General features: G+C 49.4%; 5 protein-coding genes, 1 non-coding gene and 1 pseudogene across 11 annotated transcripts; 5 read left to right on the top strand and 2 right to left on the bottom strand.

The window, feature by feature from the left end:
- The first annotated feature begins 24,443 nt into the window (after positions 1-24,443).
- On the top strand, positions 24,444-25,421 carry LOC101539154 (olfactory receptor 49). The gene has a single exon (XM_004609690.2). It carries the CDS (start codon positions 24,444-24,446, stop codon positions 25,419-25,421), a length of 978 nt encoding a protein of 325 aa, XP_004609747.2.
- Positions 25,422-36,534: 11,113 nt separating this feature from the next.
- On the top strand, positions 36,535-36,666 carry LOC129403975 (small nucleolar RNA SNORA68). The gene has a single exon (XR_008629594.1). It is a non-coding gene; the product is annotated as a small nucleolar RNA SNORA68 (small nucleolar RNA).
- Positions 36,667-41,804: 5,138 nt separating this feature from the next.
- LOC101538896 (N-acetylglucosaminyl-phosphatidylinositol de-N-acetylase-like) lies at positions 41,805-42,757 on the bottom strand (annotated as a pseudogene).
- Positions 42,758-57,795: 15,038 nt separating this feature from the next.
- On the top strand, positions 57,796-67,490 carry OXA1L (OXA1L mitochondrial inner membrane protein). The gene is made up of 10 exons (XM_004609485.2): positions 57,796-57,899; positions 58,235-58,396; positions 60,230-60,443; positions 63,591-63,734; positions 63,941-64,026; positions 64,201-64,365; positions 66,353-66,457; positions 66,664-66,826; positions 66,911-66,991; positions 67,089-67,490. The coding sequence occupies exons 1-10, from the start codon at positions 57,837-57,839 to the stop codon at positions 67,214-67,216; spliced, it is 1,311 nt and encodes a 436-aa protein (XP_004609542.2). The 5' UTR covers positions 57,796-57,836; the 3' UTR covers positions 67,217-67,490.
- Positions 67,491-68,060: 570 nt separating this feature from the next.
- On the bottom strand, positions 68,061-104,323 carry SLC7A7 (solute carrier family 7 member 7). The gene is made up of 10 exons (XM_004609484.2): positions 104,038-104,323; positions 97,503-98,052; positions 76,600-76,725; positions 75,094-75,238; positions 71,852-71,975; positions 71,058-71,161; positions 70,673-70,769; positions 69,167-69,316; positions 68,793-68,976; positions 68,061-68,591 (listed from the first exon to the last, which is right to left on the bottom strand). Exons 2-10 carry the CDS (start codon positions 98,005-98,007, stop codon positions 68,488-68,490), a joined length of 1,539 nt encoding a protein of 512 aa, XP_004609541.2. The 5' UTR covers positions 98,008-98,052; positions 104,038-104,323; the 3' UTR covers positions 68,061-68,487.
- An 11,934-nt stretch (positions 104,324-116,257) lies between these two features.
- MRPL52 (mitochondrial ribosomal protein L52) lies at positions 116,258-121,986 on the top strand. Of its 6 annotated transcripts, none has more exons than XM_055131726.1 (5): positions 116,258-116,321; positions 116,430-116,490; positions 116,565-116,632; positions 121,079-121,143; positions 121,458-121,756. In XM_055131726.1, the coding sequence occupies exons 1-5, from the start codon at positions 116,294-116,296 to the stop codon at positions 121,608-121,610; spliced, it is 375 nt and encodes a 124-aa protein (XP_054987701.1). In that variant the 5' UTR covers positions 116,258-116,293; the 3' UTR covers positions 121,611-121,756. The 6 variants fall into 6 exon arrangements, with proteins under 6 accessions (XP_054987701.1, XP_054987699.1, XP_004609746.1 ...); XM_004609689.2 differs by having other exon boundaries at positions 116,259-116,321; positions 116,433-116,490; XM_055131727.1 differs by having other exon boundaries at positions 116,285-116,321; positions 116,430-116,474.
- A 1,721-nt stretch (positions 121,987-123,707) lies between these two features.
- Positions 123,708-136,022, top strand: MMP14 (matrix metallopeptidase 14). The gene is made up of 10 exons (XM_055131638.1): positions 123,708-124,053; positions 128,916-129,064; positions 129,249-129,371; positions 129,721-130,028; positions 131,447-131,608; positions 132,022-132,182; positions 132,301-132,439; positions 132,560-132,710; positions 133,135-133,253; positions 134,326-136,022. The coding sequence occupies exons 1-10, from the start codon at positions 123,949-123,951 to the stop codon at positions 134,655-134,657; spliced, it is 1,749 nt and encodes a 582-aa protein (XP_054987613.1). The 5' UTR covers positions 123,708-123,948; the 3' UTR covers positions 134,658-136,022.
- Positions 136,023-141,157: the final 5,135 nt, after the last annotated feature.

Genomic DNA, 141,157 nt, shown 5'->3' with positions numbered 1-141,157 from the left:
TAGGGCACTTGCCTTCCACACAGTTGGTCTGGGTTCGATCTCCAGCATCCCCATATGGCTCCTCAAGCTCATCAGAATTAATTTCTGAGTGTAGAGCCAGAAGAAACCCCTGATCACCACTGGATGTGACCAACCCCCTCTGAAAAAAAAAAAAAAAAAAAGAAACCTCCACATTATCTCCCACACACAGAGGAATCGCCTCACGGTGTGGTGCCACAGATGGAGGGGTGGGGCAGTCAGAGGGTGATAGGGGGCTGCAGAGCGACCATGTGGTATGATTGTCACTATGACACACTCTCCATGACAGGGAGAAGAAGAAATAGCTCTGGGTGCTACACCCAGCATACACCTCCCCTGCCTCCAGCTCCAGACACTAAGTTGGTCAATGCTTTTGGAGAAGTGGCTGAGAGAGAGAATGTTCAAGATAAAGTGGGTGCCCAGGAAAGATGACAGAGGAAGTGGGGGTGGGAGTAGAAACTTACATTCGAGCTGATGGGCAGGTTGCCAGGATGCACGGCAGGAATGTGGGTGGTGGCAGCAATAGCACCAGAAAGAGCAACTCCACCTGCTGCTGAGGAGACATCTGGGAAAATATGGGGGGCAGGAGCCCTAGCACAGGGGGAGCACACTTGCCTTCCACATGGTCCCTGGTTTGATCCCTGGCACCCCATGTGGTCCCTGTATGTGGTCCAAGAACACAAAACCAAATAAACAAAACAAAACAACTGTCACTGTCTTCCCATTGCTCATCGATTTGCAGTAACGTCTCCATTGTGAGACTTGTTGTCACTGTTTTGGCATATGGAATATGCCACGGGTAGCTTGTCAGGCTCTGCTGTGCGGGCTCAATACTCTCGGTAGCTTGCCGGGCTCTCTGAGAGGGGCAGAGGAATCAAATCCGGGTCAGCCGCATGCAAGGCAAACACCCTACCTGCTGTGCTATAAAAATTATTACTGTGGCAGCCCAACAACCCAGAAGGGCCAGGCTCCATTTCTAGCAGAACGGGAAAGAGAAGACAGGAGAGGGGCCTGAGAGATAATACAGCAAGTGATGCTTACCCAGGCTCAGCCCCCAGCACCACGAAGAGATCCCTGATCTCCACCAGGAGAGATGCCCGAGCACAGAGTCAGGCATCAGCCCTGGCACTGCTGAGTTCATTGCTCAGACACACAACCTACACACCCCCGGGCACACCCGAGCTTTCCTTAAATGGCTAAATTTAAGGAAATTTAAATTTAATTAAATTTAAATGGCTACCATTCTTCTAGGTGCCTTATTAGCCTCGTGACTCCTGTAATATATAAAATGTATTTAAAGAAAAACATATATACTGGAGTGTTCTAATGACCTTGAATACCAACATTTTTTTTTAAATGAAAATTTGAAAAAGAGCGAGAGGACAGAGAGAGAACTCAAAGGCCAGAGCAGATGCATGCAGGAGGTCCAGGTTTGATATCTGGCTCTCGATGGTCTTTAAGTACCACGAAGAGTAATTCCTAATCACTGAATTGGGAGAAGCACCCAAGTCATCACCGGTGAGCCCCCTTCACCTCCCCCAAAAAAAGTGAAATCTAGGCGTCCGAGTGCTATTTTTAAGTTACTTGGCAATTTTCTGATTCAATTATGGGAACAGACTGTGTTTGCTAGTTAGTTTGTTTTGGAAAAACACTTCAATGGCTTTATGGGCAGTAAAGCAAAACTCAAATCCTCAGTGGCTTTTGCACATGATGAGCTCCATTGCTCTCCTTTATGATGTAGGGGTACGTATACGGTGAGAGAAGATTCATTTCTGCTCAACAGACTGTGTCCATGGGACCGAGGTGAGAGTTTGTTTCCTTCTCACTGGCCCCAGAGATCAAGGTCCTGCACCCAGGACAAAACTAACTGAAAGATACTAGGAGGGCATTGCATGGAAAAGGTAGCTTCTTGACAATGTTATTGGAAATATTGCAACAGAGTAAGGGATAAAGAAAGTGCATATCATTGGTTTTGCTTGTTTTGTTTTAATCTGACAGTGCTCAGGAGATACTCCTATCTCTGTGCTCAGACATCATTTCAGGTGGTGCTCAGGGATCAAACAGGATTGGGTTATGCAAGGAAAATGTCTTAACCCCTGTGCTGTCTCTCTGGCCCCAAAAAAACTGAAAAAAGTACGAGAACAAAAAATTGTATGTATCTGGCTTGTGGATTGTCAGCAATTTCCTGTATCTCATCATATGGGACCCCCTCCACTTTTCCTTTCTTTTGTTTGCCTGCTTTGCTTTAATTTAAAGGTCACATTTGATGGTGCTTGGAGGTTGCTTTGGCAATGTTCAGGGACCAGGCCGTGCCAGGAATAAGTCTTTCCGTCCTGCGAACTTCTTCTTACTGCTCATTCATTAAGGGCATTTGGCTGTACAGAGTGCTGGGACTACTAAAGTAACCAACTCTTAAAGTAACTGGTTACTCTGAAGTCATTAGCTTCTCTGCTCCTCGAAGGCCACTCTCCTGGTGCTTAAAACCCATAAAAGTTCAACCCTGAATCCTGAACCACAACAGAGAGTTTGAGTCCAGGCAGAAGTTTACTGGACCTCCCCATAGAAGTCCCAGAGAAATGCCTTGTTTTCTACTGCTCCCTACTACGCATGTAGCTCTGTTGGTCATTCGGCCATCTTCGCCAGCTGCTCTGACCACCACGGCTATCTTCGAGCCCAAGTCTTAACTCAAGAGCAGACAGACGCCCCTTTGTTATCATCTCCAAAAACATTAGAGGCCAGCTGGAGCACCTGCCAAAACTTTATCCAAGATTTGTGGGGAAAGGAGGGGATGCAGGCTGGAGAGATAGTACAGAGGGCAAGGTGCTTGCCTAGCACACAGCTGAGCTGAGTTCAATCCCCAGCACTCCATAGGGTTCTCCAAGTCCACCTGGAGTGATCCCTGAGTGCAGAGCCAGGAGTAAGCCCTGAGCACTCCCGGCTATGGCCCGAAAACCAGAGAGAGAGAGAGAGAATAGAGGGCATTCAAAGATTCTGCTATTCCCTCCCTTCTACCTAAGAAAAGCAAAGGGAGGGGCTGGATCGATAGCACAGCAGGTAGGGTGTTTGCCTTGTATGCAGCCGACCAGGGTTCTAATCCCAGCATCCCATGTGGTCCCCTGAGCACCGCCAGTAGTAATTCCTGAGTGAAGAGCCAGGAGTAACCCCTGTGCATCGCCGGGTGTGACCCAAAAAGCAAAAAAAAATTAAAAAAAAAAAAGAAGAGAGGGCAGCTCAGATAGAGAAAGGAACACCAAGTAAAATGTGGTTGGAGGCCACGCGGGGAAAGGGTGATGCGTGCTGAATGTAGACTAGAGACTGAACACAATGGCCACTCAACACCTCTATTGCAAACCACAACACCTAATTAGAGAGAGAGAACAAAAGGGAATACCCTGCCACAGTGGCAGGGTGGGGTGGGGGGAGATGGGATTGGGGGGGTGGGAGGGATGCTGGGTTTATTGGTGGTGGAGAATGGGCACTGGTAAAGGGATGGGTTCTCGAACTTTGTGTGAGGAAAACACAAGCACGAAAATGTATAAATCTGTAACTGTACCCTCACGGTGATTCACTAATTAAAAAATAAATAAATTTATTTAAAAAAAGAAAAGAAAAGGGAAGGCAGCTTGGAAAAATCCAAAGGGTTGGAGCCACACTGCTTTCTGTGATGCTTACACACAACTGTCTGCTGGGCAGCCAAAAATTACTTGCAACACCAGGGATCACAGATGGCAGAGCTGCCAGGCTCATCAGCAGCACTGCCAGGAGCACCCGGACATGTGCAGGACAGTGGGGGCGTGGTCTCTAGACCACATGCTTAGGAGGCGGGATCATAAGACCGGCACTATTCCTTCAGGCTGGAATAGGTCTTGAAGAGAGAACAGCAATTGAGAAGGGAGAGGAAAAGGGAGAGAACTACTGTTAGGGGACATTGCAAAAGCAAAGGACAACAAAGTACAACATGTGCTTTAAGTTAGGAATGATCCTGTTTGGCGGAAGCAATTAAGTATACTTGAGTGCCTTCATATTTCATGTCATCTTAGATCCCTATCACTTCACATTCTTGAAGTCCAGAAAAGAGAATATATTAAATTGGTCAGTGGAGATCAAAAGTGCAGAAAACAGGGAGCCAGAGTGATAGTTCAGCAGGCAGGGCCCAAACAAGGTTGTCTTGCATGGCCCCAAACAAGGTTCAATCCCCAGCATCCCATATGATCCCCTGAGCTCTCCAGGAGTGATCCCTGAGCACAGAGCCAGGAGTAAAGCCTGAGCACTTCTGGGTATGGCCCCAAAACCAAAAACAACATTAAAATGTGCTGAAAAAACACTGAGTTAATTTGTACTACTTCTCAAGCAATAACACCCCCAGGATGCTACAGAAAACATTATCTTTCCCTTTATGGCCCACCGTTACTCTGCTCCATGCAGACTCCTTCTCTGGGCAAGAAGTTGTTGCTTTCTCGCTTTTATTAAAACTTTAGTAGTCAGCGCCCACCATACTTCAGGCTTTGTTCTAGGAACAGAGGACACAGCAATGAAGAGGTCAGTCTCTGCTCTCATAGTTTTCCTTCTAGTACAGAGGACAGACAGATAGAAAATGTAAATAAAATGTCAGGCAGTACTACAGATAAGTAGAGGATGGGGACAGATGACATGAAGAGGTCTTTTCTTTTCCTTTTTTTTTTTTTTGCGTGGGAGTCACACCCGGCAATACTCAGGGGTTACTCCTGGCTCTGCACTCAGGAATTACTCCTGGTGGTGCTCGGGGGACCATATAGGATGCTGGGAATCAAACCTGGGTCGGCCATGTGCAAGTTAAACGTGTTGCCCACTGTGCTATCGCTCCAGCCTCATGAAGAGGTCTTTTCATAAGAAGGGCAAGAAAAGCCCATCAAAGGAGGTGAAAGTGAGAAACTGAGGTTGTAAGGGATAAAGCATTGAGGTGCTCATGAGTTGACATGATTAAGGAACAAGAGGCTATGATGTCTGTCACAAGCTCACTTTGCTCTGCAAGGAGCATAAATAGGTAGGGTGAAAGCAGAGACTACTAGGAAAGGGACAGAGGAGGAATTTAGCTGAGTCCTGGAGCCTGGGCCTCGTCAACCCAGCATAGCCTCACCAGGCCTACAGCTGTGATTCAATGATCAAACTCTGGGAAGGACCTGCCATGTTTTCCTCACTCCTTCAACCAGGCTCATTAAACTTTTTCAATGCTAGCAGGCTCTGCAACTGGGGAATGGAGCAAACTTCAGTTTGAAAGTTGGAGCAATCAACAGCCAAGGGGTTTGATGTGTGGGGGGCCTTGTTAACACAGAGTTGAAATGAGTCTCTGGAGAGACTGCTCACACCTTTGCTCCAGAGAGGCGAGAGTTTCCTCAGAGGAGGCACGTTCTTTGCAAGGGTGAAGTCCCCAGGTTCAATACCTAGCATGGCATGTTCCCCTGAGCTCTAACAGAAGTGGCAAAAAAAAAAAAACATGCTAACAAAAAATATATGTGTGTATACGTACATATGTATGTGTGTGTATATATATATATGCATGTATATATATATGTTTCAATTGCTAAGTCATATGATCCATTCTTTTTTTAATGTAGGAGTACTGCCATTTATTCAGCCATTGAGTAAGCTGATTGAATTGGGCATGAACTTCACATTCACTATCACTGTCATCCTGTCCGTTGCTCATCAATTTTGCTTGAGCGGGCACCAGTAACGTCTCCATTCTGAGACTTGTTGTTACTGTTTTTGGCATATGGAATATGCCACAGGGAGCTTGCCAGGCTCTGCCGTGAGTGCAGGATACACTCAGTAGCTTGCCAGGCTCTCCGAGAGGGGTGGAGGAATCGAACCCAGGTTGGCCACGTGCAAGGCGAACGCCCTATCCACTGCGCTATCGCTCCAGTCCACATTACTTTTTTAAAAAAAGTTTTTAATTGGATATCCGTGAGATAGACCGAGATAGACCATTACACAGCTGTTCATAATTGCGTTTCAGCCATACAATGATCCAGCACCCATCCCTCCACCAGTATACATTTCCCACCACCAATGTCCCCCGTTTCCCCACCACCATACCCCAGCCCCCACCCCCTACCCCCAGTCTCCCTCTATGGGAGGCACTTTCCTTCTTGCTCTCACTCTCCTTTTCCTTTCATGCATTATGGTTTGCAATACAGGTGCCAAGAGGTCATGGTGTTTGTTCAAGGCATTCAGTATTTTCATCGGGACAATAAGGCTGGAGTGGAATTGGGTGGCAGCTTTGGGGTGTAAATGTGACTGCTGAGGCTTCCGGAAGTATAAGGAGGTGATGGGGAGATAGCCCATTTTGACCCCCAAGAAAGCCTGGAGATTTCAGTCACAAAACCCAAATACCAAAATTTCATCAGCTTATTATCTTAGTGAGGTCCATCCTGACACAGTGGAGTCAAGCCAGGGGTATGGCAGCAATTTTGGATTGTGGAAGCAAGTGGCTGCCAGGGGCTCTGATTGGGCAGGCACAGGCCAACCTGCCCCCCTCCAATTTATCCAGTCTGTTAAGCCATGCGCAGGTCCGAGCTTAACTACAGCTTTTGATCTCTTTTGATATTTATTTATGGGTCTCTGAAGCGAGGCTGGCAGTAGAGTTTATAGGGTGGCACTGGAGTTGGTTCATGGGGGTGACTGCCAGTGCTTCCATGCGTATTGGGAAATGGGGAGAGGTAGCCCATCCCAACTCCGAGAAAGCCTCAAGATTTCCATCACAAAACCTACATACCAGAATTTTCAACAGATTGCATCTTGGTGGGGTCCATTCTGAAATGGTAGAGTCAGGCCAGGGGAATGGCAGTAATTTTGGATTGTGGAAACAAGTGGCTGCCGGGGGCTCTGCTTGGGCAGGCCACCAGGTCAACCCACCCTGCTCTGATTTACCCTAAGTCTGTTTAGCCATGCACGGGTCAGAGATTGACTGTGGTTTTTTATACCTTTTGAGATTTATCTATGGGTCTTTAGATAGATAGATTTCAAGATTAGATTTCAAGGCCAATAAATGAACTTGTATAGCTGAGCTGGAGGTGGTTTGTGGGTGTGGCTCCCACATACCTAACTTCTGGCAATTTAGTTTCTTGGTAAACTTGGTCCCAAGTTGTTGGGGTCCAGCCAAAGACACATTGGAAGTTTGGGGGTGTCAGGAAGCCAGAAGCTACCATCAAGCTGCTGATGCACTTCGCCCCACAGGTACAGGTTGACCTGTTGTCAGCACCATATCCCATGATCCATTCCTTTTACAAGGATGTACCCAGAGCTATGGATGCAGCCACAGAGGCCCAGACCCTGTGTTGTTGGGAAGCCCCCAGAACCATTTCTATATGCAATAGTATCCGTGTGGTTTCAGGGATCAAACTCAGGTTTCACACATGTTAGGCATATGCTCTATTACTGGAACTTTCTTCTCAGTCCCTTCATAATTCACTAGGTAGATGGACTGAAGTTTTGACCACATGCAGTAGTGCTCAGGTTTAACTCCTGGTTCTGTGACTAGGGATAACTTCTGGCAGTGTTCGAATTACGTGGTGCCAGCAATCAAACCCAGGTCATCCATATGCAAAGCAAGCACCTTATCAACTATACGATCTCTCCAGCTTCTCGTAACTCATTTTTTAAAAATCAGTTGTAGAGGATCAGGGAGCTAGCTCAGAGGGCTAAGTATGCATGTTTTGCATGTGGGGGACATGGGTTTAATCTCCAACATTCCATGGTCCCCTGAGCATTGTCAGGGTGAAACACCAAATGTGATGCCAGGGATGTGGCCCCACCACTACCACCAAAAAAAAGTGTCTATTATGGTACATAAAATATTTACTTCAAAGTAAGTAATTATTAGGCTGGGGAGATATTTCAAAAAGCTGGGAAAAAAATCTTCTGGGCTGGAGTGATAGTACAGAGGGTAGGGTGTTTGCCTTGCATGCGGCTGACCCGGGTTCGATTCCCAGCATCCCATATGGTCCCCTGAGCATCGCCAGGAGTTAATTCCTAAGTGCATGAGCCAGGAGTAACCCCTGTGCATCGCCGGGTGTGACTCCCCCCTCAAAAAAAAGCTGGAGTGCATGCCTTGCATGTATGAATCTCTGGGCTTGATTTCCAACACCCTCAGGAATCCCCCAAGCACTGGAAGGCTCTCTTGTGGACCCTGAGCTCTGCTGTACCCAAACAGTGCCACATCCCCAGGCTCAGGAGCACCTAACAGTCAGGCTAGGGCAAGTCTCACCAGAAGCCTGGCAGAAGTTTAGACCCCAGGCTTCTGAACACAGCTGGGGAAGCTCAAAATACATAAAAATAGTTATTGTTGTATTATTGTTGTTGGCATTGGATCCAAGTGATAAGAATATAATTAGATTTTCTTTTTGCTTGTATTTTCTAAATCTCCTATGAAAAATATTATTTGCACTTAAAATGTTATTGTCCTTAAATTTACACTTAAGATAATATGTCCTTTTTATAATTCAGTCCACACTTTTCTTAATGAGACAGGTCACAAGGTCCTATTTTTAATTCTCGACACAAATGAAGATTTATTTGAATCAAAATCTGTTAGACATCATCCTCAAAGCAAAGTGTTCAGATACAAAGATGTCTTTCAACTCACAGAGGTAAGAAAACACACTTTCCTAGCTAAAAGCAGATAAAAAGAATATAATCTGCCCAGGTCCTGGTGAAACAGTGACTTCAATTTCTGAAACAATGAGAGAATGCTAAATCACAACTGACAACAAGTATGAACTGAATTTGTCAGAGGGAGGTTCACTGTCTGGGCCACTCAGCTCTAATTACTTTGGGAAAGAAAAAGTACAGCTGCTGAATTCACAAGATCTGAAAACCTGTGACTCTTCCAATCATAAAAGACAGTCTTTCAAATCTGAATAAAAACGTTTACCATGACTTTCTCATTATCATGAATTTTTCAGTGGAAAGAAAGACAAAGTAATAGGTGCTATCATCCTCTGGCAAGTTCCTATTCAAGCCAACCCACGGCATTTTCGTTGTCTCCAAGCAAGTAAAAGGGCCACAAAGCATTTTCCCCTGATTTGGATATTTTACTTCCAAAAAGGCTGTCCTGTTCTTCAGAACTGGGGGCGTGGAGGGATGGGAGGAAGAAGGGGGAATGGGATGGGAATCAAACCTGGCCATGCTCAGCTCAGCGCTTACTCTGAACTCTGTGCTCAGGGATCTCTCTTAGCAGGGCAAGCGCACTACCTACGGTACAATCTCTCCGGCCCTGTGTAATTCAAAACTCTTTAAATTATAAGAAGATACTTCAACGATAACCACATTACATTTCCATCCAATTTCATTTGTACTGTTTGGACTTGGTCAGTCTAATTGTCCCAAGATAATTGTGGAGGGTAAATAAATAGCATAATTTAAGAATGAATCGTCTTTAATTTATGATGTGGTTATATCCCCATAAACACAGAGTATTAATATGCTATTAGTCAAAGTGCATCATACTGGGGCTAGAGAGATAATACATTGCTTAACACATCCAGGTTCAATCCCCAACATCCCTTATGGTCCGTTGAGCACTGCTAGGAGTGATTCCTGAGTGTAGAACTAGGAGTGATTATCCTCTCACCAGGTTATGTTGGGACACACCAGGTTATCACTAAGTGTGTCCCAAAAAACAAACAAAAAAGTACCATACACATAAACTGATTTCAGCCCTTACACTGATTTCTCCTTATTGGATTTAGCTTTCAAAGGCATCTTAAGTCAAACAAAACACTCAGGTCCACCAAAAATAAATAAATAAATAAACCACCAAATTGGTGGTTCGTTGTTCAGGTTAATCATTTAGGTCTAGTCAAAACTTCAGTAATTTTGGGGGCCGAAGCGATAGCACAGTGGGTAGGGCATTTGCCTTGCACGCGGCCGACCCGGGTTCGATCCCCAGCATCCCATATGGTCCCCCAAGCACCGCCAGGAGTAATTCCTGAGTGCAAAGCCAGGAGTAACCCCTGAGCATCGCTGGATGTGACCCAAAAAGCAAAAACAAACAAACAAACAAAAAAACTTCAGGGGCTGGAGCGATAGCACAGCGGATAGGGCGTTTGCCTTGCACGCGGCCGACCCGGGTTCTAATCTCAGCATCCCATATGGTCCCCTGAGCACCGCCAGGGGTAATTCCTGAGTGAAGAGCCAGGAGTAACTCCTGTGCATTGCCGGGTGTGACCCAAAAACCAAAAAAAAAAAAAAAAAACTTCGGTAATTTTGTATTTCTTTTCCAATTTCAGTCCCTCACAACCATGTCTGCAAATAATTTTATAGTTGTCACAACAACACAAACTACAAAGAAAATGTTAACAAGAAAAAAATGTAGGGACCCTCTGCTCCTAAAGACTATGATCCAAGAGGTCTTCTAACCCATTTTGGCACCCAGAGCGGCTTCTTACAGAAATGCATCTAGACTGTGAGCTGTGCTACAACCCCGTGCCACCTAGGGATGGATTTTCCCTCTCCACCCTGTTTTTCTGCATGAAAAATGGTGGTGGCGGCAACATCCACGTGTCAAGAGCCACCTCCTAAGACTCCCAACCCAGAGGTATGAGTTTTGCAGTGACATTGCTCGTAAGTGATCATGGGAGGGGGGGGGGGCTTTACCAGCACGCTCTCCGCCCAGATAAGATCCAGAGCTGCCACGTGCAAAACAAACCCTCTGTTCCTAAAGACTATGATCCGAGAGGTCTTCTAACCCATTTTGGCACCCAGAGCGACTTCTTACAGAAATGCATCTAGAGAGTGAACTGAGCTAAAATATCAGAAATCCAAAAGACCTCATAGAGTCTTCATTCTCAGCAATGAAAAGAAATTATTAAATGATGCCTTTTCAGCAGGCCTGATTGTTGGGGGAAATTCCAGACAATAATAGTGAGTTCTCTATTGAAATATTGAATGTATTCAAAGTATAGAGAGAATAAAGTGAAGATCATTAGCTACTTAGGGGGGGGGTCGAAGGGGTGTATATTGGGGTTCTTGATGGTGGAACATGTGCACTGGTGAAGGGATGGAGGTTTAATCATTATATGACTGAGACTTAAACCTGAAAGCTTTGTATTTTTTTCACGGTGATTCAATAAAATAAAAATTTTTCAAAAAATATTATTATGATAGATTTGGTAGGTATTGCTTAAAACAAAATGATACATGAAAGAAGAGAGCTGATAACAATAATAACTAGAGAGAGGATAGATTTACACGGATATTCTTGATTTGTTTTTGCTCTGTTTCGGGAGCTGGGAGTGGGGATTTGGGTTCACACTTGGCTGTGCTCAGGACTTATTCCCAGTTCTGTGTTTGGGGATCACTCCTGGTGGTGAGAGGATTATACTCATGTTGGCTCCCTGCAAGGCAAATGCCTTAACACCTGTACCCATGTTTTTGTATTGTTTAAAAGTAAATAAGGACACTGATTAAATTAGGACTTTGTTAAATCAATAATGCCAGTTAAAATTTTTTAAGATAACTGTAGAATAGCATTGGTTTGCCCTTCCTCCTTGGCCGAAGAGAACTTGGGTTTGTTGATTACTCCCATACGGTTTTTCTCTTCTCCTTAAGGCCCTTTGCATGGTTAGTCACTTCAGAGCAATTACTTTTTTTGTAAGGACACAGGAAGACAGTTAAAAAGACATGCTTTTGGGGCTGGCGCGATAGCACAGCGGGTAGGGGTAGGGCTTTTGCCTTGCACTCAGCCAACCTGGGTTCGATTCCCAGCATCCCATGTGGTCCCCTGAGCACTGCCAGGGGTAATTCCTGAGTGCAGATCTAGGAATAACCCCTGCGCATTGCTGGGTGTGACCCAAAAAGCAAAAAAAAAAAAAAAAAAAAAAAAAAAGACGTGCTTTTGTAGCTTGGGAGTTAATTGACTCCAGATAATATTGCTTCCTGGACATCTGCTCTCTCCACTTAAGCCTCAGTTGCCCTTACTTCCTAGATCCCCAAAAGTAGAGTCCCGATGAGGGACTGGATGGACCCAGGGCAAGCTGTGAGCTACCCTGGTATCGAAATGGGCCAGGCCAAAGTGCCATAATGCTTAACTATAAGCTAAGAGCATGGTCATGGACAAATTCTGTCATGATCCAAAAAGTAACAACCAGATTCAGACCCTGCTAGGCCTAGTTAGGAATGATTAATCTGGCCTGAGCACTGTAGTCTGAGTCTGTGGCGAGATGTGTCCCCAGGAGAGTCACCCTACAAGCCTAAATGTGTCTATGACTATGTCCATACAGAATGGCTAGTATTAGGAAGTAGAATTAAGATGTTAATTAACTTACTGGTCTAAGGAGAGGAGAAACACACTGTAAGTGCTGTCTTGCCCTGGTGGGCTTCAGGTGGTCAGGAAGGCTTGATAAATATGTTGATTGCCTTTCCGGGGGAGGGGGGGAAGGCGTGGTTTGGGAGGCAGTCATGGTTAGCGAGTGAGAGTTGGAGAGAGCATTGTGGAGTGGAGAGAATTTAGAGAGAGAGTTAGAGAGATCTGGGAGAGAGTTGGAGAGAGTTGGGGAGATAGTTGTGAGAGTTGTGGAGAAAGTTTGGGAGAGATGAGAGAGGAAATAAACTGCAACTAATCACTAACCAGCTTGGCCCTCTTTCCTCCTTGGCCGGCCCATGGCAACAGCTGTCCCAGTTGGGGAAGCAGTTGGAGAGCACCAAACGTGGGCGGTGAGAGAGAGAAAGCCGCCCCGAGAGCCTGCAAACATCCGTTAATGTGTGATCACTCCTAGCATCACCCGAGGAAAGGAGTTTATTTGGATAACTACTAAAAATGTAGCACTATAGCACTGTCTTCCCGTTGTTCATCAATTTGCTCAGGCAGGCACAAGTAACGTCTCCATTGTGAGACTTGTTACTATTTTTGGCATATGGAATATGTCACGGGTAGCTTGCCAGGCTCTGCCATGGGGGCTGGATACTCTTGGTAGTTTGCTGGGCTCTCCAACAGGGATGGAGGAATCAAACCCAGGTCAGCCACGTGCAAGGCAAACACCCTACCCGCTGTGCTATCGCTTCAGTCCAACTACTAAACTACTAAAAATAGAGGGAAAATGTGACTTTCAAAATAACAATGGAAAATAAGGACAAAAGTGAACAAAGGATAAAACCAGATCAACTCAACAGATAACGTGGAGGGACAGGGGCCAGAAAGATAGCACAGAGGATAGAGCACATGTTTTGTATGCAGCCAAGCCAGGTTCAAACCCCAGTATCCTACATGAACCCTGGGGCCCCTTCAAGAGTAATTCCTGGGTGTGGAGCCAGAAATAACTCCCGAGTGTCACAGGGTATGGCCCCCCAAAACAAAAACAAAAGGAAAATGTGGAGGGAGAAAGAAATGGGGGAGAAGAAAGGGAAAACATGATACATATAATATATAATTTGATAGCACAGCGGTAGGGTGTTTCCCTTGCACGCAGCCAACTGGGTTTAATTCCTCTGTCCCTCTCAGAGAGCCCGGCAAGCTACTGAGAGTACCCTCCTGCAGGGCAGAGCCTGGAAAGCTACCATGGTGTATTCGATATGGCAAAAACAGTAACAGCAAGTCTCACAATGGAGACGTTACTGGTGCCCGCTCCAGCAAATTGATAAACAACAGGATGACAGTGATGACAGTAACAGTGACAATAGAAATTGATTCAGGGGACTGGAGCGCACAGGATAGCACAGCAGGTAGGGTGTTTGCCTTGCATGCAGCCGACCTGGATTCAATTCTCAGCATCCCATATGGTCTCCCGAGCACTCCCAGGAGTAATTCCTTAGCTCAGAGCCAAAAGTAACCCCTGTGCATCAGTGGGTGTGACCCCCTCAAAAAAAGCAAAAAAAAAAGAAAGAAAGAAATAGATTCAGTTACATAAATAATATCAATAAATATAACAGATTAAGCCTCCTAATACAGATCCTCAAGATGGCCACACATAAAAGAGAACTCAAGCTCTAAATGAATTGATCAAGCATGACAAACACTCAGTACACAAAGAATTCAATGAAATAAAGGGTAGGAAAAGATATAACGTAAGGAAACTATTATTGCAAAATTATTTTCACATTCCAAAGACTTTGAAGCAAATGCCAAAACAATATTATGACTAAAAAAGAGGGTGAGGTGATAAAAAGGAAAATAAATCTTGTGTTTCTACACACTAATTCACAGAACATTAAAAGACATGAATTTTAAAAAATAACAGAAGAGACCACTCACCAGGTTGTTTCATTTGGAGCATCCCAGCGGGGGGCGGGTGAGTTCCCCACCCCATCCCAAGGAGCCAGCCCCAGCAGCCGAGAACCTTCAGAACTCAACCACGGCCATGCTCACAGCTGCTCTCCACATACTCAGGCCAAGCCTCACCCATGAGTGAATCTATTTCTGGACCACGCGGCCACATTTGCAGCCACAACATCTCACACCTCACACAACTAATATTGCAAGAGTAGCGCACCACATTTGATGGGGTTTAAAGTAGAAGGCAACCAATCGTAGAGGAAAATATATTTTTACAGAATAATAGCACAGCAGGTAGGGCATTTACCTTGCATGCAGCCAGCCCCGGGTTTGATTCTTCCGTCCCTCTCGGAGAGCCTGGCAAGCTACTGAGAGTATCCCGCCTGCACGGCAAAGCCTGGCAAGCTACCCATATTTGATATGCCAAAAACAGTAACAACAAGTCTCACAATGGAGACTGGTGCCCGCTCAAGCAAATCAATGAACAACAGGACAACAGTGCTACAACAGTGCTACAGATATATATGGGGTTGGGGTTCGGGATGGAAATATCTGAAATACGGTGGTGGGAAGGTGTAATGGTGGGAGGAGTGGTATTCAAATATTAAATGTAATCAAATGTTGTGAATTACTTTATAAAAATAAAATAAAATAGGGACTGGAGCAATAGCACAGTGGGTAGGGCGTTTGCCTTGCACATGGCCAACCCGGGTTCGAGTCCCAGCATCCCATATGTTTCCCTGAGCACTGACAGGAGTAATTCCTGAGTGCAGAGCCAGGTGTGACCCAAAAAGCAAAAAATATAAAAAATAAAATTAAATAAATAAATTTAAATGACAGAAGTAGGGGCTGGAGCAATAGCACAGCGGGTAGGGCGTTTGCCTTGCACGCGGCCGACCCGGATTCAATTCCCAGCATCCCATATGGTCCCCTGAGCACCGCCAGGGGTGATTCCTGAGTGCAGAGCCAGGAGTAACCCCTGTGCATCGCCGGGTGTGACCCAAAAAGCAAAAATAAATGACAGAAGTAGAAGAACTAATTGATAATCCAGTCATAACAAAACAACTTCTTGCAGGAATTAATATATTGATCAAATATTTGATAGTTTATAACGAGAGAGAATACAATTAACAAGCTTGGTCTCATGAACAAATACAGAATTTCATATTTGATAACGGTCCCTCCATCTGGACCTGCAGAACCATGTCTAACTGACCACCAAGAATTAGATAGCATAAACTCCTTTCAATGCACATGGATTGTTTAAAATACTGATCATAGGCAAATTCCTAAAGCAAGTCAGAACAAATACTATTGAAATTCAATCTTTCTTTTTCATGCCTGACAGGTAATATGCCAACATAACAAAACTTGGGGGAGCCACATGTCACACAGATGCTGAAGGATCTAAAATTCAGTCTATTTTAATGGCCAATTGGGAACAACCTAACTGTAAAAAGGGAATGGTTATATAAAGTTTTAAATGCAGCATTTTAAATTAATTTTAAATCTAGCACCTAACTTTTTATTTATGCTAAGGTCTGAATAACCTGAAAACACTTTATTGCCTTAAATAAAACATCAAAGGGACCAGAAAGATAGTACAGAGGATCTTGCCTTGCACATGGCCACCCCTGTTTCTTTTTTTTTAAGTTTTTATTTTATTGAATTACCATGAAAAAAATTACAAAGCTTTCAGGTTTAAGTCTCGGTAATATATTGATTAAACCCCATCCCTTCACCAGTGCACATGTTCCACCACCAAGAACCCCAATATACCCACCTCCCACCCACCCCCCACCTAAGTAGCTAATGATCTTCACTTTATTCTCTCTATACTTTGAATACATCCAATATTTCAATAGAGAACTCACTATTATTGTCTGGAATTTCCCCTCAACAATCAGGCCTGCTAAAAAGGCATCATTTAATAATTTCTTTTCATTGCTGAGAATGAAGACTCTATGAGCTCTATGAGGTTTTGGGTTTCTGATATTTTAGCTCAGTTCACAGTCTAGATGCATTTCTGCAAGAAGCCACTCTGGGTGCCAAAATGGGTTAGAAGACCTCTTGATCAAAGTCTTTAGGAGCAGAGTGTCCATTTCTAGAGCCGAAGCTCCAGATCTTGTCTGTGCGGAAGGCGTGCCGGTAACGCCCCCCCTCCCAGGACCACCTACAGGCTACATCACTAAAAAAGTCTTACCTCTGGGTTGGAGGTCTTAGAGGGTGGCTCTCACCACGTGGATGCTGCCACCGCCACCATTTTCCGCTCAGAAAAACAGGGCAAAGAGGGAAAATCCCTCCCCGGGAGGCACAACGTTGTAGGTCAGTTCACAGTCTAGATGCATTTCTGCAAGAAGCCACTCTGGGTGCCAAAATGGGTTAGAAGACCTCTCTATCATAGTCTTTAGGAGCAGAGGGTCCGTTTCTCGAGCCGCAGCTCTGGATTTTCGGCCACCCCTGTTTCTATCCTCAGCATTCCATATGATCCCCAAGCACCTCCAGGAGTGATTCCTGAGTGCAGGAACAGGAGCACCCCTGAGTGCCCCAAAATAATAACAAATAAAAATTTTAAAATAAATGAAATAGGGGCTGGAGCGATAGCAGAGCGGGTAGGGCGTTTGCCTTGCACGTGGCCAACCCGGGTTTGATTCCCAGCATCCCATATGGTCCCCTGAGCACCACCAGGAGTGATTCCTGAGTGCATGAGCCAGGAGTAACCCCTGTGCATCGCCAGGTGTGACCCAAAAAGCAAAAAAAAAAAAAATGCATAGAATATGGGGCTGGAGCAATAGCACAGCGGGTGGGGTGTTTGCCTTGCATGCGGCCGACCCGGGTTTGATTCCCAGCATCCCATATGGTCCCCTGAGCACCACCAGGAGTAATTCCTGAGTGCATGAGCGAGGAGTAACCCCTGTGCATCGCCAGGTGTGACCCAAAAAGCAAAAAAAAAAAAAATGCATAGATAAAAGAAATGGACAATGGTGAATGAAAACAAATCCTTGACTCTGACCACAGAACCAAGGTTACCAAGATAAGGAAGAGGGACTTCACCGGAAGGGATGGGGTAGAAAACCTTAGAACTATTGTAAAAGAAAATTTTAAAGTGAAATAAAAGAGAAAAAGAAACACGCAGATACTCACTAAAGTATTAATGAGGCTGAGATTGAGGCATGAGTGAGGAATTTTTCAAAAGTATGTTAGTGGTTGTCAAATCAGTATTATAGGAGTATACACATCTATAATAAAAAGTGCAATGGAAAGGAGACTGCTTTCCTTGCACAGCAAGGGGCATGTAGTTAACACTTTAAACAACACTTTAAAATTTTAAAGTTTATGTGATGTACTTTGCCACAAAAAGAAATTGTACTCTGCCTTAACCTTCATATAAATTGAACTGAAAAAATTTGTAAGCAGGAACTTGTCGACAAGATCATTTTTTGTAGTTACTTTAACCATCAGCCTTCTGAATGCTGTATGCTTCATTTCCCCTTTTCATGCCCATGCCTTAAACATGGACATGAAACTAGGTGGTCATTTTTAATGTTTTCTAGCAAAGGAAAATTCTTTTAGGAGTCATGTCAACAAAATGGTAGATGTGTGTGTCTCCTAGCATCATCTCCCTAAAAGCCTTGCTCTAGACATTCATTCACAGATGAGAATGCCTTTCTGGGAGTCCATTGTCCTCTGGACAAGTTCTAGTTCAGCACTGGAGCCAAAAAAAAAAAAAAACTGGGCACGGAGGCATTGAAGAGAGTAAGCAGATTAATCACACCTCCCCGGGACAGCACTGGTCAGCGCCTGGATTGACTCCCAGGATTTCTCCTAGGAGAAAAGAGGGAACCAATGAATGAGCACCCTGCTTCCTCAGCTGCTGGATGCAAGCCAGACACACACTTCTTTCCAATGCACTCAAACTATCTGCATGGCTGAGGAGTTAGGAGAGGCTGGGAACACAGCAACCAGGGTTACAAACTCATCCAAGATACACTGCTAACCTCTTCACTCTTCATCCTACCACTTTATGGACTCCATCGGGAAACCTGTCCACATGCTGCTAAAGATGCCTCACCTGCAGACCCCCCAAGCCGGCCCAGGAACATCCCAGTTGAATGTTGAACACCCCAGTCTTCAACACCAGACCCCCTGAACTAACTTCTTGATATTCACTCCCAGAGATCTAAGAGGGAACATTTGCTGAAGGGGGTCGATGGCTGGGGGTTTGGAGAAGGACTAAAAAACTAGCATTTCAGGGCAGCATCCCAGGAGACAAAGGAAACACTCCCAGCACCTATTTGCCACTCAGGATAAAGTTATCAATTTCTCCTTAAGATACAAATAACGGAGTGATAGTACAGAGGGTAGGGTGTTTGCCTTGTATGCGACTCACCGGGTTTGATCCCCAGCATCCCATATGGTCCCCTGAGCACCACCTGGAGTGATTATTGAGTGAAGAACCAGGACTAAACCAGGGGGCATTGTCAGATGTGGCCCCCAAAACAAACAAACATATATATATACATATATATATATAATAACTTTAGGAGCTCTAAGGCATGGCATGGTGCCCACAGTAGATAACACTGTATTGAACTTAATTGTTCAAAGAGGGGTCAGAGAGGCAGTAGAGGGGTCAGAGCATATGTCTTGTCCGGGATCCTGAGTATTGCCAGGTGTGGGCCCCAAGCACTGTCAGGAATTATCATATCCTTGTGTCCTTGAAGTGCACCACTGGTCCACTTGGTAATGAATTGCCAGGATTTGTCTGGATCTCGTCAAACACCCATTAGGAGGTTCTTCAAAACACTTTTCTTTGAAGAGTAAAACTTAAAACCACATGCAAAAACAAAAAAACTCTGTGAGATGGTGGATATCTTAATCTAATTATAGCATTCATTGTGGCAAGTATATGTTATACAATTAATACTTTAATGCATAATTTTATTTGTGACATATCTCTCAAAAAATTGGGAAAAAATCATCCAATTTTTTTATTTCCTTCCCTCTTATCTTTTCCTCACAGGATCTGATGTTCTATCAGTTCCTAGCTCAGTGAAGGGGTGACCAGGAGAGGATGAGCCCAGGTTCCATTTTCCCTGGGATGGGTCCTTACATCCCTGTGATATGAGGACTGTCTCTTAGGACTGCTTCTTATTAGATAAAATCCCCCATTTCAGGAGCATAATTGGTCTCCTATTTAAACCAAAAGTAACTGATATTCTTCATCTTAACAAACAAGATAAACTTATTTGCAAAGTTGAAGTAAGGGCAGCCAAGAGAATTGGGAAGAGGCTGAATAAGGTTCATTATACTAATTCTCCAGGGTTCCCATCAAACTTGGAAGAATAAAATCTCTTGAGAAAACAAAGCTACCTACAACCCAAAACCTTCAACCCTAACATCACCTTCACAAAGATATGTGTTCATCCCAGGAATAGCTCACCCACTGTAGCCTATAACCCTGTTGTCCACAAAAGAAATCTCCACTGGCTGAGCCAATGTGAAGGGGAGATGAAAGTCTTCATCAATCAAATCACTCCCTTGGCCCAGGAGGAGGGTGAGGGGGATTATGTCAAACAATAACTGTTCTTCCGTGGGTTTCCTCTTTTCATCACATCCTGAGAAGGAGAGATTTCTACACCTTCTGGAGATTCATCAGACCATCTGAACTGAATGATGACAAAGTCCAAGGAAATGCAGTCAGTTGTTCAGAAAGCTTCTAAAAGCATCTGTGTTTCCAGAAAATGCCTCAAGTCACAATGTGTGGAGATCTCACACAGCAATATAAGACCTGCACTTAACACCTACAGGCAGTACGGCAATCTCCAAAACTACTCATGAGGACCAGGTACTCTCTGAAATCTTGTGAGTAATGTATCTGGAATGGTCCACTTGGGACTTCTCTAGGGGACATCTAAAGCCGGAATCTAGCTCCATAGAGTAACCTTCCCTACTTTGGCAGAGCAGAGGATGCCAGAGCAGCGATAGTTTCTTCAAATCTCCTCTTCCTGGCCCCTCTTTCTGTTTCTCTGTAAGGCATGGTGCAGCAACCACAGGGCCCACTTCCATTCTGTTTTGGTGGGGGTACTTTTTTGGTCACATCTGGCGATGCTTAGGGGTTCCTCCTGGCTATGTTCTCAGGAATTACTCCGTGCTTGGGGGACCATATGGGATGCTGGGGATCGAACCCAGGGTGGGTCACGTGCTAGGCAAACACCTTACCCACTCACTATACTATTGCTCCGGTCCCAGGCCCCATTTTCAAGGTAACTTCAACTTGAAAGTTTCAACTTGTAACTTATAACTTCCAGGTCAATATCGGGCAAGTCATCATCTACTGTCAGAGCTATTTAGTCACTCATTCATCTGATGAGGTTGGCCTGTCACTCCTTGTAACTTGTGTGATTCTCCTTGGGAACTCAAAGCTCTGGGTAAATCTCTTCCTGCTTATTCTTAGAAGGAAAAGCCATCTCTCCTTCTAATTGTACTAGAACTATTCTGAAGATCATGGCAGAACTAACTTTCAGGGCATCTGTTGAGACTTTCCCATTGGTCACTATATTAGTGACCCTTAAAATAATGAAAGGAAGCAGATTATTCCAGAAGGGTGGAAGGATAGAATGGTGAGGGGTGTCTCTGGGACATGTTGGAAGGAAGCTGACATTTAGGTGGAGGGTGTAGTGTTGGAATGTTTTTGACATGAAGCCCTGTTTAGTATCATTATTAACCTCTGCTTGGGGCAGGGAGGGAAATTCAACCCACCCCTCCAAGGGACCCCAGTGAAGACAGCCAAGCGCAAGGCAAGAAACTCTGACGAGTTCAGACGAGCCTCATGCATGAAGGAACCAGCAGAAGAATCCAGGTGTGCGGGACCCGGAGCTGAGATCTCCAAGCCTGCTCATATCAGGACTGGGCCTCTTCCACCCAGATCCCCCATTTTCCAGTAGCTAGGCAGTCACACCCATAAACTGCCCCCGGGGCCATGTAACCCCACCAACGGCCAACATCCAGAGACTATAAAACCAAGCTCCCGGAAGCTTGGATATCTTATAGCCTTGCTCTCCCTCTTGGAGAACCTGGCAAGCTACCAAGAGTTTCCTGCCCGTATGGGATAGCCTGGCAAGCTCCCCATGGCATATTCATATGCTAAAACCAGTAATAATAATGGGTCTCATTCCCCTGACCCTGAAAGACCCTCCAATGCGAAGGACAAGTAAAGAGAGGCTTCTAAAATCTCAGGGCTAGGATGAATGGAGATGTTACTGAGACTGCTCGAGAAAATCGACAGGATTTTCATCAATGGGATGATGATGATGATGATGATGATGATGACGATGATGATGATGATGATTGTAAATCAGGGTACCTAAATAAAATTGATGTTTTAAAAATGGAAGGTTTGGATGGGTGATAGGTTATATAGGTTCAGCAGTGACAAGCCTCCTTTTAACTCAGGAATCATGTAGGACAAGAAGGACAAGCCAGGCTTCCTAAGGTGTGCCCTGCCTCTTTGCATCCAGAAGTCTGCATCCATGACACCCACCCAGCTATTGATCTCTGGTTTGAAATAGGCAAAAACAAACAAACATTTACCTGTGACCTGGTCATATCCTCTCTCCTTAGACTGGTCTCAGTATCTTTTCACAGCTTCTCTGTGCTAAGCTCATGATTCAGTGAGAACTCAGAACTGTCTCCTCCACCTACATCCAATTCCTCTTCTTGGTCTCTCTCCCTTCCTTCTTTCTTCCTTCCTTTCTTCTTCCTTCCTTTCTCTCTTCTCTCAGACTTGGTCTAAATATTATTCATTCTATTAACTACTGATGACATTTATGGTATCACATTAAAATCAGATCCTGCTTCTGTTCTAGAAAGACCAGGATGCATTTCTTAGTCATCTGCACTCAGCTGTGAAGCAGTACCTAGACTAGAGAGCAATATGCAGAAGGGTCTTTTTCAAATTTTTGGTGCATCTAGACAATGTTGGACCTAAAAATACCTGCTAGAGGACAATCCTAGTTATCTCCTCAGAAACTTCCAGCTATTTTTATTCTTTAATAGTTGCCAGCCATGTTAGACATAATGGTAGTTTGTGGGATGACTGGGGGCAGGGGAGACAAAACAAGAAAAGAGGAAATTTTATATTGTGATTACATATATATTCTTATAATTATTATATTCTACAACACTGCCTTTATTCCAGACACCGGAGGCAGGGATTGGAAGGTAGGTACCAATCTTATTCTCCAGGGACTGACAAATAATTCTTACTACAGCTTCGCCTAATAATTAAGCTAATAGTTGATGCTTACGTAAAGAAACTTTTACCTAAAGAAACTTGACTTGGGGGCTGGAGTGATAGCACAGCAGGTAGGGCATTTGCCTTGCAAGCGGCCGACCCGGGTTCAATTCCCAGCATACCATATGGTCCCCTGAGCACCACCAGGAATAATTCCTGAGTGCAAAGCCAGGAGTAACCCCTGAGCATCGCCAGGTGTGACCCAAAAAGAAAAAAAAATAGAAACTTGACTTATTTTTCAGGGTAGACACATCCATCACAGTGCTGGGGGGGTAGGTGGCACGCCCAGCACTGCTGAGGGAACAGATATGAGGTCTCAAGTGTTAATGCCAGGACATGACAGTCTCTACCTCTTGAGCCACATCTTAGACTACAGGCGAAGCTGACTTCTAAAGAGAAATTTTATTAAGTGTTTTGGTGTTTCTTGCTGCTGGGAACACTGAAAAACCCAGCATGAGCTTTGTTTACCAGCTCAAAGTTCAGACAGTTCCAAAATTTTAGAGCATGTTTTTAGGCAGACTCCTGTGCCATCTAATGAGGAAATGCAGCCCCTCTTCAGATGGACCAATTTAAGATGTTTTCACTCTGACTTTGCATATTTGCTGGCCCCTAGAAAAGACCATATAAGTGAGATGTTCCCGACTTCTGAGTGTCAAACACCACCAGATCCATCATTCAGATGTCGAAGTATTTTTAATCAAAAATTTGAGAAAATGTTATTTAAAGTGATTTTTTAGGAAACTTGTTTTAAGGAATGTAAAAAATAGAGACAGACCATAAAGAAAAAGAAAAATAGAGATTTGCCACAACTAGCAAAGGTCAAACCTTATCTCTGACTTTGTGCTCAGAGATCATTCAGGTGCCAAGGATCTAAAACTAAAAATCACTAAAATGATAAATAAATTAATAGACTTTGGTGGGGCTTTTGTGTGTGTGTGCCTCACCAGATTGTACTCAGGACTTACTTCCAGCTCTGTGCTCAGGGATCATTCCCAGCAGTGCTCAGGGGGACCATATGGGGTGCCAGGGATCAAACCCAGGTAGCTACATGCAAGAAAACACTTTACCCACTGTATTATTTTGTTGTTGTTGTTTTTCTTTTGGGGTCACACCTGGTGATGCACAAGGGGTTACTCCTGGCTCATGCACTCAGGAATCACTTCTGGTGGTGCTCAGTGAACCATATGGGATGCTGGGAATAGAACCCGGGTCGGCCGCATGCAAGGCAAACGCCCTACCCGCTGTGTTATTGCTCCAGCCCCTACCCACTGTATTATTTCTCTGGCCCCAATAATAAAATTTTAATAATAAATTTTTTAAATATTTTTTGTGATTAAAACTCAAATGCTCACATGATTTTGTCTTCCTTATAGGTGCATCTTTGTCATTAAAATATGCCTCTTGGGGCTGGATCAATAGCACAGCTGGTAGGATATTTGCCTTGCACACGGCCAACCCAGGTTCGATTCCCAGCATCCCATATGGTCCCCTGAGCACTGCCAGGAGTGGTTCCTGAGTGCAGAGCCAGGAGTAACCCCTGTGCATCGCCAGGTGTGACCCAAAAATCAAAAAATAAAAATTAAATAAAATAAAATATGCCTCTTATCACCTTGTTAAATACTCTTAGGCCTGAATACAATTTTGCCTAGTATTCAGACTGTGATAAGAAAAAAAAAGAAGAAGAAAATAAGGTTTATGCTTTTGCCTCCCAGAAAATCACATTTTCTTGTTCTAACATGCAGACACACCAGGAACTGCAAGTCAGCCTGAGTGGTCAGTGGTGGCAAAGTGTCCTTCCCAGAAAGGACACTTTTCCTTCAACTCATCCCTGTTTTCTTTCTCTTTCAGGTGTCCTCAAATCCCAGAGCATCCAATCTTCTGATGCCGCACCCCTCCGCCTGCCCATCTCCAGCAGAGGACCAAGGGCTCAGAAGGAACCAGACCTCAGTCACTGAGTTCATCCTGCTGGGGCTCTCTGACGTCTGTGAGCTACAGACATTCATCTTCCTGGGGTTTCTCCTGACCTACTCTATCACTCTGCTGGGGAATCTCCTCATCGTGATCATCACCCTCCTAGACAGGCGCCTCTACACCCCCATGTACTACTTTCTCCGCAACTTTGCTGTCCTGGAGATCTGGTTTACCTCGATCATCTTCCCCAAGATGCTAGTCAACATCCTGACAGGATGCAAGACCATCTCTCTAATGGGTTGTTTCCTACAGACTTTCTTCTATTTCTTTCTGGGCACCACAGAGTTCATCCTGCTGGCAGTGATGTCCTTTGACAGGTATGTGGCCATCTGTAATCCCTTACGTTATGCCACCATCATGAACAAAAGGGTCTGTGTCCAGCTAGTGCTTTGTTCATGGACGACAGGACTCCTTCTTGTGATTGTTCCCAGTTTCCTTACATTCCAGCTCCCCTTCTGTGGCCCCAATGTCATTAATCATTTCTTCTGCGACAGCTTCCCCCTTCTGGAACTCATATGTGCAGACACGAGTCTGATTGAGTTTCTGAGTTTTATAAGCGCCATCATCAGCTTACTGGGCACACTGTGTGTGACGGCCACCTGCTACGGCCACATCCTGCGCACCATCCTGCGCATCCCCTCAGCCAAGGAGAGACAGAAGGCCTTCTCAAACTGCTCCTCCCACATCATTGTCGTGTCTCTCTTCTATGGAAGCTGCATCTTCATGTATGTCCGGTCAGGCAAGGATGACCAGGGGGAGGACAGGAGCAAGGTGGTGGCCTTGCTCAACACCGTGGTAACCCCCATGCTCAATCCTTTCATTTACACCCTGAGAAACAAGCAGGTAAAGCAGGTGTTTAAGGAGCAGATAAACAAACTCTTCTCATAAAGCTGTGGGACTCATGACTGAAGACTGTATTCCTATACTAACTAAGGGAAAAGGAGGTCTTGGCAAGAAATTGAGCTTTTCTCAGTCAAAAAAGACTCTGATGACATGTCTGTGGGCTGTCAGTCACTATGTAATTTGGCATAAACTTGGAAGCATTAAGGAACTGCATAGTATTTTTTTTTAACATTTTACTCACAGTGGTATACAATGATAGGGTTTCGTGCATATACGATGTTCCAAAACCATAACCTCCATCAGAATGTCTGCGTCCCTCCACTATTTTCTCAGGGTCTACCTCTCAGCCACTTGTCCAAACCGGTCTCATCGCTGTCTAAGCTCTGTTCCAGAGACCAGTTCTAAGATTCTATTGCTTTGAGCCATTTTTCATCACTTGACTGATATTTCTGTTGGTTATGAGATTTGAATATCTCTGTTTATTCTGTGTTTTCTGCCTGGTTTCCCTACAAGACTCAGGTGCTTTGAGGGCAAGATATAGCTCTGTAATTTACTATAAAAAATTAAGCTGGGGGGACAGGGAGGAGGGAGATAGGGGGAAAAGAAATTAAGCTGGGGCGTCAGAGCCAATGTATAGTGGGTAAGGCATTTTGCCTTGCACACGGTCAACCTAGGTTCAATCCCTGGCGCCCCATGTAGTCTTCAAGCCCACCAAGAGTAATTACTGAGCACAGGGCCAGGAGTAATCCCTGAGCAACACCATGTATGACCCTGAAACGAAACAAAACAAAACAAATAACAAAAAAAAAAAAAGACAAGTGAAGCCAACAACACAATTTTCTTTCTGCAGATTTCCTGCCTAGATCAGTCCTAGGTGGTATAAGAAACATATTTAACTGTAAAAATATTTATAATTTGGGGCTGGAAAGATAGCTCAATGGGTTGAAGCCTGGCTTCCAGAGAGAATGGTTCCCTAAGCCCACCAGGAGTAATTCCTGAGTGCAGAGATAGGAGTAAGCCCTGAGCATGCAAGGTGACATACAAAAGAAAAAATCTCTATGAGTGACTAGAAAAATATTCTCTTTAGGTATCAGATTCCATTTGAGGATAAAGGAAGAAATATAGTGTCCTGTCCCGAGGAACCGGATAATGGGGTTCACGGGGAGAGGGTGTGAAAGTGATAGGGAGAGGGTAGACAAACACACACATACACACACACATATACAGAAAGAGGTGAGCAAAAGCAAAAGCTACTTTATTGTAACTCCAGTGCTTATGTACGCTTAGGTTTCAATCTACTTGTGTCATGGCCTTAAGGTAAAACTAGTAGTAACTAGTGTCACCCGGGGCAACTAGGGGAGATAACAGTAGATATCCAGAAGGCTGATCTATCTGTTCTTGTTGGCTAAACCATTCTGCTCTTGTAAAAATGTACCAGTCGTCCGGTTCTTATGAAATGGCTTTCTCAACCTGTTTATGCAAATGTTTGACCGAAAGCTCTATGCTGAACTCACTACACTCACTACAATGTAGGAACAGTTTTAAATGAACATAGAAAAAGGAATAAAGAACGCACATGCTATGTGTGGTATATAAGGAAACATAGCAAAGAAACAACAAATACCCAAAGCAATAGAAACTTAGAACCGGTCTTTAGTAGAAAGTATATCAAGTTGTGTTGGGGCGGGATATATGATGGGATGGGGGGATGACACTGGCACAGTGGTGGATGAGAGTGGACACTCTGGTGGAGAGATGGTGTTAGACTGTTTTATGCATGAAACCGTGCTATTATCATTATTGTAAGTCAGAGTATCTAAAATGTAGAAATTTAGCACTGTAGCACTGTCGTCCCATTGTTCATCAAATTGCTCGAGCGAGCACCAGTAATGTGTCCATTATGAGAATTATTGTTACTGTTTTTGGCGTGTCGAATACGCCACAGGTAACTTGCTAGGCTCTGCTGTGTGGGCGGGATACTCTCGGTAGCTTGCTGGGCTCTCTGAGAGGGATGGAGGAATCGAACCTGGGTCGGCCGAGTGCAAGGCAAATGCCCTATCTGCTGTGCTATCGCTCCAGTCCAAACTGGTAAAAAGTTAATATTTTTAAAAAATTAAACAAAATAAAATATTATTTTCCATAATAGATCAAAGAAAACAACTCAACAGATCAATGAGTTAAGGATGTAGAGTATATATAGACACTTCATGGAAAAATAAACCCAAAGGATCCATATATACATAAGTGGTAAGACTTCATTTTTTTTTTTTTACTTTTTTGTGTCACACCTGCTTTGGGCTGCATTCCCAAGCAACCCAACCTCCACTACCCAGCCACTGCCATGCTCCAGGCTGCTTTCCAGACACTCAGGCCAAACCTCACACATGAGTGAAGCCCCACAGAACCAGGTAAAGCAGAACTTTGCGACCTTGGACTCCAGGCTCAACAAGACAACACAGCCATGCAACACACCAATAGACACTTACTACTCATTTTCCATAATTTTCACACCATATTTGTTGGGGTTCAAATATGGTGTGAACCATGGGAACACCTGTAAGGGCGATTAGAGGCCGCCCTAAAAGCGTCCATCCCTCTTGGAGAGTCCGGCAAGCTACCAAGAGTACCTCGCCCGCACAGCAGAGCCTGGCAAACTACCCATGGCATATCCGATATGCCAAAAACAGTAACAACAATGGGCCTCATCCACCTGACACCAAAAGAGCCCCCAATATGGCCCCATTATGAAGGATGAGCAAGGAGAGGCTGATAAAATCTCAGGGATGAACTAGACTGCCAAAATTTTGGAAGAAAGACTAAAATGACTGTCTGTACTTTCAATGCACGTACACTGGCATTGGAAGCATTCATCAAGGACCAGATGGTGCAAGCGCAGAAGATCAAGTACGGCATGATCTCTTGGTCTACCAAGACAAGAAAGCATCAATCACATCACTCCATTTTCAAAACTGGAGAACTCTTCCTCAGAACATTCGACAACAGAGGTGTCGGTGGCATTGTCCTTGTCAACATGAACTTAGCCATGAGCATTGATTCATTTGAAAGCCTAACAACCCAAATCAGATGATTATGCTTGAATAGATGTGGCTCACTGCCAGCAGTTTCTATCTTCGTCATCTACGCATTAACATCCAGCTATGATGAAGAAAAAATTGAGAAGTTGTACATGGAGCTGGAGAAGTTCTATAAAGAAGACCACACCTTCTACAAGATCATTGTCCATGATTTTAATGCCATGATAGGACCGAGAAGGCCGCCCAAAAAACTCCACATTGGGACTCATGACCTAGAGTGGAACGAATAGGGTGAGAGATTGTCTGAGTTCATCATGTCAACCAAGACCATGCATGATAACTCACAGTTCCAGAAGGCCAAATCTAAACGTTGGACATGGGGGTCTCCTGGTGGACAGTTCCACAACAAAATTGACATCATATTCAATCGAAGGTTTTGCCTGACTGATGTCACTGTTGTCCCAAAATTCCAAACGGGATTGGACCACCGTCTCCTTCATGCAAAATTTTACTTCACAGAGTGGAGAAAAAGGTCTGCAAAGTTTAAGTTGAAGAAGAGAACTCTCAGAATGACCACCAACTGGGAGTTCTTTGGCACTATTGCGGCAACATGGGAAGATGCTGTTGTTGACAACATCCACGAGGAATATGATCGACTGGTTCAGCACCTCCATGAACTCAGAAGAATGCCGAGAGTGGGAAAGCCACCAACAGACGCCTGTCTTCAGAAACTCTTGAGCTCATTCTCCAACATGGTTTGGCACGAGCCTCAGGCAACCACAAGCTAGCATCCAAGCTCACAAAGCTGTGCAGAGAAGCGATAAAGGAAGACCTCAAGAAGCGAAGAGCATGGGGCTGGAGAGATAGCACAGCGGGTAGGGCGTTTGCCTTGCACGCGGCCGACCCGGGTTCAAATCCCAGCATCCCATATGGTCCCCTGAGCACGGCCAGGGGTAATTCCTGAGTGCAGAGCCAGGAGTAACCCCTGTGCATCGCCAGGTGTGACCCAAAAAGCAAAAAAAAAAAAAAAAAAAAAGAAGCGAAGAGCAGCAGTGTTGGCCAATGAGGCAGAAGCCGGGAAAACTTTCACAACGCTCACCTGTCCTTCACCAACCACAAGACCAAGATGACTGCCCTCCAACATCCTGATGGATCTATAACATCTTCCAGAAAGGCAATGGAGAGGATTATTCACAACTTCTACTCGGATCTCTTTAACAGCTATGTCCACCTGCCCACATACCAAATTCCACAGGATGGATATGTCGTTCCCAACGTCCTCCCTTCCGAAATCTGACACACCATTTAGTTGGTAAATACTCATACAGCACTTGGTCCAGACAAGGTCAGACCTGAACACCTGAAGAATCTGCTGCCAGTACTCGTCAATACACTGGCTCGGCTCTTCATACACTACCTGTTTGTATGCAAGGTTCCGTCCCAATGGAAAACCAGCAGGACCATTCTATTGTACAAGAAGGGAGACATCCACAATATCAGCAACTAGCACCCAATCTGTCTGTTGTCCGTCATCTACAAGTTGTTCACTCATGTCATCATGAATAGAATAGGCATAACACTAGACAAAGGACAACCATGCAAGCCAGCCGGGTTCCAAAAAGGATTCAGCACGATTGACATGTCCACACAGTGACCAAGCTCATTGAAGTTTCTCCAGAGTTCAAGATGCCGCTCTGTCTAACCTTTATCAATTTAAAGAAGGCCTTTGATTCTGTTGTGACTGAAGCAGTCATCAAAGCCCTAGCCAAACCGGGCATCAAACTCAGTACATCAAGATCCTCCTCGAGCTGTGTTACGGATTCACCACCAGGATCTCACCATTGTACAAGGAAGTGATCATTGATGTAAAGAGAAGGGTTCATCAGGGTGATACCATTTCACCGAAACTCTTCAGTGCCACCCTCGAGAACGTCATGTGACAACTAGAATGGGAAGGAATGAGAGCGAAGATAGACGGTCGGCAACTATACCACCTCTGCTTTGCTAATGACATTGTTCTAATAACAACAAACATTAGCCAAGCTGCACAAATGCTGGTCAACTTCTACCGTAAGTGTGCAAAGGTCAGACTGCAGCTGAATCTCAGGAAAACAATGCTCATGAAAAACAAGCTAGTCCCTGACATTCCATTTGCTCTCAATGAAATGAACATCTCCAAATGCAGCAGCTATATGTACCTGGGTCAAGAACTCAACATGAGGAATTACTTGGCGCCAGAACCCACAGGAGGAAGAGAGCAGCGTGGAACGCCTTCAAGAGCATCAAAGAAGTGGTTAAGAGGACGAAGAATCTCCAGCTCCAGGCACATATTTTTGACTCCACCATTCTTCCTGTACTAACGCCTCAGAGACCTGGGCCCTACGAAAACAGGATGAGAACGCTATTCGGGTCGAAAGCTTGGAGTATAACGTCTTACTCAAGTGAGAGAAGGAATCCAGAGTTCTGACTTCCATCAACAATCAAGAATCAGGGATGCTGTCTCGTTTGCCAACTCGTATGCCAAATCAGATGGGCCGGACACGTAATGCGATTCAGAGATGACCGCTGGACTAGAGCTGTTACGGACTGGATTCCACGGGATGTGACGTCAAAAGATCGAGTGGTCGCCCACCTACCAGATGGTCAGACTTCTTCGTCAAAATCCTGAATGAACGGTTTGAGGTTCTTCCTTTTCCTGGAGCGAGCAGATACCATTGGGCTACACTAGAGGGACAAATAGAGACGTTACTGGCACCTGCTCAAGCAAATCGAAGATCAATGGGATGACAAGTGATGACAAGTATCACACCAGGCGATACACAGGAGTTACTCCTGGCTCATGCACTCAGGAATTACTCCTGGCGGTGCTTGGGGGACCATATGGGATGCTGGGAATTGAACACGGGTCGGCCACATGCAAGGCAAACACCCTACCTGCTGTACTATGGCTCCAGCCCCAAGACTTCAATTTTTGATTGTCAGTTTCATCAAATTAAAATAACCATCCTTATGATGATCATGTACGTTTATTTATTATTTGGTTTGCTTGTGGGGGTGTTTTCTTGGGGGGGCCACACCTGGTGTGCCCAGCACTACCCCTGGCAACTCTCCTTTAGAAAGAATGTATTCAAAGGAGCTGAGGGAAATATCCTTTAGAGAAGCCAGCCGTCCATCTTATCCCAGGGTGCTCCAGGTCCTCTTTTGAGAAAGACATGACACAGGGGCTTGAATTACTGCTTCACTGACTCAGAAACTACTGGATTCAAACTAATGACTTCAAAAAACTTTTGTCACTTTTTTAAAAAGAACATAATAATTTTTAGCCCTATCAATTTTATCTTGAAAGTAAATCTTAATATTAACCTCTTCTTTCATCTCTACTACTTCCTAGTTCAACTCCTTCCAGTCAACATCCTCAAGTCAATGTTTTCTCACCCATCCCCCACGCCCCATTTTCAGCCCCTTTCCACACAGTCGCCAGAGTGATTTCAAGGAAATAGAAGCACACCTGAAGATGCTTAGGAAGGTACTACTGGATCTTCACTCAGTGGCAGTGCTCAGGGGACCATATGGGATGCCAGGGATTGAACCTGGGTTGGCTGCATGCAAGTCAATTGCCCTACCCATTGTACTATGGCTCCAGCCCCAGTCAGAGTGATTTTTGTAAACACACTGTAGGGCACAACAGGTATGCCTGAGTATGAAAGTGCCTGTCTTGCAAGCACGAGGCCATCCACACCAACTTGTTGCAATGCAGTGTCTGGAGGCACATACATGGCCATGAAGTACTGAGGCCATACTTGGTTGAGTGCCAAGGATAGCACCAGCAGTACTAGGAATCATCCTCAGTGATGTGGATGAGACTCACGTGAGGAGTCTAATCCTCAGCACTGCCCACATGCACCAAGTATGGCCCCAGTGGCCATGCAGTTTGGGACCCCTCGTGCCATGACTGATTGTGTCCTGACTGGCACACCACAGTCAGGGAGTGTGACTCCTTGCAAGCTCATGTGCAAATCCCACGTTGAAAGTGTGGCAGCCACCAGCCACTCCTTTGTCCAAGTGTGTGAGCACCACAGACAAATGTGTGTGACTCCCAGCCACCACAGCCAAAGCCACCAAGGACAAGGAAAGGGAAATTATTTAATAATGATAATAGAATTAAAATCATTTAAGGAATTTTTCTCATTGCACTGGGTCACTTCCTGTCTAAAATTCATTCACAGCTTCCCTTTGACCTTCCAACAAAGCCCAACACCTTACCTTAACCCTCAGTGGTTACCTGTGGTAGTTTCTTTTCCTAGGAGTGACTCCCCACTTGGCTCCAGCATTTGTCTGGCCCCAGGTCTAACTACTGAGCACAGCTCTTACCCTCAGCACTGCCTCCCAACCAGTGCAGCCCCCTTTCTGGTTCTGGAGCACCCCCATTTTCCCTGTATTTGAAGGTCTTCTTGTATTCTTTTTTCTTGAGAGCTGCTGTCTCCCCGCGGCCCTCACCCCTGCCTGCAATGAATTCAGCTGGTTTTCAGGAGTCCACTTAAATGCACTTCCAAGGGTCCTCTGCCCTGATGATATCCTTCTCATCCACAGTGTCTACCTTTACACCTGCTTCACTGATGACTCTTCAATTACACTTCATTCATTTAATTTTGGATGCTGGAGATCACACCCAAGCCTCACACATGCAAAGCCTATATGCTACTGAGCTGCATCCCTGGTCAGCAGTTGCATCTCTTTCCTTCCTTCCCTCCACTGTTGTCCTTATTGTGTTGGGAAGGTGGGGAGGGCGGTGAAAACAACTTGTTGCAGTGCAGTGCCAGGGGGCACACACTTGGCCATGAAGTACTGAGTCCATACTTGTTTGAGTACCAAGGATGGCACCAGCAGTACTAGGAATCATCCTCAGTGATGTGGATGAGACTGATGAGAGTGCTGTGGAATGCCAGGATCAAACTACTGACTGAAGCATGCAGTCTCCGAACCCCATTCCTGGACCTAGTACTTCAATCTAGAAATAAATATTTCCTCCCCTACTTCACTGTAAGCTTCCTGGATACACAGACTTGTTTAAGGCATAGCTAGAGTTGATGCTCAGTAGGTATTAATGAACCAGACATCATGTGATTGTTAGATCCCTTCATTCGGCTCATGTTATTTCAGTATCAGTCTGCTCCCTACAGACAGAACAAGGTCCTTCTTCATTGCATTTATCTGTCACTACTGACTTAGTCTCTTAAGGGTTTGTTTTCTCAAATCATGAAGCTGGAGCAATTGAATGGAAACATTATTCACTTGTTCCCTGGGGAACAGTCGACTTTTAATTGCACTTCTACCTCAATTACCTAAGTACCATGCAGAGGAAATCTCAGATGAAGGCCTCAGTGAGCTCCACAGTCTAGAAGGCTTTGTGCCAGGAGGACAGACCTCCAGGACTGAAGGCAGGAGCCCGGGGACTACAGAGTGTCAGTCTCTTTTCTGAAACTGCTCCCAGCAATCTGACTTGCAGTGACCGGGAGAATTGTGAAGTGGCCATTGAGAAGGTGAAGTGGCCATTGAGAAGGTGCACTAAATTGCTTATCTGAGGCTTGCTCCTTGCATTCATTCCTCCTGAATCTTGAGTCTGTGAATGACATTTCAGTGAAATCTTCCTTTGAATGAAGTGTTCCTAACTCCAAAGTCCTCGTGAGAACTTCCCTTCTAAATATCCAGCCCGCCCTTAGAAAGAATGTTTCTGGGTTCACCTAAGAAACTATAGTTAGAATCCAGTCCACATTGTTCATGGTATCATTAAGGGAACATTACTCCCAATCTGTAGAGCTGATCATTAATCATAACCAAGGTTTTAAAATATTTCTAAGTATTTGCTTGGTGAGTGCCAAGCCAAAAGACATAACTCAGACGACCTGAGGCAGAAAGAAATTTTATTGCATACAGTGAAAAATGGGAGACAGGAAAGCTAACATTTCAAACTACAGCCTCACCAGACTGCTGATCTGCAAGAATAAACAGACTTTATGGTTTCCTGCAGAGAGTCTCTTGCCCCCGTACCTGGCTGTCTTCCCCCGGGGCCCCTCGAAGGGGCTGTGTTTCAGTTTCCCTCCTGGCCCCTAGCAGAGCTCCCGTGGCCAAAGACCTCCAGAGCCCAGCCACAGCCCCTCTCCACATGTTCGGACGAGCCTCACACATGAAGGAACAGGCAGAGGAACCCAGGTGTGTGGGACCTGGGGCTGAGACCTCCAAGGCTGCTCAGATCAGGACTGGGCCTCTTCTGCCTAGATTCCCCATTTTCCAGTAGCTAGGTGGTCACACCCAGGGACTGCCCCTCGGTGCCATGTAATCCCACCAACGGCCAACATCCAGAGACTATAAACCCAAGCTCCCAGAAGCAACATCTTTTAGCCTACTTCTCCCTCTGGGAGAACCTGGCAAGCTACCCAGAGTTTCCTGCCCACATGGGAGAGCCTGGAAAACTCCCCATGGGGTATTCATATGCCAAAACCAGTAATAATGACAGGTCTCATTCCCCTGACTCTGAAAGAACCTCCTATACAGCACTGTGGGAAGGACAAGTAAAGAGAGGCTTCTAAAATCTCAGGGCTAGGACAAATGGAGACATTACTGAGACCACTCGAGAAATTCGATGATCGATGGGATGATGATGATGGTTTCCTAGTGCCACAGTATCAGGGAGCAAACCACTTATCACATCCCTGGTTCCCTTCACTTTGGTTCCCTGCTTCCTACAGACGTGAGAGCTTGTATCTACAGCAGAAACATCTGGCTCTAAGTCCTCCTGATTTGTTCTGAAAATCGGTTTTCAGGAGACTCTGATATGAGCTCTAATCACAGGAGTAGAGTCTCAATGAAAGGCTAAAGGCTTACTGGTGGGTGGTGCATGTACCTGGCTCATGAGGCCATTTCTTACAATGGGCCCAAAATCAATCCATTGACTGACCAGTATTTATATGGCCAGGGAAGGAGCTCAGTGGTTGAGCATATGCCTTGCTTGTATAGGGCCCTGGGTTCAACACCAGAGATAAATGAATAAACTCGAATAAATGTTTTGAGTATCTGCCATATTCCTAACATTCAATTACTCATTGGTTAAACAAAAATTGATTTTTTGCTAGGTATAGGAAAGTATAAAAATGAGTAAGATGTGATCTCCCATAATTCATTTTTACAAAGACAAAATCACCAGTACAACTGAAGAATAATTTGAGTTAAATGATAAGCACTAGAAAGGAAGTTTTATGGGCTGTCGAGCTCAGAATGGCTAGAAATGGTAACACAACAACTGGCTGGGATGTGGCCAGCAGTAGGAGTATATGCCCTGTATGCAGGAGGCCCTGGGTTTCATTCCCAAGGAGGAGGGGGTGGGGATGGAGAAAGGAAGAGGTGCCTAAAATGAGCTTTGAAAGAAAGTAAATAATAGATAAGCAAAAGAAAGAAAGGAGGGTAGGCACCCCAGGCAGTGAGGCTGTGAGAACAGCTTTGGCAAGGGTTAGAGGCTGAAAAAGCTTGAAGAGCTTTGCTACAGTGAGGAATTGGACAAAATCAAAGAGGCTCTTCATTACAAATAACTGCAATCTCCTGGGGAGGGAACGGTGAAATTTTGATAAGATAATGTGTGGGGGTTATGAGTCTTTTATCTGTGGTAGCTTATAATTAAACCATTGTCTATAGTCATTGTTAGTTAGCTACTGAGAAAAGCCAGTTACCCAGTTACCCCATACTAATGTATAACTTCTTTGTTTTATGCAAAATAGTCAGCTCCAGTCTAAAAAAGGGCTTCGAGCCTCTATTCAAGTGGAAATGAATACCTTCCTCTGGTTGGGTAAGAAAAACCCAGGCTTTAATCACAGGACCTTTCCTAGACACACAGTATCACTCACTTTTTCTCTTTCCCTCAGCATGGAAAAGAGAAGCAAAGCCTCTGTCTGCAGGGAAGCTAAGAGTAAGCCAAGGCCTCTCAGTTCCCATGGACAACAGCATGTAAGCAGACAGTCTGAAATTCCAAAGACAGAAACTGTGGGGGATGTCTGAGATACAGAATACTAAGGAAGGGAAGGAGATGGGCCCCTGAGAGGCATGCTGAGGAAAGGTCAATCATCAGGAAATGCTTTGTCTACAACCTAAGATTTGAGAGAACAGATCAGAATGTAATGGGTCAGTGGTGCCAACAGCAAGTGCATCTCTTTGCCTTTGGGGGGTTGGGCGGTGCCCCTCTGAGTGAATTTGGAGGTTCTACGCGGTTGGCTTTGGGGGGGGGCGCGATCAAAGCGTGGTTTGGAGGGATTCATCAGCCTGAACTGTCTCTGCAAAATCCAAAAAAAAAAAAAAAAAGAATGCAATGGGTAGGAAAAGTTCAGTAAAAAAGAATTAGACCCAAAGAAATAGTGGGTAAGATGCTAGCCTTGCAGTGCCAGAGACCAAACATGCAACATAGGCCTTCTACATGAAGAGCATGTGCTCCAATCCATTGAGTTAACCACCCAGGACCTGATGTTACACTCTGCAAAAGGCAAAAGGAACAGAAATCAAATCAGGAGAGCTGGAGCAATAGTACAGTGGGTAGGAAGACCGAGGTTCAACCACCAACACCCTAGATGGTTCCCTAAGCCCCCGAAGGACCTGAACACAGAGCCAGGAGTAAGTCCTGAGCCCTTCGGGGTATGGCCCCCAAACAAACAAACAAACAAATTAGACCAAGGATTACTGGGGACTGAGGATAGGAAAGAAAAATGAAGAAATGAAAAATAGAACAAAGAGGAAAATTGGGTAGTTATGGAACTCTTCTACAGGTTAATTTTGACTGTTGTAAAGGGCTATCCACATTTATTCAAACACATTCGATTATAGATTTTTAAATAGTATATTTTGCTATATCTAAAGTATAATATGAAATCTAATTTTTCTCCCAAGTTTCAGTTTTTAACAGTTTTCTTCTGTTTGGGGATCCTTACTAAAGAAACAAAGAAACAAAGATCTCTCACCTGAAAGATCACAGTGACTCATAAGTGCTCAATAGAATTTCTCATCAAGACCAAGAAAAGGGGCCCTTGAGGCTGGAGTGATAGCACAGTGGGTAGGGCGTTTGCCTTGAACACTGCCGACCCAGGTTCAATTCCCAGCATCCCATATGGGCCCCCAAGCACTGCCAGGGGTGATTCCTGAGTGCAGAGCCAGGAGCAACCCCTGTGTATTGCTGTGTGTGACCCAAAAAAAAGAAAAAAGAAAAAGGGGTCAGGGATGTAGCTCAGCAGTAGACCCTTGCTTTGCACGTGTGAGATCCTGAGTTTGATTCTGATCACACACACACACATACACACACACACACACACACACACACACACAGAGTAAGAAAGATAAGGTCAGCTAGGAGCTAAAGGTTTGTGACTTCCCCCAAAATTCATATGTTGAAATATTAACCCCCAAAGATGATGGTTTTAGGAGGTAGGGCCTTTGAAAGTGATTAGGTATTATAAGATAAAGCTCTTGTCAACATGAATTAGGTTTTTATTAACTCTTATAAAAAAAAAAAAAGACATCCTACAAGGCCAGGAGAGAGGTCAAATGGTAGAGTATTACCTAGCATGCAGGAAGCCCTAGATTCAATCCTCAGCACTATGTGGCCCCAAGTACTGGCTGGGTGTGGATCTGGCAGCCTCTGAGGATTTCCAAGACTGACCCAGATTCAAAAAAAAAAAAAAAAACATGGTTTTTTAAATTTTAAAGACACCCACAGTGGGGCTGGGGCAATAGCACAGCAGGTAGGGCATTTGCCTTGCACTTGGCCGACCCAGGTTCGATTCCCAGCACCCCATATGGTCCCCTGAGTACCGCCAGGGGTAATTCCTGAGTGCAAAGGCAGGAGGTAACCCCTGTGCATTGCCGGGTGTGACCCAAAAAGCAAAAAAAATAATTAATTAATTAAAGACACTCACAGATCTCCCTCACACCTTCCACCATGTGAGGACTCAACCCTAAAGAGAATTCTCACCTGATCATGCTGGCACATAATGTAGCTCTGCAAGCCTCCAGAACTGTGAGAAACAAATGTCTATCATTTCCAAGCTTTTCAGTCTCTAGTATTTTGCTAAAGTAACCCAAATGCACTGTGACAAAGTCCCCCAACAATTTTCAGGAAATCAGTGGGAAAACTTAATTTGTAGGAAGAAATGCCTTTGTCCCAATCATACAGAAAAACAGAAAGATTAAATTCAAAGATGTTTTCTCAGGGCTGGAGTGATAGTACAGCGGGTAGGGCGTTTGCCTTGCTCGCAGCCAATCCAGGTTCGGTTCCCAGCATCCCATATGGTCCCCCAAGCACCGCCAGAAGTAATTCCTGAGTGCATGAGCCAGGAGTAAACCCTATGCAACACCAGGTATGACCCAAAAAGGAAAAAAAAAAAAAAAAGAAAGAAGAAAAAATGATGTCTTCTCTATCTTTGTCTTTGTTCCTTCTCTCCAAAGGAACAAAGAGACTATGAGTGCAGTATGGATATGGGTACAGAGTGGGCTGTGACCTGCCCGGAACAGTAGAGTTGCCATCCCCACTGTTCCATTGTGAATCTTCCAGTCACCTACTTCCAGCAACTACAAAGTTACAGATCTAAGAACAACTCCACCCTCTCCATCAAGGCTCTAAGAAGCCCCTCCATTTTATAGAGCTAAAATTATGTCCTCCTGGTTTGCTTCTGAGGCACAGGTAGGTATCATGGAATCACATTTGCTCCAGTGCTCTGGCCACAAGTGGTGCCACCTTCCCACTCGGGCCTGGATCCGAGGACTGACTGATAACATTCTGGTTTGTTCCTCCATAAGGTCTGGAAATCATATATTCATTGGAGGACTGAACACCAGGCCCTTGTCTCAGGAGTTCCAGGTGGACAGCCCAAACGTTAATTCTGATCCTGTTTATTCTAGAATGAGGTAGGGGGTGGAAAGTGGAGTTTATGCTGTTGAGGTGGAACAAACATCTGTTTTCAACTAGTTTCTCATGCAAACAAAGAAAAACAAATTTATATTAAAATTTTTACTTGAGACACCAGAGCCACAGATAGTACAGGAGTAAGGTGCTTGCCTCACATCCCACCAATTCAAAACCCAGACTAATCACATATGGTCCTCCACCTCACCCTACCAGCACTGCCACTGCCAGGGCTCACTCCTGAGCACAAATCCATAAATTTCCCCTGAGTGGTTATGTGCTAATCTAACCACTCCCTCAAAAACAAAATTAATGAAAAATGACTTGAGAAATCTTTTTTTAATTTTTTTAAATCTTATTGAATCACCGTGAGATAATTACAAGTTTCCATATTTGGGTTACAATCACACAATGATCAAACACCCATCCCTCCACCAGTGCACATTCCCCACCACCAATATCCCCAGTATACCCCCCTTTCCCACCTTCCCACTGCCTCCATGGCAGACAATATTCCCCATACTCTCTCTCTACTTTTGGGCAATATGGTTTGCAACACAGACACTGAGAGGTCATCATGTTTGGTCCATTATCTACTTTCAGCACACATCTCCCATCCCAACTGATTCCTCCAGCCATCATTTTCTTAGTGATCCCTTCTCTATTCCATCTGCCTTCTCCCCTCCACTCATGAAGCAGTCTTCCAGCTATGGGGCAATCCTTCTGGCCCTTGTATCTACTGTCCTTGGGTATCAGCCTCATGTGATGTTATTCTATACTCCACAAATGAGTGCAGTCCTTCTATGTCTGTCTCTTTCTTTCTGACTCATTTCACTTAGCATGATATTCTCCATGTTTATCCATTTATAAGCAAATTTCATGACTTCACCTCTCCTAACATCTGCATAGTATTCCATTGTGTAGATGTATGTCTACCAAAGTTTCTTTAACCAGTCATCTGTTCTAGGGAACTTGGGTGTTTCCATATTTTTTTAATTTTTATTTTATTGAATCACCATGAAAAAAATACAAAGCTTTCAAGTTTAAGTCTCAGTCATATAATGATTAAACCCCCATCCCTTCACCAGTGCACATGTTCCACCACCAAGAACCCCAATATAACCCCCTCTCACCCCCCACCTAAGTAGTTAATGATCTTCACTTTATTCTCTCTATACTTTGAATACATTCACTATTTCAATAGAGAACTCACTATTATTGTTTGGAATTTTTCCCCAACAATCAGGCCTGCTGAAAAGGCATCATTTAATAATTGTTTTCATTGCTGAGAATGAAGACTTTATGAGCTCACGCAGCCACTGTCAGAAATTTGGATTTCTGATATTTTAGTTCAGTTCACAGTCTAGATGCATTTCTGTAAGAAGCCACTCTGGGTGCCAAAATGGGTTAGAAGACCTCTCGAATCATAGTCTTTAGGAGCAGAGGGTCCGTTTTGCACGTGGCAGCTCCAGATCTTATCTGGGCGGAGAGCGTGCTGGTAACACCCCCCACCCCATGATCGCCTACGAGCCACGTCACCGCAAACTCATACTTCTGGGTTGGGAGTCTTAGGAGGTGGCTCTCACCATGTGGGTGTTGCCACCGCCGCCATCTTCATGCAGAAAAACAGAGTAGAGAGGGAAAATCCCTCCCCAGGCGGCACGGGGTTGTAGCGCAGTTCACAGTCTAGATGCATTTCTGTAATAAGCCACTCTGGGTGCCAAAATGGGTTAGAAGACCTCTCGGATCATAATCTTTAGGAGCAGAGGGTCCTCGGGTGTTAATTTTAAGACGTCTGACTCGAGTGTTTTCAAGATAAAATGATTCCTACTTCCTTCCCTACTTTCAGCTTCGCCCAAAGGAGGGAGAGCTGAGATATTGGACTGTGAGTCCTTTGAGGTAAATCTACACGAAATAGTAACTACCTGCAAGTCCTCATGGGAAACTGTTCACACAATCACACAAGGACGTCAAACACCTAGCACAGAGCCTGCTCCTATCAAAAATGAGTGCAAGAGTGCTCAGAAACCACTTCAGACGCAACAATGAAGTCTCTAAGAAAGTTCTCCGAGCAGGCCAGGGCTGCACTTCAGTGGTAGAGCAGATCTCTCACATATGTGAGATCCTGATTCAGAACCCTGACACCCTCTGCCTCTCCCCAACATTCTCCCCAAAAACAGTGTCTAGCATATGGCCAGCACTTAAGCTCCTCAGCCAGGTGTCCTCCAAATCCAAGTGTGAGACACTACGAAGATAAATAAAGGTGGTTATGGTTGAACTAATGAAACAGCCCGCTCTGGCAATAGCGTAAAAATATTTCATTATTGCATTTGAAGTGGTTTCTGAGCACTCTTACACTGATCTTCAATAAGAGCAGGCTCTGTGCTAGGTGCCTGACATCGCTGCATGATTTTGCAAACAGTCCCCCACAAGAACTTGCGGGTAGTTATTATTCTCAGCTCAGTTTCTTTGGTGGTTACTGTGAAGAAGCTGGAGTCTGGCAGCACGAAGGCCACCCACCGTGAGCAGAGCTTCGAGGTCACCCTGTTGGGGGCTCTTTGGCTCAGGAGATGAGCTGGCTCCAGACCAGACTCTGGACTTCCTGGTCCTGTTCTCCTTGATTCCTGGGCTAGGATAGTCTCCAGGCTTCAGACGAAGTGCAGAGTTGATTCTCATGTACCGGGAGAAGAGAACATAGAGGCGGTGGAACCAGAGGAGCTGACTGCAGTGGCAGGACATGGCTGTCTTGGCACGTGCCACTTCTTCGCTGGTGGGCATGAAGAGGACATCCTGGGTCTGGCGCAGGGAAAAAGGCAGGTCCAGAAAGGAGATGTACTTGCGCAGCACTTTCACCGACTGCAGTGTGAGCTCAGAGCACCCTTTAGGTGACTTCCCTTCAGAATGCAAGGACTCACAGCTGTATACAGAGTGATGTGATAGTTGTGGCCACTCACTCCCCTTGCATCAAAAGTCACCACCAGGCTGATGCCTTTCACTTGGATATGCTGGAGGAGGACACTGGCCACACTCTCTGTATCCCACTGGACTCCTGGGTCATCTGGGAAATCCCTGATGTCAATAATCATCACACCGGAGGGCGGAATCCCCAAAACCTCACAGCTCTGCAAAAGTTCTTTCTTATGAATCTTCCCTTGATTGTAGTAACTTCCTGCGGAGAAGCAGAGCAGGGACAGCTAGTGGCCCCCTCGACCCAAGCCCAACACCTTTGGAGCGAAGAACATGGCTTCGTCGTCAGGGTGTGCAATTACCAGCAGGGCCCGGCGGCCACCTCCCCGCAGGCCCGCCTGCTCCCGACTCCCGGTTCACTCTGAGGAGCCCCACACCCAGAGCAAGCCCCACACCACGGCCACCGCCACCGCTGCCACCCCAGCCAGAAGCTCTAGCACGGCCATGCACGCCCGGATCATCCGTTTCCATATTTTGGCTATTGTGAACAGTGCTGCAATAAATATATAGGTACAGATGTCATTTCTACTGTGGTTTTTTGCATCCTCAGGATATATTCCCAGAAGTGGTATTGCGGGGTCATATGGAAGCTCAATTTCTAATTTTTGAAGGACTGTCCATATTGTGACTTGAAAAATCTCTTATGTACACTGCCTTCCCAACCAACCATACACATACATTCCATCTCTTCTAAACTCAAGTACATAAATTCCTCCTCAATATAATACCAAGCCACTAAAATTCACTATCTGCCAGATCGCATTTTAAACCCTTAACATGAATTAACAACATTAGGACTGAAACTTAAGAAGATAGGGTGCTTGCCTTGTATGCTGCTCACCCCAGTATGACCCCTGGCACCACACATGGCCCCCTCAACCCTGGAGCACAGCAAGGTTCACTCTTGAGTCAGGAACAAGTTTTGAGTACCACTGGGTGTGCCCCCCTCTCAAAAAAGAATACAGTATAGTATAATCTCCATTTTATAAATGAGGACAGTAAAGTTCAGAAAGGTTTAACTTGCCTAAACTTACATAACTAGTGTATGACAAAGGAGAGTTTAAATCCAAAGCCTTTACACTGGTCCAACACGTTGGTTTTTATTTATTTATTTATTTATTTATCTTTTTATTGCTTTGCTTAGGGTCATGCCCTGCAATGTTCAGGGGTTACTCCTGCTCTGCATTCAGTAATTACTCCTGGTGGTGCTTGGGAAACCCTATGGGTTGGCCTTGCACATGGCCAACCGGGTTCAATTCCCAGCATCCCATATGGTCCCCTGAGCACTGCCAGGAGTAATTCCTGAGTGTAGAGCCAGGAATAACCTTTGTGCATTGCCAGCTGTAACAAAGAAACACACACAGAGAACCCAAGGCCACTGTGAACACTCACATCCAGGAAGCCCACAGATCTATCAGCTTGCCAAGACTCCAGAAGACACTAAGAGAAGGCCTCCAGTTTCCCTTTTGCTTCCCCAGTACAGGCGTCACCCACTTTTCAAAAATTCACATTGTACCACTTCACCTCTAGGCAAGATCTACATAAATGCCCATTCTCTTAATGGAAAGATACTGAAGGATTTTTCCCTTTTAGGACTAAAGTCGGAAAGCAAAACTAGCATGAAGCATTTGTTTAGCAGCAGCATGTGCTCAGGGAGTGAGACTGACATCTTGAGCCCCTTCCCCGGGTACTGCTGTATACAGACTGTGTATGTTCCACTTGATTTCTGCTTTTTGTTTTTGTCTCTGGAGGAAGCAACACCCAGCAGTGCTTTGGGGACCATACGATGCCAGGGTCGGAATGAAACCCAGGACCCCTACATGTAGGGGGTATGTGTTCTAACCCTTTGAACCACCACCTTGGCTCATCATTACCACTTTTACTAGGGTTGTTTTAGGTCTTACGTGTTATTTGAATGGTTTGGTAGATAATTTAAAAATCTGGGAAATCTGGAATTTTTTCCAAATAAATGAATGATAATTTTTTGCTTTAAGACATTTCAGCTTTTTGGGGCTGGAGTGATAGCACAGCGGGTAGGGCGTTTGCCTTGCACGCAGCCTACCCGGGTTCGAATCCCAGCATCCCATATGGTCCCCTGAGCACCGCCAGGAGTAATTCCTGAGTGCAGAGCCAGGAGTGACCCCTGTGCATCGCTGGGTGTGACCCAAAGAGCAAAAAAAAAAAAAAAGACATTTCAGCTTTTGCAAGTTTTCATAGGAACTTTCCAATAGCAGAGGAAAATTACGTAGCCCAATGTCCCTATTGAAAGAATATGAACTATAGGAAGGACCCTGAAAGCAATGGAATCTCTGGGATTCCATACTTTGAGATACAAGGAACACACAATGTACGGAAAGGAGTGCTGATGCCCAGGGACCATTTCCTTAGTCTCTCATTACAATTGATTCACTTCAGTGGTGGATCCCACATTTATTTCACTTAATCGTTTATCACAATTGCTTTGCTTCTCCAGAAAGGTTGTTAGTTAATTCACTTGTTAATTCTCTGTTATTGTTTGAATCAATTCTCTTGATTCAAACAATATGCCTAGAAGGCATATTGCTTTCCACTTAAAAGGTACCCAATATACACCTACAATAGATGTGCTTTTGAAACCAGAATTCTGATCTTTTGATTATTGATTCAGAGAGCAGTATTGCTCAGTCTTTCTTTATAAATAGGAGGATTTTGCATAGTGAGCCCACTTAATCTAATCTATTTGAAACTAACAATTCTGTCACTTATATTGCTAAATAAAATAAACTCATAAAACAAACTCATAAAATCTGTAGGAAACCAAGACAAGAAAGTTGGTAGATTTGTTATACAATTTTACTAAGGATGGATTTTCAGCTTAAAATAATCAAAGCAGCCACTAAAAATTGATATCTATTGGATGTTAATTATGTACCAAGTATTGGGGAGTTGGAGGGATACTGGCTTCATTGGTGGCGGAGAATGGACACTGGTGGAGGGATGGGTTCTCGAACATTGTATGAGGGAAACACAAGCACTAAAATGTGTAAATCTGTAACTGTACCCTCACGGTGATTCACTAATTAAAAAATAAATAAATAAATTTTTTTTTAAATTATGTACCAAGTATCACTCAAAATGGGGGTGTTATGGGGGCTGGAGTGATAGCACAGCAGATAGGGCATTTGCCTTGCACGAGGCCGACCCGGGTTCAAATCCCAGCATCCCATATGGTCCCCTGAGCACCGCCAGGGTGATTCCTGAGTGCAGAGCCAGGAGTGACCCCTGTGCATTGCTGGGTATGACCCGAAAAGCAAAAAAAAAAAAAAAAAAAAAAATGGCGGTGTTATTTTTTTCACTTAAACCTTACAGTAGCCCCATGTGATACTTTTACAGATGAGAAAACTGAAGCACAAAAAAGATGTGACATGCTTAAAGACACATGTCTAGTAAACAGTGGTATCAAAATACAAACCTAAGCATTCAAGTACAGTCTTTGCTCTTAGCCATTGTTCTACACAGCCTTATATATGGGGCCTGGATAACTGTTACCCAAGATTAGAAATTCAAACGTCTGTGTCCTACAGAATATGGGCAATGACTATATCTCAAACAAATTATTATTATATTTAACATCACCCTAATTCACGTATTTACTAATTGTTAGTATTTGTTTATAGATATAAATCAAAATTTCATATACTATACATATTTATTGTCTACATAATATAAATAAAATATATTCATATCTTTATAGCATTAACTAAATGAATCATTCGATCAAGCTTTCCTGACTTTGATTTCCAGACTTTGATTTTGAATTTTTCTAGTTTATTAGACAAAATGTAGTAGAGAGTTGATCCTTCAAGGAATCTGCTAGAAATGTATTTATGTAAATATAGAAACAGAAGTAGTTAGATTAGATTAGAATTTAGGATTGCTCTCCAGGGGCCTTGATGACTACACCTTGAGACTGGGGCCAGATTAGTTTGAAGCTTCCTGGGAATACTCTAGCCTGAGCAAAGGGTACCAAGAAAGATATGGATCTTTCATTTCCCTGCCATCTTCTTGCCATGACTTGAATGTGCCAATGTGGGTGACCTACAAAGAGGCAACAAACCAAGGGAGATGCTAACTAATGAAGTGGTCTTATGGCTGAGACTAAGAAGTTGGCAGAACCAATCAGAAGGCCAGCCCAGGAGGCAACTCTTATGGTGGGGAATTGATAGTATATTGGAGGTTTGAGAAATAGATATATTGAGATAATAGTCAGGATTATCAGTACCTGAGGAGGGATTTACACATGAAAGAATATGAGGGAAGATTAGATAAACATGAGGAAAGATTAAACAAAAACTTGTATTGGAATTAGAGTTATTGATAGGAACTCATCCTGATAAATAAAGTGAGAAATTAACATGTACATAAATATCAATGAATATATGTAATATTTGGTTACATCAAAAATACTAAGCACAAAAGTCTGTAAGCCTGTAACTGTATCTCACAGTGATTCACTAATTAAAAATAAATTTTAAAAAAAAATAAATAAATAAATAATAAAAATAAATTTTAAAAAAGAGAAAAAATAAAGCACTTTAAAAAAGGGTAATCCCAGAGCACTGCCAGATGCATCCTCCCCAAATAATAATAATAATAATATAAGTGAGCAATTCAAATACAAACTCTTCTATCATAGGCTCTAGGAGGGAGGCAGGAATCCATGTGGCTTAGTTTCATGACTTTCACTCAAGGTCTTTCATTATGTTGGTGTCACGTTGGTAGCCAGGAGCTGAGCTCATCTCAGACTTTCACTGGGGCTGAAAATCTGCTTCCAAGATCATGCGCAATGTGGTTGCGGACGGGCCTCAGTTTCTCACTACATTGAGCTCTCCAGAGGATTGCCACATGACCTGGTACCAACTCTCCCTCAGGCAAACAATCCAAGAAAGCTCACCCATGATTGATGATGCCACTGTCTTTTTATAACCTAGTGTCAGAAGTAAAATTTCATCATTTTGTCATATTCTATTCATTAGAGGCAAGTCATTAAGTTTAGTTCATACTCAAGGAGAAAGGATTATACAAGGTGACCAATAAGAGGAAGCAAGGATTATTGTGGACTATCTTGGAGACTGCCAGTAACACAAAACATATAGTAGAGGGGCTGGAGCAATAGCATAGTGGGTAGGGCATTTGCCTTGCATGCAGCCGACCCCGGTTCGATTCCCAGCATCCCGTATGGTCCCTCCCCCCCAGCACCACCAGGAGTAATTCCTGAGTGCATGAGCCAGGAGTAACCCCTGTGCATCTCCAGGTGTGACCCAAAATGCAAATATATATATATATATATATATATATTAGAATGAGCAAATAAAATATTGCCTATTATGATCTATTAAAAAAAAAACACTTGCACCAATAAGAAACGAATTTCACAAATGTGTAATGCTAAACAATACTAAACAGTATTAACAAAAGACCAGACAGATAGTACAGGGGCAAGGCACTTGCTTTACACATGGCCACTCTCTAGCACCATATACAGTCCCCAAACACCACCAGGAGTAATCCTTGAGCACACAACCAGGAATAAGTCCTGAGCTCCTGAGCTTCACTGGTTCTCTCTCTCTCTCTGTCTCTCTCTCTGTCTCTTTCTCTATCTCTATCTCTACCTCCCTGCCCCTGTGTGTGCGTGCAGAATCTAATGATATGATTTTTTCTATAATATTCAAAGGTAGGCAAAAACTAAACTGAAATTGGAAATCAGATAACAGTTACCTTAGGAGGAAGAGGTAATGAATGACTAGAGGAGTACTTCCAGAATGTGGGTGATATTTTTTGTTTGTTTTTGGGGGGACCATCCCTTACCCATTATATCATCTCCCCAGTCTCATGGGTAATATTTTAATTGATGATCTCAGTCATGATTGCCCTAGGGGGGTCAGTTCACACAAATATATCAAACTGTATAATGTTTGTTTGTTTGAGGGCCACACCAGGCAGAGTTCAGGACTTACTTTTGGTTTTACACTCAGGAATCACTCTTGGTGGGCTCGTTGGACCATATGGGATGCTGGGGATCAAACCATGGCAGCCACTTGCAAGGCAAATGCCCTACCCACTGTACTATTGCTCCAGCCCCCAAACTGTACACTTTTGCTATACTGTATGCTCTTCTGTATGCATTCTACACTTCAACAAAAAACTTTTTTAATGGGCCTGGGGGATGGATCAAATGGCTAGAGCACATGCTGTGCATGTAAGATTCAATCCTCAGCACTACATGGTCCCCAAGTGTTGCTTGGAATGACCCCAAAGCAAAACAAAACAGCAAAGAGAGGAAAATTGGCTAAGAATTGCTTCAAGGTCAAATAAACATTTGGACATTTTTTTTCAGCCCAAGGAAAAAGATTATGCCTGCAAGCAGAAGAGGAGGAAAAAAATTAAGGTGCTTAAGCTAATTAAGTAAAAAAGCAGGTAATTAAAGGAGAAAGTATCTTATTCTAAATGTTATAGCACCCACAGGGAAGAAAATAATAAGAATTGAAAGCACAGTTAGAGTTTGCATTTTCAAAAGGGGAGAACGCAATTTATTGTCTGAGATGAGGAGAAGCAGGGAAAGATACAGAGTCATTGTGGAATGAATTAAAAGGTTCATCTCACATCTTCTTATTTTTGCAGAAAAGGAGTTAAGAGCCATTGTCAAATAAGTACAGGTATTGGGGACATCCAAACAGTACTTAAGATGAGTCAAGGCTTAGGGTAACAATGGGCAGTCAACTACACATAGAACCAATACCTGGAACAAAGCAGGCACTCAGGACTGGGGAGAAAGCTCAGTGGGCTAGAGCACGTGCTTTGCGGGAGACCCAGGTTCAATTACCAGCATTGTCTTGTCCTCCAGTATTGAGTTATCCTTGCTCCTCCCGCAGGGAGCTTAGATTTATTGAATTACTCCCACAACAGTGCCCCTGAGGCACTCCCAATTTCATCAAGCACTAATAATCCTATATTGCTTTTCTTTTTCCTTTATGTCATTTGTATGGTTTAGCAAAGACACAGGCAGACAGTTGATGCTATGCTTTTGTAACATGGGAGTTTATTGACTCCAAATAATATTTACTCCTGGTCATCCATCATATTTACTTGACCTAAGCCTCAGTTGCCCTTACTTCCTAACACCCCCAAAAGGAGGGTCCCAGCGAGGGACAAAGATGGACCTAGGACAAGCTACCCTGGCATCAAAAGGGGACAAGTTAAGCACCATAAGTATAATAAGTTAAGAGCATGGTCATGGAACAAACTCTGTCGTGACCCAAAAAAAAGTAACTGAGGGGCTGGAACAATAGTACAGCGGATAGGGCATTTGCCTTGCACACAGCCAACCCAAGTTTGATTCCCAGCACCCCACATGGTCCCCCGAGCACTGCCAGGAGTAATTCCTGAGTGCAAAGCCAGGAGTAACCCTGTGCATTTCCAGGTGTAACCCAAAAAGCAAAAAAAAAGTAACTGAATAAGGACCCTCCTGGGGTTAGGAACAGCTAACAGGGCCTGAGGACTGTGGTCTGGAATATATAGTGAGATGTCCCCAGGAAGAGCCAACATTTAAGCTTAATATCTCTCTTATTATATTTATACAAAATGACTAGAAATATTAGTAAGAGATAAATTTACTATGAATGTTTAAATGGATTACTAGCTGAGGAAAGGAGAAAACAATACAACCTAGATGGAACCCTTGAGCAGATCTCCTAGTAATCTAGAGTGCTGAACCCTCAGAGGAAATTTTGTCCTTGAGTTAATCTAGAACTTCCCCTGAGGGAGTGGCTTTACCTCTGTTGTTATTACAATGTTCAACCCCACCTAACTGTTTGTGACCCAAAAAGCGAAAATATGTGTGTGTGTGTGTGTGTGTGTGCGCGCGCGTGCGCGCGCACATGCGCGCGCCGTTCAGAGGACATTTTATTTGTTTTGTTTTGAGGTGTTTTTTTTGGGGGGGTCACACCCGGCAATGCTCAAGGGTTACTCCTGGCTCTGCACTCAGGAATTACCCATGAATTACTTAATCCCACACCATTGGAATAGATAGACTGAGCAAGAAGTTAAGTATATCCAGAAGATGTTTGATAGGAGATTCATTTACCAATATGTTCTCATAAATAATCATTGTCTCTTCAAGTTCATGACTTTTTAAATGTTGCTTTTTCCTTATGAGTGCACATGAGACCACGTCCAACCATTTGCTTTGGGCTCTCCACACCATGTGCCCAAAGAGTCCAAATAGTCATCCAGCTGCCATCATCGTTGCAAATCATTGACACTGATGAATACTTTCAATTTCCAGTTCTCAAAAAAATTCTAGTGCCACGATGTCAAATTCAATGTGACACTGTTGTAGCAAATTTAATTTATCCAAGTCCAAACACAACGCCATTCAAAAGTGCCAGATCCTCTTCTCTGTCAGTCGAGGAGCCACACCAGTTATCTAAACAGAGAAGTGAATATCCAAAAGTATTAAGTGGGGGGAAAATCATTAACTCACTGAAAGAGTAGGAAGAGAACTCTAAATGATCCTAGAAATTGCATCTGCAGAGAGAAGCTACCATCTTCAACTGAGGGAACAAAGGAAAGAGGCTAACATTATCAAATATCAAAACCAGAGGGTCCCATCAGAGGTGAAATTCAGGTATGTGAGGAGGAAGCTCCAGGCAATGATCATGGTGTCTCCAGGCGATATCAGTTCTGCAAGTGCAGAAAAAAAAAATTAGATTCAACTACTGCTAGAACTGGCTGTGTGAAAAGCACAGTGAAACTACAGCTCACAGGAAATGCAATTAGACCGGAAGTCCACCTGGAACTATAAGAGGGTGGAAATTAATCATTTTCCCCCCTTCCAGTTTTCCAATGTTCCTCTTGCGCCTTTTATTGGCAGAGTTGGACAAGAAGCCAGTTGGTAAATTGGAAATACAGTTTGTAGAGTATCCAGTAACATAAACCAGTTGGATTTGGAGTTAAGAGATATTTGCTTCATAATTCTCACCATTTCCAGGTTGTATTTATTTGATCCTGCCAGGAAACAGAAGCCAATCTTGTACTTTAAGAGGAATTTTACTACAAGGAAATGAATGGTACGTGGCTAATAGAAGGGCGAAGGAGCCAAGCAGGGAATGGGGAAGCGATCCAGAAGTTGGCAACAGAAAATAGTTACTATCATGTCCTTGGCCAGAGGAACAACAGGAGTTAGTGATTTAGTAGAGACAGAATCAAAGGGCACTCAAAGCACACTGGAGTTGTAGCAAATTTGGCATGGAGATAGCTAGGACCATGAAGTGAAGGTCTGTCTGACCCAAGAGAAGATGCAGCTGCTAAGAAAAATGCAAGTAGCAGATAAAGAAGAAGAAAAAGATCTTAGATTCCCTCTGTCTTTTTCCCACTCTTTTGCCAGTGACTTTCACTGCCAGACCTCTCCAGAGGGCAAAGAAATGTATGTCCTTGTGATACAAGCCAAAGAGGGAAGAGCAGAGAAGGATCTGACCAAAATCAGGCAAATGACCAGTGCACTGACTTATCCAGGTATATCAATGTCATCACTATTTTCCTGCTCCGAGTCTTGTTCAGTTTTCTCAATTTCAAACCCCTATCAAATGAGTCACCTAATCTGAAGTTTGTTAGTTAGAATTCTCTAACAGCTAATTATTCCATCATATTGATCCAGCTTGGCTCCCTCAGGCCCTGCTCACTCTGAGTTATTTTAATAGTTAATTCCTAACTGGTCTTGAGCTTCAGGAGAGGGAAGACCCATGGAAGGATTAGAGGCCCTGGGTCCCTCCCAGTGATTCCTTTTTTTTTCTTTTTGGGTCACAGCTGGCGATGCACAGGGGTTACTCCTGGGTTTGCACTCAGGAATTACTCCCTGGCGGTGCTCAGGGGGCCATGTGGGATGCTGGGGATCGAACCCGGGTCAGCCGCGTGCAAGGGAAACGCTTAGCACAGCGATACCCGCTGTGCTATCGCTCCCATCAAAGTCAGCAGTTCAATGTAAGAGCACAAGAACTTGGTGCTACTCCAGGCCTGCAGTGCTGGCGATTACCCAGCCCACCCCAGTGGTGCTCTGGAGCCTCCAGGGCTGCATCCAGAGATGCTCAGGGAACCATGTGGTGCCAGAAATCAAAACAGAGTCTGAGGCATGCAAGACCTACATCTTAACCCTTAGGCTATCTCTCTGGCCTGGTTGAACGTCCAGATTTTATATCATCCCCTCCCAAATCCTTCCTACAACCATATATGTGCCTGTGCATGCACACACACGCACACACACACACACACACACACACACACATCTTCCATTGTCACTGTCACTGTCATCCCATTGCTCATAGATTTGCTAGAGCAGGCACCAGTAACGTCTTCATTGTGAGATTGTTGTTACTGGTTTTGGCATATCGAATACGTCATGAGTAGCTTGCCAGGCTCTGCTGTGTGGGCGAGATACTCTCGGTAGCTTGCTGGGCTCTCCAAGAAGGGCGGAGGAATCGAACCCGGGTCGACCTTCCAAACACAGTTAAATCATGTCAACTTCCATTTTTTTTTATCATTGTAAAGTTTTTATTCATGTAGCTATTTCTTTTGGTTCTTGAGACACATCCAGCAACACTGAAGACTGCTTTCCAAGTCTGTTCTCAGGGTTTGATCCCTGCAATGCTTGGCCCTTTGGACTATCTCTCTGAGTCCCCACATGCTATTTTTAAATGACCACAAATCATGCCCGATTATACTCAGGGACTCTTCCTGCCTCTGCACTCAGGAATTACTCCTGGTGAGCCTTGGGAGACTATATGGGGTGCTGGAGATTGAACGTAAGTTGGCCACATGCAGGGAAAGCACCCTACCCATTATACTCCTTTTTTTTTCTTTTTAGGTCACATCCAGAGATGCTCAGGTGTAGGATAACATAGCCTCTGATAGTTTAGGTTTATTGGGTAACTTCCGTCACAGTGCTCCCATTCCTCTGTGTTTATTTGTAACTTCTTTCTTTGTGTTCTGTTGACTTGTAAATATTGTTTTTCTCTTCTCCTTGAGTCCTTTGCATAGTTTATTCAGAGCAATGTCCTTTTTGTATGGACACAGGAAGACTTAGCAAATGCTATGCTTTTGTAACCTGGGAGTCATTTGACTCTACATGATATTTTTCTCCTGGGCATCTGTTCTCACCTAAGCCTCAGCTGCCCTTACTTCCTAGCACCCCCAAAAGAAGGGTCCCGACGAGGGACAGGACGGACCCAGGGCAAGTGATGAGTTGTGTGCTACCCTGGCATCGAGATGGGCCTGGCCAAAATGTCTAATGCTTAACTATAAGTTAAGAGCTTGGTCATGGACAAATGTTGTCATAATCCAAACAGTGATAACTAGATTTGGACCCTGCTAGGGTTAGGAATAATTAATCTGGCCTGAGTGCTGTGGTCTGAGTCTGTGGCAAGGTGTTGCCAGGAGAGCTGCCTTGCAAGCCTCAATGTATCTCTTGCTATGTCCATACAAAAATAACTAGTATTAAGATGTGAATAAGTTCTTGGACTAAGGAAAAGAGAAAAACCTTTAGAGGTATTTTGCCTGCTGGCAGTCAGGAAGGGCTTTGGAATGCCCGGCCCTCAGGATTTTGTTGATTTTGCTACTTGACTGTGTAGCCTAGAGGGCAAGGTGAGGAGAGACAAGTGGGGGAGAGACTAGTGAAGAGAAAGAGAATCCAGAGAGGCAGTAGATCCAGAGAGAGGATGGAGCTAGGAGTGCGGGAGATGAGAAAGATGGAAGATTGAATAAATGGTAACTAATCAGCAACCAACTTGGTCCTCGTTCTTCCTTCACCTGTCCTTGGTCATGGGCCATCCCAATCCAGGCCATACACAGCGGTTCCAGAGCACCGGACTCCGACAGTGAGACAGAGCCACCCGGAGAGCCCTCAAGAACAAACGCCCTTCGATGTGCATAGTTTTTTACACTCAGGGGTTACTCCTGGCTCTGCACTCATGAATTAGTCCTGGTGGTGCTTTGGGAACCATATGGAATGCCGGGGATTTAACTCGGGTCAGCTGCATGCAAGGCAAACACCCTTCCCGCTGTACTATTGCTCTGGCCCCTACTGTACTATCTCTTGGGCCCCAAGTAAAAGCGAGACATCCATTCACTTTCAGAAGTCTTAACTATCTACTGAGACTGAAAAAACATTTGTGAAAGGCTAGAGAAGGCTTCCATTCTGGAAAAGCCTATGTCTTATCTTTAATATATATTTCTCTTTTCTCTTTAATAGAAATTACTCTTTCTTTCCTCTGCTTTTTCCTTTCCTGAAAAATACATGTTCTGGGACTAGAGAGATAGCACAGCAGGTAGGGCATTTGCCTTGCATGTGGCCAACCCAGGTTCGATTCCCAGCATCCCATATGGTCCCCTGAGCACCACCAGGAGTAATTCCTGAGTGCAGTCAGCTGTAACCCCTTGGGATCGCTGGGTGTGACCCAAAAAGCAAACATATATATATATATATTCTCTCTTGAACACATATCTTTCTCTCTCTTCACAGCTTTTAAATTTCTTTTAATAAAACTATTTGTCTCACTTAAAAATTATAAAAAATAGGAGACTTGCTCCTTGCCTCTAGAAACATACTCTAAAGAGAAATATAGAATTAATTCCTATAAAAAACAATAAAATGTCACATAAATAAGCCATAAATACTTGCAAACTTATGACACACCTCACTTAGCTCTAGTGGTATAGAATTGCTTTTTCCCAGGTGCTAAAGCTATTTACACAGCATAAGAATGCATTTAAGTTTTCTATTGCTGCACAACAAAGTACTTCAAAACTTAGAGTCTTAAAATCACAGTCATTTCATTTGCTTGTAATTTTGCAATTTAAGTAGGGATGATTGTTTCTGCTCCACCTAGCCATGTGAACTGATTCCATTGGGATGAGCATTCACTTTCAAAATGGCATTCTTGACATGACTGGAGTTCATGCCGACTAATAGTTGGGAGCTCAGTAGTCTCGACGTTCCTCCTTATGATTAGGTTGGGCCTTTCCCAGCTTTGAAGTCTGAACATTCAAATACCAAACATGGAATGGACGGTCACTGAGATACAGAAGTAGAAGTCAGTAGGTTGTCTTAAGGTACATGCTTAGAAATGGCAGTGTCACTTTCGGCACATTCTATTGTGCTGAAACTCAAGGGGAGGGAACTATCAAGGATACAAACACCCAGAAGCTTGGTTCATTTGGATCCACTAAAGTAATAGTCTACCAAAGGATTTTTTTCCCCAAGTGTCCTTGCTCAGGAACCGCTCCTGCTTACTGTGGAGGTCTGGGGTTCATTCCTATGGTGCTCTTGGGGAACCATGCAGTGCCGCATTGCCAGTGATCAAAGCACTCTCCCCCCACCTCTGTCTCTCTCTCCCTCTCTCTCTGTCTCTCTCTCTTTCTCTCCCTCTCTCTCTCTCCCTCTCCCTCTCTCTCTCTCTCCCTCTCCCTCTCTTTCTCTCCCTCCCTCCCTCCCTCCCTCTCTCTCTCTCTCTCTCTCTCTCTCTCTCTCTCTGTCTCTGTCTCTCTCTGTCTCTCTCTCTCTGTTTCACAGTGTGTTACACTTTTGGGTCACACTCAGTGGTACTCAAGGATGTACTTTGCTAGCACTTGGAGAATCAAATGTGGTTCCAGGAATTCAACCACGGTGAGCTGCATGCAAGGTGTCTTAACCCCTATACTATCTCTCCGGTCCCTAATAACCTTTTTAAAAAATAGTATTCAATATACATGATGATAACTAATTTCCCTCACTATTACTAAATCAATATACATGTTTTGTCCCCTATTTTTTGCCATTTTCCCCTACAATCAGAAACAACCAACCTAGCAGTGATTGAAATAACTTTAGACCATTGTATCTTTCCCAGATTATTGTTATTCAAAAAAATATCCTGCAAGTTTAAAGACTTTGCAAGAGTCATATATAATTAACCCACAACTTTCTAAGTCCTTTGTTTCTTCTTTGAAGCAGGGAAACTGGGGGTGGGGGGGGCAATGGAAGGGAAACTAGGGACACTGGTGTTGGGAAATGTACACTGGTGGAGGGATGGGTGTTGGAACACTGTGGACTGAGACCTAATCATGAACAGCTTTGTAAAGGTCTATCACACAGTGATTTCAATTAAAAAAAAAATTTTTTTTAAGCAGGGGAACTTCATCTTATATTTCTCTATAAATGTTACAACTTCAAGAAACAAAGCAACAGAGGGGGCTGGAGCAATAGCACAAAGGGTAGAGTGTTTGCCTTGCACGTGGCCAACTGGGTTCGATTCCCAGCATCCAATACGCCCCCCCCCCCACCCAGCACTGCCAGGAGTAATTCCTGAGTGCAGAGCCAGGAGTAACCCCTGTGCATTGCTGGGGGTGTCCCAAAAATAAATAAATAAATAGATATAGAAACAAAGCAACAGAGTCCAACTGATCAAGACCTTTAATTATAGGGGCTGGAGGAATAGCACAGCTGGTAGGGCATTTGCCTTGCACGCAGCCGACCCAAGTTCGAATCCCAGCATCCCATATGGTCCCCTGAGCACCACCAGGGGTGATTCCTGAGTGCAGAGCCAGGAATAACCCCTGTGCATCGCCGGGTGTGACCCAAAAATAAAAAAAAAAAAGACCTTTAATTATATACACCAGAACCTAGTGATGGTTCCAATCATGGTGCCTGCAACTCAATAACATCAAGTCTTTAGGGATTTTCTGTCTTTTCATATAGCTACGTCTACTTTTCTTCATCATTAGACTTGTCCCCTCAAAGAAGTTAATGTGGAAAGTTGGAGGCTCCCTTGAAGCTTTGTCTTTTTTTTTTTTTTTTTTTTTTGTCTTTTTTTCTTTTTTGCTTTTTGGGTCACACCCGGCGATGCACAGGGATTGCTCCTGGCTCTGCACTCAGGAATTACCCCTGGCGGTGCTCAGGGGACCATATGGGATGCTGGGAATCGAACCCGGATCGGCCGTGTGCAAGGCAAACGCCCTACCCGCTGTGCTATTGCTCCAGCCCCGAAGCTTTGTCTTTTTATCTGGGAGGAAACTACTTTCTAGAAACTGCCTTTTCTCAATTTCTATCAGCTTCCCCTAAAGCTTCACTGGATTTGCAATGCCAATATAATCTAACCAGCAAACTTCAACATCACTGGGCAGGGAAAACTCACGCCAAACACAACCAAGATTGTCCGGCAGCATTTTTTTTCTCCCACCCCAATAAACCATAAGATAATTCCTATTTAACAAATGAAAGAAAATTCCCCAAGTTCACGATCACTAATCACGACCGTTTATGAGAAATACCAATTTCAATCTATCTCCTAAAACATCCCTTGCGCAATTTCCATGCACCGCCCTTCGGAGCTTCTTGCCCACTTCAAATATGGTGACCAGGCGGCACTCTGGCTTCATGCCCATTTCCAAAAGGGCCTCCCTCACGCCCCGCTGTGGAGCTGAGTGCGCAGGCGCGAGCGGAAACCCTTTTCCGGCAAAATGGCGATGGGATTGATGTGCGGGCGCAGGGAGCTTGTGCGCCTGCTACGTCCCCAGGGTCAGGTAAGGAAGACCCAGAGCCGAACCCGGCTGTTGCCGCCCTAGCCCCTGTGAGCCCAGCCAGGTCCAGCTCGCACCGGAAGCAGGAGCAGACGCTGACCTGCCCGCCGGCCCCGGAGTCATGACCTCGGGTCGTGTGAGGACACGGGAGGGTCATGCCGCGGGCGCAGCGTGCACGGTCATCGGTGCCAGGGGCCAGCGGCCTCCAGGAGTGGCCTTCAGAGAGAGGCAGTGGCCTCACCTGTAGTTGCAGGCCACCTGTCCCCGGGGTGGGGGGCGGTCCCAACGAGCGCCCCCTGCGCCCCTAAAAAGTATCCCTTCTCCTTTTCCGCACTCAGTTCCACCGCGTCGCAGGGCTGTCGCACTGGCCCCAGCAGCCGCCGGGCTTGGGGCTCCTGCTGCCCGCGGGGCAGAGCCGCGGGCGACCCCACCATGGCCTGCTCGCAGCCCTCGGGCCGCGCTGCCTCAGCACCTCGGTGGTGGCGTTTGCAGAAGCTCAGGTAAGAGGCGTGTCCTTCCCGGAGGGCCTCCCCCAAGCTATTTGGTTTCCACGTCGGGAGGGGGAAGGTGGAGCCCAGCTCCTCGCACACACCCCACACAGCACCCCGGATGGTAGCATCTCCGTTCAGGACACGTGAGGATGTCGGGGTTGGAGAGGACGACAGGAAAGGTTTTCTGCTGGAGTGGTGGCAGGTCTCTAATGGTGAGATGAGCTGTAAATACAGGCCGTGTGTGTTTGGAGAAGTCGCGGCCTGCATATAAAATACATATGTTCTGAGAATGAGACCAAATAAATATTTAAATCCTGAGTTGCTGAGCTGGAGAGATAGTACAGCGGGTCAGATGCTTGCCTTGCACATGGCCAACTCAGTTCCATCCCCAGCACCATGTATGGTCCCCTGGGCACCGCCAGGAATGATCCCTGAGCTCAGAGCCAGGAGTATGCCCTGAGCATCGTAGGTGTGGCACAAAACTGAAACAAATTTTTAAAGAATAAAATAAAACTGGGGCTGGAGTGATAGCACAGCGGGTAGGGCGTTTGCCTTGCATGTGGCCGACCCAGGTTCGATTCCCAGCATCCCATGTGGTCCCCTGAGCACCACCAGGAGTAATTCCTGAGTGCAGAGCCAGGAGTACCCCTGTGCATTGCCAGGTGTGACCCAAAATGTAAAAAAATAATAAAATAAAACTGAGTTGTTTTTTAAGAGGAACTGGATATTTAATGAGCCAGCACGATAGTCCCCAGGTAAGATGCTTGCCTTGCAAATGCAGCTGACCAGGATTCAAGCCCAAACACCCCACATGGCCCCCAAGCACAGCCAGGAGTGATTCCTGAGTGCACAGGCAGGAGTAACCCCTGAGTATTGTCAGGTGTGACTCAAAAAAAACCACACACACAAACTGGATGTTTTAAAGAATTTTTTTTTTCTTCTTGGGTCACATCCAGCAAAACACAGGGGTTACTCCTGGCTCTGCACTCAGAAATTACCCCTGGCGGTGCTCAGGGGACCATATGGGATGCTGGGAATTGAACCCGTATGCAAGGCAAGTGCCCTACCCACTGTGCTATTGCTATCGCCCCTAAAGAAAAATTCTTAATAGTTTTAGTAAGTGCAAAATCACTCAGTTGCCTGAAGTCTAGCCACAGAAAGATAGTACAGGCTCATCCCTTGAGTGTGACTGATCCCGGTCATCCCCAGCACCATATAATCCTCCAACTACAGTAGAAGGCAGCTCCAACACCTCCAGGTGTGGCTCTTCAGGCCTCCTGAGCAATGCCTGAGGGGTCCCATATAAATGAATTTGGGGCCTGAAACAAAGTAAATTGCTTGCCCTGCATGTAGCCCACCAGGGTTTCATCCCCAGCACTTCCCAGAGTCATCCCTGAGCACAGCCAGAAAGTCTTTTTTTTTTTTTTCCTTTTTGGGTCTCACCCAGTGATGCTCAGGGGTTACTCCTGGCTTTGCACTCAGGAATTGCTCCTGGCAGTGCTTGGGGGACCATATGGGATGCCGGGGATCGAACCCGGGTCAGCCGCGTGCAAGGCAAACGCCCTACCCGCTGTGTTATTGCTCCAGCCCCAAGCCAGGAGAAAGTCTTGAGCACCTTCAAGTGTGGCAAAAAAAGGAGAAATTTGGAAAATACTGTTAAAAGATTAAAGTCCAAATATACAGGGAAATCATGAAACTTTGGTCGAAGTAACTAAAACAGGTAGCAGGGAAGAGAATGGTTCTTTCAAGCTTTGAATCCTGCAGGTACTGTTAACTAGCCTACAGAACTAAAAAGATGGAGTCAGAGAATATCAACCGATGTCTGTGTTTCCCCCTGCACAGATCCAAGCCCCTCCTGTCATTCCTGCAGCTCCATCGCCCTCAGCAGTACCTGAGGTGGCTTCTGGAGATACGGCAGATGTCATCCAAGCCGCTGCTGAGCAGACCTTCGCTGAACTGGGCCTGGGCTCATACACCCCAGTGGGACTGATCCAGAACTTACTGGAAGCTATGCACGTTAACCTGGGCCTCCCCTGGTGGGGGGCCATTGCTGCATGTAAGATTACATCCTGGCTACAGATACGGAAAGTGGGGGCTCTTAAGTGGGACTTAAAAACTTTAAAGATACTTTTTGAGTGGATTAAAGAAATAGTTGTAGAAGTTTAGGGGTCAGAAAAGCAAATATTTGAATGAGAAATAGAGCACTCTACTTAAATTCCCTAAAGGGCTTTCTTAGATCATTTAGACTACCTTGAATTCTAAGAGTATGGCAGATTTTTTAACATTGCACTGTTCGATGTTGTTTTATTAGGTTGATGAAAAAAATCACAGTCTAGATGTTAAGTGAGAGTTTATTGTCTAGATACTTGAGTGTGAGCCCAGAGTAAGGGACCCTTTTTAAAAGTGGTGGAGCTGCTGTGCTTAAGGAGCAAAGAGAGCCCGGTTGGGCCTTTGTGACCCTAAAATTGGGAAGACAGTCACATGGCCTCTCCTGCAGGCTGAAACTTCCACTTTAAGTTCTTCCTGCACCTTTTTTCATCTGTCATCCTTTCTCCTGCATCTTCTCATCCTTTACCCTGTATCTTCAACTTCACCCTCCATAGGGCCCTACTCTACACATCTCACTGTCACTATCACTGTCATCCCGTTGCTCATCAATTTGCACGAGCGGGCACCAGTAACATCTCCATTTTGAGACTTGTTACTGTTTTTGGCATATTGAATGCACCACAGGTAGCTTGCCAGGCTCTGCCGTGCGGGCGAGATACTTTCGGTAGCTTGCCAGGCTCTCCGAGAGGGGCGGAGGAATCGAACCCAAGTCGGCAGCGTGCAAGGCAAATGCCCTACGGTTGTGCTATCACTCCAGCCCACTCTACACATAAACATGCTCAAACATAATCGTCTCTTAGGGGAGAATTCCTTCCCTTCATTCCCAGTGCACCTTTAACAACTGCTTTATCACTCTCCTTTCATTCATAGCTGTTATGTAAAAGTATTCTGCATCCAATGGGCCTATTTTTTTTTCTTTTTTTGATCCTCAGTCTAATGCTTAATAGCTGAGGTGCTTTAGCTGGAACTTCCCAGAACTTATTTGACCTACCACCCCCTTTCCATTAAAAAATAAAATTTTTTAAAAAACACTGGGCAGGGGCTGGAACAATAGCACAGTGGGTGGGGTGTTTGCCTTGCACGCTGTGGCCAACCCGGGTTCAATTCCCAGCATCCCATATGGTCCCCTGAGCACCACCAGGAGTTATTCCTGAGTGCAGAGCCAGGAGTAACCCCTGAGCAGGGCTGGGTGTGACCCAAAAAGAAAATTTAAAAAAACACTGAACACCTCCCCGTCCCCGCACCCATCCCTCCCCTCCCACCACCATCCCTATAATCTACCTGCTTCAGACCAACCAGTCATCCCCTGATTGCATGTAAGAAACCTACCAGGCCCCTGGATGATTCTAGCAACCCCCAAGCCCCCAGCAGGGGCAGTACTGCCCACTTTGGGTAGCAGTAGAAACTTAGACCCTAAGTTCTGTCCGTTGTAACAGTCTCCCAGTTTCCTTCCTTTCTTTGGGGGAAGGGAGGGCTTGGGGGGACCTCCCCCTAGCAGTGCTCAGGGGGGCCTAGAGAGATATTACTCAAAGGAAAAACATATTCCTTGCATGCTTAAGACCCAGGCGCAGTCCTGGTGTTCTGTAGACTAGACCAGACAGCTCAGCTCTTATGCCCAGTAATGGGGTACTGTTTGGGCCCAGCAGTGGGCAAGGTGAAGGGAGATACATGCAGTGCTGGTGATTGGTCTGGGCGGGGGCGCTTTCTCATGCAAGGGAACCTCTTCAGCCCACTGAACTATCTCCATGACCCCTTCCTGTCTGTCTTTCTGACCACACCTTCCCGTTTTCATCATCCAGTGCAGTAATCTGTCTGCCTCCTCCTCTTACTTTCACCGGTTTCTTCTCAGCCTAGACCCAGTTGCTTATCTGCAGGTACCATAATCTAAATATTTGTTGAATGGTCAGGAAATAGGAAGTGTAAGAAAAGAAATAGGAAAGCACTGAAATAACACCGCTATATCGCCTCCTCCAGGGACTTGTAGGACAGTAGATTTTAAATGTCATTCCTGAGATCTCCAGAGCTCTATAAAGATTCCTCTGAGCAAAGCAAAGGCTAGAGCTTAAATAATCCCATTGTTCACTACCCCACCAACAACTAGCTTTTATCTCTTAGATATATTGGGACTTCACTTAGGGATGGTGGGAGGTGGGGAGGTTCCATTGAGGGAGAAAGTTTGGGAACCGTAGCACTGTCATCCCGCTGTTCATTGATTTGGAGCAGGAACCAGTAACATCTTCATTGTGAGACTTGTTACTGTTTTTGGCATATCCAATACGCCACGGGTAGCTTGCCAGGCTCTGCCATGCGGGCGGGATACTCTTGGTAGCTTGCTTGGGCTCTCCGAGAAGGATAGAGGAATTGAACCATTCCTTGCATTGGCCACGTGCAAGGCAATCGCTGTCGCTATCGCAATGTGCTGTAGCTCCGTAGAGCTAGGAAAGTAGCTTTTGCCACCCTTTTGTGCATAGAAACATGGGATTTCTTGCCATTTGCTTAGATAAGGTAATGCCTTACATGGCAATAGCAAAGCTACAGATTGAGCTTGAAGAAAATTGGGTGGGGACTTGGACATGAGTCATGGTGTGGAAAAGACTGGAATAAGAAGGCCAGGGAGAGGGGGCTGGAGTGATAGCACAGCAGGTAGGGTGTTTGCCTTGCACGAAGCCAACCTGGGCTCAGCATCCCATATGGTCCCCCAAGCACCGCCAGGAGTAATTCCTAAGTGCATGCGCCAGGAGTAACCCCTGTGCAACGCTGGGTGTGACCCAAAAAGCAAAAATTAAAAAAAAGGGCCAGGGAGATAATCCAGGTGTTGAGATCCCCAGGTCCAATCCCTGAGCTCTCCTGGGGTGGCTTTAGTGGCCCCATCACTGCCACATTGCCTGGGCCTTAGCATCGAACTTTCTGGCCTCCATAACCAAGTATCACCAGGAGTGGCCTCCAGACTCCCTGGGCACTACTTGGGAGAGCATCCCCACCCCCAAAAATGTGGACTAAGAGAGACCCTCCTAAGTGATGTTTTAAAAACTTTCCACCTTCTAACTGCAGAATGAGACATCATTTTACTCCAGTCCTAGTTTCTATTTTCCAGGCACGGTCCTTGCCCGCTGCCTGGTGTTTCCTCTCATCGTGAAGGGCCAGCGAGAGGCAGCCAAGATCCACAACCACTTGCCAGAGCTGCAGAAGTTCTCCAATCGGATGCGAGAGGCCCGGTTGACAGGGGACCACGCCGAGTGTGAGTCATTTGTAGGATGAGCCTGGGAGAACTTTTCCTGAGGGAAAGAGACAACATCAAACAAGATTGCTGTCTGCTCATCAACCTACTCGTCAACAGTGCCTGGGCAGGGCGGTTAGAAATCCCCTGGACCAGGCGGTGAGGGTGGTGGTGAGCCCCACCCAGCTTACTCAGCCCAGCCCTTAATTTCTTGCACTCCTTTTCAGTTTACAAGGCCTCCTCAGAGATGATGTTTTACCAGAAAAAGCATGATGTCAAACTCATGAGACCTCTCATTCTACCTCTGACGCAGGTGAGTACGGTCATTTCTCTTACGTCAGAGAATCAGTCACATTCATTACCGTTTCCCACGTTCCAGAGACTCTAGAACACGGGCGGTGATCATTGGATGTGGTTTTCAGTAGCTGTGGAGTGATGACAGTCCCCTCTGCTGAAGGGAGCTGACAGAGCTTCTCTTGTTCCACAGGCCCCAATCTTCATCTCCTTCTTCATTGCCTTGAGAGAAATGGCCAACCTCCCTGTGCCCAGCCTGAAGACCGGGGGCCTTTGGTGGTTCCAGGATCTCACGCTTTCCGACCCCACATACATACTGCCTGTGGTAGTCACGGCTACAATGTGGTGTGTCCTGGAGGTAAGCCTGTGGTGGTCAGTAAGTGCCAGGTCTACAGAGTAGAGGGTTGGAGGTAACATGGTTGTGCGGTTGGTCTTTCCCCACTTGCTGGAAGAGTTAGGAAGAGTTAATGGGTAAGAAATATGAGTCAGCTTCTCTAAAGTTGGCGTGCATTTCTACTCTTCTCTGCCTTTTATGCTTTTAATTAAATATTTTATTGAATAAATGCAGTATCAAAACAAATGTATTCAGATGCTTTCTTAAAAACAGGGTATCTTAAAAGACCTTTCTATGGAGGCTAGTGACACAGTTTTGGGGGGTGGGGGGGTGTGGGAACCAACCCTGGTCACGCTACTTCCACCTCAGTCATTGGGGCTCATTCCCAGTAGTGCTCAGAGGACCATGTGGTGCCAGGAATAGAACCCAGGCTTCTCACATGCAGTACTTATGCTCACCCTGCTGAACTCTCTCTCCAGCCCATAATAGCTGATATAATAAAGTTAAGTATGCTAGTTTAACATAACCATCTGATTTTACACATAAGAACCACCTGTATCTTTGAGTCTATGGCTATGTTAGTAAAAGTTAGAGAACATATAATACAACCTTTTTTTAAAAAAAACTTGGGGCTGGATCCATATTTCCATGAGTAGGGCACTTGCCTTGCATGTGGCCAACCTGGGTTCGATCCCTGGCACCCCATATAGTCCCCCAAGCCCTGCCAGAAGTGAACCCTGAGGGGGCTGGAAAGATAGTACAGCGGGTAGGGCGTTTGCCTTGCACGCGGCCAACCCGGGTTCAAATCCCAGCATCCCATATGGTCCCCTGAGCACAGCCAGGGGTAATTCCTGAGTGCAAAGCCAGGAGTAACCCCTGTGCATCGCCAGGTGTGACCCAAAAAGCAAAAAAAAAAAAAAAAAAGAAGTGAACCCTGAGCATAGAGCTGGGAGCCAGCCCTGAACACAGTTGGGTGTGGCCTAAAAAGCAAACCTCCCCCCCCCCCCCGCCCCATCCCCCCTCCAAAATCCTAGGAACTAAATGCCTTAGCCCCATGCTAGGCAAGTGCCCTAACTTTTATACTGCCTCTGACCCCAGTTTTCCCAACTTATGTGACCTACCACCCCCTTTCCAGAAAAATGAATTGTTCCAGGTCATCTACTTTAAGCAGAAGTAAAGAAAAGGCCCTCCTCCTGTCCCGTTGTACCCAGGCTGCTTCCCCACATCCCACCACCACCCCTAGATCATTCCAGCATACCCCAGGCAGTGTCACCTACGTTGGGAAACACTGAGCAAACTGAAGTGATAAAGTCAACCATTTTCTTCAAAAGTGCTCAGAGCTATGATTGTGTTGATATTTCTGGTGCATCATGAGCACTGAGACAGGATCCAGATGTTCCAAAGAAAGCACAGTGCATTGTGATCACCTGTTCAGTGAGAGCAAGCACTGCATGCCAGACTGCCTCCTGGGAATGAAAACCTTATTGTCGTGGAGAATCCTCGTGTCTTCTCCAGTAACCAAGTTTCCAGCCACACTCTCCTCCCACGTCCACCCCCTCTGCCAGCTGTGAGTGCAGGTTCCATGGCTGATAGGCTCACCACGGAGTATGACCAGGGGCACTCATTGTACAGCATCCCACGGGCCAGCGAGTAGCAGTGGTCAGACCACAGCTCCACCCTGATTTTGATTCCCTGAGAACATCTCTCTCCTGCTCCACGCCACCAGACTGAAAGGTGTCAGCAAGCCCGATTCCAGAATCACAGGTCATTTCAGTGCTTAGATTTTATGAATATGAATGAACCCAAGCAGCCAGGGATAGTTAAAGAACAGCTTTGGAGTCGGATGTGGTTCGGTGGCAAAGTGCTAAGACCTGTATACATGAGACCCGGGTTCAAACTTCGGGACCACCCAGAACCTACTTTTTAATAAATACGTGTATATAATTTTTTTTTCAAGCAGGGGGATTGACTGCATGGCATTTATATACCTTTTTAAAAAATTTTTTCCCAGTTAGGTGCTGAGACAGGCATGCAAAGTTCTGACATTCAGTGGATGAGAAATTTTATCCGAGTGATGCCCCTGGCAGTCTTGCCTGTGACTATCCACTTCCCCACGGTAGGTAATAAATACATCAGGGATCAGAGCTAGTCCATACATCTCTTGAAAAAGCAGCTTCTAATTACTTTCTCTCTCTCTCTCTCTCTCTCTCTCTCTCTCTCTCTCTCTCTCTCTCTCTCTCTCTCTCTCTCTCTCTCCCTCTCCTTCCCTACCCCCCTCCCTCCCCCGCTTCCTCTCCCACCCCCCACTCTCTGCTCATCCAGGCAGTGTTCGTGTATTGGCTCTTCTCCAATATGTTTTCCCTGACCCAAGTGGCTTGCCTCCGCATCCCAGCCGTACGCACTGTCCTGAAAATTCCCCAGCGTGTGGTACATGACCCTAGCAAACTAGCTCCGCGGGAAGGCTTCTTTCAAAGCTTTAAGAGAGGTAAGGACACTCTGTCATGTGCATGGGGGACTGGGAAAAGTGGTCCTCGTGGGTGCCCCACTGTGTGTCTTACTCCTTACACAGGCTGGAAGAATGCTGAACTGACCCATCAGCTACAGGAGCGTGAACGGCGCATGCAGAATCACCTGGAGCTAGCAGCCAGGGGTAACTTGTCCTTTCTGGCTAAATTCAGTCATTTGTTTCTTCCTGGCCTTTGTTCAACAAGATCTGTGTGTTTTCTTCTTTTTCTTCTTTCTTTCAGGTCCCTTACAGCAAACCTATACCCACAACCCGCTGCTCCAGAATGAAAAGAATCACCCGCCCGCTACCCCAAACAGCAGCAGCAGCAAACCAAAGTCCAAGAGGCCCTGGCGAGACACTCTGGGCTGAATTCTGTTCCCTGCTCAGATTGGCAGGAATTCTCTTCAGAGACTCAACTCAAAGCAAGATGGGATGTCGGGTCCTTGTCCCAGATGTAGAAGCTGAGAGAGATGCGCCAATGCTTCTCTTAAAGGTGGATTCCACTACAGACTCTTACACCACGGTGTCGGAGAGCACTTGGGAGCCAAGTGATCTTCTCATCCATGAAATAGTAAAGCTCTGTACCATGTGCTGCTTGCTGAGATTTATTAAACGATGAAATTGATTGTTTCATCTTCCTAAGAATATCCATTCTTAGGATATGGGCTGGTGATTACTCTCACTCGCCTTGCTCTTAGGAAGAGTCTCAGTATTTATTTGAGGCCATATCTGGCAGTGCTCAGGGGTTATTCCTGGCCCTGCACTCAGGAGTTACTCCTATAACCGGGAGTAACTATTTATGTTCAGGGACTAAATGGGATGCCAGGGATCAAACCTGGTTCAGCCCCATGCAAGGCAAGCACCTTACCCACTGTACTATCACTCCTACCCTGGTAAAGTTTTTAACAACCTAAATTTTTGCCATAGCAGTTTAGATATTGTCTTGTGTAGAGATTTGGTTGTATCAGCCTCCAACAACTGCCTTGATGAGAACAAACTCAGATACTTTGAAATAATTATTGAGTCTTCCTGAAAGGCTAATGGGAGCTGTCCCAGGGACATGAAGCAACTCACTGGTCAGGGACGTGGCTCAAGCAGCAGAGTCCCTGCCTTCCCTGAGGTCCTGGACCCCCGGTACCATATGCTGTGCCTGAACAGCACCAGGTGTAGCGCCCACAACTGTAAAAGAATAGAAGGAAGCCACGCAGAAGCATAGGAACATAACCCTTTTATTGTCCAACACCTGTGACAGTTTCATGTCTCTGTAAAGGAGACAGTTTGGAGCATTATTGGCCCTTTTAAAGGAAAAGGAGTGGGTTGGCACACCCATACTTGAGTGAGTGTCTTACACATGGGAATGTACTTTTTTAGAACAATCAAATCCCCACACCTGATATGCTCCCCACAGTCTACTTCATTCTTTTTAAAAATTCTTTTTAAAAATCTGGAACAATATGTAGCAAAACAAATAAATTATTTTCCATCTCAAAAATGCAAGTTCAAAGGTCTCTGGAGCCCAGGCTTCTGAACCAGTGCCTCCAAAGACGGGGGTGTTTCTTTTTCAGCTTCTTTGGCTGCAGTCAGTAGGTGAAAAAAAAAAAGGCCCCTGCTTTCCACACCTCAGGATTCTGGGTGATAATTTAGTTGGATTTGGAATCCGGCTTGGACATCTCCGCTCCATTTTCAAAATCCATCTCTGCAGCAACTGACATACATAGGATCTGGAGGTACCGTGTGGCAGATGCTATAAACAAGAGAAGCTTGAGTCAAAATTGAGAAGTCAGCAGGGTTGGGTATGAAGTGGCACTGAATGGGGTTGGGCCGAGGGGACAATTCAGCAATGCTCAAGGATTAACAACAGGAAGAGATTAGGGCAAAGGTGACTTGGGAGATTAGATTTGGAAGAAAATATTTTAGCTGACTTGCAGACCCAGTGCTGGCTTACCCACAATCCTTCGGAGGTAATGAGGTCGTTTTTTCTCTGGCACTCGGATGATTAGGAAGTAGAAGGGCAGGCCAGAAAGGGCAATGCCTATGCCAATGAGGGAGTTGATGGTATCACTGTAAAGTGGAACCGCCACCAGGAAGATGGTGCAGAGGCAGAAGACAATAGGGAAGAAAAGGCTGAGCTGAAAATACAAGGGGAAATGAGGTTACATGACTCGGGACTGAAATAAGCCCGCCTACAAAGGTAGGGCATTGAACCTTCTCCCCATCCTTGTCATATCTGTGGTGCCACCAACACGTCCCGGAAGGTCTTTGAATACAAGTGTCACATAGGATCTCCTTTGGGCAGAGGTTAAGATGGAGGTGAGTTACCTTGAGTGGACGAGGCCGATCAGGCTCCTTCCAACGCAGGTAAAGCTGACCCACAATCGAGAGCCCCACAAAGAACCAGTAGCTGAAGCTGTAGTAGTTGATGAGCTGGAAGATGTCCTCCACGCACAGGTAAAACAGCGCCATAATACCCTGGTTGGCACAAGCCCTGGTCAGCTCCTCTCGTGGCCTTGGTACCTAAAGTGCTTTTACTCCCCTGGATTTCCCACTTATCCCTCCCCTTGGCAAGTCCCCAATCCCCCCCCCATCCCTTACTGTTCCACCCCCTCAACACCCTAGCTTCACTCCCTCATTCCTTTCCCATGAAGTAATAGCTTCTTCCTTGTGTTTTTCAGTTCATCAAACATTTACCTAGGGACTATGCTAACGAGCACAACTCAAAATATAATTTCTCAAAAGCCCTTTTGCCCAGGAGCCTCTCCTTACTGGCGCCGCCATATATTCCTAACTCTGAGTACCCAGGAGCTGCTCCCAGGATATTCAGCCATCTGGGTCAATGCAGTGTGGTGCTAACTGGGCTCAGCACTGCTCCGGGCGTCATGCAGTGCTGAGGCTCAAAGTCAGGATCTCCAAGTCATTCCCCCGGTCCTTGAAGCTCGTTTTCTTAACCTAAGTTTGTGGTCATACTTAGTTATCTCTTTGTCTCTTTGTGGTTATAACTTTAGAAATACATTTCTTTTTTTGGGTCACACCTGGCGATGCACAGGGGTTACTCCTGGATCTGCATATTCAGGAATTACTCCTGGCAGTGCTCAGGGGACCATATGGGATGCTGGGATTTGAACCCGGGTCGGCCGAGTGCAAGGCAAACACCCTACCTGCTATGCTATCACTCCAGCCCCAGAAATCCATTTCAAACTTACCCCAGACCTTCCTTGACACCAGACCTTCCTTCACCTATCCTTACAGAAGACAGTAACTCTTTATTTCCCGATGACAGGGATTAAACTCTTATGCAAGGCAAGAGCTCTACTCAGAGCCCCATTCCCAACCAACAGTGACCATTTCTTGCCTTCAATATATCAGTCTGGGGGCAGGAGTGATAGCACAACGGGTAGGGTGTTTGCTTTGCACGCGGCCGACCCGGGTTCAATTCCCAGCATCCCATATGGTCCCCCAGCACCGCCAGGAGTAATTCCTGAGTGCAGAGCCAGGAGTAACCCCTGTGCATTCCTGGGTATGACCCAAAAAGCAAAAAAAAAAAAGAAACAAAGAAAGATATCAGTCTGTCGTGGTGGTCATGAAAACATATTCCGCATACTTTAGGTCTTATCCTAAACCGGAGGTTCCCATCCCCCAGCACAGAGAACTGCTCTCTTAGAACAGCTGCACCAGTTAGCACGGTGCCTGGCTAAACATGGCTGCTCCATCCGTCATCTTCCTATTAGAACATCCTTTAGAATTTGGGGGAAGTTAGGACAGTTGAGTCTCCTATGACTAATGTGCCCCCCCACACTGGCTTTCAACCTCATCCTTGAGATCACTCACATTAAAGAGCAGAGCAGGCACCGGTGTGAACCGCTCGACGTGAATCATGCAGATGGCATCAGGGAGATGGCCTTCGCGGGAGCCCACAAAGAAGAGCCTGTTTGGGGCGAGACAGGTACAGCTGAGAAGCTAGCGAGACACAGGCTGTGGCATAGTTCACAGGCCGCCCTGCCATGGCTCTCTCCCCACCCCCTTCTTCAAATGTGAATAAGAAAGGAGGTTCAATGCAAGATGCATGGGAAACGGAAACCGCCAATGGAAACCAGAACGAAGAGGTTGTGAATATCATTTGGGGAGCACAGTAACTAAAGTCTAGATCCTGTGAGTCCAAGCCTAGCGTGATGGTAGCAGTTCTGTACTACTCCAATCATAGTGTCGCCCATACCTAGAAGCAGCCACAATGGAAGCATTAAGGCCACCGAAGCAGGATAGTGCAACTGCCAGTGGAATTGTCCAGTTGAATATTCCAAAAATCTGGTCTGCAAAAGTCTAAGGGAAAGGAATGGGGAGACGTTAGTGAAACATAAAGAGCAGAGACTGGCACACCCCCAGATTCCTCTACAAGAAACTCAGTCCTTCCACAACAGGAGGGAACAGGGTCTCCTGTCAGCCCACTCTAGCACTGCACTGTAGCACTGTCATCCCTTTGATCACAGACTTGCTCGAGCAGGCACCAGTAACGTCTCCATTGTGAGACTTGTTGTTACTGCTTTTGGCATATCCAACACACCATAGTTAGCTTGCCAGGCTCTGCCATGCAGGCAGGATACTCTCAGTAGCTTGCCGGGCTCTCTGAGAGGGACGGAGGAATCGAACCCGAGTCAGCCACATGCAAGGTAAACACCCTACCCGCTGTGCTATCGGTCCAGTCAACCCACTAACCCAGCAAAACACCTTGCAAGGGCTACCTGCTTTCTGGGACCTTCAAGAAGTGTAATATAGGGGCTGGAGTGATAGCACAGCAGGTAGGGCGTTTGCCTTGCACGCGGCTGACCCAGGTTCAAATCCCAGCATCCCATATGGTCCCCTGAGCACCGCCAGGAGTAATTCCTGAGTGCAGAACCAGGAGTAACCCCTGTGCATCGCCAGGTGTGACCCAAAAACAAAAAAAAAAAAAGAAGCGTAATATAGCCAGTAGGCCAAAAACCCGCCCTGAGCCTACTTCTCATGCCAACTTACCACAGCAACGGCTTCACTAGACAGGATGTCCTGCATGTCTAACACGGTGTAATAGGCCACATTGGTCATGATGTAGATGATGGTGACGATGGGCATGGAAATGCCAATGGAAAGGGGAAGATTCCTACAGTGAAATAAAGTCATGGCTTACATTAGTCCCCAGCCGCATCTCCCTGATGCTCCTTGATCCTTACACTGACACACCAATCCCGAGACAGGGCCTTCTTGTAGTATTTCCCCAGTGATTATTTTCTTTTTGAGGGGCGTCACACCTGGCAATGCTCAGGGGTTACTTCTGGTTCATGCACTCAGGAGTTACTCCTGGTGTCACTTCAGGGGACCATATAGGATGCTGGGAATCGAACCCAGGTAGGCCTCGTGCAAGGCAAAGGTCCTACCCACTGTTCTATCACTCCAGCCCCTTCCCCGGTGGTTTTGCCCTTGAAGTTGCCTAGGATGGGGCTTAAGCTCCTAAGAACAAAAGAGCATCAAGGGAAATGAATGTCACATGGGGACCGGGGGAATAAAAGCTTAACAAAGAGCTATGTCCCGACATGACAGCACAGAAAGAATGGAGAATTTTTGGTTCTCTTCACTGTGAGCCATCCATGGCGGTGTTCAGGTTTACTCCTGGCCCTACTGAAGAACCACTAAGTGCCAGGGATCAAACCCGGGTCCCCCACAGGCACAGCAGGCTCAGCGGCTCTGAGCTCTCTTCACCTTTTTACACCCAGAAGTTTTGGGATTCTTTCTCTAAGGCTGTCCTAAGATTGTTTTGAGTTTGGACATAAAAAGAAATTATGAAGGCAAATTACGAAAATCTAACATACAGAGAACATGGGTCCCAGTTGGCAGGGCAATCTGAACAAAACCTGGGAAATATGCCCACCCCAACTCCAACTCAGTCTGAAACCCTTGGGTGCCATCCTAACAGAAAGCCCCCAGGGTCCCTAGAGCTCAATAAAGCCATCGTCTTTATAAATTTCTTTACAGGGAGAGCCAGGAGAGAGGCCGTAGAGAGCACAGGGCCTGAGGTACTAAAACTCTTAAATCATTTAACTTCTGTCCAGTAGGTGGAAGCACCACCCAGGCCACAATCCCACTTCTCTCCGAACCCAGGGTGGCAACATTCCATGTGTACCAAGAATCCTCTTTGTCTCTAAAAGTCAAAAGGAGTTCATTGTTATTCTCTTGACTTAAAAGTTTACATAAAAAAAAATTTTTTTTTAGGGCCTGAGCGATAGCACAGCGGGTAGGGCGTTTGCCTTGCATGCGGCCGACCCGGGTTCGATCCCCGGCATCCCATATGGTCCCCCGAGCACCGCCAGGAGTAATTCCTGAGTGCAAGACCAGGAGTAACCCCTGGGTATAGCTGGGTGTGACCCAAAAAGCAAAAAAAAAAAATAAAATAACCTGGCGATGCACTCAGGAATCACCCCTGGCCGTGCTAAGAGGACCATATGGGATGCTGGGATTCGAACTCGGGTCGGCCGCGTGCAAGGCAAACGCCCTACCCGCTGTGCTATCGCTCCAGCCCCCCAAAAAAAAAAAATTTTAAAGTTTACATAAAATAGAGAAGAGATCAGCATGGCAATAATAGTTGGAAATGATCATGCTAAAAAAAACTGAGTGTTAAAGGTAAAGTAGATAAAGGGATAACACGATAACCTTTCAGTACCTGTATTGCAAAACACAATGCTCAGAGAGAGAGAGAGAGAGACACGGGCCTATCATAAAGGCAGCCTGGTAGGGGGAAGGGAGGTTTATGGGAGGGAACCTGGGTACACTGGTGCTGGGAAATGTACACTGGTGGAGGGATGGGTGTTGGAACACTGTATGACCGAAACCTAATCATGAACAGCTTTGTAAGGGTCTATCTCAAAGTGATTCCATTAGAAATAAATAAATAAATAAATAAATATTTTAAAAGCTTACGCTTCACTCCCGGGAAAATCTAAGTTCCCAGAATTGTTGACTCTAAAGAGCGAGGCAAAGTTCTAAACACTGTTATCACTTCACCTCATCAGTTACAGAAAAGGAAGTAGGCAGAGATGGCGGGGGACTTCCTCAAGATCATCCAGCAAGTCAATGGAAAGGTGTGTCAGTAGACTCTTGGCCCCGTGCTTCTTTCTAAATAACAGTAGTTCAGAGCAGCATTGGTAAAGTGCTATCATTTGGGTAGCTAACGCAATACAACTGCATCCTGCATCCGTGAGCATTGGAGAAACGAAAAAAGGCTCAAAAGGGAAACAGGAAGATTCTGGGACTCTATGACCTAAAGTTATCTTGGTGGGGATAAGGATGATAAAAATTCTACCAAGGGTCAGAGGCAGTCCAGGGGTTAAGGTGCATGCCTGGTGTGCAGTGGGGACTGGATCGATCCCTGGCACTGCATGGGTGCCCAGCACGTTGCCAGGCATGGCCCTGGAGGCTCCTGAGCGCCACCGGTGTGACCCAGGTAATCCTCAGCCATGCAGCACACGAGCAGCACCACAGAGCTGGGTTTTCAAATTGAACCACCAGCCTTCTTAGCTGAGAATCACCACCAGGGGCCACGGGCCCCACCCCACCCCCGCCATACACACACACACACACACAAAAAAAAAACTATAGGGATAGTACAGTGGGCAGGGTGTTTGCCTTGCATGTGGTCTACCAAGGTTCGACCCCCAGAACCCCATATAGTCCCCTGAACCTGTCAGAAGTGATCCCTGGGAAGAATCCTGGGATCATCAGTGGTAGAGAATGGGCACTGGCGGAGGGATGGGTACTCGAGCATTGTATGACTGAAACACAAGCATGAAAATATGTAAATCTGTAACTAGACCCTCACGATGATTCTTTAACAAAAAAAAATAACTTTTTTTTAAAAAGTGATCCCTGAGCACAGAGCCAAGAGTGAGCCCTGAACACTGCTGGGTATGGCCCAAAGAAACAAAAAAAATCAAGGGAAAAATACACAATAATATAGAAAAGAACACGATACATATCAGATACCTACTTTAACATAAAAAGGCCTTTTAAAAAAACAAAATAGTTCCTAAACATACAGAAGTAAGTTCGTATCTCAACTCTGTTACCATGATGATGGAGAATTCGCTTCCCGGGGGTTCCCCACCTGTGAAGCTGGGGCTGACTCAAACGAGAACCTGGATGACAGGGGCCTGGGGCCTGGCACACACTGGGCGCCCCATAAAAGTCTAGTCGCTACTGTCAAGGGGAGCTGAGGACTAGGCTCTTACCTCTCGGGGTTCTTGATCTCTTCGGTGACGTAGTTGAGGGTGTCCCAGCCCGAGTAGGAGAACAGAGCTGAGTACAGGGCCAGGGCGATGTCGCCCATCGAGAATGACGAGCCCTCGAAGGAATTCTCAAAGTGGCTTGAAGCTCCTGGAACCCAGAGAACAGGAAAAGGCAGAGGCTTAGTGGCCAACCCAGTAAAGGATTGTGAGAGAAGGGGCAGGTAAGCAGGAAGCCATGAAGAAAAAGAGAAACAGCAGCTGCAGCAATGACCAGGCATGGTGAACAACCGGAGAAGCATGGCAAAAAGGCCCTGGGTGCTGCAGGCTGAGAAACCGCCGCCGGGCAGGCCTAGAAAACTGCACTGACACTGCCTGGCCTGCCAGCGGCCTGATTCCTACCCCTTTTCGAACACCACACAGAGCAGATATGGAGTGGTAGAAAGGCAGGGGGCTGGGGCAGCCCAGATGAGCAGGGAGTAGGTGTAGGGTCAGCCTGTCATACCTGGGATCTGGAGAGATGGCACAGGAGGCATTCGTTTCTGCCTGTGCCCCTCCCAAGGGGAGAAAACAGTCAAGGCACTGGACTCGACCAAGCCAGCTGCTGGGGACTGGCCTGCACCTGTTCCTCGTCTTCTGGTAAAAACAGGCGTAGGAGTTGAAAGACAGGGTTTGGGGGGAGCAGAGTGACAGTACAGCATGTAAGCCATTTGCCTTGCATGCAACTGACCCAGGTTCGATCCCTAGGAGCTCGTCCAGTTCTCTGAGCACCACAAGGAGTGATCCCTGGCAGAATCAAGAGTAAACCCAGGGGCCGGAGCGATAGTACAGCAGGTAGCGTGTTTGCCTTGCACGTGGCTGACCTGGGTTCAATTCCCAGCATCCCATATGGTCCCAAGCACCGCCAGGAGTAATTCCTGAATGCAAAGCCAGGAGTAACCCCTGTGTGTGACCCAAAAAGCAAAAGGAAAAAAAAAGAAGGGTAAACCAGAGTCAAGAGTAAATCCAGAGCCACGTGTGGCCTCTCTAAAACATAAAAACAAAAACAAGAATACAAGGCTTGTATTTGTTTTGTTTTGTTTTGTTTTGCTTTTTGGGTCACACCTGGCGATGCAAAAGGTTACTCCTGGCTTTGCACTCAGAAATTACTCCTGGCGGTGCTCAGGGGACTATATGGGATGCTGGGGATCGAACCTGGGTCGGCCGCGGGCAAGGCAAATGCCCTACCCGCTTTGCTATCGCTCCAGCCCCCAGGCTTGTATTTTTGGATGCCCAGTCTGACAGGGTAGGAATTTCAGTGCTACTACTACTAAGCTAGGAAACTTGGGCAAGAAACTTAACTCCACGGTCTCAATTTTCTCATCTAAAAAACGGAAATGAGATTAGTCCCTACCACTTGTGATAAAGCACAAAGGGTGCCCACAGAGGACAGCTTAGAAACCACCGCCCCCCCCCCCAAGCATCCGGTGCCTATAATTTCTTTTTTTTTTTCCGGTGCCTATAATTTCTTACCCTGGCAAAGTTTGACGATGCCGGCGATGATGACAGCAATCAGAGCCACGACCTTAGCGTAAGTGAAGCTATCTTGAACCACGGTTCCCCACTTGACGTAGGCACAGTTAACGAAGGTTAAAAGGCCTGAAATATAAAGAACACTGCTCGGTACAGAGGGCCTCGGGCTCCTGAGCAAGTCACAAAATGATATTTTGGGGGGCTGGGAGATGGCTTAAAGGAGTGGTACAGGCCCCACCCCAGCACTGGGTAGTTCCCCAAGCACCACCGGGAGTGACCCCCAGACACAGACAGAGCCAGACCCAAACACCCCAAGATGTGACTCAAAACCAAAGACTTTTCTTTTTTAATTACAAAAGACCTTTTATCCAAGGACTGCTCGGGGTTCGACTCTTCATTAAAAACCTCGGCTCTCTGGGCTGGAGCGATAGCACAGCAGGTCCAAGGCATTTGCCTTGCATGCGGCCGACCCGGGTTCAATCCCCGGCATCCCATATGGTCCCCCAAACACCACCAGGAGTAATTCCTGAGTGCAGAACCAGGAGTAACCCCTGAGCATCGCTGGGTGTGACCCAAAAAGAAAAAAAAAAAATCTCAGCTCAGGGGTCAGAGTGATAGTATAGCAGGTAGGGCACTTGCATGTGGCTGACCCAGGTTCCATCCATGGCACCACAGATGGTCCCCTGAGCCCTGCCAGTCATAATTTCTGAGCGGAGAGTCAGGAGTAATCCTTGAGCACTGCTGGGCATGACCCCCCCTCCAAAAAAATAATTCAGCTCAGAAATTCTTCACCACAATCCTCCAAAAGTACTTGCCTGAAGGGGGTGAGGCAGTAGCTTAAGGGTATCTGATATAAAGGCAGTTGCTAAGCACCTGTGTTCATGGCAGCACACACACACACACACACACACACACACACACACACACACACTTGCACTTATACAGAAGACAGAAAACAATGTGACTACACTTGCTTTGCATACAAAAATGCTTGAGCGAAGGGATGGGAGATGCGTGCTCAAAGTACACTATGGACCAAACATGATCGCCTCTTACTACCTGTATCGCAAACCATTAACACCCAAAAGGAGAGAGAGAGTAAGAGGGAATGTGCCTGCCGCAGGGAGGGGGGACGGCCCCCCCAGGGCATATAGGATGGGGGTGGTTGGAAGGATATTGGGAATATATACTGGTAGAGAATGGACACTGGTAGAGGGATGGATGCTCAATCATTGTATGACTGAAACGTAATCATAAAAGTTTGAGTCTGTAACTATCTCACAGTGATTCAATAAAAAAAAATTTTTTTTTAATGCTTCAGTGAGAAGTAACCAGGGGCAGTGCAGCATCAGAGCTGAGTTTTGGCTGCTGGCTCTGAAAAGCACAAACTCTCCAACCTTCCTGCCCCAGCACCCCCAGACATGGGTCCCGAGAGGCAGGACTCAGACTGTGGGGTTACAATTAACCTTGACAAGTCCTGTTGGGACTTATCCATGTCTGGACCAGCAAGTCAGGACGTGTGGCCAAGGATTAGGCTGGGAGCCAGACTTCCTGCCTCGACCTGCCAGCTCTCGGCTTGCTCGTGTGCTAGGAGGGATTCCTGGAGCTGTGGTTCCTATAGATGGGGACAGGGCATTTCTCCTGACACGACTATGCAACGCTTGAAGTGGACCTCGAGTCCCGCTCTCCGGGGCTCTCCGTCTCCCGGGGCGAGCCAGGGAAAGAAGGTCCTGAGCACCGGTGCCCTTCATCTGGCTTCCATGAGACCTGAGATGCTTGGGAAGTGTTCCGTACAGATGTCCAAAGCACCACCACGGTTCTAAGGAAAGCATTCAGAACTTTCACTGGAATCTCAGAGAAATGTATTGCCGCCCCCACCCCCGCCATCACCGCCGCCGCCACCACCACCACCACCGCAAAAGTTAGGATTCACTACTTCCAAAGAAATTCAAGAAGGGAAGCCCACACCAGCTGCGAGGCTGAGCGCTTGCCCCGGGATGTGACTGGGAAGCAAGTCAAGAGAAAGAATTCTGAAGCTCAGCAGAATGTCCCTCCCCACCGCCTCCAACCTCTTCCACAGCCCCGTGGGCGCATGAGCACCTGCTCTGTGTCCGAGGGAACCGCTTAGGGCTCCCTCCTTCCTGGCTCAGCAACAGTGGCCCTCGGCAAGGGGAAGGAGGGAGCACACTCAACCCCCAGGGTCTCCAAGGACAAGGCCAAGGTCAGCCTGCCTCGGCAGTAGAGAAAGTGAGACGCAGGGCTGGGCTGCCTGAGTCAGGATGCAGGGGCAGGCAGGAGAGAGATGGAGCCGTAGGCACCTGCCCAGCACCCGGGGGCCTGGAGTTTGGTCCCTGGGGTTGCAGGCCGAGATCCCTCTCTGAATGGGTGACCCCAGAGCATAGCTCCCAGGCCCCAGTCCCACCGGATATGAGAAAGAAAAGGAAGGAAGGAAGGAAGGAAGGAAGGAAGGAAGGAAGGAAGGAAGGAAGGAAGGAAGGAAGGAAGGAAGGAAGGAAGGAAGGAAGGAAGGAAGGAAGGAAGGAAGGAAGGAAGGAAGGAAGGAAGGAAGGAAGGAAGGAAGGAAGGAAGGAACTGGCTCTAAGTATCAAGCCCGGTCTGGAGGACAGTACAGCAGATGGGGCATTTGCCTTGCACGAGGCCAACCCGGGTTCGATTCCCAGCATCCCATATGGTTCCCCAAGCACCGCCAGGATGATTCCTGAGTGCAGAGCCAGGAGTCAGCCCTGAGCATCGCTGGGTGTGAGCCCCAAACCAAAAAAAAAAAGTACCAAACCCTCAGAGTCTCCTAATCCTCCTGTTTTGCTACTTTCAGCCCAAATCAGACTCCAGCCCAGAGACTGTATCATCCCAAACTGAAAGATCAGCTTCTTCTCTTCACTACCAAAGTTCTTTTCTGCTCTTCTGGAACAGAATCTTTTCTGTACTAAACAAAATACGCACCTTTCACCTAATAAACAAGACAATAAATAACCACAGAGGGTTATCATAGGGCCAGGCAAAAAATATACCCCAGTGCTAAGTTAATAATTAAAGACACAAGGGTTCCATCTTCACGAGCACCCCACAAAACGTGCCAAGGGACTCTAGCACATCCTCCATGAGCCTTCCAGATCTGTTGACTTTCCTCCCCCAGTCGCCCTGCCGGTCCTCCCTCGAGGGCCGCTGCCCCCTCAGCCATCTGTCGCATATCCCCGGCCATTCACACTCAGACTCTGCTACTGACCAACAACCGTTACCCAAGTCTGGTTTCCAATAGAACCTCAGGGACGATTTACGGCCATCTTCACAAAGAAATGGACAGCCCCAGGTCACAGCACCTTACGGGGACAGTCTTAAGGATCTAATTCCGGTTCAAAATTAGTCTTGAACCATGTGGCTGAGTCCTTGCCAAGTCCAGGGATGCCTTGGCGAGGAAATGCCAACCATCACCCTTTACTAGGGTGACAAATTCTGAGACAAAAATGCGTGCGTACGTTGTTTTTGCACGCATTTGTTTGTTTTCATCCCGGCTGCTTCCCTACTTCCATGTCCATCTGTTTATCCCTTCTTTACCCGCCTCTGTTTGCCCCGCCCCACCCCCGGGCCTTTCTCTTCTCTGACCCACTGTCTCTTCCTGATCTGCTCTCCGTAGCGGGCCCCAGGCCTGGGTGAGAATGAAGACCAGGATCCCATGCTAAGAATCTGGGCAGCAGAGAAAGTGTCTAAGGAGATCTGGGCCTCCCCTTCCCCACAGCGCAGCTTGTGCCAAGGCCTTTGGGCCGTGGGAACAGGGGCAGGAAATGGGTACAGTGTACAGCAGGGCTGAGCAAACACTCTGACACACCCTCAGCGGATACAGCTGACCGGAGACCCCAGAGCCCAGCCAAGTGCACCGCTAGAACCCAAACTCCTGTTTCAGAGGCAAAGAACAGAGGGGACCAGAGGGTTAGAATAACAGAGTCCGAGGCAGATGCCTGACCCCACCCACCTACCTCTAGGTGCAATTCAGTCTCCACGCAACACTGGACTAAGTCCAGGGCAAGGTGTCCAGAAGTCACCTTTCAGCCCAGGTCCAGCTCTGTCCCTAGCCTGGGCCGGTGAAGTCCCCTGGAGCCTTTGGCTCCATTTCAACTCCACTCCCACTCTGAGTCCTGCTTTGGGGGAAGCACACACTGCAAAGAAGTCAGTGAGCACCTAGGGAGCTTCCCCAGTGCCTCTCAGCCAGCCTGCACAACTTCCCGAGGAAGGACGCTGCTCTGGCCCCGAGACCCAGTGCCAGCTCCATGAGAGCAGCTGCTTCGCTGGACCCTGAACTGAACAAAGGCTCAGCCAGAGCAGAGGCTGCCCACGTCTTGTTCAGCTGCCCAGACCCAGCAGTCCCTGGAAATGTGCATTCAGACAACCCTCCCAGCACCTTCGTTCATGAAGACACACAACAGAACACGCAGGCAGGCGGCAGGCTGACTGCTTAACAGGTTGAGTCAACCCAGGCTTAACCTCACCCCACCCCCACCTCCTCACCCTACGGTCCCCCAAAGCACTGCTGGGAGCAACCCCCAAGCATTGTTTAAAACAAACAAAAAAAATATTTTAACCATTTTCTGCTTCTGATGGCCAGAACCCCAATAGCTGATTGGACAACTCATTCCTTTTCTTTCCCCCAGGACCTCACAAATGCAAAGCATTTGCTCTGCCACTGAGGCATCTCAATGGCTTGTTCCATCTGTAAGGAGTTCAGTAGCTTGTTTTGGGTGTGGGGATGGAGTATTCAGGAAGCCCCATGGCCCTTCCAGTGATTCTCACTGCCCGAGAACTGGGTAGTGCCAGAGAGCAAACCAGGATTGGCCACATGCAAGTATGTCCCCGAACCCCGGTTCTGTCTCTCCAGTTCCTAGCCGCTATTCCTTCCACTGAACCCCAAATTTTTTCCTCTCACTCCCTTCCTAGCCAGCAGTCCAACCCTGTCCTTTGACCCACACACAATCATGCTAATAAAAATCTCTCCCACATAATGGTCCTTTAATCGTCAATGTTTACTCCCTGTGCCCCTCAAGTCTCTTTCTTGGAGGTGAAAGACCCAATTTCTTCACCCCTCTTCTTGTGTTCCTTTTTGTTCATTTTGTTTTGGTTGGGGGAGTCACACTTGGCACTGCTCAAGAACTACTCCTAGCTCCGTACTCAGAGCTCCCAGTGGCGCTTACGGAGTCCTGTTGTTCCAAGGACCAGTCTGGGCCTCCTTCATGCAGAGCCTTCACCCTCCATTCAGTGATTGCCCCAGGCCCTCTTGTGTCTTTTCTATGGTAAGGGTCTCCTATGAGAGAAGAGAGTTTTGTCTTTAGCTATAAGAAGAAATCCCAGGGCGGAAGCTCTAGTACAGCAGGTAGGAAGCTTGCCTTGCACGTGGCCGATCCAGGTTCTATTGCCAGCATCCCATATGGTCTTCTGACGATGGTCAGGAGTGATTCCTGAGTGCAGAGCCAGGAAGAGGAGGAGGAGGAGGAGGAAGAGATGGGGGGAGGAGGAGGAAGAAGAGGAGAAAGAGGAGGAGGAGGAAGAAGAAGAGGAGGAGGAGGAAGAGGAGGAAGAAGAGGAGGAAGAAGAGGAGGAAAAGGAGGAGAAGGAGGAGGAGGAGGAGGAGGAAGAGGAGGAAGAGGAAGAGGAGGAGGAGAGGAGGAGGAGAGGAGGAGGAGGAAGAGGAAAAACCCCATCTGGTCCACCTGGTCCCCACCATATAGCTTAGGATGAGATTTGGTAGCCCCAGTACTACCAGAAGTTTTTGTTTTTGTTTGCTTTTTGAGTCACACCCAATGATGCACAGGGGTCACTCCTGGATCTGCACTCAGGAATTACCCCTGGCAGTGCTCAGGGGACCATATGGGATGCTGGGAATCGAACCCGGGTCAGTTGAGTGCAAGGCAAACGCCTTACCTGCTGTGCTATCGCTCCAGCCCCCCAGTACTACCAGAAGTAACTGTAAAAATAATACTCTCAGAATTATTCCCTGAGCACCACAAAGTGTGGTCCCAAAGAAAAAAATTAAAAAAAAAATGCAACCCAAAGTAGTTTGTGAGACTGTTTCTTACTTTTGCTGGGGAAAAAAATGGAGAACTAAAAGCTTTTGGCAGCTGTGTGTCTGAGAGTCCTAAAATCCCTCTCACTGCAACCAAAGTACCAAGCATGACCCTTCCCAGGAGAGCAGGCTTCCTCACACACAAACGCTCAGACAGCTCAGTCCATCTTTTGTCCTGTTTGGAGGCCACACCCGGCAGTGCTCTGGGCTTAGTGCTGGCTCTGTGCTCAGGGTTTTCTCCTGGCAGGGCTTAGGGGACCCTGTGTGGGGCTGGAAATCAATCCAAGGTCGGCTGCATTCAAGGCAAATGCCCTACCCACCATACTATCTCTCCAGCCCCGGGCCAGTTAATCTTAGTTCTTCTAGCAAAATAGACCTGTCATAGTCCAATCAGATATGAAAACTCCCTCCTTGCAGTAATGTTTATTAGCTATAACTTTTTTTCAGTTGAATCACCATGAGATAGATACACAGTTGCAAAATTGTTCATCATTGGGTTTCATACAATGTTCTATCTCCATCTCTTCACCCATGTACGTCATTTCCCACCACCAATGTCACTGTTTTCCCTCCTGTCCCCCTGTCACCCAGCCCACTCTCTCTCTCTCTGTCTCTCTTTCTCTCTGTCTCTCTGTCTCTCTCTGTCTCTCTCTGTCTCTCTGTCTCTCTCTCTGTCTCTCTCTCTCTCTCTCTGTCTCTCTCTCCCTCCCCTTTTGGTCATTATGGTTTGCAATGCAGGTGCTGAAAGGTTTTATATTTGTCCCCTTACCCACTTTAAGCACTCAGTTCAGAGTGATGATTTCCAACTACGATTGTCATAGAGGTCCCTTCACTATCCTAGCTGTCCTCTCTCCACCACCACTTAAGGCAAACCTCCAACCATGGACCGTTCCTCCTGGCCCTTGTTTCTACTGTCCTTGGGTATGAGTCTCATACTATGTTATTTTTATATCCCACAAATGAGTACAATCATTCTATGTCTCTCTCTCCCCTTCTGACTCATTTCACTCAGCATGATGCTCTCCATGTCCATCCATTTATAAGCAAATTTTATGACTTCATTTTTCCTGGTGGCAATATTAGCTATAACATTTGTAGACGAATCCAAAATCATCACTGCCAATCTCTTATCCTATTTTCTCCAAAGGCGCTATTGAGCAATTTTCCACTCTATTCATCTTTCTCTATACTACTCTCAGCCTCCCAAACACCCCAATTTATACTTTTATCTGTGCCCTTTTCTCCTTCTCACTAATATTTCTGCCTTACTGCCTTTCAGCCTAAACCTCTGCAGTTGCTATGAAAGTTGCTCGACCCCTCTCCAGTCCACCCTACATCAGGGACCTGCATCTAGTCACCTTTTGCTTCCACTTACAAAGCCTCCAGCTGACCGAGAGATGACAGCTCCACCTGCCACTCAGATGACAGCTCCACCTGCCATTCAGATGACAGCTCCACCTGCCACTCAGTCCACGATCTTGAACTTGGAAGTGACCAGTGACACTGGTGGGAGTCTCCTGACCTCTGGCCTCCACCTTACAGTCTCACAGGGACAGGGCACTTGGCAGATTGAAGTGGTGTGGCCAAGAGCTGTTCCACACAATCTATTTGGGGAGTAGCTTTACTCCCCCTCCCCTTTTTTTTTTTTTGGCCATGTCCGGCCGATCTCAGGGGTTACTCTGGCTCTATGCTCAGGAATCATTCCTGGCAGTGCTCAGGGGACCAGATGGGATGCCGGGGATGGAAACCAGGTTGGCAGCATACAAGGAAACACCCTCTCTGCTGTCCAATTGCTCGGCTCCCACAGCCGGACACGCTTCATGGCATGCTCAGGGCTGCGAATACCCAGTATCTCCAAAACATTTTACTGTGGATGGTTTTTCTCAAAAGAACTGACTCACATTCTCTGAAAAAGCCTCCTATCTATTGCCTACAGCCACACTTTTCAAGTTTTTCCTCCGTTTCTGGTGGCTTGCATTATCCAATGTGGGTGGGCGGTTCCTTCAAAATCAATTTTCTCCCCAGCTTCCTTGAGCTTTTATTTCCTTCATCCCTCCAAGGGGCTGTTATTTTTTCTCAGGAAGCAGATGGTCCTCAGACTCCTTTACATATTCATCTTGCTTAGGCCTCGTAGGGGAGAACAGCCAGCAATAAACAGGCTGAGCATAAACCCTGGGGTCACTGGATCAAATTCCTCCTGCTCCCTCTCCTGGAACACATTGGCGCATCAACCGCACCAGGCAGAGGCATTCGGAAGCCCTGAGACCAGCCACCATCCTCTGCCTGCTCAGAGCTAGTGCATGCTGGCGACTCGGCTCTGCCGGCTGCATCCAGTTGGCGCCCTCAGACACAAAACCCAGCCGGCATGTGCATCGGCATACACCCAGCTTTGGGGCTCTCTCCCAGGAGTTTTGGGTCAAGATATCTGAGCAACAGCTTCCCAGAAACTAAAGAACCACAGACAGAGTCACCTTGATCAGAACAAGCCTGAAGCCTTCCCTCTCCTCAGAGCCCCAACTCTCACCTGACAAGCTGAACAAAGTGTAGCTCAGCGGTCCCGCAGGTCAAACCAGCAGCTCTGGATCAGGTTCAGGCATGGTCACCTTCCCCAAACGCTTGGGCAATTCTTTCCTCTTTTGTTAGGCAGTGCTCACGGGCAACTCTTGACTCAGCATTTGGGGTGGGCTCCCGTCAGTGTTCAGGGGACCTTGCGCCTTGCAGTGCCTGGAATCGAACCCAGCCTCCCACATGCTTTGTATCTTGTGCTCAGGCCTTAGAACCATCTCCCCAATCTCCGGCAGTTCTAAATGCACTCTTACACTCGGTGAGTTTTTTCTTTGGCTCTTTGTTTCTTTGTTTCCTTCTTTCTTTCTTCCTTTCTTTCTTTCTTTCTGTTTTTCTTTCTTTCTTTCTTTCTTTCTTTCTTTCTTTCTTTCTTTCTTTCTTTCTTTCTTTCTGTCTTTCTTTCCTTTTTCTTTTTGGGTCACACCCGGCGATGCACCAGGGTTATTCCTAGCTTTGCACTCAGGAATAAATCCTGGCAGTGCTCAGGGGACCATATGGGATGCTGGGAGCAGAACCCGTGTCAGCGTGCAAGGCAAACACCCTACCCGCTGTGCTATCGCTCAGCCCCTTTCTTTCTTTCTTTCTTTCTTTCTTTCTTTCTTTCTTTCTTTCTTTCTTTCTTTCTTTCTTTCTTTTTTTCTTTCTTTCTTTCTTTCTTTCTTTCTCTCTCTCTTTCTTTCTTTCTCTCTCTTTTTCTTTTTCTTTCTTTCTTCCTTTCTCCTTTTCTCTTTCTTCCTTCCTGTCTTTCTCTTCCCAAGGCTCCCCATTTTGTCTCAGCAGCTGCTTTCTGCTGCCTCTGTTCTTGTTCTCTGAAATGGTTCCCATCCTTCTAACCAGGATTATTTGGTTGGGAAACAGCAAGGGAGGTCAAAGGCCTGGAAACTTTTCGTTAGCCTCCTCCCTAGGTGGCTCCAAGAGACAGCCAGGGTTGTCCTCACCCTTCTCTAAGTGATTCCTTTCTATTCCCTTTGCCTGAGGCCGAGCAGAGAAAGGAAGAGACCCAAGTGCATCCCCAAAGGGTTTCTGGAGGATCAACCAGCACCAAGTTCCAACCCTCACTGCTGGCAACAGGGTGTCCAGCTGATGCAGTGCCAGGAAGTGCCCAAAGCCCTGGTGTCAGCTAATTTGTTGCTTGAATGTTGCTTGAAGCCCATGAAGCTTCCTGACATCCTTCCCACTTTCTGAAGGACAGAGCAGGGGATACCTCCTTCCAAGGAAAGATCAAGAGGTGGCAGTGGGGGGGCACTTCCAGTGATACTCAGCTACAGAGGATTCACTGCTCAGGCCCAGGGGAGCTGGGGACCACCGAGGCCCTCCCACACCACGCCACTGGTGATCCTCTAGGACCTCCAGGGCTATAGACAGCGGTGCTGTGGGTGCCATTCGGTACTGGGGATCAAGTCAGAGCCTTGTCCACACAAGGCATCAACTCTAGGCCACTGGGCTATCTCCCTAGCCCTCTTTTCCTGATTTAAAGCTATTGAGGAAATCCCTTGGGGAAACGTGCCTTGCCTCCAAGTAGAAAGATCAAAGGGCAAAACCAGCTGGGGGCCGGGATTCTGTCTGTTCCACCTCTTTAGCTGCAAGTACAAGAAGTTAGTGATCCTGGTACCAGCAGAAGCTGCATGAAAGGGCATGTAATTAAGCTCTTGTGAGGCAAGGCACACACGATCAAAGTCCTCTGCAAACCGCAAGCAGCTCTGATACTCGGGACAACATTGTCTGCCTCCCCTCTGCTGTGACCACAGAGGGCTCAGCCCCCACCAAGACCCCTGAGAGTCAAAAGCACACAATGGCCTTTCCACGCAGCTAACCAAGGTTCCACCCTGGCATCCCATATGGTCCCCTGAGCCCTGCCAGGTGTGGTCCCTGAGCATAGAGCTAGAAATACCCCCTGAGCACCACCAAGTGTGGCCAAAAAAACAAAAGAAAAGCACACAGAGATGAGACATAGGGGAAAAAAAGTTAAGGTACTTGCTTTGCATGTGACCACAACCCTGGTTCAAATCCCAGCACCGCAATTGGTCTCCTAAGCGCTGACAGGTATGGCCCCCACAGAGGTAGGAGTTACCCCTGAGCACCGAAGGGTATGGCCCCAAAACAAAAAGTACGTGATGCGCCTCTCAGCTAAACTGAGTCAGGAATCGAACCTACTATGCATTCACGCAGCCAGCATTTATGGAAGAAGCTGCTATGTGAAAGCCCATCACAAAGACTGCCCTAAAGAATAGCCATCTGAGGTGAGGGACAGCTCCACAGGCTGAGTGTGTAATCTGCATGTGAGGTCTGGGTTCAACCCCGGTACTGCAAAGTCCCCAGAGCACTGAGTGACCCTGAGTATAGCAGATGTGTCTCCTTCCCGCAAATAAAAGAAAAAAAAAAAGAGGGAGAATAGTAGTCTGTTCCAAGGGGCTCTGAGTATGTTGCTGGATGACTGACACAGTGGCCATAAAACTCGACCACAAGGGTTGGGATATGATTCAGCAGTAGAGCAACGTGCCTTGCCTGGGTAAGGCCCTGGTGTTCAATATCTGGCATAAGTAGGGGAGGGATAGCCAAAAAAAAAAAAGGAGGGGGTATCAGAGCGAGCAAATATGAACAAAGTTGGTTAGAAGCAGAAACATATGGACCGAGAGAAAGTACAGGGTTTAAAGTGCTTGCCTTAGATGTGGTTGACCAAAGTTCAATCCCCAGCACCACATATGGTTCCCAGAACACTGCCAGGAGTGACCCCTGAGCACAGAGCAAAGAGTAGCACCTGAGCATAGCCAGATGTGGTGGGAGGAAAGAAGAGAGAGAGGGAGGAAGGGAGAGAGGAAGGAAGGAAGGAAGGAGGGAGGGAAGGAAGGAAGGAAGGAAGGAAGGAAGGAAGGAAGGAAGGAAGGAAGGAAGGAAGGAAGGAAGGAAGGAAGGAAGGAAGGAAGGAAGGAAGGAAGGTGGGAAGGAAGGAGGGAAGGAAGGAGAGAAGGAGGGAAGGAGGGAAGGAATTGGAGAATGGGCACTGGTGGAAAGATGGGTATTCTATCATTGTATGACTGAAACGTAAGCACGAAAGTTTGTAAGTCTGTAACTGTACCTCACAGTGATTCATTTAAAAATTTCTAAAAAATTTAAAAATAAAAAGGAGGAAGGAAGGTTATATTTCCAGTGAGGTGATGGAGTCCATGCCAGACAAGAGAAATGAGGCAATGAAGACACATTTCCCAGAAAATTGACTCTGAAGGCAAGGAGGATGTGGTCTGACAGAGCAGCCAACACTGAATATGAGGGAAGTAGATGTAAACCTGCGTTGGGAAAGTTGGATGAAATATGCTTGTCTCATAATAAGATCTTCTCTGTGGTTAGAAAGCTCAAGGGCCCCGAGTCAACCTTTCTCTCCCTTCAGCAGAGCAGAGGGTAACCTCTCTTGGAAGGCATACAATCAGGCAGGCCAATTTTATTTGCCTGAAGATTTCTCATCTATTAAATGGGGTCCCTCCACAGTGGCGTCATGAAGATGGGATCCACATCTCTACTGCTCTTTCATACTTTTCTGTTCAAGCACTGACCATTTCCAGAGAGCAAATACAGTTTCCGCTCGTGCCAGAGAATCACTGTCCCTGGCCTGGTGTTAGCCTGGTTGAACTATCACCCCAGATAGGCTGGCATTGCTAATAGACCTTGAAATCATTCAGCAGTTAATGCTTAGGCAAGCTGCACGGATGGATGACCTCACACATGACTGATTTCCTTCTCGGCATGATCACGTGCTGCCTTCCCGCCCGCCTCCAACCCCAGGACTAACCTCCATGGCACAGTGCAGACACCAGGGTTCCTGGTATCCCTCCCCACCCTAACACCCCAGACCCAGCAAGCTGTCTCTCAGTGAGATAGCGAAAGTGCCAGGAAAATAAAAGCTGGTTCTTGTCACTGTCAACCAGTGATGTCTGGATCAGTCTGCATGGGGCCTGGAACACAGTGAGTGCTCGGTACATGCTGACAGATGAATGAGCGGGGCTTGACCCATCCTTTCGTTCCCTCCCTCCTCCTTCTTGCCTTCCTGTTGTTGATGCTTCAAGGACATTGACCGAGGGTTGCTCACCAGGGCTCATGCATCTTAGAGAGACTTTTTGTTTTGTTTTAGGGCCACACCTGATGGTGCTCAGGGCTGACTCCTGGCCATATGCCCAGGATCACTCCTGACAGTGCTTGAGGGACTGAACCTGAGTCGGCGGCATACAAGGCAAACACCTTACCCACTGCGCTATCTCTCCAGCCCCTCCTCACAGAGTACCGCTGAGTGCAGAAGGAGGCCTAAGACCGCCATCCCTGGCACTTCTGGTTGAGGCAGAGATCCAGCTCCATATTCGGCCCTGTTCTTCAGAGCCAACATGTTTGGGCCCACAGGAGAATCTTTTCCTTTGCTCCCTTCCTTCCTTCTTTCCTTCCAGTGGCACACACTGCCAGCCTTCAGGTGCCCCCATCCTCATGCTAACTTCATTGCTTCAGAATGGCTGCCTTGGGCCAGACAGATAGTACAGCGGGCAGGGGGCTTGCCTTGCATGGGGATGACCAGGTACAATCCCCAGCACCCCATATGGTCCCCTGAGCACCACCAGAAGTGATCCCTGGTGTATATGAAATGGTTGGCTGATCTATCTTTCCCATCAGCTGAAGCTATATGAGGGAAACAGGGGTAACAGGGCTCAAAGGAATGATCAAAGGCTTTGCATGTAGAAAGCCAAGATTTGATCCATTACTTCATGGTTCCCTGAGTACCAGGATTAGCCCCAGAGTACTGCCAGGAGTGAGCTCCAAGCACAGAGTAAAAGGTAGCCCCTGAATATCACCAGGTATGACCCCCCCACACCAAAAAGAAAAGAGTGGATAACAGTTATTTTTATATCCCAGAGCACGGTAGTAAAAGACACTCAAACATCACTAGATAAATAAATAATCCCTTTGAAATCCGACTCCACCCGCATTGCCTGAAATTTCTTTCTAAATTCACTGGTGAACTCAAGGTTGATAACTCCAAGCAGCCCCGCCTCACCGAGCCCTTATCTACCTTTTTTTTTTTTTTTGGTCACACCCGTCATTGCACAGGGGTACTCCTGGCTCATGCACTCAGGAATTACTCCTGGCAGTGCTTGGGGGACATATGGGATGCTGGGAATCGAACCCGGGTCGGCCACATATAAGGCAAATGCCCTACCCGCTGTGCTATTGCTCCAGCCCCACCCTTATCTACCTTGACCTCTTAGAAGATTGGACACTATTGACCACTGATTCCTTCTGATTCGAATTTTCCTACCCACCATCTCCCAGCCTCCCTCCTATCTCTCCAAATGCCTCTTCTTTGCACAATCCCTGTCCCTTCATGAGGGTATTCCTCAGAATGCTGCCCTGAGTCCTTTTCTTCCCACTTTCTACATCCTGTCCTAAGACCATGCCCTCCGCTCCTGTGATATCGATTCTCATCAATACATTGATGACTCAATGTGTGATGAAGAGAATATCACCAGCCCAAACACCATGATTCTAGATACATGGGAATTTCCAGTCACTGAGAGATATCACTGAGCACATTAAATTCAACCTACCCAAAATTGACCCCATCAATTTCTCTCGAACCTTCTGGTACCCAGGATTCCCCTGTGAGAAATTAGCACTTGGGCCCGTGAGATAGAGTAAAGAGACTTGCCTGTGTGAGGCCTACCTCAGTTCATCCCCAGGACCCCATATGGTCCCCTGAGCACCTACAAGTGATTTCTGAGTACAGAGCCAGGAGTAACTCCTGAGCACCACCTGGAATAACCCAAAAATAATAATAATAATTAAAATTAGAAACAAAACACATACACACACACACACACATACACACACACAAACACACATACACATACAAACTAGCACCACCATCCACACAGTTTCCCTACCCAAAAACCTACATATTTCCACATTATCAAACTTTCTACTCATATGGGGCCAGAGTAATAGTCCAGCAGGTAGGGCATTTGCCTTGCACGCAGCCGACCAGGGTTCGATCCCCAACACCCCACTTGGTCCCCCAAGCAGCACCAGGAGTAATCCCTGAGTGCAGAGCCAAGAGTAACCCCTGAGCACTGCCAGGTATGACCCAAAAAGGATTAAAATATATATATATATATATATTTTTTTTTTTTTTTAAACTTTCTACTCATAGCCATTCAGTGCCCAAGTCTTAACTCATCTTCTCGCCCCTCAAACATGACCCTGTCCTCAACCACTGTCACCAGGCCACTGAGCTGATGGCAACAATCATCTTCCCTGACTGGCCTTCCTGCTCTGAGTCCTGAACTTTAAAGTCAGGATAATCTTTCTGAAAGTCACATATTCCAAAATCCAAATCAGCAATTTCATTATTCTCCTGTCGAAAACCTGAGAGGCTTCCATTGCTCAGAGAGTCACCCAACTCCTTCATGCAGGAGATCACATCGACATCTTAACCCCCTCTCACAGGCCATTCTTATGACGTGAATTTGACTCTGTCCATGGGGGGGGGAGGAGGGGTCTCTCTGTCTCTTCTCTCGAAATGACAAGTTCTTCTTTCTACCATGGAGAAGGGCAGAAGTCACAACATATGACTTTAGTGGCTTGATCATCACAGGAAATGCGACTTCTTCTCTGGGTACTGAGACACTCCTTGAAGCCGTCAGCGACCAAGTAAATAATCTGACTGGCCTGGTACCGCGGTTCTACGGGGAAGCCCAATGTGGTCCAAATGAAGCTATTAGTGGGAAGATCCTGACACAAGTGAAGGAGAAACAAATGCCCAGCTGTTCCCCAACTTTCTCAGCATTCTGACTCTCCAGCCACCTTCTCTAACATGAGACCCTGGGCCAGAACTGCATGACTTAGTTCTCCTTTCCTAATTCCTGAACCACAGAATCTATGAATGATTAAAACTTAAATGGCTTCAGGGCTGGAGGGATAGTACGGTGGGTACGGTGCTTGCCATACACCAGCCAACCCGGGTTTGCATCCCATACGGTCCCCTGAGCACCGCTAGGAGTAATTCCTGAGTGCAGAGCCAAAGAGTAAGTCCTGAACACAGCTGGGTGTGGCCCACAAACAAACAAAATTAAATGGCTTGGGCTGGAGGGATAGTACACGAGTCAAGACATAATTGCCTTGGATGTGGCCCGCCCCAGATCAATCTGTGGCACCATATACAGTTCCCCAAGAACTACCACCTTAGCCTCACCTCAGAGAGCTTCGATACCCCATCCACAAGGCCCAGACATATGCCTTGTAGCTCTCTTTCCCCACCTTCCAGCATCTGTTCCCAAGGCCAATATCACACCTCATGAGATCTGGGCTTCAGTTCCTGTCTCCCTGCTCTTCCAGAAACACTCCTCGTGGGGCTGGAGCGGTAGCACAGTGGGTAGGGCGTTTGCCTTGTATGTGGCCGACCCAGGTTCGATTCCCAGCATCCCATATGGTTCCCCCAAGCACCGCCAGGAGTAGTTCCTGAGTGCATGAGCCAGGAGTAACCCCTGAGCATTGTCGGGTGTGACCCAAAAAGCAAAAAAAAAAAAAAAAAAACAGAAACACTCCATGTGAGCACCAGAGTTCTTACAGCAATCAACTTCACACCCCCACTAAAAATTAATAGTGGTCCTGGGACCGGAGAGATAGTACAGCTGATAGGGCATTTGCCTTACATCCAGCCCACCTGGGTTCAATCCCCAGCATTCCATATGGTAATTCTTAAGTGCAGAGCCAGAAGTAACCCCTGAGTATTGCCAGGTGTGTCCCCCCCCAAAAAAATTAAAGTGTTCCCCTAATTTCTAATCCCCTAATAAAGGAGGAGAGATAGTACAGGGGGTAAGACTCTTGCCTTACATCCTGCCCACCTGGTTCAATCCCCCTGCACCACATCTGATCCCCTAGTACCACTAGTAATAGCTTCTGAGCATCACCGGTGGGCCCCGCTCTCCCCATTCCCCCCCAAAAAAAGATAAAGTTTAGGGTTCAGGAAAAGACTCAATGACTAATGCGCCTGCCTCGGAAGTGGAAGGCAGTGAGCCCCCTTCTCAAATGAGTCCAGCAGCTCTGCTGTGTGCACCGGGGAGCGCTGCAGCCACATCACAGCCAGATGAAGCGTTCAAGCTCCACAACTCAGGGGTGCAACTCCCAGGAAGCATCACTCTGAGGCTAGGAGTGAGCCGCCCAGCAAGACAGAATGAGGAATAACTGAGTGAGGGAGACCCCTAGTGAGCTCATGTGCAAACACCACAACCTGATGCATGACCCCAGGGAGCACCGCCACAAGTCAGAATGTGCAAGCATGTGTGTGTAAGCTTGTGTAGAACCCATAGTCAATGCGACATCAAGGGAGAGGAGGGAGACATGCACATATTTTGTTTTGTTGTCAATAATCATAATAAAGCCTAACTTGTTTATAAGTCTTATAAAAGCCTGGTCTGGCCCAGGGCTACACTTTCAGTGTCAACCTTATCACCCTTCTCCCACCCCACATTCCAACCATACTAAGCCCCTGGAATTCTCTAAACTCTCTTTACTGGTTTGCCTCTCCACATCTTTTCACCTGCAGGTCCCTCAAGAGAATATCCTAGGAGACAGCTCTGGTACCTTTCCAAAACTCAGTTCAGACATCTTCCTAAGTTTTCTCAGAAGAAAAGTGTTCAGTTGGGACCCCGGGGACCTCCCTCCCTGTCCAGAGACTGCTGGACAATTCCCAACCAACGTCCTGTCTCCTCCCGAACCATAGTCTGAGATGACAAGTGTTGAACTTGGTTTTCTTTGTCTCCCTGCACTAGGTAGGCTCTCTAGCCCATCATATGCCCTATGTGTTTTGTGAACAAATGAAAGCTCTATATTAAGGTCCTTCTCTTGCTCAATCGCAAGATTTAGCCAAGTCCTGATACAAAACAGTATGTCCTCACAAGGGTCAGCCTCTGACTGTACAGGGTGCTTGTCAAACAACAGCTGAAGGACAGAACTCATGAATCATAGGCCCCTCAATTCTTACTATCTTGATTGCCCTTTTGGACCTCTTCCAGATCTCTGTGACCCTCTGAAATTATCAAAGGTAGAGCAAAGTCCAGATACCACAGATACAGCAAGACCTCGCTTATGAAACCACAGTCACTGCAGAAAAAACAAGAAGCAGGAAGAGGGAAAGACTATCAATTGCCAAGAGAGAGAGAAAGTAATTTTACACATAATGAGTTGTGATTGGCAATTTCCCTGTAATCTCTCTTCATTCACCCGGTAGCCTGGAAGAAATCATTATCACCGCTAAGGTCACACAGCTGCTAAGCCCGGCACCTGGTGCTCTCTCGTCTCCATCAGGATAGTCTCAGAAACACGCCATCAACCCATACACGAAACTCCATGTCTTCTATTCACTGAGGAGTTCCACAGACTTCACATCTGTCTACCTGGCCTGCATCTCCCAGGATGAGCAGGTGCCTGTGGATGTGGGTGCACAGGGGATTGTGCTCATTTCTGCTCCCACATGGGAAGCAGCAAGGTAAAAAGGCGGTGACTGGTGGTACAAGGCCAGATTCCAGGATTGACAGATGTCAAAGATGCCACAGATCAAAATCATAAATAATGGGGGCTGGAGAGATGGTACAGCAGGGAAAGTTCTTGCCTTGCATGTGGTTGGCTCCAGTTCGAATCCCAAAATCACAAATGGTTCCCCCAGACATCACCAGGAGTGATTCCTGAGCACAGAGCCAGGAGTAAGCTCTCAGAGCCATGGGACATGACCAAATAAATAAGATCATTAAAACAATGCCATTCTGATGCTTCAAGGAATTCAAGTATCCTGAAAGTTTTCTTGACCCTATACAAACACTACTTTTCCCCAAGAGTCCACCTACCAGATAACTCGTGAATGATGCAAGATAAATAGAGAGCATATTTAAAGCCTCGGGGGGAATACCAGCTTCTTGCAACACAGGACGGCGCCTTCTACCCCGCCCTGCCCGTTGCTGTGCACGGCAAACATTCCCAAACACACAGCGATGCGAGCGAGTGAGCTCCGCCAGGATCACAGGCCAGGGAGACCCCCGCCGATGGCAAAAGAGTTAACAAGCAACAGGGGAAAATGCTAAGTGCCAAGGCTGTAACTTCATGGCGGAGCTCATGCCTTGCACGTGGGAGGCCCTGGATTTAATTCCCAACAACCGCACCCAAAAAAATTAGTGGTGGGGGAAAGGCTGACAGAAGAGGGGTGCTGTGGCCAGCTGTCTCTGGCACAGGCTTCCTGGGCCCCACTGCCACTGCTGTTTCTGAAACAGTTGCCCCTCACCTTCAACTAGGCAGAACCTCTGCACTTCCCCATGGAGCAGGCTGGGAGGAAGTCCCAAGTTCCTGGGATCTCCAAAGTGGGAAGAAGAGAGGCACCCAAAGGAGACCAGCTCCTGGGTGGGTGCCTCCAGCGGGGGCCTGGTCTCAGACACAGGTTTCCTATTTTATTTATAAAATGGCGAAAAGGGGACTGGAGAGGTAACTCAACCCCCGGCACCGGGTTGGGTTTGTCCCCAGAAACAAATAAACCAAAAAGTGAATAAATTAAGCGATGAGAACTTCCGGATGGCATAAAATGACAGCTTAAAATCGACGTTCTTGGGGCCGGCAGCAGTGGGTGCCTGTGTGGAATGGGTCTGAGCTAATGGAGTGGCTGAAGAGGCAGGATGGCGAGGGCTCCCCCGGGGCTCAGAGATATATTATATATAAAGTCCTGAAGTTTGGTGTCTTGAGGCACAGTGGGGGGACAACACCACCTGCCCCTGGGGTCATTTTTATTTTCTAAAAATCACTCATGAGACTCGTGTCCTCACTGAGGGGGGCAGATGCCCCCGTCCCTGCACCAAACTTGCTGCCTGGGCAGAGGCAAGGGGAGGGCACAGTGCCTGTGATTATTAAACATGAATTCAATTTTTTTTTTTTTTGCTTTTTGGGTCACACCCGGCGGTGCACAAGGGTCACTCCTGGCTCATGCACTCAGGAATTACTCCTGGCGGTGCTTGGGGGACCATATGGGACGCTGGGAATCGAACCCGGGTTGGCCGCGTGCAAGGCAAACGACCTACTCGCTGTGCTATTGCTCCAGCCCCATGAATTCCATTTTTAATTAATTAATTTAATTAAAATCAAATTAAATAAAAATAAAATATAGATCCACGCCCCTGGGAAATGTACACAGGTGGAGGGCGGGTGTTGGAATACTGTATGGCTGAAACCCAATCATAAACAAGCTTTGTAACTTTGTACCTCATGGTGATTCAATAAAAATAAATAATTTTGAAATAAAAATAAATAATTTTTTAAAAATAATAAACAAAAAAATTAAATAAATCAACAGTAAAAATCTATCTATCCGCCCCCCCCCCAACCCCTCTTTCCTGCCCCGTGGATTCCAAGCACAGGAAAAGGTTGAAATAGTGCCCAGGGGGCTGGCGTCCACGAGAGAGCGGCCTCCTTGCTGGCACATGGGCGCCATCCCACTATTTGTGATTCCGGGGTGAGGGCAAAGTGTCTGCTCTCCAGCCCATGCCACCTAGGCCAGCGTGTGCAAACCCCACGAGCCCTGCAGCCAGGTGCGCCGTCTCTGGTCAGCAGAGAAACAGAAAAGGGGAGGGGGGAGGAAGGAAAGTTTTGATTTTTAAATCAAAAAGCTCTGATCCAGCCCACAGGAAACAAAACAAAACAAACAAAAACTGCAATCACTGCAGCATTAGCTCTAAGACTGTGCAACTGGGCAGAAGAGATAGCACAGCGGGGAGGGAATTTGCCTTGTTTGATTCAATCCCTGGCATTTGATATAGTCCCCTGAGCACTGCTAGGAGTGATCCCTGAGCCCAGAGCCAGGAGCCAAGAGTGATCCCTAGGCCTAGAGAAAACAGCCGGATGCGGCCCCATCTCCACCCCCAGAAAGAAAAGCAAGCTATAGAATTATACCACTTCATGTTTTGCAAAGCAGAACAAAACTACATCCTTAAAGAAGCAAGGAAAAAAATCAGGAAGGATTCACAAGTTGTCAATGGGGCTGACATGGGAAGTCAGCAGGAAGGCAAATTGCTTTTTTTCACAAAACTCTTTGGCAATTCTTGAGTTTTCTCACACAACACATGTTAATGGCACAACGCGAAAGGGTAAGAGGCCTTCCACTGCACCTTTGCCTTGCCCCCCACCGCTGTGGTCTGTTCTCTCCAGCCAGCTTCTGCCCCCGTCCACACACACTCCCCCCTCCACTCCCCCCGCCACTCACAGATGCAGGCAGCAGCCAGCAGGCGGCCAGCAACGTAGGGGGCCAGGCACGTCGGGAAGAGAGGCTGCACCATGTAGTTGGCAAAGGTGATGGCGATGATGGCCTGGCTCGTGGGCTCGATGATGAGGAGGGAGGTCCAGAGACGGATGAAGGCCATGAGTCCCCCAAAGGCCTCCAGGATGTAGGCGTAGCTGGCCCCAGATTTCTTAATGGTGGTGCCCAGTTCTGCGTAACAAAGGGCCCCGAAGACAGAGAAGATGCCGCCTATGGCCCAGATGACCAAGGAGAGGCCGAAGGAGGCACTGTACATGAGGACGCCCTTGGGGGACACGAAGATGCCGGAGCCGATCATGTTCCCCACGATCAGGCACACGCCGTTCAGCAACGAGATCTCCTTCTTCAGCGCCACCTGCTCTGTGCCCGAGCTGGGGTCCCCGGGCGGCGGCGAAGAGTTGGTCTCCCCCTCCCGCTGGGGGGCTGCCGCATACTTGGTGCCGTCAGCCATGGTGGAGGAAGAGTGCAGCCGTCACCAGCTCCCTGGCATGGCCCTCTAGGGAAGAGAAAGGGGATCCTCTGAAGTCTAGGTGACCCCGTACGACCCCCTGTGCCGCCACCCACCCCCTCAGACGCCTCTCTCCTGCCCCCACCTCTCACTAACTCCTTCAGCTGACTCTGATGGGGTCCCCACCAGGCTGGGAATATGGTTCAGGGCTATGGCTCATGCCTTGCATGCATGAGGCCTACATCCAATTCCCTTTCCAAAAAATAGAAAATAAACTGAATCTTTTGCTGTTGTTGATGATGTTGCTATTTGTTTTATTTTGAGGGTCACACCTGGCAGTGCTCAGAGCTTACTCCTGGCTCTGTGGTTAGGGATCACTTCTGGTAATGTTCAGGGGACCATACAGGATGCCAGAGATCGAACCTGGTTCAGCATAGGTGAGGCAAACACCCTACCCGCTGTACTATCACTCTGGCCCAAGAGACTGAATCTTTACCTAGTTTTATGAGAAAAGTTGTGGGGGCCACCCAAAGGTACTCGGGTGCCACTAGGGCAGGCTGCTACCAGAAATGAGAGGGTGCACGCAGAACTAGGAGTCACACTCAAGGCCTCGCACAAAAAAAATACATGCCCTCCTGCTTGAGCCACATCCCCAGCCCCCAATTTGAATTTCCAAGGGAAAGCATTCACCCCCTCAATAAAAGATAAAGGAAAAAAAAAAAGAAAAGGCAAAGGAAAAACTATTTCTCATCCTTAGGTGCTGGCCACCTGGTTTGCAAGATAGAGACGAAGTTCTGAGGGCTGAAGCAACCTTCCATAGGTAGAGTGACTGCTTTCATGCAGCCAGCCCAGGTTCAATTCATGGCACCCCATATGGTCCTTCCAGTCTGCCAGGAGCGATCCCTGAGAACAGAGCCAGGAGTAAGACCTGAGCACTGCTGGGTATGACCCCAAAACAAAGACAAATCTCTAAACCTGCCATGATAGACAGAAGACAGTCGGCCTGCTCTCGGGATGGCTACAGGATGTCTGTGTGCCCGACCAACCCCCAACCAAAGTCAGTTTTCTCTCCAGTTTCTCTCTCCTTGTCCCCTGTGCTGAGATGTAACCTTGGGAACCACACCTTGGGAAGCTTCACTTCTGAGAAGCTCAACCGTGGGTCCTTCTCACAATACTGTTCCTTCCCCTACCCGGCCTCCCCCAAAGACTCTCCCTCTGAAGAACCTAAAGCCTCTGTCACCTCTTTTGTTCTATTTTGCTTGGCGGGGGTGGGGGTCACACCTGGCAGTGCTGAAGAAACCATGTGGTACCAGGGCTCCAGCCCAGGCCCCCTGCATGCAAAACCTGCGCTCCAGCCCTTTGAGCTACATCCCCAACCACGAACCTCTGGCTCAAAGCCCACACTCTCAAGGCTCAACATCCTTTCAGTGGGCTGAGTCATGCTTTAGATGTGGGAACCTTGGGTTTGATCCCCAGCACTGCATCGTCCTCACAGTGCCTCTGGGAGTGACCTGAGCACAGAGCCCAGAAGAGTCCCTGAGCACCACCAGATGCAGTCCAAAAAGGCGAGGGAGAAGGGGCGAACCCTTAGCCAAGGTCTTCAGTCCTGGCAAAAATATCCTAGCAGAAAAAAATCTGTCTTTAAAGAAAACAAATCATCCACCCACCTTGTCACTTTGCTTTGCCCAACCCTGAGTATTCCAGCTGTCAGCATAAGTGGGTGGCATCCGCCCCCTCGCCAAAAAAAAAAAAAAAAGGATGAGTGAGGGCCAGGGAAATAGCTCATGCAAGAGACCTCAACCCTATCATGGGCACCGCAAACCAATCAATAAAAATCAGTTGGATGAATGAAAAGTGGGCATCCAGTGTGAAGCGCCGACCTGGAGTTGACCCCCCGCCCCCAGGCATCTAAAGATTGCTCCCCACCCAGGAGTGGCTGCCAGACTGGAAGCACCCACCACCAGGGCAGGGCAAGGGCAGCAGCGAGGCACAAGGACCAGCAGAGAGGGAGAGACCCAGGCAAGGCTGGCCAAGCAGGTGCAGAGAAACGAGGGTCTCGGGGAGGGACAGGACACAGGGCAGCAGGGCCTGGGAGGACCTGGCGAGCAGGACCAAGATGAGCAGGGGAGCACTCACTCTCTGGGCCTGGGAAGAAGTGGGTTCCCTCGGCAGCAACCAGTGGCAGGGATGAGAGCCCGGACCGGCGTGGTGGGCGGTCCCGCTCCTCTGACTCCACCAGCAGTAAAAGGAAAGGCCGGGCGCCGGCTTAGGGATTTAAGTCGAATCAGAAGAAGGGTGGAGGGGGTGGGGGAAGGAGTATTAAGCAACTGTCTGGGTCCAAGGTTCACTGGCCCTTCACATCTGCAAAAGGGGCAGCCAGGAGCTGCGGGCTCAGCACTTAGTGTGATAAGGAGCCTCCCGCTCAGGAATCTCCTTTGTCAGCTCTGGGGACCCAGGAGAAAGGACCCAGGTCAGCGAGGCCTTGCTGGGCCCGGGCACCTACCTTGGCGGGGGCTGGGGCAGCGGCTGGAGAGGAATGCACGTGCACAGCTCGCTCTCCGGGTGCTCGGGGCCCCACCGGAGCCCCACTTCTCTCTCACCCCCCAGAAAGGCAGGAAGGTTGTCGAGAAAGGCCACACAAAGGCTTATTCACTGGCTGAGATTAGAGGAAGTGTAAAAGCAGCCCCTGCCCTCGTGATTAGCGATCTCTGCGCACTTCCCCACACAGCAGGAGCCCTGGCGGCTCCCTCCGGGGAGGGGGGGGGGGGAGGGTGGGCAGGACCCCAAGACCCAGGCGCCAGCTACCTCAGAGGAAAGGAGGAAAGGCCTGGACGGCTGCCCCCGCCGGCTCCCGCTTCCTGCCACCCTCAAGAGAACAAATCGGGATCTTGAGGGAGAAACCTGAACACCAAACAAACTTTGCCCAAATACAAGTTTATGGCGATTTCCTAAACGTATATGGGGGATATTTACAAGCTTTCCTGGACAGGCCCAGAATAGAGGAAGCTGCACATGGGGCGGAAACACGTCATTTTTGCTGTCTTCGTAGATGGCGCTCGGGCTGGTACTCAAAGTTCCTTCTGCACACTGTCCAGTCTGAAACCCCACTGTCTGTCCTCTCTTGCACCCTTCCTAACCCTCTTTGGTTGTTCTACAACCAGAAAAGGAAAGGATAAAAGTCCTGGGAGGGCATTATCATGCCCCTCACTGTAACCCCAGAACATTTTTTTAATTGAGATAATAGCACCTAGAAAGTGCGACAGGCTGATCTCTGGCTTTGCGTGCAGGAGGCCCAGGTTTGACCCCCCAGAGCATCTCCAAAGGCAGCCCACGCCCATCACAGAGCCAGGAGCAGTCCCTGAGCCCCGCCAGGTAGGACCCAAAACCCAAAAGGAGAAAAGGAGATAACAGTTGATTTTTTAAAAGTATCAATGTTACTGATTTAGGGATACAATGTTACCATACCACCCCCTCACTACCAAAGCAACAATATCCCTTCACCTGTCAGAGACAGTCCCCTTCCTCTCCACTACCCCCTGCTCCCTGGTCCCCATCCTCTGTTCTGTTGTCTAGTCTAAGGTCTGTTTCCAGTGTCTGTGCTGGGGGCTGGCTGCCGGGGGCTGTGTACCAGGATGGAACCCAGGACCACAGCCCCCATCTGGGCTCAGCCAGTTATCTCTCTGGCCTAAGGATGTTTGTTTCCCTTACTGTTATCTCTTCCTTTTATTTATTTTTTTTAATTTGGGGGCCATGCCTGCAATGCTCCAAAACTAGCCTGGCCCCTCAGGGGTCGCTCCTGGATAGGGTGCCTGGCCTTCCGCATGCTTGTGCCTGGCCTATAAACTGTATCTCCAGCCCCTTTCTTTGTTTCTTTATACCCAATAGATGGGTGAGATCTTCCAATATGTGTCCTGCCCCTCAGGCTTGCTTCACCTGACACCCGCCCTCTAGTTCCATCCATTCGTGCCAACAGGCAAGAGCTCACCTTTCCTTCCAGCCGAGCCCTACCCTACTGATGTCTGTGCCACAGTTTCATTCGAGGCTGTCTGGATCTTGGCTATTGGAAAGAGCACTGCGTGGAACTCAGGTGTACATATATAGAAACCCCACCCCACCCCATCCCCCCCCCGCAATTGTTTTCTAACCAAAAGGGGAATCCTGCTATTAGCCTTCCAAGCAATCACACTTCTCCCAAGCTACCTTCACAGGGGTCTAAAATCCACTCAGAGAAGTCTGTCCTTTCCTGCCTGTCCCCCATGCTCCTAGATAATGACACCTAATGTTCAGTGAGTCCTTACTTCACCAGACAGACTGCCGAGTCTTACATCTTGCCCCCTCAAGTCCCTAAGGCAAGTACAGAGTCATTTGCTGGGGTACCAAACAGCAAGTAAGGCTGATGAACTACTCTAAAGAGCTCAGGCTCCTAGTGCCCCCATTCCCATACCACCCCCAAACGCGCGCTCACACGAGCGCACACTCACACTCACACACACACACACACACACACACACACACACACACACACACACACACTCTCTCTGCCCTATCGCCCCAATCTCTTCTCCTCCCTGCAAACCTGCTCTGCCTCCAGGCCTTCCTCTTAGGCAGAAAAGCACCTCAGTAGGCTCCTTCCTTCATGAATTACCTAGGGGATGTTGTTACTCAGTGTAAAATAATGTTCCTTCAGCCTGGAGCCTGGGTAAAAGGTTCCAACCAAGTTCCTTTAAGTCCTTCCCCCTAGTGTCCTTCCCCACTGTCCCCCCGCCCCTTTTCTCATCCCTTTGCAAGGATGACAAGCCATTACAGCTCCTCTTGGCCGCTACTGCCAGAGTGCCTGAGAGCAAACAAAAACACAGAAATCCATCATGCCTGCCCTTTTAAGACCAAATTCACTGGCATGCAAGGATGGGCATGCCTCCGAAAGGGACAGATTTTTTAAGGGGGTGGAGGAGGGCCAAAGTATGGGAAATCCCTGAGAGAAAGTGGGGAGCGTGGGGTGAGGGTGGGGGGCAGGATTTCGGGCTCCTCCAGGAAGGCGTCTGAAAAGTGAATGATTTTAATGGACTCGCAGCGACCCACCGAGGGGCGCCGCACACCGGCCAACAGCACAGCCTAGTGGTCTCTGCAGGAAGTACCGTGAGTGGGCTCACCTCCCCACCTACCCGGCTCAACCCCCGCGAACTGGGCTGGAGAGAGTGCCCTAACAGAAAAGACGCCCCCTCTTTTCCCAGCCACTGCCGGCGCCAAGCCCCTCTGGCAGCGCTGGATCCTCCCCGACACCCGGGCTCTAAGGCCACGAGCCATAACCCCGCCACCCAGGTGGCCTGGGGCCAGCAGGACCTCTCCCACTGGCTTCTCTCCTAAAGAAATGCCCAGAGTCTGCACCCCGACAGGAGTGGAGCAGCCCTGGCACTCGGCACCCCTTCTCTCCATCCCCTGTCTGATGAATGCATTGATCTCTGAGCACCTGGTGAAGATTACAAGACAACACACCCAGCCCACACCCAGTGGGCCGAGTTTCCAATTCCAGGAATCAGGGGAACCCAGATAGCAGACCCCCCACCCACCCACCTAGACTGCACTGCCTCACAGAGCACCCAGGAGAGGCAGCACCTCCACACAGTGCTCCCAGCTTAGGTGTCTGGCTCCCTCGGCCAGCTCAGGGAGGAGGCACTGGCTCCCCCTGACATGCCCTCCCAGCCCCGGGAGGTCTGGCTGCCTCCCCTGACAACAGACAGCAGGAAACAAATAAACCCTGGGGGACAGGGAGACTCCCCCATCACTCCCCAAGCTGGAGGCTCAGCGCCTCCGTCCACTGTGCCTTAAAAAATAAATAAATAAAGTGAAACAAGAAAGAAATTGTTTACTGCTATGCCCAGAGCTCCAGGGACCCGAGGGCTGAAGGCAGGGACCCAAGACGCGGCTGGGGGGCGGGGGGGGGGGGTCTTGGGTCAGTCCGTTTCCAGGACTCTCTGCTCCATCCTCCTCGGCATGTTCCCTCTCACCCACCGTCCCTCCTGGGCCACCGCTTACCTGTCCCGCGGCCAGGCAGGGGCGGGTGTGGGAAGGAGGGGGTCGTGGCACGCCGTGGGGCGGGAAAGGTGCGGGCAGGGGCACCAGCGGGGGGCAGAGGGCTCAAGCCGCAGCAGCTGTTGACTCTGAGGAGCAGAAGAGGCAGAGGGTGACGGGACCGAAATGGAAAACAGGAAAACACATGTGTGACTCCGCGGGGAGGGGCCAGGGGACGGGCTGGAGCTGGGACGCTGATCAAACCCAGAGGACCTCCACGCCTGACCGCCTGCAGGCACCTTTCCCTGGACTCCCAGCTCCTCCTCCTCCCGGCCCCACTTCCTTGTTGCTCCGACCGACCGTTTCTGAGCACTCGCGCTCCCAGCCTCTCTCTGCGCCCTCCGGGTGCCCTTCACCGCGGCCGCACCCCGCCCCGCTCTTGGCCTCCCCACCCCTGGCACTCACACACCAGCTTAGGTCCTGCAGGAGGGACAGGCTCCACGGTGGCAGTCAGGGAACTCGATGGTCCCATCTCAAGTCTCAGTGCCATTCCAGCCCCGATGTAGCAAGGTACACAGCAAGAAAGCACATGCTCAGACATTCAGCCAGTACACACAGAGTTCAGGTCCCCAACGGCTCCCATGCCGTGTGTGTGTGTGTGTGTGTGTGTGTGTGTGTGTGTGTGTGTGTGTGTGTCGTCCAGAGCAGATCCACGGGGCCAAAGCCAGGTTCCCCACTCCCCTGCCATGCCCTGAGCAGGCTTAAAAGTTGGGTCCCGCTCAAACCATGACTGCTCAAATATCTGTTGCATGTTTTCTTAGCTGAGCAATAGGGGAATGCCGATTTACTCCCACTGAGAAACGTAAGCCTGGTCCTTTCTAGTCAGAATTAGAGCTCATTACATGAGTTCACAGGCAGGCAGTTTTCTGAAGCAAATGTCTTGGTTGGCTGTTAAAACTATCCAAAATGTAGACACCGAATAAATCTGTTGCATAGGGAGTGTCACTTCTCTGTACAAGGTGCATTTTCAGAATTCCAGCCATGACTGTTGCTTTTAGGCAGTTATCTGCCAGCCTCTACACCTAACAAATAAATATACCTGCATGCTGCAGAATGATTCTAGAGACAGACTTGAGAAAGGCCAGGCAAGGAGTCGCCAAGGATTCTGTGTCAGTGGATGGAAGCCAATTTATTTCCACCAAGAGATGTCAGCATGACAGCACAGGGACTGGAGAGATAGTACAATGGGTAAAGCGCTTGCTTTGCATGCAGCCGACCTGGGTTCAATCCCTGGCATCCCATATGGTCCCCCCAGCCCTGCCAGGAATGATCCCTGAGTGCAGAGCCAGGAGTACGCCCTAAACACCATCATGTGTGGCCCCAAAACAACAACAACAAAAACAATCAGAGCTCAGGGACCGCAGACAGTACCGTAGGGAGCCTTGCCTTGCAAGTGTCCGCACTGGGTCAATTCCCCAATTTTCAGCATCCCGTATAGTCCTCTGAGCCCTGCCAGGAGTGACCCCCGAGGGCAGAGCCAGGAGTAAGCCTTGAGCACCACTGGGTGTGGATCAAAAACAAAACAAACAAACAAATCAGAGCTCACTGGTACCCAACACTGGGTTAGTCCAAGGACGATTCCATCAGAGTGGGCTCCTGCTTGCTGACCTGGCCCTTAACCGCACTCTAGGGGGATTCCAGCTGTAAATGTCAGAAGTCAGCCCTGAAGCTGGCCCTGCTGCGCGTGCCCCCCCTCCCCCAACCCCCTCCCCCCACCTCCTCAGGCCACACTGACTTCCTGGCTGCTGCCACGCCGCCTCAGCATGCTGGAGCAGAGCAGTCTGCAGCAGTTTCTGCCTCTGCCTTGAACACTCAGGTCTGTACTCAAACTCCACGTTGTCCTGAAGCCTGCCTGAGGGGGACCCAGAAGGAGCCCCTGTGCCCACCACCACCCCCTCTCAGAGCTTGACTTTCCCCACAGGGCGCTCACACTGGAGTCTATCCCCCGTGAGAACACAAGCTCTGCCAGTTCATTCACGCCATCCCCACTCCTCAGGGCCACAGGGAAAAGCTGCCATGAAAGGACTTGCTGGGACCTAGGGGACTAGTGTGCAAGCTGGAGGCCCAGGTTCCATTCCTGACACCACATGGCCTCCTGAGCACCAAACCCCAAGCCAGGAGTAGCCTGCATAAATCAGGTACAGCTGCCACCTACAAACACACACACACACACACACACACACACACACACACACACGTTTGCTACGCCAGTGAATGAAAGAATGAGCAATGCTGATTCCCCTACAATGCTTCCCTGCTCTAGGAACGCCCTTCAATTTGCCCTTGAAGCCCACCTAGGCTGCTACCAAGCAAGAAGAATCTGGAGCATTTATTCTTTATGGGATACAAGGTTGGGCAGGGAAGGGTCCGCTTTTCAGTTAACTGGGAGGCCTGGAATGGTTTGCCTGGGACTTTTTCCCTGAGTTTGGTCCCGGGAGCCGCCTAAAGAACAAGAGAAAAAGGAAAGGGGCTTTTCCCTGCAGGAATGGGAAGAGAATAAGGGGCTTCCCTGAAGCTGTGCGGGGGCTCTAGTCCCAGTCCCGGGCTCCGGAGAAAGGACGGCCTGGAGCGACCCCTGCGAGGAGGTGAAAGCGCAGAGTCCAGGTAGAGGGGGCCGCGCGCAGACCAGGAGGGGCCCAGGGCCGCACGGCAGAGCCCACCACTGCCGCGACCCTCGCCCCTCCCTGCGCCCTCCCCCCCCCCCCCCGCGCGCAGCTGGTCCCGGCGCCCCCTCCCCCGCGCAGGCCCTCCCGACCCGGGCCCCTGCGCGCCTCGCGCTCCCGGCGCTCCCGGATCGATCCCTTTCGGTCCTGTGGCGCTGCGCCCCGTGGTCTAGCCTTTCCAGACTCCATCCTCGACGCCCCTGGGACTTTTCGCTCTGGCGGTGCGGGGGGGGGGGCGGGGGAGGATTCTAAGGCGTGGGTGCTGGCCGTATTTGCACCGCGACCCCGGGGTGCGGGGCGGCGGTCCTCGGAGCGCGCCCGCTCCCTGAGACGCGCTCCTGGATGCGGGGGACCGACCTAGCTCAGCCTTTGGGGGGGTGGGGGACCAGGACTCCGCTCCGCCCCGTCCCTTCCTTTCTCTCCACCCGGCCGGGCAGCCCCTGGCCCTGGAGGCTCCCGGGAGTGCCAGAAGACAGACTGGGGGAGGGGGATTGTCCCCTGGACAGCGACGCCGGCCCCCGGGCAGTGGGAATGACCGTGGGCACCCGCAGGCGCGTCCTCCCCACCCGGGAACGCGCCAATTCCTCTTCCCTCCCTCGCGATCCCGCTCCAGAGGGCCGCCCGACGGCTGTGGACCCCCGCGGCAGGCCCGAGCAGCCCCGCGGTCTGGGAGGGGGTGCCCGGAAGGGCGTGTCCGGCACCCCGCCCTGACTCCCCGCCCCCCCCCCCCCCCCACGGGGCAGCTGTTGCATCAGCCTGGCGTTTCCCAAAAGGGAGAAAGTTGTCTCCCCCGCCAGGCCGCGAGCGCGGGGCGGCAGGCCGCCGCCAGGGGGCAGCACTTCACCAGGGATGACCCGGCCGCGGGCGCCCTGCGTGGCAGGACCTAACAAAAGAGGGAGTTGGACGGCTGGTTGGAGAAGAGGTCCAAGAGCTAGCGCCTGTGCCTGGCATGCACGGGGCCCCGCGTTCGATGCCCTGCACCCATACCTGGTGCCCCCACCCCACCCCCATCGCACTGTGGGGAAGGGCTTCTACACCACCCGGAAGACAAAGGATTGATTGGAGGGCCCGAGAGGTAGTACAGTGGGTAGAGCGTGTGCCTTGCACATGGCCCACCTGGGTTGGATCATTGTGCCCCATATGGTCCCCCCAAACTTCCAGGAATGATCCCTGAGTGCAGAGACAGGAGGTGACCCCCTGAGCATGGCTGGGCGTAACCCTCCCAAAAAAGAAAAAAAGATTTAAAAAAGGACAGAAGATTGGGGAGAGGAAAGGGGTTGATGAGAAGATGTGCACTGTTATATACTATATCACCTCAATAAATAACAAAAAGGGACGGGGTCGGGGGCGTGCGGACGGGAGCGGGAAGATAGGGCCAGAGGATGTATAGCGGTAGGGTCCTTGCTAGGATGTGACTGGCCTGTGTCCAATCACTGGCACCACATAAGGTCTCTGAGCACTACCAGGAGTGATCTCTGAACACAGAGTCAGGAGTAAGCCCTGAGCACTGCGAGGTATGACCCTAAAACAAGTGAAAGAACATGAAATAAATAGAGAAGAGAAGAAAAGGGCTCAAGAAAGGATCTGCCAAGTTCCAAAGACTAAAACAAGACTTATAAATAGTACAATTTCCTTTTGTTTAACTTTTGGACAGTCCCGGCTTTGGCATTTTTAAAGCGCCCGCTCGCACTGCAGAGGCTGGGAGAGTTCCGAGCAGCCTGGTGGAAAGGCACCAGCTCCGGGAAAGGCTCAGAGGCAGTGACTGCCAGTCAGGAAAAACGAGTCACCAGAGGTCATGATTTACCCCTCTTGAAGCAGGTCACTTTACACAGAATTAAACCACTGACACAGAACTCGATGCGGAACAGCTAGGCGAACAGAAAAGGAATGTCATTACAATAAATTATAGAAGGGGCTGGAGAGATAGCGCAGCAAGCAGGGGGCTTGCCTTGTACAACAGCCCACCGGGGTTCAATCCCCAGCATCCCATACAGTGCCCCCAGCCCCACCATGAGTGAACCCTGAGCATAGCAGGGTGTGGCCCAAATATCAAACCCAAAAAATTATAGAAGGAAAAAGCAAACAATGTGCAAAACAATGTGTCATGTGAGTGGGGCTTTATTGCCTTAGTTCCTCCACCTCCTGCCAAGGCTGACAATGTGGCGACTTTGAGCTGTCCTGAGAAAAAAAGATAATGAAGGAATGTGAAATAAGACAAGCTCCCAATGGGTCCCTTTTGAGGCTCGCTTTGCATGGGGGAGACCCAGTTTGATCCTGAGACAGCATGGTCCACCCAACACTGCCAGGAGTGACCTCCAAGTTCCAACCAGGAAAAAAAAAAAAACAAAAAACCTGAGCACTGCAGATTGTGGTCCAAGAAAAACAAAAAAGTATAGGGCCCTACAAGCAGTGTAGGGATGAAAGCACTCTTACTGTGCAGGCAACCCCTAGTTTGATTCTCAGCACCACAAGGTCCCCTGAGTACGGCCAGAAGTAACACAACACGAGTAGCACCCAAACACCACCACACCACCGAGTGTGGCCCCAAACAAGGAACAAACAAAAAGGCCAACCCCAAAAAACACCCGAATAGTTTTCTTCTTCGGTGTCAGAATCAGGTCACAAGTCTGCAAAAAAGGACAAACTGTGCTAAATGAGGCGGGACTGTTCACCCAGTGAGTGAATGCACACAGTACTGTAGACAGGCCTGACAAAAGGCTATTTGAATGAATATTTTGGGCAGAAACATGAGTGAATAATAAAATGCTAAAACCATATACAACCCATGACATCTTTAAGAGGCAAAGGAGTTTGTTTAAAGAGGAAAGAGACAGGGCTGTGAGCGATAGTGCGGAGGGTAGGACACTTGCCTTACATACAGCCAAGTCAGGTTCGATCCCAGGCATCCTATATGGAGCCCTGAGCACCACCAGGAGTAATTCTTGAGTGCAGAGTCAGGAATAAGCCGTGAGCATCGCCAGGTGTGGCCAAAAAAGACAGAGAGAGAGCAAGAGAGAAAGAGAGAGAGAGAGAGAGAGAAATAGGAAATTTGTGTTCCCTATACTTTGCAGTGGGTAAAAGTGGGTATTTGGGGGTGACAGCTCTGCTTTCCTGAGACCTGTGACTGTCATGACGTCACATAGTCCCGGGGTCACACCTCTTTGCTTGCTGCAGAACTCCCTGAGACCCTTAGCATCAGGAAAAGAGCCGTCAGAACAAGTGTTCATTCTCCCTCTCAAAATCTGAACTCTTGGGGCTGGAGCGGGTAGGGCGCTTGCACTCGGCCGTGCACTCGGCCGACCCGGGTTTGATTCCCAGCATCCCATATGGTCCCCTGAGCACTGCCAGGGGTAATTCCTGAGTGCAGAGCCAGGAGTAACCTCTGAGCATCGCAGGGTGTGACCCAGAAAACAAACAAACAAAAAATCTGAACCCTTATCTCTGGATACTTTAAGCCTTCAGCCACATCACAGCCACAGCAGAGGCTGAACTTTGCCCTCTTCCTAACACCTTGCCTCTCACATCCCCCAGTTTTTCCTGGGGCCAGAGTGGTAGTACAGCATGTAAGACGCTTACTTTGCACGCCACTCACGCCGCCCCACCCCCACCCCCAGCACCCCATACATCCTCTGATGTAACCCCTGAGCATAGCCAGGTGTGGTCCCAAAACTAAATAAAAATGCCCCATCCTATTTCCCTAGTCCTTCAGCTCTGGCCCTTTGGTGTCATATGCGATGACTGCATGTGTTCACTTGCGCGCGTGGAGCTCCTGTGGGCCACAGGATTTGTCAGTGCATGCACCCTATTTATCACTTTGCAGAGACAGGGTTCCAATACCCACGGTCAGTGAGCTCCTGGAAACAGGACTGTTGCTTCCTCTATTCCTTTAAACAGTGATATGATAATGCCAGCCTGTCATCTTTCCTGTCAATCCTAAAAGTTGACACTGAAGTCACTTTCCTGGTCCTTGGCACCTATTACTTGATTCCCCAACTGTAGCACTGTCTTCCCGTTGTTCATCGATTTGCTCGAGAGGGCACCAGCAACGTCTCCATTGTGAGACTTGCTGTTACTGTTTTTAGCATATCCAATATGCCACGGGTAGCTTGATCGAGTACCCATCCCTCCACCAGTGCCCATTCTCCACCTTCTCCAGCACCAACGTTCCCAGTGTCACCCCACCACCGCCACCGCCTTTGTGGTAGGCGAGTTCCCTTTTACTCTCACTCTCTCCTTTAGGGTGTTGTGGTCTGCAGTGCAAGTATTAAGTGACTATCATGTTCAGTCTCTAGTCTACTTTCAGCACACATCTCCCATCCTGAGCAGGCCCTCCAAGCATCCTTTGCTTGGTGGTCCCTTCTCTATCTGAGCTGCCTTTCCCCCCAGCATGTGAGGCCGGCTTCCAAGCCATGGAGCAATCTTCCTGGTCCTTATCGCTACTATCCTTGGGTGTTCATCTCCAATTCTGTTACTTTATATTCCATAAATGAGTGCAGTCCTTCTATGTCTGTCCCTCTCTTTCCGACTGATTTCATTTAACATGCTCAGTCAGTCAGTCTTGAACCTAATTTAAATCAGTCAAAGCCAGAGATGGTAGAGTTGGGAAGGCACTTACAATTACTTACAGGTTTTATTTTTGTTTTTATTTGGTTTTTGAACCACACCCAGTGAGCTCAGGAATTATTCTTGGTGGTGCTCATGACACTATATGGGATGCGGGAATCAAACCCAGGTTGACTGCATGTAAAGCAAGCACCTTACCCATTATACTATCTCTCTGGCCCCAGCTCACCCGAGTGCAAATTCCCAGCACCGCATAGGGTCCTCTGACCACCAGTAGGAGTGATTCCTAAGAGTGTGGTCCTAAAACCGAATCAAAGCAACAAAAAATAAATAAGTAAATTCAGACACATTTTGGTTTTGTTTCCTGATCTCTGAAAACCAGAAGTAATCTGTTGAATGATTGTTTCCTGTAGTATCTTATCTACATTAGATTTATTAAGACATTTTTATGAAATCATTTATATCACTTACATATTGATACATAAAGTTGAAGTTTATGATTATGAAAAGGTAACGGTACTCAATCTTGTTTCCCTTGCTAACTTTTAGGGATCTGTTTTTTGGCCTACAGCCAAGTTTCCATCACTTCTTGGGTTCAGCCTTAATCTATACTATTCTTACAGTTATCTAAACAGCTGCTTTTACTTCTCACTCCAGGTTCCACCCTTCCCCTCTTTCAAAGCATAACTCAGAGTCACCTCCCGGAAAAGCCTGTCAGTCTTACAAAAGGAAATGATAAACTTCCAGATAAGTCATTACTCCACGAACTCAGACTTCCCCATTCAATATGTGTTTAATGTCTAGCCTAGCAGATGGTAAAGAATGCCTTTGCGGGGAGGGCTACACCTGATGGTGTTCAGGGCTTACTCCTGACTCTGCTCAGGGATCACTCCTAGAAGGCTCAAGGGACCATATGAAATGCCATGATTCGAATCCAGACCAGCCATGTGCAAGGCAAGTGCCCTACCTGCTGTGTTATCTTTCCAGCCCTGGTGAAGTATGCCTCCACAGGCTTCCCCGTTCTCCCTTGAACACATATCTGGCTTGCTTGTCTCTTTGTTTCTCTGCTCGCTTACTTCCACTCTGGAGAAATGTTCTCTCTCAACACACTTCCCCTCTTTCTCTCCTCTCCTAGCTTTAGCTTTCTTTCTTTTCTTTCTTTCTTTCTTTCTTTCTTTCTTTCTTTCTTTCTTTCTTTCTTTCTTTCTTTCTTTCTTTCTTTCTTTCTTTCTTTCTTTCTTTCTTTTTCTTTTTGGGTTACAGTCGGCGATGCACAGGGGTTACTCCTCGCTCTGCACTCAGGAATCACTCCTGGCAGTGCTCGGGGGACCATATGGGATGCTGGGAACCGAACCCTGGCCAGCGGAGTGCAAGGCAAACGCCCTACACACTGTGCTATGGCTCCAGCCCCTCCTCTCCGAGCTTTCTAAGAAAGTTTTGTTCAATAAAAACTACCTTACTTCACTAAAGAAAAAAAACAAATGAATGCCTTTTTATTATAAAAGTTTCACCATGTGTAAAGCACTTTAACTCACAGTATCATGCTTAAAATGTTTTCACAAAGGTGTTATATAAAATTTTTTAAAAATCTCCTTCCCCTTGGGACCAAAGCAGTAGTACAGCGGGTAGGGTGCTCGCAATCCCCAGCATCCTGCGTGGTTCCCCTAACCTGTCAGGAGTAATTTCTGAGCACAGAGCCAGGAGCCAGCCCTGAGCATTGCCAAGTGTGGCCCCAAAACCAAAAAAAAAAAAAAAAAAACAACCAACAAACAAAAGAATCCTTCCCAGAGACGTGTGCTGAAAGTAGATAAAGGACTAAACTGTGATGGCCTCTCAGTGTCTGTGTTGCAAACCCTAATGCCCAAAAGTAGAGAGAGAGTATGGGGGAAATTGTCTGCCAGGGAGGCAGGGGGAGGGTGGGAAAGGGGGGTATAATGGGGAGATTGGTGGTAGGGAAGGTGCACTGGTGGAGGGATGGGTGTTTGATCATAGTGTGATTGTAACCCAAACATGAAAACTTGTAACTATCTCACAGTGATTCAATAAATATATATATATATACATATACATATATATATGTATATATGGACTGGAGCAATAGTACAGCAGGTAGGGCATTTGCCTTGCACGCAGCCAACCCGGGTTCGAGTCCTTCGTCCCTCTTGGAGAGCCCGGCAAGCTACCGAGAGTATCCCGCCCGCATGGCAGAGCCTGGCAAGCTACCCGTGGCGTATTGGATATGCCAAAAACAGTAACAAGTCTCACAAAGGAGATGTTACTGGTGCCCGCTCAAGCAAATTGATGAACAATGGGACAACAGTGCAGTATTATACATAGATATATATCTATATAGAGATATGTATGTACATATATATGTACATATATATATCCCCCCCAAAAAAATAAAGAATCCTTCCCTCCCCACCTTCCCTTTGCTGCTGCTGATATTGCCGCAGTGAGCGGGGCTCTTGCACACGCCGGCCACTATGCCGGCCACTATGCTCTCTGCACTCACACCACAGGCTGTGGCACTTGACGCAGACCGCAGTATTCACTGAGGCTGGGACGCCTGGCATGGCTGGTCCACTTGCTCTCTTAGACTCTGATGCTGGCCAGTGGGAGGGAGGGGGACCACTTCCAGCGGTGCTCAGGGCTGATTCATGGCTCTGTACTCAGAGGTGACTCCTGGTTGCTTGGGGGATTGAACCAGGGTCTGCCGCGAGCAAGGTGAGCGCTACACCTGTGCCACCTCTCCCTCTTTGGGAGCACACTCAGTCGAGACACACCTGTCATGGTGGGAGGCTCCCCAAGGGTCCTTACTGTGCTCACACCTGTGATCACCAGGGTCCTGGCCCTCCCACATCTTTATAACTGTAGTACCGACAGGACAGGCAGGTACACCCCCTGGCTGAGGTAATGCCGGGCATCCCTTGCAAATTCCCTGGGAACTGCCACCAGCAGAGCTACCAGTGCTCCAAGGTATTGTTCTATTCTGGTTCTGGTGTCAACCCTCACCCCTTTATTTCCCTTTTTTTCTGGCTGCCAACCCCTCCGGCTACAGGCTCCTTTTGGGTCACGTCCTGCTGTGCTCAGGGGTTATTCCCAGCTAGGTTGTGTCCAGGGGACCATACACAGTGCTGGGGGTGGAACCCAGGCCTCCTGTGTGCAAAGCATGGGCTTCAGCCTGCTGAGCACTCTCCAGCCTTGCAGTTCCCCTTTGTTCCGAGGGGGGTTTATTTATGGAAGTCACACCTGGGGGGGGGGGGACACGTAGTGGTAGGAATCAAACACAGGACCTCGACTGAGTCACATCCTTTCCCTTAAGCTCATTTTTTTTGTGGGGAGTAATGATTCAGGGCTACACCGGAATGGCTCCCAGCAGTGCTTGGAGGACCATTGGTGTGGTGCCGGGATGGAACTGAGACTGGCTGCCTGCAAGGCAAAGGCCATAACCCCCAAACTAGCTCACTGCCGTCAGTTCCCCGTAAATAAGCTCTTTCTCAAAAGCAATTCAGGGATGACTTCCCTAAGGCGAGTGAAAGGAAGAGAGGGGCTGATGTAACTCGGTGGTGGTGTGCGTGTTCCTCGCATGCGAGGCCTAATCTCCACCCAGGCACACAGAGAAAAGAAAAAAAAAAGCAAAAAACAGGAGTCACAGATGTGAGTTTGCCCCTGCCCAAGTCCTTACCTCACTGGGTTTCCCCAAGGGTGACATTAAACAGTGAGGTAGTTGCACTTCTAACACAGAACCAGGGCTAGGGAGATAGCGCAAAGAGCTGGAACCCCTTTTTGACCCAGACACGTGGTCCCTCAAGCACAGCCAGGAGGCTCCTCCCAAGCACAACAGGGCGTCGCCTCAAAACTAAAGTAAAATGAAATAGACAAAATGGAATCATATCTTAGCGCCAATCCCTCTTCCTCAAGAGAGCCTTCTCGACAGCGTGCTACACACAGATCCAGTTACGGGCTCACGGATGAGCAAGAAGCTGATGGGGAAGACAGGGCCTGATTAGATCCTGGCATCCCAGGGTCTCCCTAGCACCACGAGGCACTGCCTGGAGGCCCTCCCCCTAACCCCACCATTGCAGGGTGTGGTCCTCGAGCCCCACCACACTGAGCACCCTCTGGGGTCTCCTGCACTACAGGGACAAAGCAGCTCTGTCTCCTCCATCCTCTGAACGGAACCTGCGCCCATTCCCATGCCCTGGCCCCTGAGAACTGCCCGTAGCCCCCACTCCCGCAAAAAAAAAAAAAAAAAGCAATAACAAAACAGGTACTTCCTTCCTTTCCTTCCCATTATTTCTCTCTGCTGTAGTGGTACAGCAATGTACTGTCTGATTTCGAGTCTATCTTCCTTCTCTAGACTTGAGACTCCATCAGAATCCTGATGAAGTCCTTTTGGTTTTCCACGGGGTCTCCTGGGCCTAAAGCATTGATGGGGAGGTTGGGGAGGTGGTGAGAGAGACAGGTCCCCTCCCCCGCCCCACCCCCCACAGCTCAAGGGCTGCGTACCCACGTGACTCCAACACCCAAACAAGATTTGAAATGTGTTTCCTCTTGATTTTGCTAGATAAATGAGAGTCTAAACCCGAACTTCTGAGTCACTCTAGCCTGGACTATTGTTTTCCGCCTGGGAAAAAGCAAGCACTTGGATGAAGGGATCGAATGAAGGGATAGAATGGACCGACGCGGGGCAGCAGTGTCAGCACAGCAACCCGGGGGAGGACACAACTCCCACTGAGGACGTGAGCGTCCCTGACGACGCGTGTGGCTGTCTCTAGGTCGCGGGAGGCAAGCATGGGAGGTGGGGGGGAAATGAGGGGGATGGTCCCTCCGTTCCGTACAATGAACCAAGATGGCCCACCCCAGGGCAGCCCAGTAGAACCAAGATGGCGGCTCCCGCCTTCCCCGGCGCGGCGCGCCTGTCGAGGCCACGCCCACTTCCGGCTGGGCGGGCGTTGCATGGCGACGCTTCCGGCTGGGCGGGGCACAGCATGGCGGCGCTCGGGACCTTCCTCCGGAGTAAGTGGGCTGCTGGCGCGCGGGTTTGTTCCCTCGCCGGCGCTAGCCCGAGGCCCCCCGGAGCTAGCGGCGCGACCTTGCCCCTCACTTCTCGCCTGTTTTTCCCAGCAGGTGTCCGGAGGCTGCATTGCAGCGCGGCCGCTCGGGCGGGCAGTAAGTGGCGACTCCAGTAAGTGGCCAGTGTGGGGGGCGCTGGGCACCGAGGTCGGGCTGAACCCCTCACCCTGTTTCCCCTCCACCCAGGCAGGGCCTGGCTGCCAACCCCTCCGGCTACGGACCCCTGACGGAGCACCCGGACTGGTCCTATGCAGGTGAGCGCTAAGCTGACAGCTAAGGACACTCGGGACAGGGTCCTCCGCGCGCGCATTCTGGGGGGCGGGGCGGGGTGGAAAGTGAAATAAAACTGTGTACTTGGGGTTAGGGGAAGGCGCCCTGTAGTGTGTTGGTAAACGAAACCGCGCCCCTGGGAAGTGAAGCTGGACAGGATCCCAGTGGGTCACGGGAATAACGTTGAAGGTCGGTTTTGTCATGGGTGCCCAGGGGTGGGGTGGAGTAGGTGGGTAGGGAACTTACAGTTACAGTTCTCCAAAAGGAGATGAGGGTTGTTTTTTTTTTTTTCCAAGGTCGGGGAATACCCCTTTCTGTGGGATGAGTATGACCTTGAAAATTTTGGTAGCCAGTGCTGGGAGAGTTCTTTGCAAAGTTACCCAAGTGAACTTCTCATAGAAGGGCCGAAAAAGTGATTGGGGATTGAGTGAAAGCTCAAAGTTGGAGTGGGGGACCCCTGGCTTTGGTCCCTGCACCCACAACACAGTCCTCGGACTAGCCCCCAAGCACCAGTAGACCAGTAGGTGTGACCTGACCCACACCCCTCACCCCCATCACCAAAAAAAAAAGAGAATGCTGAGACCCCTTCAGGAACAATCTTCACTTTTATTTAATGGGGAGGAAAGCATGAGGGGATGCCAGAGAGATAGCACAGTGGAAAAAGGCACTTGCCTTTTTGCCTGATGGGCACCACCTATGTTTCCCAAGCAGCAGTGACCCTTGAGCAGAGTCAGGAGTGATCCATCCCTGAGCATCACAAGTGTGACTCCAAAACCAAAAGAAGGTGGAGTGGATAGCGAAAGAGGAGGGCAGGAGGATGAAAGGCAGGTAGAAGGGAAAAAATAGGAAAAAGTAGGTGCCAGAGCAATTTAGCAAAGGATGGGGCATTTGCCTTGCATGCAGTCGACCCGGGTTCTATCTCCAGCATCCCATTTGGTCCCCCAAAGCCCCGCGCCAGGAGTGATCCCTGACCGCAGAGCCAGGAGTTAAGTCCTGAGCACTGCTGGGTATAGCCCTTCACCCTCACCTCCCCCCCCCTAAAAAAAAAAAGGAGAGAGAAAGTAGAATAGCTATTATTAGCCCAGGGAGAGAGGACTGGAAACGTCCAATCCACTCCCTGTAGAGGAATTCTGGGTCCAGGTGAGAAGATTGAAGCCTTGAGGATTGCATGGGTGGGCAATAGCAGGGATGGGGAGCGGGCACCCTCAATACCACAGAGACCCGAGTGTGGATACCCTCTTGTATCCTGTCAGAGTCTGATCCGCTTTCCTCAGTGACCGAGGAGGATGGTGAAGATTTTTCCTTCTTGTTTTTCACTGGAGGATCTCCATGAAGTAGCATGGAACATTGGAAATACTGTGAAGTTTGTTCTAAAGACTTTGTTGTTAGTTTATCTTTTGCTGTGTCAGGGACCAAACCGGGACCTCATGCTTGAGAAACACGTGCTGTACCACTGAGGTACATTCTGGGCCTTGAAATTGGTTCTCTTTCAGGGGGATGAAGGAAAAAAGGGGGTTAGGGTCACATCTGGCAGTGCTCAGGGCTTACCCCTGGCTTTCTGCTCAGGGATCACTCCTGCAGTGCTTGGAACCCTGTGGGATGCTGGAGATTAAACCAGCGTTGGCTGTGTGCAAAGCAAGTGTCTTGCCTGCTGTACTAGCTCCCTACCCCATGATGATTATTATTATTATTTTTTTGGCTATACCTGTTAGTGCTCAGGGGTTATTCCTAGCACAGTGCTCAGGTTGTTCTCGGTGGTACTGGAGAACCAGATAATGCCAGGGATCATGTTTACTGCTTTTGCCCTGGAATTGATTTCTTTATCCAGGCTCCTGTTTGTTAACTTTGTGGGTTTGGTTAAGTTTCATGGCTGTGTCTTTTCACATCTGTAAAAAAAATATCTCCTATGGTTCTTCTATGGGGCTGGAGTCATAGCATAGCGTTTGGGCGTTCGCCTTTCACACGGCCAACCCAAGTTCGATTCCTCTGCCCCTCTCGGAGAGCCCGGCAAGCTACCAAGAGTATCGAGCCCGAGAGGCAGAGCTACCCGTGCGTATTGGATATGCTAAAAGCAGTAACAATAAGTCTCTCAATGAGAGACGTTACTGGTGACCACTCGAACAAATTGATGAGCAACGGGATGGCAGTAACAGTGACAGTGATAGTTCTTCTATGGATAAAATAAAAGACTCCTTTCCTGATAAATATCTCTTGCTTTCAAACTTTTGGGTGAGGTGTTTTTTCTTTTTTTTTTTTGTAGAGTTCTTTTCTCTTCATTTCCATTATTAATTACTTACATATTACAGTAAAAGCTAGTAATACACTCCCTAGTAACAAGGGACGTATGTCTAGTTGGCAAAACACACCATAAATATTTTATTTGGTGTTTTTCTACCCTTATACTTTATATAAACCCTGGAATTTACAAGCTGTTCATGACGATTTGTTGGAGACATTCAATATTCCAACATCAATCCCATCACCATTACACCTTCCCACCACCACTATCTCCAGTTTTCCCAACCATCCCTTAAGTCTGCCCCCAGGTAGGCCCTCAATAATTTATTTATATTGCTTCTTACAAATAATTTGCTAAAAGAAAGATCAAAAAATGTTTCCTTAGAAGAAAGCTAGTGAAGATTGTTGTATCTCACGATTGGAGCCATTAAGCCCTTTTAAGAGATTACTAAGATGTTGTTACAAGTTAAGACTTCTGTGCTTATTTAATTTATTACTTTTTTGCTGCTTGGGTCACATCTGGCGATGCACAGAGGTTACTCCTGGCTCTATACTCAGGAATTACTTCTGGCAGTGCTTGGGGAACCATATGGGATGCTGGGAATCGAACCTAGGTCGGCTGCATGCAAGGCAAACACCTTACCCGCTGTGCTATCACTCTAGCTCTTATATTTTCTTAATTGAGACCAGTTGCCTTCTACATTACATCCCATACAATCTGGGATTCATAGTTAAAGCATAAAGCATAAATCCTGCTTTAACTATGAATATTTTAAGGCACAAATAGTTATAGGTCAATGCTCTATCCCATTCAAAAAGAACTTGGGATGGTTAAAACACTGCCATAAAGCAGGGCTGGAGAGATGGTGTATATGTAGGGATAAAAGGGCTTGCCTAGTATGAGGTGACCTGAGTTTGATTCCTGGCACTGCATGTTCCCTGGAGCACTGCTGGGAGCGCCATGCTGAGCACAGAGCAATGGGTAGCCCCCAGACACATGAGATGTGACCTAACCATCAAAAAGATAGGTAAGGGGCTGGGACAATAGTACATTTGGTAGGTAGGACATTTGCCTTGCACGCAGCCAACCCAGGTTCAATCCCCAGCATCTCATAGGGTTCCCCAACCACTGCCAGGAGTGATTCCTGAATGCAGAACCTGGAGTAACCCCTGAGCATTGCCAGGTGTGACCCCAAAGCAAGCACCCAAAAAGATAGGTGAATGTCTCAAGGCTGGCTGTAGGAGATAGCTCAGAAGGCTGGAGCACATCTTTTGCATGTGGGATCCCCAGGTTCAATTCCCAGTACTGCATGCTCCCCCGGAGACACACACTAAGTATGACCCAAAGCAAACAAAGTTCTAAGGCAAAACAGATACTAAAATGATTGGTGAGCCTTCAATTCTAGAGAGCTGTATAGCTAAAGAGGTTAGAGAAGGGTTTCTGGGACAGGGAGGGCTCAAAATAAGTCTAAGGAACATTTAGATAAAGAGAGTGTGTTTCATTATAGAATATCAAAATTGAGCAAACTTAGTGATTAGAACAGTGATGGGTTGATTTGAGTGGAGAATTTTTTGGTTTTTTTCGGTTTTGTTTTTGGGTCACACCTGGCGATGCTCAGGGGTTACTCCTGGCTTTGCACTCAGGAATCACCCCTGGTCGTGCTCAGGGGCCATATGGGATGCTGGGAATTGAACCCAGGTTGGCAATATGCAAGGCAAATGCCCTACCCACTGTGCTATCGCTCCAGCCCCTGAGTGGAGAATTTTTCCCCCCTTTTTTGGAGTGGGGCCACAGCGGGTTGTATCTGGGCTTACCCCTGACTCTACCTCTGACTCTCAGGGGCTAGGGAGCCCCTGTGGGGTGCTGGGGATTGAACCTGGGTTGGCCACACACACAGCAAGCACCGTACCCGCTGTACTATCTCTCCAGCCAGATTTCTGATGATAAAAGGTTGTGAAAGGCCCTTAAATTGCAGGGTAACAGGGATAATGGGCAGGCCTAGGAACTTACTCTTGGTGGTTTGGCGTACCTCCTCCTTAGATGAGGAACTTGCGTTTAGAGTAGAAACAGTTGGAGTGACATGGTGGGGGTGCCCTAGGGGCATTTTCTTCCTTCATTTCTCTCTGCTTTCTTGCACACGGCAGGACAGGCCATCTCTGATGCTTGCCTGTCCTCTCACTTCCCCCTGCAGATGGCCGCCCTGCTCCCCCAATGAAAGGCCAGCTCCGGAGAAGAGCGCAGCGGGAACAGTTTGCTGTGAGTGGTGGAAGCCCCTGCCAGGGCAGCCTGGGTTTGACTACAGAGCCAATGTCAAAGGCATCATTTGTCGCCAGCCCCTACTGTCCCCTGAGAAAGGCTGGCTAGTCAGGGCACTCCCAGGTAGGAGCCCCGGGGAGACATCTGCCACACACTTGCTGCCTTCCTCCTGCTTCTCGCCGGGCTCCAGGCCCACCCTGTCCCCAGTCAGCACTGCCTGTTTGCCATAGGCCTCGGGCTTTGATGTGAGGGCGAAAGGATGCAGGGTGCTCAGAGCCCAGATGTCATCCCCACCGTTTTCCTGTCTGTTTCAGAGACGCGTCGTCCTGCTGTCACAGGAAATGGATGCTGCAGTGCAGGCATGGCAGTGCAAACAGCAGGAGATGCTGCAGGAAGAAGAAAGGAAGCGGGAAAACGCCCTCAAACCCAAAGGGAGTCTACTTCGGAGCCCCCTGCCACGCCCGTGAAAAAGCAGCCTCTGGCTTTCTCTGCTACCACCTTCTCTCGAGCAGCAGAGAGCCCTCATTGTTCCCTGTCTGTCTTCAGAGCAGAAGGACTCGGGTACTGGGAAGAACGGACAATGAGATCACTGCCTGTCAGGGCTGGCTCTGTGCCTGCACCCCTGCTTCATTCCAGCCTTGCTCTGAGATACTGTCTCCCTCCCTCTCCGGCCGTAGGACTGGCCGGGCTATGAGCAATGGTTGATCTATGAGCATGAGAACGGAGCTACCATTTTCCTGCTTGTGACCTTGCCTTCAGCCCTTCCACTGCCTGTTTGGGCTCAGGCTCTGTGATGTTGGGCATTTAATAAATGTGCCGGAAAAGCCTTTCCAGCTGAGGCGACCAGTGTGAGTTTTCTAGACTTCAGATATACTGCTCAGGAGAACGTGCTCACTGACGTGGGTGTTGCATGTTGTCTAAAGAACTGGATTCTGAGGTTTCTATGGGTTCTGACAATTCCAGAGGTTAGCTGCCAAAAAGGCCTGTACATTCTGATCCCAGTCTATGTCGGGGGCCATGGAGGTGCTGGGTCCCTAGTTTCTGTGGAATAGGTGTCTGGTTCCCACTGCACATTACAAACCATTGAGTTGCCCTGGAGTCAAGAAATCTTTTCCTGATTATTGTGGCTCCTGCAGTGAATTGTTTGGGGGACTACTCTCTGCAGTGCTCAGGGCTGACTCCTGGCTCTGTGCTCTTAGTGGGCTCGGGGCACCTTATGGAGTCCTGGGGATGGAACCAGGGTCAGCCTCATGCGAGGCAAACACCCTATACTATACCCACTCTATTGTTGCTCCAGCCCCTCCTGCAGTGGATTCTGGGGGAAATATAGAGGCACTGGGGTTTTCTTCAACTTTCTGCTACAAACATGTCATCATTTCAGGGTCTCTGGGATTTCTGGAGCTTCCTACCTGACCTAATTTCTGTCTAGCTTTCTACTCCTTTCCCTGCTTTCTTCCCTCCTTCTCCCCACTGCCTCCTTCCTCTCTCGCTGACCAATGCAATTCCTGGATCTTAGATTTCGCTGATGGTGGAATTTTCTGTCTCCCACACTTTTCCTGCTTCTGCCATGCCGCTTTTCCACATCTACTTCTCCACTTATCTGTCCCTTTCCCACTAGCAACTCGAGGGAGCCCGCCTCTCTGCACAACTCCACCTTCGTTCTCAGCATTTACCTGGCTACCCAGTCATCCTAAAGGAATCACCCCCTTTACCAGGGAACAAGGGAAACCAAGTTTCATTCTCTTCTCAAACAATTTCCCCAAACTTGATTTGCCTTTCCCCAGATTCCTAGGCCCTGCGCCCCTTTGCTCCCCTGCCAACTCTAATTTAAGGAGCAGCCAGGTTGCCAATGATAATAATAAAGGGAACACATTTGTCTTCCTATAAGGACAGAACCCCTAGATCCAGTGTGTTTGCGGGTAGCCCGGTTTCTGGACGGTGGGTTTGTTTTGGCAGAGGTACTTGTCAAGAATTGAAAGGACCAGGCAGCCAGGGGTGTAGTTCGGCAGTAGAGTCCTGGTCTTGCCTGTGTGAGGTCTAGAGTTCGAATCCCCGAACAAGAGCAGAAAAAAGCACGGACAAAAGTTTCTATTCAGTTGGGCCATGGCCCCCCAGTGCGGGTTTCCTGGACCGGCTGAGCCAGGCGGCAGCACCATCCCACACTGGGGCGCCCCGCGTGCCCCAGACGCCAGCGGTGCTCAGCACTTTGAGGTGAGACAAATGCTGAATACCAGAGGAATGGAGCCACCCGAAATATGCTTAAGGGGAGGGGGGGTAAAGTCAGTCGGCCACATCCCGTCCCCTGGGTTCCTCCCCACAGCCCCCCGCGCTGGGCCGCGACCTCAACCCCTGCTGATGGCAGCCTGCCCTGCAGAAAGGCAACTTGGGTTCTTTTTGTGTGTGTGTGTGTTTTCTTTCCCCCTGGCTCTTGGCTGTAATTGGATTCAAGCAGAAACAACCACGTCCGCACAGGGAAAGGAGGGCATTGGGGCGGGGGCGGAGAGGCTGTGGGAGAAGGGAGGGACCAGAGCGAGCCGGGCGCGCTTCGGGGCCAGTTCGCCGACTAAGCAGAAGAAAGATCAAAAAACGGGAAAGAGTGGACGAGCACAGAGGCACTTGCGGGAACTTCCTCCTCCTCCTCCTCCTCAGCCACCACCACCTCCTCCTCCTCCTCCTCCGCAAAGGATAGCGCTCGAGGAATCCCAACTCGGTGCGTGGCCGAGACAAAGGCGCCCGGGGAGTGGCGGAGCGAGCCCCGGGCTTGGGCCGCGCCGCGCAGCCCGCAGTGCCCGCAGCCTCGCGGACATGCCTCGCGCCCCGCCACGCGCCCGCAGCCTGCTGCTCCCGCTGCTCGCGCTGGCCGCGGCGCTCGCCCCGCTCGCCTCGGCCCAGAGCAGCTTCAGCCCCGAAGTAAGTGAGCTCCGGGCCCCTCGAGGCCACGGTGGGGTGGGGTCCTCCGCCTTGCAGGGAGCGGGCTCCTGGGGGTCTCGGCCGCCCCGACCGACCCGCGCGCGCCCCCCGCTCCTCCACTTGGCCCGACTTCCCCGCCCGGCAAGTTTTGCCTCTTGCAGCAGCCGGCCCCCAACCCCCACCCGGCACGGCCGCCAACTTTCTTCGCCCCGCGCCTGGCCCTTTGGAAGCGCCGCTTCTCCGCGCCCCGGGACGCCGCGCGCAGCCCCCGAGGCCGGTGCGCTGGAGGGGGCCCCGCGGGGACTCGGCGCTACCCGCGCGCGAGTTTGTTCATTCTCCGACTCTGCAGCCCGCGCTCGCCCGCCCGCACCGCGCCCCGACGGCGGGCGCCCGGGCTGGCCCCTGCGCGCGGGGCCCCCGCCGTGCCCGCCCGGAGCCCTGGCGTCCAGCCGCGGGGCGCCGGCGCCCACCAGCCGGTCCCGGGCGCACAAAGCCCGCGCTTGTGAGCCGGGGGCTCGACCCGACCGCCGCCGCCACCCTCTTCCCCCTCCGTGCCCCCTCGCCCCCGCCGGCGCCTTGGGGGCCCTTTATGTTTTTTCTGTTCATTGTTTCTCTGGGTCAGTTACAGGGGATCTGAGGGGCGTTGCACTGGGGACCCCGGGCGGGCCCGGTCCTGCGCACCCGCACCAGTCTGGGCTTACTCCGGGTGGGGGCGGCCCCCCGCCCCAGACACTGGCCCACCCGACCCGGGAGGAAGCAGCGTGGGAGTTGTCCCGGAGGTTTTTCCTCTCTTTCTCTCTCACTTTTATTTTGGGGTGAAGGTAGGAGTCGGATTCGATCAGCTTCTTATTTTGGGCCCTCCCAGCCCACTCGCCGGCCAGGGCCTGGGTGCGGTCGCGAGGGGGGCGGGGGGAAGGGATCAGGACTTGGCTTGTCTGTCCGGGTCCCACCCCACCAAACTGCCCCAGAAAGAACAGAGAGAGTTTCTCTTTGTGTGTGTGTGTGTGTGTGTGTGTGTGTGTGTGTGTGTGTGTCTGTCTGTCTGTCTGTCTGTCTGTGTGTGTGTGTGTGTGTGTGTGTGTGTGTGTCTGTCTGTCTGTCTGTCTGTCTGTGTATCTCACAGAGAGTTGTGCCCAGAGGAAAGGGTGGCCCCGGGCATGGGGCTGAGTGCCCAGAGAAGTGCTGCCCAGCTCATCCTTTGCAAGCGCAGGAGGACCCTCCTCATCCCAAGGCCTGGAGTCCGGCAAGGGCCACGCCAACAAAAGCAGCTGGCCTCTGGGGGTCTGCCCAGAGCCCCCTTGCCTGCCCTCCTCCTCTCCCTCCCATGCTTAAAGCATGGCAGCCCAGGGGCAGTGCCAGAACCACTGTTTGCTTCTGGGCCTGGCGGGGTACGAGGCAGAGAAGGGAAGAGCAGGCCTGGACGCTGCGGCCGGGACAGCCCGGCCAGGCGCAGGAGGGGTGCTCTCCGCTTTCCCAGACAGAGCTGGGCCAGCTTCTTTCACACGACACACTTGTTGCCTCTCCAGGCCAATGTGGAGGAGAGCCGGGTTGTCCCCGGCCTTGGGCAGCCAGATCCCCCCCCCCCCCCCCCCCGGCCCTCCACAGCCCTGCACCAGCTCCCCGGGGCCTGTCTGGCACTGCCGCCGTCCCCCACCCAGCCGCAGACACAAGCTCTCCTTCTGTGGTTCCGACCTCATCGCTCCTCTGCGGCTCCGGTTTTGCTCAGAGCCTGCCCCCAGAGGCAGGGAAGGAGGAGAAGGGGCTCCTCCCCCCCAGCCTGGCGGCCCTCTTGACTCCTGGGACACTCCTCTCTTGACCAGAGTTCCACTTTGCTCTGTTGGCTCTGAGGTGGAGCTGGCGGATGCCAGCACTCAGCCTTCCTGGGAGACTCGGCTGCGGGGGGTGGGGGTGGGGCCCCTGGGTATCGATTCTTCCGCCCTGGGAGAATTCCCCTTTGCTGGCTAAGGGCTGACTGGGCCTGACCTCAGTTCTCACTTCCAACTGTAGGAGTGACACCACCCCCAACTTCACCCCAAAACTCCCAGGTTATAAGTAAGCCTGAGGTGTGCCTTAGCCTCAGGTGAGGCCGGGAGCCCCGAGAGATTCCTACCTGCTCGGGAGTTTCCTGGGCCCCAGAACAGGCCACAGCACGCCTCCCCAGGGCACTAGCTGTGACTTCAGCCAGCACAGGCTAGGGCAGGCCTACGTGTCCCCAGAGCAGCCCCGGGGCCGGCACACCCCACTGCTCCCCTCTGGGGTGCTAAACAGTTAAACCTGGGGGGCTCGCAGAGCTGGGTGGTGCACGGGTGGTTCTGGCCTGGCCTCTTGGTGGGGGGGAGGAGGGGGGAGGCCAGCTTGTTTACTTCTTGGTTGCCTTAATTCCTCGTCAGCCTTGAGAAATGAATAACTCCTAGAACCATGTTGCAATTCTCGCCCCATCAGCTGCTCCTGAATCACCCCCAGCCCCAATGCAGGAATATTGCCCCACCTCGGACCTGGAGGGGGAAGTCCCAGCTATGTCCAGCCCGTGGACTCCGGCCCTCTGCACACCATGCAGAGGGGAGCAGTGGCCCAAGCAGCCTCCCGCAGAAAGAAAGGAGAGCAGGAGCAGGAGCAGGAGCAGCGCCCAGCAGCCTATGTGGGAGTCGCCACATAGGAAAATCCAGCCATATTCATATTCCGTAGTGACTTGGCCTCTTTTGCTTTCAGCCTTTAGGAAAATTTTTCCATTGTTCTTTTTTTTTTTTTTTTGAAGCCACACCTGGCAATGCTTAGGCTTGCTCCTGGCTCTGTGCTCAGGGATCACTCCTGGCAGTGTTCACGGGATCATAGAAGTTGCTGGGGATGGGACCCATGGAGTTTGCTGCATGCACGGCAATTGCCTTCCCCATGAACAGTTCCTCCTGCCTGAACCATCCCTCCCGCCCTCCTCATTGTTCTTTTTTTAATTTTTCTTTTTGGGTCACACCCAGCGATGCACAGGGGTTACTCCTGGCTCTGTGCTCAGGAGTTACTCCTGGCGGTGCTTGGGGGATGATACGGGATGCTGGGAATCGAACCCGGGTCGGCTGCGTACAAGGCAAACACCCTACCCGCTGTGCTATCACTCCAGCTCCTCATTGTTCTTAAAGACACTTTTCCCTCCACGGAGCTTTGCAGTGTATGTACTTTCCAAACACCGAAGTCTTAACTATATTATTTGGCATCCATAGGCCATAACAACTCCCAACATCTCTAAAATTAAATAGTTATTAAATCGTCACTCTGTCTCCCAGTCCCTCCACTCAGAATCTTGGATGGGCCTCTTGGTCCTGAGCCCTTTATCAGTTGCTGTTGGTCAGGACATGGTGCCATCCTCCTGGATCTGGGCAATGATCTCACCCCTCACCACCCCAGGCCCCTGCTTCCTCTGTCCTCCATTCTACAGAGACCCTACGTGGGGGCCAAAGCCATAGTACAACAGTAAGACGTTTGCCTTGCACGCGGTCCAACAGGGTTTAATCCCTGACATCCCATGTGTCTGATGAGCATCTCCGGGAGTGATTCCTGAGTGCACAGCCTGGGGTAAGCCCTGAGCATCGCTGAGTGTGGCCCCAAAGCCGGTAAACTGAAAGTTCTTAGGGCTGGGAAGGAGCTCGGTGGTCATGTGGCATGGCTCAGATACTCCCCCGGGGCCATGCCACTCTTATCAGGCCTCTGGGGACCCTCCTTCCCGGTGCCGTCCATTTGTTTCCACCTCCTAGCTACAGAGTCCCTCCCTCCTGGTTCCTAATCTCCTGTGCTGGTCCTCCTTGAAACATGTATCTGCCACTTTTAACTTTGTGTTCCAAGGGAACATCACATCACGTCCATGGGGGTAACAGAGTATAAATTTCCTGCTGTGCCTTTGTTCTGGGCCCAGACTGAAAGAGCCTGAGCTCTGTGAGTATTTGGGACCGGAGCAGCAGCGGGGAAGGCGTTTCCCTTGCATGTGGCTGGGCTGACCTGGGTTTGATCCCTGTCATCCATATGGTTCCCTGAGCCCACCAGGAGTGATTCCTGAGTACAGAGCCAGGAGTAACCCCTGAGCATCAGCAGGTGTGGCTCAACACCCACCCCCAGAAAAAAAAAATGTGAGTGAGCATTTGTTTTTTTCCCAATTTGACTGGGTCAGAAACCTGCCAGAGTAGAACACAGGCCTAGCACATGCGGCGCTCCGAATCCCATTTCCCTGGCATCTCTTACCCTCCCCAGCACTCTCCAGGGAGACCCCTGTGACAAAAAGACCCGAACTGTGAGGAACCTTGAGTTTCAGGGTCCCGTGCCAGGCGTGGCCCCCGCCATACCTCCCCAAGTGATATACCCTCAGCCTCTTGCAAGCTCTTTCCTTTCTGGCCCAACCCGGCCTTGAGACAGATACTGTATTTGCAAGAACCTTGACACAGAAGGGCTGAAAGGAGGTGCTGGACAGAGAGTAGGGGACAGGGCACTTGTGGTCTACACTGGTTCCATTCCTGGCAACTCATGATCCCCCAAGCACTTCTGGGTATGGCGCAAACCTATCCCCCGCCCCCACCCCCACACATAAAGTGCCGAATAGAATCTCAGCTCTGAGATGACATTCTCGAACTCATTTCTGCCATCTGGGTTCCTATCTGCAGCCAGAGCCCAGAACTACGCTTCTCCCAAACCCCTGTTTGCCAGGCACTTCAAGAGGACATGACATATTGGGGCGTAGGCCAGAGTTTGGGTCCAGCCTGGGAGTCCCTCCAGGGCCAGGGCCAGTCCAAGCTGGGCACACAGGCCTCTCCCCAAGCCTCGGGTGCATGCCAGGGGCCCTGAGGCCAGCCCAGGACACTGAGCCCCCGTTCCTTTCCCTGCAGGCTTGGCTTCAGCAGTATGGCTACCTGCCCCCCGGGGACCTGCGCACCCACACACAGCGCTCACCCCAGTCGCTCTCCGCAGCCATCGCTGCCATGCAGAAGTTCTACGGGCTGCGGGTGACGGGCAAAGCTGATCCGGACACCATGAAGTAAGTGTGGGACCCAGCAGGAATCCCTTCAGCAGCCCTCCCCGATCCTGCACCGCGACCCAGAGAGGTTGTTCGGTGCATGCCTGACCCCCTACCCACTCACCCCAGCCGCCTCCCGGGGTCCTTCCCCACGCGCCACCTCGCCCAAGACCTTCATCCACACGCTCCCTACACTCCCCCGCAGAGCCATGAAGCGCCCACGCTGTGGTGTTCCCGACAAGTTTGGGGCTGAGATCAAGGCCAACGTTCGAAGGAAGCGCTACGCCATCCAGGGCCTCAAGTGGCAGCACAACGAGATCACTTTCTGGTGAGCCCCGTGGCACGTGGCCGCTCTCATCACCCACGCTCACTGACCTCCCCACTCCCTCGTGCCGCCCACCTTGCAGCCACCTTGCTTCTGGGAAGCATCCTGGGGAGAGCCGGGAGGAGTCTGTCACTCTGGATGGGTGTGACCTGCAGAGAGTCTACCCCAGGGCCAGAACCCTAGAGCCTGCAGTTGCCTGAGCCCTTGGTTCTTGGGGCACAGACTTCCCGAGAAAGCAGCAAATGTTGAGTTAGGCCTGGGGGTGACCCGGGAGCATGCGGGGAAGGAGACTTTTGCCTCTTGTTCGCCTGACGCACTCCCATCCTCTCCCCTGGACGTGTCTGGCCCTCAGCATTCAGAACTACACCCCCAAGGTGGGCGAGTATGCCACGTTCGAGGCCATCCGCAAGGCGTTCCGAGTGTGGGAGAGCGCCACCCCGCTGCGCTTCCGAGAGGTGCCCTATTCCTACATCCAGGAGGGCCACGAGAAGCAGGCCGATATCATGATCTTCTTCGCCGAGGGTTTCCACGGGGACAGCACGCCTTTCGATGGCGAAGGTGGCTTCCTGGCCCACGCCTACTTCCCAGGCCCCAACATTGGCGGGGACACCCACTTTGACTCTGCCGAGCCGTGGACTGTGCGGAACGAAGATCTCAATGGTGAGTGAGGGCATCCCGGGACAGTCTTCCCTGCGAGATGGCCTGTGGCTACACAGATTCTCCCGGCTCCTCCTGTAATGGAACCCTCCAGATCTCATCTGTTCTCAATGCCATTTTGAGGGATGGAGGGGTAACTCCATGAGCACAAGCTTTGCATGCATGTGGGAAGCCCGGGTTCGATCCCCGGCACCACATGGTCCCCTGAGCACTAAGCTGGGAATATCTCCTGAGTACTATGTAGCCCCAATCAGCTAAGCATCCTGTTTTGAATATTTATATCTGGTTCCTGCTCCTACCCAGTAAATTGATTCCCCAAGATATCAAAGCAAACCCACATTGCCCGTTTTTTTTTTTTTTTTTTTTTTTTTTTTTTGATTTTTGGGTCACACCTGGCGATGCACAGGGGTTACTCCTGGCTCTGCACTCAGGAATTACCCCTGGCCGTTCTCAGGGGACCATATGGGATGCTGGGATTTGAACCTGGGTCGGCCGCGTGCAAGGCAAACGCCCTACCCGCTGTGCTATCTCTCCAGCCCCCACATTGCCCGTTTTTCCAGGCACATTTTTTTTCTTTTCGGGTCACACCCGGCGATGCACAGGGGTTACTCCTGGCTCTGCACTCAGGAAGTACCCCTGGCGGTGCTCAGGGAACCATATAGGATGCTGGGAATCGAACCTGGGTCGGCCACGTGCAAGGCAAACGTCTTACCCGCTGTGCTATCGCCCCAGCCCCTCTAGGCACATTTTATCTCTAGCTTCGAGAAGACACCGAGGCACAGCTCGGGCTCCAGCCTCCCTTCACACCGCACTCTGGGAGTGGGGTTGGCCCTCAAGCATCTCTCTCCCTTTCACCCAGGACCGGCTGCCAACTGGCTTTGTGTCTGTTTCTTATTTTGTTTTGGAGCCACACATGGTAGGGCTCAGGGATTACCCCTAGCTCTACGCTCAGGGACCACTCCTGGTGGGCTCAGGGGACCATCTGGGGGTACCAGGGATCCAACCCAGGTTGGACATATGCAAGACAAATGTCCTACCCACTATCCTATCCCTCTAGCCCTGACTGGCTTTGTGGATTATCTCCAAATATGAGACTAGGGGCTGAGCGATAGCACAGCGGGTAGGGCGTTTGCCTTGCACGCGGCCAACCCGGGTTCGATTCCCAGCATCCCATATGGTCCCCTGAGCACCGCCAGGGGTAATTCCTGAGTGCAGAGCCAGGAGTAACCCCTGTGCACGCATTGCTGGGTGTGACCCAAAAAGCAAAAAAATATATATATATGAGACTGGACCCCAGGATTTTGTCACTTTCGGTGAAAAGCATGGCAAGTGGACTTGGGGGTGATCCTGCAGGCTCTGGGGGGGGCAGCTGAGAGCTGGGGAAAGAGCCGCTGTCCTAACTGCCTCCGCCCTCCCTCCAGGCAACGACATCTTCCTAGTGGCTGTGCATGAGCTGGGCCATGCCCTCGGCCTCGAGCATTCCAATGACCCCTCGGCCATCATGGCTCCCTTTTACCAGTGGATGGACACTGAGAATTTCGTTCTGCCCGATGACGACCGCCGCGGCATCCAGCAGCTTTATGGCGAGTAATCAGCCTCGCCCGTATCTCTCCCGGGGTTCCTCCTTGGCTACGCCTCTCTCCTGTGCGTGTCTGTTTGTGTGTCTGTGTTGGTGTGCCTTATTTCTCTATGTCTGGCTGTACCTCTGTGCCTCTCCGGCCTCTCTGGGCTACACCTTTTTCCTGTGCATGTCTGTGTTTCTCTGCGTGTGTGTGTGTGTGTGTGTGTGTGTGTGTGTGTGTGTGTGTGTGTGTGTACAGGCCCCGGTCTGTTCCACTAAACTACATCCGCAGATTCTGGACGCCACCCTTCCTTCCCCAGGTTGCTTCAGCCACCCCTAAGACCTGCCCCATTCCAGGGGTGCTTCTTTCCCTCAGTCTGGCCTCTCCTCTGACGCTGCCTCCTCCTCTGAAGCGCCCACCTTGTTCTCATGCAGGAAGTGAGTCAGGATCCCCCACCAAGATGCCGCCTCAACCCAGGACCACCTCTAGGCCCTCTGTCCCCGATCGGCCCAAAAACCCCACCTACGGGCCCAACATTTGCGACGGGAACTTTGACACCGTGGCTGTGCTCCGAGGGGAGATGTTCGTCTTCAAGGTGAGAGGAAGCAGGAGGCCGAGTGGCCAGGAGTCTGGGTGGAAAGGGAGGGCTCAGTCGGACTGGACGGGGGGGTGGGCTGCGCCCCAAGACCCCACGTGCTCCACCCGCCTTCCAGGAGCGCTGGTTCTGGCGAGTGAGGAATAACCAGGTGATGGATGGCTACCCCATGCCCATCGGCCAGTTCTGGCGGGGCCTGCCCGCGTCCATCAACACCGCCTACGAGAGAAAGGACGGCAAGTTTGTCTTCTTCAAAGGTAAGCGGGCGGACAATGCCGTCCAGGGGCTGGGGCGGGGGTAGAAGCCACCGGCCGCCTCCGAGGACGCTTGGGCCGCTGTGGAGCCCCCAGCCCACGCTTCTCCGCCCCCCTCTCCAGGAGACAAGCACTGGGTGTTTGACGAAGCGTCCCTGGAGCCGGGCTACCCCAAGCACATCAAGGAGCTGGGTCGGGGGCTGCCCACAGACAGGATAGACGCCGCGCTTTTCTGGATGCCCAACGGGAAGACCTACTTCTTCCGGGGAAACAAGTGAGCGTGTCCCCCGCCCCCGGGCCTCCCTCCGACACTCCCTGCCAGGTCACCTCCACTGTGTCTCTCTGCAGCGGGAGCTGGCCAGGCCTTAGCCGCTGCCTCCCACCGGTGCCCAGTGAGTGGGCCGCGACCCGGTCACCAACTCAGACCTGGTCATTTGATGCCTCCGCCCCTGCAGCCACGCACTGTCATTAAGGGTTCTGGTGGCTCCCGGCAGCCTGGCCTTCCTTTCCACCCCCACTTTCCGCTGCTTCCAGACTGCAGGCCCTCATTTACCCCGAGCCCCTGTCCCCCACCCTGCCCCCTCAGCCTGTCCTCTGCGCTGACCCTGCTTCCTCGCCAGAGGCTCCCTGCTGAGTCCCTTCTCCAGTCTCACCATTCACGACCTGGATTTCCCTGCCCCACCCCGCGTCTCCTGCAGGTACTACCGTTTCAACGAGGAGCTGAGGGCAGTGGACAGCGAGTACCCCAAAAACATCAAGGTCTGGGAAGGGATCCCTGAGTCTCCCCGAGGGTCGTTCATGAAGGGCAGCGATGAAGGTGAGAAAGAGGGAAGGGGGGATGGGACAAGCAGGATGAAGGTTTAGAGGACCCTGTGGGATTTGGAGGAGAGGTGGAGCCCCTGCCACCCGCCGGGTGCCCGCCAGCTCACCACCCCCCTCCCCACACAGCACACACAGTCCCCAGCTCTTCTCTGCCCTGGCTTTACATGTGCCCGTTTTACAGTTGAGGAAACTGATGTGCAGAAAAGTTTAGAGCTCAGTTCAGTGGCCGGGGGGAGAGAGCCTGTAACCTCATACCCTAACACCACCAAAAGTAATCCCAAGCACTGAGCCAAAAGTAGCCCTGAGCGCCATTGGATTGTGACCCCCATAAATAAAAGAGAGAGGGGGCTGGAATGATAGCACAGAGGGTAGGGCGTTTGCCTTGCACTCGGCCGACCTGGGTTCAATCCCCGGCATCCCATATGGTCCCCCAAGCACTGCCAGGAGTAACCCCTGAGCATCGCTGGGTGTGACCCAAAAAGCAAAAAAAATAAATAAAATAAAATAAAAAAATAAAAGAGAGAGAGAGAGCCAGGGACAGAACAGAAGTTAAGATATTTGTCTTGGGCTGGAGCAATAGCATGGTGGATAGGGCGTTGCCTTGCACACGGCCAACCCGGGTTTGATTCCCAGCATCCCATATGGTCCCCCGAGCACTGCCAGGAGTAATTCCTGAGTGCAGAGCCAGGATTATCCCCAGTGCATCGCTGGGTGTGACCCAAAAAGAAAAATAAAAGACTTTTGTCGTGCACACAGCCCTCCTGGGGTTCATCCCTGGCGTTCCATATCGTTCCCCTCTGCACCCACCAGGAGTGACTCCTGAGCACAGAGCCAGGAGTAAGCCTTAAGCATGCCTGGGTGTGGCCTAGGAACAGAGAGAGAGACAGACCTGAGGAAGAGGAAGAGAGAGAGAGAGAGAGAGAGAGAGAGAGAGAGAGAGAGAGAGAGAGAAGAAACAGAGTTCAGCAGACTCGGACTCACACACTCACGGCTTTCCCTCTGCTCCTCTCCCATTCTCCTCCCTTGCCCCTCCTGGGCATCCCTGCGCCCACTTGCTGGCCCTGCAGTCTTCACTTACTTCTACAAGGGGAACAAATACTGGAAATTCAACAACCAGAAGCTGAAAGTGGAACCCGGCTACCCCAAGTCTGCGCTGCGGGACTGGATGGGCTGCCCGTCCGGGGGCCGGCCCGACGGGGGCACGGAGGAGGAGACGGAGGTGATCATCATCGAGGTGGACGAGCCCGGCGGCGGGGCCGTGAGTGCGGCGGCCGTGGTGCTGCCCGTGCTGCTGCTGCTCCTGGTGCTGGCGGTGGGCCTCGCCGTCTTCTTCTTCAGACGCCACGGGACCCCCAAGCGGCTGCTCTATTGCCAGCGTTCCCTGCTGGACAAAGTCTGACCCCCACCGCTGGCCCGCCCGCCGCTCCCACGGGGACTCGGCCACTAAGGCCAGTGGCAGCAGGTGGTGGTGGGTGGGCTGCCCCCTCCCCACGCCCCAGCCCCACCTCCCTCCTTCTCTGTGCCCTGACTGGCCTCTTCCACCCTCGCCCCCACCTGCTTCTTCCCCAGATGGGTCCCTCGGGACCGTGTAGGGCCGCTCCCAGCTCCTGCCGCCCCACCCCCACCCCCCAGCTCGCTGTGTCCGCCCCACCTGAATGTCTTGGCTCTGCACTTGAAGGCAGGACCCTCCGACCTCGCTGGTAAAGGTCATATGGGGGCTTCTGCTCCTTTTCCATTCCGTGACATACCTTTAACCTCTGAACTCTGACCTCAGGAGGCACCGGGCACTCCAGCCCTGCCACCAGCCCCCAGGTGTACCCAGCTGGCAGCTGCCTTGCTGCAGACTGGGGCTTAAAGAAATCCAGCCTGGTGGGGGGAGGGGAGCGACCCTGAGAGAAAATGGTGGGGGGTGGAGGCTGCCCCCCCGCCACCCCGAGACCTCAGGAGGAAAGTGGAACAGTGGAGAGAGAGAGGGTCGGTCCTCTGCACAGCCCCGGCCCCTGGGGAGAACTTCCACAGGAGGAGCCTGAGCCATTGACCACTGAGCTGGAGCTGCGGGGACCGAGGCACGTTGGCCTTGGCGGGCGGGGTAGCAGGGGCCTGAGACCAGGGGTGCAGATATCCAGGTGCAAGGAGACCAAGGGGAGGCAGTTGCCGGAGCCCTAGGGGAAGCCTGAGGGCCAGGGAGAAGGAAACTTGCTCAAATGAGGCAGCTGGGGCAGGCACCCAGGGCACCACAGTCTGGGGACGGGACAGGACCAAAAGCAGGTGTAGCACGATGGATGGGTGGTGGGGAGCCAGCCGGCAGCGGGGACACCGTGGGGTGGGCTCTGGAGCGGGAAAGGTGCACGGAAGGCACCCCTGCACGTGAGTGCCTTTACAGACAGGTTGGTGAGCAGGGGTCGGTGGGGGAGGTGGGGGTGTTCAGAAGACGGGCAGAGAGGGCGTACATCTGGGGACTGGCCCCTGGGGCCCTGGGGTTGAGTAACCAGGCAGATGCCTGGGTGTTCCCCACCCCTCACCCCATTCCACTGGGTTCTGCTTCCCTCACCCCACCCAGCCCGGCCCTGTTTGAAGTCTCCTTCAGCCACTAATGGTGGTCAAGGTACCGGGGGACTTAGGACCCTGAGCGGGGAGTGAGGAGAGAGGGATGCCGGGTGGGGGGGAAGGGGTCAACGGTGCTGGCAGTTCAGCTAAATTTGTCTTGTTTGGGTTTTTTTTTGTTTTGTTTAATGTATATTTTTATTATAATTATTATATATGAATTCCCTTCAAATTGTTCCTTTTTGTTAACAAGGGGCGGGGTGGGGGTGGGGGGCAGAGGCATCCGACCCCAGGAACCTGCAGGGCGGGGCTGGGTCAGTGCCCTTGAAGGACGTTTTTGACCTTGTTCAACCTTTCCACAGAGAATAAACGATGTTCACATTCTTGGTGCGGCTCCCTTCTCTCTTGTCGCCCAGCAGGGAGTGGAAGGGGAGCGTGCGTGGCCTCGCCTCGTGAGCAGCTTTTTCCATGAGGTGGGGACTGGGCATTTTTCATGAAGGACTATGTGGGGTCCGGGTGGATGAGAGGGGGTCGGGGTGGAGGCCATGCTCCACGCTCAGGGCCCGGCCTGGTGTGGTCCACCGCGCCCACTGCCCCCTCTGAGGCCCCAGGACTGCCCAAGGCAGGAGGAAGCGGTCAGAGGGACACGGAGGGACAGGCCTCGGAAAATCTCCTGAGTTGCCCTCGCCCATCCTGTGACCAGTTGGCCCTTGCGTGTGGCCAGGGATTCCCAGCACTGTGGTGGCCTCAGGTTCCGGATGACTCCTCACCCCCTGGGGCCGAGCCCCCCCCCAACATTCATAACCCCTTCCAGGCCTGGGTGTTGGTGGCTCGAGAGCGGGAGGCATAGCTGAGAAGCTGTCTCCATGTCCAGGGAGAACCATTTTGCTTACCTCTGGGATCGCCCCCAGGGGCAGAGCCAGGCTGGGGGGCAGTTTATCCAGGCTTTGTTTCCTCTTTCCTTAGAAACTGCTCCCCACCAGGTTCCCAGGAGGGGGGGGGACCCACCCTTCCTCTGAAACCCGCCTGCAGGGAGGAATCACTCAGCTGCTGAGTCAGCTCAGCTGGAGGGGAGCAACCCGCTCTCCCTCCCCCCTTCCCTTCCTGCCTCAGCCCAGCCCACCCGGGCTCTGGCCCAGGCCCCCTCCGCAGGCGGCCTCCGAGATCCCAAGTCTGCCAGCCTCTCTTCAGCTGCTATTCAGGACGGCTCGCGGTGATTGCTTTGGCAGAAGGGGTACCCCACCTTCCTGCCAACCAGGAACCCTGACCCTCCACATGGCCTCCAGCTGTTTGGCAGGGCCTGTGTGACTGGCTGGTGCAGGGGTGGGGGGCGGGTAGAAGGGGGGAGATCAAGGCATGGGACCCGGAGGAGGCGGCCAGGGGAGTGAGGGGCGTCTAGAGGTGGCGGGCCCCGTGCACGTGGCACGGAGCTCCAGGATGAGCTCATGGCCCCTTTTGTGTCTTCTGTGGTCCACATCTGGAGGCAATTACAGATGTGACCCAGTGGGAGTTGTGCAAAACACAGCTGGAGCCAGTGGAGAGCCTGGGGAGGGGGTGCCGCAGGGAAGGGGAGGGGAGCCTCGGGCTCCTGCGGTGGCTGGAGTGCGGTTTCCCCGTCACGAGGAAATTGTTTGGCCCCAATTCTGGAATCACAAGATACTCCGGGAAGCCAAGGGGAGAGATGGGTCTGGAGGGCCCGGGACCGAGCGGGGAGAGGCGGGGGGACAGCTGACCCAGCAGGGAGCACAGCAGGGCAGTGGCCCCGGGACCTTAAAACTGGCTGACTGAGGCCTGGCCCCAGCAAGGGGACCACTGGTCAGGCCTGGAGGTGGGGAGCAAAGGCCCCTGGGGCTCCCTGGCCCCATCCCTGCGTCCACTGGGTCTGACCCAGTTTCCACAGTTGCAAGTTCCTGTATTCGAAAGCAGCGCATGTGAGCGAGCCAGGCCAGGAGGGAGCAGATCAGCTCCGAGGTTTGGGCAGAACCCAGGGACGCAGCTCTAAGAGGATGGATGGGGGTCAGAGGCACAGGGGGGCGTGCTCTGCCTGCCGAGGCACCCACACAAAGGGGGTCCCAGATTCCGTGGTCACTACCTCCTTTCCCCGGGTTCCTGCCACCAGCTGAGCCTGCACCTCCAAGACTGTCTGCCAGGCACTGGGTCAGCAGCGGGTGGGAAGCAGAGAGGCAGTCTCAGGGGAACCGGCTCCTCTGGAGGCCAGAAAACAGGACAGAGGGGGATTCCCTGCATCGTCTCCCCCTACCACCAACTCGGCCTGTTCTGCTGGTCCTGTTTTTGCTCCCACTTCTTCCTGCGGTACCCACTTCCCTTTGAGATACCAGGAGGTAGCGAGAGAAACCCGCTGAATTCCCTCTCAAAGCCATTAGTGAGGGGCTGGAGTGATAGCACAGCGGGTAGGGCGTTTGCTTTGCATGTGACCAACCCAGGTTCGATTCCCAGCATCCCATATGGTCCCCAGAACACCGCCAAGAGTAATTCCTGAATGCAGAGCCAGGAATGACTCCTAGGCATCACCGGGTGTGACCCAAAAAGAAAAAAAAAAAAACCACCAAAGCCATTAGTGACACAGGGCACCAGCACTGCCCCCAACATACAGATGTGGAACTGAGGCCCGGGCAAGACGTGCTCAAGGCTCGTTATTCCAAAACAAGGAGTCTAAGGGCCAGAGCAATAGCACAGAGGGTCGGGCGCTTGCCTCGCACACGGCTGACCCAGGTTCAGTGCCTGGTGTCCCTTAAGATCCCCCAGGGGTGATCCCTGAACACTGCTGGGCATGACCCCAAAACCAAAAATAAATAAATTACAAGCCAAGGCCTTCTGCCTTGTTTTTTTGTCCGGGCTGATTTTGACCCTGACTCTTGAGGATCTCTCCAAGGATGGCCCCTGTGTGGCAGTGTGAGAGTGTGCTCAGCGACCTGTGTGTCTGGGTGGCACACAGCTGCAGGGAGGGGGTTGTTGGCAGGTGTGGTGGGGAGCGGGGGTGGGGTGGAGGGTGGGCAAGGGTGCTACTCTGGGGAAATCTACTTTGCCAAGTCCCCTCCCATTCTGGGGGCAGGAAGAGGTCTTCTAAGGGAAGACAGGAGCTGAGAACGCAAGGGTGACAGCTCGGGGTGGCAGGGGGACAAGAGTCAGAGTATCTACAAGGTGAGGCGTGGGGGGACATGATTTCCACTGCCAGAGGCTCCAAGGAAACTCCCATAACTCCGTCCCGTTGTCTGGAGACTCAGGACCCGCTTCCCAACCATCTCCAAATCCGAATTCCTGCACACCTCGCAGGCAGGGCGGGGCTGGCCCAGACCATCTTGGGAGGCTGGGAGACCCAGCGGCGGCCTTCGAGGGGGCTGGGCGGCAGGCCTGGAAGGGAGCGGGCTGACTGGCCAGAGGCCACCTTCCAAATGAGCTCACACACATACTTTCCACTCTGGCCCCGGGCCCACGGCGGCGGCGCAGCTCCTTCCAGGCCAGCCGCCCTCCGCCAGCCCAGCCCCCTCTGCAGGCCGGGACCCAGGAGTTTATGACAGTTTATGGTCTGGCATCCCAGGCCAGGACTGTCGTCATACCCTAGGGGCTCAGTGTCGCTTCTGTCCACCCAGGGTGTGAGGTCAGTGCCCCAAGGCCAAAGAGGAGGCCAGCTTCCTGTCCCCCCAAGCCCCCACACCTGGGAGTGGAGGGGACACAAGAGGTGTCCTGGGCCTGGGTGAATGGGCGGAAGGGCTTCCTCTGAGTGCCTGAGGTAGCTCATTGGCTTAGCAACCAGGCAGAGTCCGGGAGCTGCCTCCCTGTGCACCACTTCCTGCCCACTCACCCCATTTCCCGCTTACTGCACTTCCCTGATTTTAGGGGCAGGATGGGGTCTGGGTGGGGCAAGGCCCTGCTAACCACCAAGAGGGAAACAAAACGGCTGCCTCCGAAGGCCGCGCAGACTCACACACACGGGACAGGCTCCAGCTCACTGCCATGCAGCCTGTGGTCAGAGGCGTCACCCTCACCCCACTTCCAGGGACAAGCCACACCAGACCAGAGATCAGAGACCAGTTCCCCAAAGTGCCCCTCATTCGTGGCCACTAGGGTCAGGAGCTGGGCTAAGAGCGGGGCTCCCAGGACCACCAATCTTGCATCAGACAATCTGTTCCTGAGGGTCTGTGAGTCGGAATGTGCAGACAGGGGCAAAATCTTCATCCCGCTTGGGATTCCAAAAACTGTGGCAGTCTGCAGCAGCTTCTGCATCTGGCTGATGCCCACCAGGCATGCAGTCACATTTTTTCCTCCTCGTCTGATTCACAATAATCCGGGCCCCCTCCCAGCCACCAGATAAACACGATCTGTCCTCGTTTTCTTACAAAACAGGACACGATAGGCCCTCGGGAGCCCCTCCATGAAAGTATGTTGCCTTGAGTCTTCAGTGCTGTGCCAGACACAAGTAAACAGCAGTAGTTGTGAACGCATAATCATTATCTACACATGCACATAAGTATTGTGTCTGCGTACACGGGTGCAAAATCGTTGAGCTGTACAGTTGAGCTGGGTGTATTTTTATAAACTTGCATACAGGCTTAGAAGTTTCACTGTATTTTGGGGCCCAAGCTATAGTACAGTGAGGAGGGAGTTTTCATTGCACGCGGCCAACCCAGGTTCGATCCCGGCATCCCATATGACCCTCTTAGCACCACCAGGAGTGATTCCTGAGTGCAGAGCCAGGAGTCACCCCTGAGCATTGTCGGGTGTCACCCCCCCAAAGCAAAAACAAGCAAAAGGTATTACTTCCGTCTTTAAAATTAAGGTTAAAAGGGGAAAAATATATATTTATATATATGGGTTGGAGAGATAGTACAGCAGGTAAGGTGTTTGCCTTGCATGTGGCTGACCAGTGTTGAATCCCTGGCATCTCATATTGGATGGTGGTGGCATTCCCAACCACCATCCAACCTTGACCCAATAGCGGCCAGGACTGATCACTGAGCCCAGAGATGGGAATAAGCCTGTGAACATGACTGGGTATGGCCAAAAAAAAAAAAAAAAGAAAGAAAATAAAGGAAACGTGGCGAAAGAGAATCCTAAGACCAGAACCACTTTGTCTCTAGATATCTCCGAGCGGCAGGTCCTGAGCTCCCAGGGGCCCTGTTTGGGGAGTGGGCGGTGTTGGGTTGCGTTGCTCCAAGTGTTGTGGAAACCCCAACCAACCCCCTGCATCTCCATCCAACGTGCCCCTGCAGGCTGCAGTTCCGTCCTAAGCTCCATGTCCCTTGTGCCCAAAGGCTCTCCTCCACCTGGGTTCCAGCCCGCGGGCCCGTGCCAGAGCGCGGGTGAGTCCCGAGTGGGCGCAGGACCCCAGACGCA

This window comes from Sorex araneus, chromosome 3 (genome assembly GCF_027595985.1).
Source record: "Sorex araneus isolate mSorAra2 chromosome 3, mSorAra2.pri, whole genome shotgun sequence".
In the NCBI taxonomy this organism is placed as follows: Eukaryota; Metazoa; Chordata; class Mammalia; order Eulipotyphla; family Soricidae; genus Sorex; species Sorex araneus.
The sequence above is the reverse complement of the archived record's forward strand: the minus strand, read 5'-3'. Positions and strand labels throughout refer to the sequence as shown.

What these genes read in the sequence shown, in the direction of transcription:
- LOC101539154 (XM_004609690.2), top strand. Translation starts at nt 24,444, where the DNA reads ATGCCGCACCCCTCCGCCTGCCCATCTCCAGCAGAGGACCAAGGGCTC.
- OXA1L (XM_004609485.2), top strand. Translation starts at nt 57,837, where the DNA reads ATGGCGATGGGATTGATGTGCGGGCGCAGGGAGCTTGTGCGCCTGCTA. An exon ending in TGGCGTTTGCAGAAGCTCAG is followed by an intron (nt 58,397 to 60,229) that starts GTAAGAGGCGTG and finishes CCCCCTGCACAG; the next exon opens with ATCCAAGCCCCTCCTGTCAT. An exon ending in GACAGGGGACCACGCCGAGT is followed by an intron (nt 63,735 to 63,940) that starts GTGAGTCATTTG and finishes ACTCCTTTTCAG; the next exon opens with TTTACAAGGCCTCCTCAGAG.
- SLC7A7 (XM_004609484.2), bottom strand. Translation starts at nt 98,007, where the DNA reads ATGGCTGACGGCACCAAGTATGCGGCAGCCCCCCAGCGGGAGGGGGAG. An exon ending in GCTGGCTGCTGCCTGCATCT is followed by an intron (nt 76,726 to 97,502) that starts GTGAGTGGCGGG and finishes TTTATATTTCAG; the next exon opens with GCCTTTTAACCTTCGTTAAC. An exon ending in CATCGTCAAACTTTGCCAGG is followed by an intron (nt 75,239 to 76,599) that starts GTAAGAAATTAT and finishes TCTGGGTTCCAG; the next exon opens with GAGCTTCAAGCCACTTTGAG.
- MRPL52 (XM_055131724.1), top strand. Translation starts at nt 116,294, where the DNA reads ATGGCGGCGCTCGGGACCTTCCTCCGGA. An exon ending in GCTCGGGACCTTCCTCCGGA is followed by an intron (nt 116,322 to 116,429) that starts GTAAGTGGGCTG and finishes TGTTTTTCCCAG; the next exon opens with CAGGTGTCCGGAGGCTGCAT. An exon ending in CCCGGACTGGTCCTATGCAG is followed by an intron (nt 116,633 to 121,457) that starts GTGAGCGCTAAG and finishes TGTCTGTTTCAG; the next exon opens with AGACGCGTCGTCCTGCTGTC.
- MMP14 (XM_055131638.1), top strand. Translation starts at nt 123,949, where the DNA reads ATGCCTCGCGCCCCGCCACGCGCCCGCAGCCTGCTGCTCCCGCTGCTC. An exon ending in CGGCATCCAGCAGCTTTATG is followed by an intron (nt 131,609 to 132,021) that starts GCGAGTAATCAG and finishes GTTCTCATGCAG; the next exon opens with GAAGTGAGTCAGGATCCCCC. An exon ending in CATGAAGGGCAGCGATGAAG is followed by an intron (nt 133,254 to 134,325) that starts GTGAGAAAGAGG and finishes CTGGCCCTGCAG; the next exon opens with TCTTCACTTACTTCTACAAG.